The sequence below is a fragment of the Martes martes genome (genome assembly GCF_963455335.1).
Source record: "Martes martes genome assembly, chromosome: 9".
NCBI lineage: Eukaryota > Metazoa > Chordata > Mammalia > Carnivora > Mustelidae > Martes > Martes martes.
The window spans coordinates 100,800,069-100,908,300 of record NC_137896.1 but is presented as its reverse complement, the minus strand read 5'-3'; the positions used below and the strand labels follow the sequence as shown (position 1 = coordinate 100,908,300).

The 108,232-nt window shown below is 40.7% G+C and overlaps 1 protein-coding gene across 1 annotated transcript; it reads left to right on the top strand.

Annotated features, from left to right (window-relative positions):
* Positions 1 to 39,460: 39,460 nt before the first annotated feature.
* Positions 39,461 to 107,409, top strand: EIF2AK3 (eukaryotic translation initiation factor 2 alpha kinase 3). The gene is made up of 17 exons (XM_080812660.1): positions 39,461 to 39,983; positions 51,520 to 51,649; positions 72,627 to 72,821; positions 74,342 to 74,472; positions 76,250 to 76,484; positions 77,833 to 77,995; positions 79,002 to 79,142; positions 80,378 to 80,500; positions 81,878 to 82,098; positions 82,441 to 82,553; positions 85,812 to 85,934; positions 88,225 to 88,374; positions 89,515 to 90,292; positions 94,066 to 94,233; positions 101,729 to 101,830; positions 104,640 to 104,702; positions 106,218 to 107,409. Exons 1-17 carry the CDS (start codon positions 39,676 to 39,678, stop codon positions 106,395 to 106,397), a joined length of 3,324 nt encoding a protein of 1,107 aa, XP_080668786.1. The 5' UTR covers positions 39,461 to 39,675; the 3' UTR covers positions 106,398 to 107,409.
* Positions 107,410 to 108,232: the final 823 nt, after the last annotated feature.

Here is a 108,232-nt window from a genome sequence, read left to right as displayed (position 1 = left end):
AAGACTTGAGGTCAGCTACATTTGCTCCCCACCACCACTAGAGAAGCAGGATATATCTTGAATACCATTTAAGTGACCTGACATAAAGTTCTACTAATGGAAAAAAAAGATGCAGAAAATAAGCATTGCTTTTATTATTACAGAGAGGATAAAAGCAAAACAAGTTGCTAACTTTCTCAGTATGTTTTTCTTAAATTGGTTAAAGTTGTTAAGTCCTCGCTCTCCCAGGCTTCATTTTTTTTTTCTAAATTATAATCTAAGTATTGGTTTTATGGCTCAGATGTTTTGATTATAATATTTTAATAGACTTCACTTTTTAAAAGTCTTACATTCATAGCAAAATTGAGCAGAAGTTACAAAGATTTCATGTATATTCTCTGCTCCCACATATGCTTAGCTTTCCCCATTCTCATACATCCCCCACCAGAGTGATACATTTGTTACAGTTGATGAACCTACATTGACATATCACCCAGAGTCCACAGCTTGCATTATGAACTGCTGTTGTTGTTGGACAGTCTATGGATTCCAACAAATGCATAGTTTAACATGTATCTATAGTAGCACATGTGATGAAGTATCACAGAGTAGTTTCACTGCTCTGAAAATCCTGTGCTCTGCTTGTTCATCTCTCGCTCCTCCTTAATCCCTGGAAAACACTGATCTTTTTACTGTCTCCATAGTTTTGCCTTTTTCAGAATATCAGATGGTTGCAATTGTATACACGTAGCCTTTTCAGATTGGCTTCTTTCATTTACTAGTATGCACTTAAATTTCCTCCATGTCTTTTCATGGTTTGACAGCTCACTTCTTTTTAACACTGAATAATATTCCAGTATCTAGATGTACCACAGTTTATTTATCCATTCACGTACTGAAGGACATCTTATTTGCTTCCAGGTCTTGACAATTATGAATAAAACTGTCATAAGCAGTGTGCAGGTTCTTCTGTGGACACATTTTCAGCTCCTTTGTGTATACCAAGGAGTATAATTGCTGGATCATATGATAAGAGGATGTTTAATTTTGTAAGAAACTGCCAAACTGTCTTCCAAAGTTGCTGTACCATTTTGCATTCCTGTCAACAATGAGTGATAATTTCTTGTTGCTCCACATCCTCGTCAGCATTTGGTGTTATCAGTGTTCTGGATTTCGACCATTCTAATCAGTATGTAGTGGTAACTAATGGTTGTTTTTTTGTTTTGTTTTGTTTTTTAAAAGCTTTTGTTTATTTATTTGACAGACAGAGACCACAAGTAGGCAGAGAGGCAGGCAGAGAGAGAGGGAGGAAGCAGGATCCCTGCTGAGCAGAGAGCACGATGCGGGGCTCGATCCCAGAACCCTGGGATCATGACCTGAGCTGAATGCAGAGGCTTTTACCCACTGAGCCACCCAGGTGCCCCTCTCATGGTTGTTTTAATTTGCATTTCCCTATTGACATATGACGTGGAATATCTTTTCATATGCTTATTTGCCATGTGTAGCTCTTCTTTGGTGAGGTGTCTCTTATGGTATTTGGCCCATTTTTTAATTGGATTGTTTGTGTTCTTATTGTTGAGTTTTAAGAGTTCTTTGTATGTTTAATCAATGATCCTGTATGTGACATGTCTTTTGCAAATATGTTTTCCCAGTCTGTGGCTTGTCTCCTAATTCTCTTGACAGTGTCTTTCATAGAGCAGAACATTTTAATTTTAATGAAATCCAGCTTATCAATTCTTTCTTTCATGGATCATGCTCTTGGTGTTGCATTTAAAGAATCACTGCCAAGACACACCCCTCCAGATTTTCTCCTATATTATCTCCTAGTTTTATAGTTTTGCATTTTACATTTAGGTCTATGGTCCATTTTGATTTAATTTTTGTGAAGGGTATAAGTTCTTTGTCTAGGTTAATTTTCACATGTTCCAGAACCATTTGTAACAACTTCCCTTAGAGGTCAGTTCCCAAGAAATCTTTGTGTACTTCTCCTGGTTAAGAGGAGAACTTCTTGCTATTAGACAATAAGAGCTATGATCAGACTACTCAGAAGCTCAGACCTTTCACTTTTCAATAGTGGAACACAGCTAGTAGATTTAAATAAGGGTTTCCTACTTTATGTACGTTTCCTATTGTCACTAGTATGTTTGAGGTTACCTTGTATTGTTCCCTTATATATTTACCCGGGATCAAAAATATAGGCAGTGCTGCACCTTACATATCTTATGAGTGCCTTTAATTTTTACCCCAAGAAGCTTTTGAAATAAATATACTTATCCCCAAAGCCACACTATCCAGTAAGGAGAGAAGTCACCGCCTGTTCTTGGAAATTATGCTCAACTACCTAGACTGGATCATGAATTATGCACCAAACAAAACAGCCACCAGCAATGTAAGGGATCCCAAATTTGGTAGCACCCTAAGAAATTTAACACAAATGTCTTCCCATTATCAGTTTTCCCCTCTCCTTAAAGAAATCTCCCCTTCTTTGTTCCCACAGAGAACATGTCTTCTCTCTCCCTTTTTCTTCTCACTCTACTCAGCCTAAGCAGAAGGTGTCCCTTCAGTTGTGGACAAGCCATTTATGGAGCATTACCAAATGCTGGGGGCTGCTCTAGGCACCAGGAATACAGCAATGGGCCACACAGACAAGCACCTGTTGTTCTGAAGCTCCCATGGGAATCCCGGTTCCTGCCTCCGTTGCTGAGACCAGAGCGTCTTCCAATGGAAGTGCTTTCATTCCCTTAATTCCTCAAAGACAGATGATGCCATTAAGAGAATTCTTCAAAAAATGGTAAAGTAGGGGTGCCTGGGTGGCTCAGTGGGTTAAGCCTCTGCCTTTGGCTCAGGTTATGATCTCAGGGTCCTGGGACAGAGCCCCACATCGGGCTCTCTGCTTGGCGGGGAGCCTGCTTCCCCCTCTCTCTCTTCCTGCTTCTCTGCTTCCTTGTGACCCCTCTCTCTGTCAAATAAATAAATAAAATCTTTTTTAAAAAGGTAAAGTATGACTCTTATACAGGTTAAAAGTGAATGCATTTTTCTACTGTCATGAAGGAGGAAACTGGTGAGGTGTTACAACCAGTTTAAAGGAAAAGTAAACCCCCCAAATTACAAATTTATATGGAGTTGGGATGTTGAACTGAACATACCAATGGGGGCAAAATAAACTCATTCCACAGTGGGACGGGGACAACAGTTGAACTCCTGCTGGGCAGAGCGGACTTTGCATGTCTATAGAGAAGAATGACTATAGACAAGAATGACTTTGAATTGCTGTTGGTTTATCTATAGTTTACAGACCTGGATCAGATAACCTGGAGGAGTGTCCTCTACAGTCTAGACAATGCAGTTTTCCACCGAAGCACAGAATTTTCCCTGCAATGCCAACGTCAAAGCTCCCACAGATGCTATCTCTCTCAAGCTCCAGGGAATTGGCACAGGATTTCTCAGACTCAGCACTATGGACATTTTGAAGCACACAATTCTTTGTTGTAAGGAACAGCAGCATCCCTGGCCTTTGTTCACTAGATGCCAGCAGCATTCCCACACCCCGCAGTTGTGACCAACAGTGTCTCCAGACTCTCCTACCGTCTAAGCAAAAGCCCTCAGCTTTACTTTAATTAGACTGATTTAGGGAATATGCCCACTCAGAACCAATAGGGGCAGATGTGGGAAGTGGGGAGGGTTTATTTAGTTTGAGTCCCAAATTCTTTAGAAGCTAGAGTCACCTTGGCCCAAGGACTAGGGGAAGGAGGGGTGGAATAAAAATTAGGGTACTGTTCCTGGGTGGGAGAAAAAAAAATGGACACTAGGAAGTTGAAAAGGGACATGGCCACTTGTGCATGGGAGTACCAAGACTATCAATCTTTTGTTTTGTATCTATTGTGTTCCCTTACTGTGTTTGTGATTCAAATTAGACTGTTCCAAATTCTTTCTGGAAACACACAGAGTTATAAATACATTAATCAATACAGTATTAAGATGAGTTGTCATCTACCCTATGCAACCACTCTCTGCTAATGTCAGGGACACAGTCTATGAATGAGCAATGTGGTAAAGGAAAAAAAAAAGCTGGAATTAAAATATTTTTGTCGGCAATTTCCACTCTAGATATTTTACACACAACAAGGGAAAGTTGATTTATAATGCTATTCTACTGAACTACTGTCATAACCAGCACCAGATCATTGGAGACGTCTCTATTTCCCTGCAGATGATATATTTAGGCAACCAACAAACAAGAACCATTGTCATGAATGAATAAACAAATTCCATGCCAGGGTTTTAGGAACAGTCCCCCTTTCACTATATCCAACTAATCACTTTCTACCTACATGTCCTACCTCCCTTGTAACCGTTAGACCCCGACCCTGTCTTTATGTCCAACAGTCGTGCCCCACTTCAGGCACTTGTCAAGTCTAGATTACCACAGCAACCTCAAAACTTCTCTCCCTTTCCCCGGTTTCAACTCTCTTCCACAAACATCAGAGCAATTGTTTAAAAAACCAAATCTGATTGCACTATCTCTGCCTAAATCTCTCAATGGCCCCTCATGGTGTTCAGAATAAGTCCCAAATCTCCTAACAAGATATGCAGGGGCTTTCCGTGAGTGGACCCCTGCCTTTTCCTTTAGGGTTCTTCTCCCTCTCTAAAACCTTCAGGGATCAAGCACCAATGATAGCCAGCCGGCAAGGCTTCCCCAGCGCACCATGTTCTGCCTTCACACCTCTGCAGGAGCCTGTGCTTCTGCCTACGGTGTCCTCTCCACAACCCTGCCATCCCCCCCAGCCTTCACTGTCATCTGACTAACTCCTACCTCATCCTCTAAGACCCAGCTCAGGCCTCACTCACTCACTGAACAAACAGCACATTTTCGCACTGATACACACTGTATGCCTATGCCTACTTTTGCCCACTAGAGGGCAAGCTCTCTGATTCAGAGCCTGGAGCCTACATTTCTTATGTTCATATCCTCAGGGCTTTACCCAGGCACCAGAGAGACACTCAGTATGTGGTTTTTGGATGGGTAAATGGATGAAAGGGTGGATGACGAATGGACAAAATCAGCATGTTAAAATTTCAGTACAACCAAGAAACTGTATAATTGCTTATAGTTTAACAAAATATGATTTAACATATATAATGTATATGATTAACATATAAAATCACACCCAACTATATGATGTAATGGAAAGAAAAAAAGAATTGAGTTAGAAGAACTAATATTTTGTCCTGTCTTTGTACTCACTGGCAAAGACTGCCTGCATATCCTGGCTTATGATTCCTTCCTACATCACTCCAACATCTTGGTCCACCATCACGTCTCCTACTGCTCACTCTGATCTCCTGCTTCCCTTTTGTTAGAAGCCTTGTGGATACACCTGGCCTACATGGATAATCCAGGATAATCACCCCCTCTCAAGAACCTTAACTTAATCACATCTACAAAATCCCTCTTGCCATAGAGGGTAACATCACAGGTTCCAGTTATTAGGATTTGGACCACCTTCAGGAGCCACTATTCAGCCTCCACAAATAACACTAAGCAAAAAACAAATAACAACAACAAAAAAGACAAAAACAAAAACAAAAACTATCCACCTAACCCTCATACTTTGTTGTTGTTGTTTTTTTAATTTAGTTTTTATTTATTTGAGAGAGAGAGAGAGCACAAGCACCAGTGGTGGGGAGGGGCAGAGGGAGAGGGAGAAGCAGACTCCCCACTGAGCAGGGAGCCTGATGTGGGACTTAGTCCCAAGAACCTGAGATCATGACCTGAGCCAAAGGCAGATACTTAACCAACTGAGCCACCCAGGTGCCACTAACCCTCATACTTTGTATGAAAAATTAATTCACAATAGTTCATAGATTTAAATGTAAAATATACAACTAAAATTTTTCAGAAGATCACTACAAGGAAAATTCCTTCCTCCTCTCTGCTCTACTGCTGCTCTCAATACTTTTGACACCAGATGTATGGATGTTTCCCCACTCTGACCAGTTCTCTGACTGTATGCAGACACCAGCTGGGTGTCCTATAATGCAGTTTAGTTCCAACACAATCTACCTGGAGTAAGCACAGATCCCAAAAGTGAAGGGAACAGTCCCACAAGACAGCCCTCACTTCAAGGCCAATCACAAGGCCCAGTCTGTCACCTGGGCTTGTTACTCACTGGCTCTAAGTTAGAGGTTCCCACAACCCCCCTCTTTAGGTTCAGTAATATGCTAGAACAGCTCACAGAACTCATGGCAACAGTTTACTAAGTAGATTATCAGTTTTTATAAAAGGATACAATTTCAGAAGAGCCAGAAGGAAGAGATGCAGAGGGCAAGGTATGTGGGAAAAGGCTCAGAGCTTCCATGCCCTCTCCAGGGGCACCCCTCTCGCAGCACCTGCACCTCTTCACCAACCTGGAAGTTCTCCAAACCCCTTATTTTAGGGATTTTTATGGAGCCTTCATCACATAGGCATCATTCATTAAATCATTGGCCACTGGTAATTAAATTCAAGTCTCCAGCCCCTCTCCCCTCCCCTGAGGTGAGAATCGGGCTGAAAGTTCCAACCCTCTAATCACATGATTGGTTCCCTTAGCGACCAGCTTCTTCCCTCCCTCCTTAGCAACCCCCTCCCCCCCACATCTTTAGGGACTTTCTAAAAGTCACCTTATTAACCTGACCTCATGTATGGATGAAAGGGGATTGTAATGAATAACAAAATATTCCTCTCACCTTTATATTCTCCAGCTATCTCAGGAGCTGGGAACAAAAACTAAATACTATAACAAAAGATGCTCTAATTGTTCTTTATCGCTTGGGAAATTGCAAGGGTTTTAGGAGTTTTGTACCAATGGATAAAGTATAGTTCTGTCATATCCTAATGCCACCATTACATAGGGGAACATTTTCAGGACCTAGGACTTAGTAAAGAGTTCTTAAGCATGACACCACAAATATGATCCACAAACAGTGGGTGCCTCCTGAGTGGTTTCTCCATTTCCCCTCCCTCAACCCCAATAAAGGGTTGTACCGTAGCTGCACTTGTGGTGAGCATAGCATAACATAGAAGTTGAATTACACTGTAACATTGTGTCAACTGAAACAAAAAAATTTTTTAATTCTTTGTCAGGTTTCTCTATTTTACTTGTTGGAAATACAGTCATAAATAGGGACTCTCCCGGCTCTTACCATCTATGATTCTGTGCCCAAGTCATTAAGCACAGAAATTCATGGTGGTTTACCAGGGCGCAATGCTAAGAGTCACCGCAAGGTGGCAGACCATCCTCTCTATTGAAGGACCCATTGGGTCATGGGAGGCGATGGTAACCAGCTATATTTAGATTATGAAGTCTTTCTCTGTTTCCTGCTGTGAAGAATTTCTGAAACAGCCCAATTTCCCCAGATTTTCGGGCCCTGGGGCTTTGAATGTGATCCAATAATGTACTCAGTTAAACTTGGTCCAATGGTTTATCAAATATTTATCCAGGCTCATATGACAGATATGAGCAAAGGGCTGGGGACCAGAGCCATATTATGTGTTCAGGCTATATGGCTAGATTGTGTGTGTATGCTTACTGCAGGATGTTTTCTGATTAAATTCTTCTATAAAGTCGTACAAGGTGGCCTGCCGACCAGGGCACCACGTCTAGCTATTCGGTAGACCTAAAGCTACACTTTGAATCCTTGGGAGAGAGTCCACAAGCAAATCTGAGACAGCAAAGCCTAGGGTAATGCAATAAGGCCAGAAGAAGGCCAATCTGAGGAAGGAGCATTTGGGCTGAGCCGTGAATGAAGAGAAGGAGACGCTGCCTAAAGTCCTTCGGAGGGACACCTGGTTGGATCTGTTGCTTAAGCTTCTGCCTTTGGCTCAGGTCATGATCCCAGGGGTCTGGGATCCTTGTAGAGCAGGGAGCCTGCTTCTCCCTCTGCCTGCTGCCTCCCACTTGTGCACTTGTTCTCTCTCTCTCTCTCTCTCTCGCTCTCTCTCTCAAATAAATAAATAAAATCATTAAAGTCCTGGAGAAAAACATTACAGACACTGGGTCAAGACCCTGAGTGTCAAGGCCCTGAGAAAGGGAGAAATTTAAAGTATTGGAGCAGCCAAAATCCTCTCAGTGTGGCTGGAGCAGAGTGAAAAGGGGAGGGGAGTAAGAAGCAGGTTGTCTTGGTAGGCAGGGGCTAGTTCAGGCATGGTCTTGTGGGCCTTGGGAAGGAGTTTGGATTTCGTTCTTGGTAAAGTGAAATCATTGGAGAGTCTTGTCAGGAGGAAGGACATGACCCAATTTGTGTTGTAAAAGACCATCCTGGCTACTGTGGGAAGGCTGGACGGTGAGGGTAGCTGGAGGGGAGATGGAGAAACCATTCAGGAGGCACCCACTGTTTGAATCAAACTCACACTGTCAAACTGGGAAGAATCCCCTTGTCACCATCTGAGGCACAGAGCATGGTACAAGGACAGAGGACCACCACCAAGAACGGCTCCTGACCCAGAATCTCACCCTGGCGTCCCACAGCCTACTTTTTGGCTAAGAAGAAGCTGAGTCACCCAGCCTGAGACCTCACAAAGAGTCTGTGGACCCAGGATGACTTCCCCAAAGATAGATGCCTAGCACATTACTTTACACTACTTTACACTACCTCACCTGAAAGCGGGAAGAAAAGAGATGAGTGAGGAGATTTGGTCGAAAAATGAAAGAAACAGGAAAGCAATGAACGCTTTTAAAAGTTTTCTTAATCCTGAAATGCACATTTGCTGCCCAACCGCACCAGCTTGTCCACTTCCATCTAGCCTGATGCAGGACATGAGCAGAAAACAATTGAAAGTTTCTAGTAGTATCTCAGGATGGAACTGCTATAGCCTTTAAATGAATGGGGGTGGGCAGTCAAGAACAGACAGCCTTCCCCAGCATGGCAGATGCACATCCCCAAAGTCCCAAGTCATTGGGAGTGGTCAGGGGTCTAGAGAGGAATGGAGCCTACACTGCATCCCCAGCTCCAGGGCAGTGGTAAGAATTTTGGTAGCTAAGGCAAGAGCTCTAAGAGAGAGAGTCAACTTTAGTAGCTGCCCCCCCCCCCTGCCAAAATGGCCATGCTGTCTGCTTTTCCAGAAACCCCATTTCACATTTGGACTGGGCGTAGGCTTATGGACAGCAATTCGGAAATGAAACAGAGGCAATGAACCAGTCAGCCTGTGCTAATGAAAACACCCAACTATACATCATCAGTCTTCAGCAATACCCCCAGCTCCCACCCTCTGAGGCCAAGGAGCATGTGAATTACACACCTCTGCATTTTTTAATGTTTACTGTATTAAACTGGATATGCTATTTATTATATCTACTTACTTATTTCTTAGAGAGATAGCAAGTAAGAGGAGCAGAAGGAGAGGAGAGAGAGAAAAATATCCCAAGCAGGCTCCACGTCCAGCCCAGAGCCCAACCCAGGGCTTCATCCCACAATCCTGAGACCAAGACCTCATTCAGATGCTTGATGACTGAGCCACCTATGCACCCCCAGCTCTATATTCTGCTATGAAGAGCATTTGGTTTAGTATGGCTAAGGAGGGCTAAGAGCAGCCATCAGATAAATGTTTAAAATAAGTTAGGAGGATTGTACAAGGGTATCACCTGGGCTAAGAAAGCTGTCACCTGGTTAAGCACTGCTGGGAGCAAAGAGGGACAGTGGGGCAGAGGAGTAGGGACCTGGGCCTCAGCACGGAGCCCAGCCAGTTGTGTGGTACACAGCCTATAAATCAATAATGGATATGCTGTACTGACTGTGCCAAGTTTTCAAGGTCAACAAGGCTCAGGGCTCCATGGCTAATTGCCTCCGTGGCCAGTATGTTTGATCTGGCAAGACCAAGGTGGGAGCAGAAACAAACTTCCCGTGATAATGACTCATAGCTATGCTAGTGACAGTGCCTGAGAATGGGGCCACCTGGGAATGGCAGCAGTGGGGGAGGGCAGGTGAGCTTGGGGGACACGTCAACCTAGTCCGGGCTAATCACAAGGCATTGTTGGCTAGTATGGTTCTTTCTTCCAACCTCAGTGGGGGTACAGTTAGGCTCTGAGAGAACAGATAGAAGTCTATAAAGATAAGCTTTCACTTGTTTATTCTTGGGTTAGTCTGAGATGAAGTTTGTATAAAATGAAGGATAAAGGAGTGAATTTTTCTCTGTGTTTCTAGGCCACCATCACTTTCAGCATTGTCCTGACTGAAAACACCCCATTCTGCTACTTCTACCATTGTATTTGGTTGCCCATATATTTGCATGTCTCCCTCACTCAGCTGTGCGCTTCCTAAGGGTTGGGCTGGTATCAAACATCCCCAGAGCCTAGTGCTTAACTTGGCATATGGTTGATAATCAAGATTATTGAATGAGTGAATAACTGTATTCTGGTCCAGAATTTTCTGGGTTCTTTCACCGTTATGCTGCTACCACGGACTGCTTCCAAGTGGGATTTCTCTCCCACCTCGACCCTGAATCAAAGACTGGGGTCTTCTTAAGAAGAACAAAACTGAGAGCCTCCAGTAGACCAAGAATCTCTACATAAGGTGCAGGCAGCTGGGCTATGACATTGTACCTTTGTTCAGACCCTTTGGTCTTTCTCCTCTGCTTGCTCAGCTGTGAACAAACTCTTCATATTATACCTGTATCACAGCTCCACTTCATTAAGGATTGGCCAATGAAACCCACCTTTTGAGTATGAGTGCTCTCTTTTTCACTTATGTAAGAAAACCTCCTGTAGACCTCTACCAGCTAGTAGTTGTTCTCTAGTATTTGTTGACCTAACAAAACTCATAATTTAAAATCTACTGTAAATTCTCTAATGATTTTAAATATATCTGTATTTTATTAATCATGTCATTTCTATATTTATTAGATTGTCATATACCTGTGTGTGACATTTTTAAAAAAATTTATTTATTTGACAGACAGAGATCACAAGTAAGGAGAGAGGCAGGCAGAGAAAGGAAGGGAAGCAGGCTCCCCGCTGAGCAGAGAGCCCGATGTGGGACTCGATCCCAGGACCCTGAGATCATGACCTGAGCCGAAGGCAGAGGCTTTAACCCACTGAGCCACCCAGGCGCCCCGACATTTTTTATTCAGCCTATGGCCAAAGACTTAACGATTGTGTGGGTTTTCAGAAGCCTTGCAATCATTCCTTGGTCCCTAAGGTTAGGACTCAACACACTACAAAAGAGAAGGTAGCTTGGCCACAAGGTACAGCTTGACCCCAAACTCAGGAGATTCCCATTCTATAGGCTCCTAGGAAAACAAGGGAGCTTCTCTTTCTTAACCTCTCAACTTCCTTCAATGTCAGCTCTGAGTCCCCCAAACCTTCTAGAAAGACATTCTTTCAAAATCCTTCAAATAAACTTTTAATAATTCTAGTAATTCTTAGGGGTTGGATGTCAGTTCAAAGGTCTTTGGCTTTGACTACCAGAAAACAAAACAAAACATGGGGGACTTTCACATAAAGGAAATTCCGTGTCCTTAAAAGAATCCTGGATGCCATCAGACATGTCCATGAGAATTTTTTGCCTCTATCCCACTTCTCTCCTTGTAAGCTGCATCTGTTTTGACCCCAGCCTTTTTTTTTTTTTTATAGATGTTACTGTTGGCCCATTCAATGTTACTAACTTGCTATCTCTTAATCTAAATACTTGGTGTGTTTGCCAAGTTTTAGTTCCAAAGAACTCATCCTAGCTAGTTTATGCAGAAGGGATCTAATTCAGAATATTTAAAAATTTACAGCCTTGTGGGATGGCTTGAAGACACAGAATCTGGAAGATTGAGCATTCAGGAACAATTCCCAGATCCACATGGAGGAAATGGGCCACCAGGGGCTCTGCTGCCCCAGGAGGCTGCCACCCCACCCCCACCCCAGCTCTAAAACGTTTGCTACAATCCACAGAGCAAGATGGGGACCTCTTATCCTGCCACCTTCCCCACTGAGTTCTGAATTCATGTATCACCTGAGTGTTTGCGATTGGTGGGATGGGACTCAGATTCATAGCCCTAGATCAGTGGGAAATGAGGTGTTTAGATTTCTTGCTTCTACAGTGCAGGAAGGCACATTAGAAGAGGCTGGAACAGATAGGGAGGTACACAGTCCTCAGCACCCATTGCACCTGCTCTCACTTCCTCTTGACTCTACCCCTACTGGAAATCTTAGCATCCTACCCAGATTTTTTGGTACCTTGATAATCCAGTGAGCTGTGGACCAAGAGCAACAGCACCACTTGGGAGCTTTTAGAAATGCAGAATCTCACACCTTATTCCTATTTAATGAGAATCTGACTTTTAACAAAATCCCTAGGTAATTTTTATGAATATTAAAGCTTGAGAAGTACTGGCGAGACCCTGGCTCTCAAACTTGGCTGTACAGTGGAATCACTGGGTGGGATTTAAAAATCACTGATGCCAGCTTCCCACTCCCCATGGTTCTGATTTTGTTGGTCTGGGATATAGCCTGAGCATCAGAACTTTAAAAATCTAATATGTGGTAAAGTCAGAAAACTACTAACCTGGGAAAAGAGAAACACTTTGTGTTTTGGCCACAGTGCTGAGCATTTGCACTGGTCTCACAGATTAGATGCTAACACCCCCTCTCTAAGCCCTACTAAGGGTCTCAAGCAATCCACAGAGCTATGTTACTATTCCAAGGACTCACTATTTAGTTAGAGAGACCATGAAAATCACAATGGTACTTAATACTAAAGTACCCACGTTATCAGGAGAAGTACAATCTGAGATAAGGTGTAGATTGGACTACACCCTTTCCTTAGAGTCTCCTGCTTAGATACTTAACACAATTGCCACCACATTACACATGTCCCTAAAGTAGCCTCAGCAGTGAATTGGATATTGATGACATGCTGTTCCCTCATGGCTACAAATGCTTTCAGACTGGTCATATTCCTAAGAATATGCATTGTACATGTAATTGTACAGTTGGATTAGAACAATTTTCATTATGATGATGACTCTTGGGGTCCATGTCTTGGGGCCTAGTGTGGTCCACTATATTCCACAACAGTCAACCCCTTAGCTCCAAGATAGACCCATGCTATGACAAAAAATTTTAAACATAATGGCACTCAAAAACACGTGGTGTTATGTTTTACAGGATATAAACATCAATACAGCGTCTTACCTAGGCTATTTTCTCAAAGATATTTTATGGCTTCGGGTGCATTTGCTTTTTTCATTCAAAACTAGTTACATCCCACCTACAAAGACTGGAAGTAGAGCTACAGAGGTGAACAGTGCTGTTCACTTCCCAAAGTCTGTATGCAATCTCCCTTCACCTTTCTGGCATTCACGTTGCCATGGCCTCTATAGTCCATAATGAGGCCAGTTTGGATTAGATAAAGCTTTTGATTTTTCTAAAAAGATTGTATTTATTTATTTGACAGATAGGGATCACAAGTAAGCAGAGAGGCAGGCAGAGAGAAGAGGAAGCAGGCTCCCCGCTGAGCAGAGAGCCTGATGTGGGGCTCGATCCCAGGACCCTGAGATCATGACCTGAGCCGAAGGCAGAGGCTTTAACTCACTGAGCCACCCAGGCGCCCCAAAGCTTTTGATTTTTGACAAGACAAAAGTTCCCCAACCCCCTCTTATACATTGTTAGTAGCCAGAATTAGAAAAGTTAACATTTCACCATGGACTGTGATGCCAGAGCTAGTTTATTGTGTCAAATGAACAAATAGTATCAAAATCCATGTGGACGGCTGGACATCAGGTACTATTTAGTGACAGAGGCCTGGTTTCCAAAAGTTCTAGCACTGGCATCTCTAAAGAGGAAAGATGAAAAAAATAAAAGGCAAGGGTGAGATTTCAGAATGGGAAGAGAGAAGTGAAATTTAGAGGATCTTTAGTAGGTAAAACCATAAAATAGCAGAAGAAGAAGGAGGAGGAGGAGGAGAAGAGGAAAGAGGAGAAGGAGAAGAAAGAAAGATAAAGAAGAAAAGAAAGGAAAGGAAAAAAAGAAAAGAAGTCTTAATGAATCTGAGGCTGACAGTCTAGGCAGGCCTAACCAAATCACTACGGCTATAGATATTCCCTGCCCTTCTCTGGACCACAGAGCATGACACAGATTCCCTGACTGTGTGCAACCCATCCTGCCCCATGGCACACCGACCTCTGCAAATCTCCTCCTGTGCTCTGAATTCAGTCTTCTGAACATCAGGGTGTTGGATGGTGTGGTTGCCTTTGCTGTTGTCTGGTAGCTAGCTGCTCACTTTCCAGTTCCACACTGTCATTCTATTTAGTGTTTAGATAACTGAACTTAGAGCTTTTAGTGTTTGAAGAATGAAGAAACTCTTTGGAAGAGGAACTTTAATGACCAAACTACAGAATGCCATGCAAACTAAAGCTGGTTTGATGCATTTAAGAGAAGGGTTCTGTCCACTTGACACATCGCCATGGCTGTAGTGTGGACCCAGATTGCAGAGAGGGACAAGCAGTCTAAAAGGAAAATCACTGCAAGTGACCCAGGAGCCTGGCAGAGTGGGCCTAAATTCATAGCACACCTGGGTGTGATGGCTAATTTCATGTGTCAACATGACTATACCATTGTACCCACTTTTTTATCAAACACCAGTCTAGATGTCATGGGGAGATAAATTTTAGACGAGATTAATATTTGAAGCGATAGACTTTGAGTAAAGTAGATTATCCTCCATAGTGTGGGTGGGCCTCATCCAATCAGTTGAAGGCCTCAAGAGAAAAGAGTGAATGAGGTGGTCTCCCCAGGAAGAAGGAATTCTGCCTCTAAATTGTCTTTTGACTGCAACATCAACTCTTCCCTGAGTCTCCCACCTGCCAGCCTACCCTAAAAATTTCAGACTGGCCAGGCCCTACAATCACATGAGCCAGTTCCTTAAAATAAGTTTCTCTCTCTCACTCTCTCTGTCTCTACATATATACACACACACTCACATCCTATTGGTTCTGTTTCTCTGGAGAACACTGGCTAATACAGGAAGTGACTTTTCCACCAGGTCCGATTTTGCCCATCACACACATCCAGCATGCTGGTGGGTTTTATATTGTGAGAAAAGGAGAAGTGTGGCATTAAGGGGGAAAGTGTGACCCAGAAGCCCTGCAACTCTCCTAGGAGCAATCCCACTGAAATGAGTTTTCTTGTTGGCCAGAGAGGAGGCAAACATGATGAAGAGTCTTGTGGAAGGTCTCCATGAATGTGAGCAGGCAATGAGTGGGCCATGGGGAGAAGCAGGAGCTGGTGGAGAGGACCATGAGAACAGGGGGAGGGTCTGAGTGAGGCAAGGATTGTCCCTCTGAGTGAGGCAAGGATTGTCCCTCCAGCCCTTTAGTTCTTCATACCAGAGAGGAAAAGAAACTTATCTAGAACTACAAACTGGCCTAGCCTAGGGGGCATTGGGACTATACTTATGAGCATACCAGGAATATTTGAACAAGACTTTGTGTTAGAAGCACTGAGCGTTGAGTCTTGTAACATTACCATCACTGGAACTTGACTCTGAGGTCATTTGCTAGTGGGGTTTCGACATGCAAGTTATATTTGCCTGGTACTAAGTTGATAGACAGTATTCTGGTACAAAGAAGCTGCTTACAAATTCTTTGTTGTGAGATTGGCTGGAAAAATGGAACCAGGTTCTCTGTAATACCTCTTCCCCCGAGTTAAGCCAAGTCAAGTCAGTCTCTTGTGACTTCTCAGAGACTTTAAGCACAATGTGCTTTATGAGCCTCCAGGAGATTCCAGGCCTAGAGTGGATTGGCTTTCCTAAACTCCTTTGTCCCCATTTTCAAGAAGCATTGTTTGGGTTTAGTGTTTCATAGAACCCACGAAATAATTGTAAAGAGATCTTCTTTTAAAGATGCTTTTCCTGTTACTCCCCAGCTTTCTGCTTCTTTTGCTTACAGAACAAATCCCTCAGTCTGATGTGAAAAGCTCTTTTCTTTGCGATCTAGCCCCCTCCTCTCTAGACACGTTTCCCACACTTGCTGTGCAGTAATGGGCTTCTGTAGCCAAACTCACCATTGCTGGAACCCATCAAGGCACAGCCCATCTTTCAGTCACTAAAGAAGGCTTCTTTGGTTTGTTGGGACAATAAAGGCCTATGCCCACAGGTCCTGTCCTAGCACACGTGCGCAAAGGGCCTTCTAGATTTAAATAAGAAATATGGAGAACTGCTAGGTTCTTTGAGGCCCTTACATCTCTGAGAAACTGAACTCAATATAAACTGAAGTTTATATTGAAAGGTTTTTTCTGAACATTTCCCTCTTTGTAGTTTTGGTTATTTCTATGCTTTGGTTATACAGAGGACCCATTATAGTTTCCTCCTTCAGCCACACAGCAAAGCAAAGCAAAGCAAAACAAAACAAAAAAAGGAGTGTCTGGTATCTTCCTAGGCTGAGAAATACAGCCAGAGGCCTGTGCAGAACAGTACCATGTTGGTCGACAGTCCTACGGTTCAAAAGTTTCCTTTCAGGGGCACCTGGGTGGCTCAGTGGGTTAAAGCCTCTGCCTTCGGCTCAGGTCATGATCCCAGAGTCCTGGGATCGAGCCCCACATCGGGCTCTCTGCTCAGCAGGGAGCCTACTTCCCCTCCTCTCTCTCTGCCTGCCTCTCTGCCTACTTGTGATCTCTGTCTGTCAAATAAATAAATAAAATCTTAAAAAAAAAAAGTTTCCTTTCAGAGAGAGCATTCTCTCTCTGCCATCCTCTAGGAACCCTTAGTTGGGGGTTGTCTCTGCTCCTCCCTGCTGAGCTAAGCTGAGCTGCTTAAGGCTACCAGTTACATTTTCAAGTTCATGGTGTGCTTGGCCTTTACGATTTCTTTTTCACTTATTTATTTGACACAGAGAGAGAGAGAGACAGTGAGAGCAGGAACACAAGCAGAGGGAGTGGGAGAGGGAGAAGCAGGCTTCCCACAGAACAGGAAGCCCGATGCAGGGCTCTGTCCCAGGACCCTGGGATCATGACCTGAGCAGAAGGCAGGCACTTAACTGCTGAGCCACCCAGGCGCCCCTGTGCTTGGCCTTTAAACTTAAAAAAACAGTTCAGAGGAATGTGGGAGGCCAGAGCCATGTATCAAAACTGCCCTTCCTTGTATCTTCTTTCAGAATGAAGATCAAGGTTTTTTCTATTAACCAACACTTCTCCGCTCTAATTTAGCAAAGAGGGAGATGGGCATCAGGGAGGTGGCCAAAGGCACACTGCTTCACCTCACAGTCTGGCTTTGCCAGGCCCTGCCAGTTTGCCCAGAATAAACTGGTAAAGAAAGGCCCAGTTCCTCCAGGCCCCACCCACCAGCGGCCAGGCCACAGCCACATCTGCCTTCAGAAAAGCAGATACAGATCAGAGTCAGTCTTGGCCTCTCTGAGTGCAGCCGGGGGTGGACTCCGGGGTCAGGTGATTGTCACCCTACTGAAAACACCATCACCAAGCCAACAGGAAGAGTTTATTATAAGCACACACTACCTGCTTCTGGAATTCAGGCCCTGCAAGGAAGCTGCTTTCAAAGCAAAAGGAGGAAGCTACAGAGCGTTGGCAAAGGGCGAGTATGGAAATATTTTTTTACCTTAAAGTGCAGCCAAAGAAGAGGAAGCCTATGTTCCCACAACAGAACAGAGGGGCCGACTTGGCGGGCTGATAGCAATCCACGTCAGAATCCATGCGGTTGTCAGAGGAAGGGTGAGGTGTGGGATGGCGCTGGCCTTTATTCTGTGTCTCTTTTCCCTCGAAGTCCTCCAAACTCCACGCTCAAAGGAGGGCAGAGGTCCCCATGGTCTCAGCTGGAGAACAAGTCCAGGCAAATGCTGCTCCTTCAAGTCACTCATTTATTCACTTGTCCCTTATCCAGTACTTATCCAGAGCCTACCATGCGCCTGGCTGGGCACAGGTGCTAAGGAGACGGCAGTTGGCCAGCGTCCCCCACTGATCTACAGGAGACTGGACAGGATGTTGCCAAGAGTCAACATGCAAGAAGAGTTAGCCACCCAAAGAGATGAAAATGGAGAGCCAAATGACCTTTGGGTCGGAAGGGACTGTCAAGATTATCTCTTGACTTGCTCATTTTCTGACTAGCAGTGCTGTTTCTGTTATACCCAGGGAAATGGCACTGACTGGCTCATGATGGAGAGTGTGAACACTGAATTATTTTTCTAGTTCTGGATCAGCACTGATTCAGATCCTTTTTATCAGCCCAAACTATGGCTGGCTGCATTCATTTTAAAGAAAATTAATGCAAATTATTCTATAACCATAAAAAAGAGGCAGGGAAGATAAGAGTTTCTTTTTCCTGCTGTGCACATTCAAAGATAACCAAGAATTAAATAATGTCCCTGATACCACTAGTGCCTTGGCTGGAACAAAGGAATTGTACAAGTGATAGGAAGAGAAAGGATAATGAAGAAGAGGAAAAAGAAATGGAGCTTCCTAAGAAAGAAGTCAGGAGCTAGCCAGAGTGATTCAGTGTGACTGTGGATAAAGCAGGATTAGAATTTATTAATGCCGTCTCTTGGGCCTCTCATAACCACTGTGCCAAAGGTTATATATCTTTCTGAAAACTGATGAGTGAAGATAACAGTCACTTGTTCTCCAAATCTAAGCAACCGAGCTTCAGAATGTGGAAGCTAGGAATTATGCAACATGCCCAAAGAGGCATCAAACTTACAATTGAAAGACACATTGTATTTTCTATTTTTACATTTTGGCTCTTGAGGAAATAAAAAGCCTTAGAATTGTAGACACCCAGAACAGTCATCTTGAAATTGACATTTAGCTAGAAATTTATTTTATTGTGTATTTCAAGATATCCTAGGAAGGAAATTCCACAGCTTCCTGGATAAATCACTTCACTGTTCAATAACCTCCTTAACTTTCCCTAAGTCCGCTCTCCTGAGTTTATTTATATGCTCTGGTTTTGTGACCAGGAGCACTACATTCTCTATGTTCACAATTCAGCATCATGGTGCGACATCCCTCAGCGTCAGCCCAGGCCTCTCAAGCAGTGGGATTTCCCAGAGTAGGTGCTGTGGGGGAACTGGGAAGGGACTGAACGCAATGCTGGCTGACTGGGCCAATGAATGGAACCATCTTTGTCAACAGCATGTAGCAGATCTCTTGCCTTGAGCTACAGCAAGCCCTCCTGTTCAAGAATCTTTTAAGTTCTTTCTCTTCTTTCATTCGCTTGTACTATATTTTTAAAAAAAAATATTTTATTTATTTATTTGAGAGAGAGAGAGAGTGAGCATGAGCAAAGGGAGAGGGAAAAGGGAGAGGGCGCGAAGCAGGCTCCCCACTGAGCAGGGATCTGACACAGGGCTCCATCCCAGGACCCTGAGATCATGACCTGAGCTGAAGGCAGTTACTTAATCCACTGAGCCACCCAGGTGCCCCTGCACTATATATTTTTTTAATGTCCAGAGTGTTTTAAAATCTCTGTTGAACAGGAAAGGGCAGGACAGTCATAGGTCATCTGTTTCTCTAGTGCAGCTCTTTGGTCTCAGGCTACACCAGCAAAGAGAAAATCAATGGCCCAGGTTATAGCCAAAGAAATGGACCTGCTAAAGCCCACCAATCTTCCTGGAGCTCCAGCTCCACAGTTGGCCATGCTAAGGCCCTGCCCCAGAGTTCCTCCTCTCCTCAGTATTAAACATTTGTTGTTTTGTTTGCCCAGGATCCATCCCCCATCAGCTGTTGAGGAACTCTGATTTCCATAGGAATGCACCCCTCCCCCACCCACTGAATGCTGTCTTGAGAGGTCTCTTGACCAGGAGGGCCTTGCCCTTCTCTAGCTGAGAATGGACTGACAATGCAAGCTAGGTCAAAGATCCCTCTCTCTAGAGAAAATAAAATCTGATGGTGTGACACCAGGAAAAAACAATGATAGAGGTGGTTCTGTCCTGATGACTTATCTCTAAGAGATTATTCGTGGGGATAGCTTTCTAGATTCCCCCAAAGCTGCTGCAGTTCCTGTACTTTCAGAGACTTGACTGCTCAGCTTTTTCCTTTAATTCTGTGAGCTATCCAATATCCAACATCCTTCCAACAACAATATACCTTTTAAGAATCTCTCCTAAAGTGGTTAGAGTTGGTTTCTGTGGCTCGCCACAGAAGAATCCTGATTAATATATTCTCCCAAAGCCTTGGAATCAGTTACCCTAAGACAGCACACACCATGGAATCTGGAGACCCTGGAGAGACAGCCCTGTTGTCCTCTGGTCATAAAATTCCCCTCTAGTTTCTCAAAGACCTGGAGACCCTGCCCAGATAGTGTTACAGACTCACATTTGCTCCACTCCAGATTCTTGATAGTTCTGGATGTTTCTAAACCCTGGGTCTCCTGTGGGAACAACAATTACTCTCTACTGCACTGCTTGTCTTTGTTCACGTTGCCTCCAGTAGGATGTCCTCTAAGAATCACTGCATTTTTTCACCTCGTATGGAATGGCTGATACTACAGTTCTTTCAGGTTAATGGTTATGTCTTTTGGGGGATTTGGGACAAGGCTCTATGAGCTCAGCTGAGAAGCAGTTGTAAGAGACCTTGCATGTGACATGAGGGTCATGTCCTAAAACCAGTGGCAAGGCAAATCACATAGAACTGGGACCACCCTACATAGTGGGATATTCTGCATCAGTGGGAAAAACAAAAACCCAAAAGAAAAAAAAAAACAAGTTATCTTTAAGCTGAAATTTTAAAAACTCTAAAATATATTTTTAAAAAACTTTTTATGCACAAAATTTCAAACATATACAAAGGTAGACAAAATAGCACAATGAAGTCCCAGAGACACACATTCCAGCTTCAACAGCCTTTAATTCATGGCCAATCTTTTTCCATCTATACCTTTACCCTCTTCCAAGCCTTCCTTCCAGATTATTTCGAAGCAAATCTCATACTTCATATTATTCCATCCACAAATATTTCAATATATGTGCATATCTCTTAAACAGAACTATGATACTATCATTGCATCTAAAAACTAATTCCTCAGGATCATTATATTGGGTTCAAATTTCCCTGATTTCTCATCCCCCCCCCCTTTGTTTGTATGTTTCATCAAGATCCAAATAAGGTATGGTGTCTAGAGTCCCCAAGACAACTCCTGGGTTCAGTGATTCATTAGGAGGACTCACAGGACTCAGCATATGGTCATACTCATAGCTATAATTTATTACAAAGAAAGGACAAAAAGCAAAATCAGCAAGGGGAAAAGGCACATGGAGGGAAGTCCAGAGGAAAAAAGAAGGAAATTTTAAAAAATCCTTTCCCAAAGGAGTCACACACAACGCACTTCATTTAGCATCAAATTGTGACACCACATGTGAAATGCTGTCTGCCAGGGAAACTCACTAGAAACTCCATGCCCATGGTTTTTACTCAGGACTGATCATATAGGCACCCAGTGCCTAGCATATATCAAAATTCCAGATTCCCAGTAGGAAAGCAGGTATTTAACACAGATTACATTGTTTTTATAGTTTATGCATAGTGAGCCATTCTTATTAGTTAGGAAATGGTGAGAACCCTCCATAATCTTACCCTCCCCAGATGCCAGTCAAGGGCCATCCTTCTAAGCAGGCCTTTGTAAGGGTAGCATGCTTGGGCGTGCTGAGTTATCTCTTTCCTCCACAGTTGCATACATTGCAACTGGTTGATATCTCTTAAATCTCTTTTAATCTATAGGATCCCCTCCACCTCTTTTTACCCCTTGTAATTTATTTGTTGTTTCCCATTGTCTGGATTTTGCTACTTGCATCCCTGTGGAGTTATTCAAAATAGTCCTCTGTCCCTTGTCTTTCCCATGAACTGGTAGTTATAGCTATAGGTTTGATCCAATTTAGTTTGATTTTTAACATTTCTTTGGTAGCAGGGTGACTTGATAAGTAGTCCTGTGTACTTTTATCAGGTGGTGTATTATATCTGGGTGTTTATCTATTGTGATGTCATTGTCTTGGCTCTAGGCTCTATACCCATTAATTCATCACAGGTACAAAATTGCAGAGTTTGAATTCTACCATTACTTCCTCATTAGTAGACTACTTCTATAAAGAGAAGCCTCCCTCATCATGTTTGTACTGAAATGGTATAGTTTGTACTGAAATGTTTGATTCACTCTCCCACTTTTTGCAGTTTTAAACTAAGGTTCTCTAAAATCCTCCAACAGTGACATATTTTTGGAATATCTTTCGCAATTATGGGTTTAAATACGTTTGATGATTTTCAATCCTGTTGATGTTCTTCTTGTACCATCTTTTCCCAGAGGTAACCTCTGTGTCCTCTACTGCTCTTTGAGTGCTATCTTATTTTCTTATAAAACAAATTATTTTAAAATCATCTTGCACATATCTTACCCAAATCTGGAACGAGTTGTTTTTTCAAGAAAGCCTGATTCCTTTAAGTGAAAATTGATATTTAAAGATGTGGGTGCTAGGATACCAAAATATTCTCTTTTTTTTTTTTGAAAAAAGTTTTTAATTTATTTGACATAGTGAGACATGGTAAGAGACAGATCATAAGCAGAGGAGTGGGAGAAGGAGAAGCAGGCTCCCCACTGAGCAGGTAGCCTGATGCAGGGCTCCATCCCAGGGCCCTGAGATCATGACCTGAGCAGAAGGCAGACTCTTAATGACTGAGCCACCTAGGCATCCCACCAAAATATTCTTAAATTTAAAATAAAGATGCAGGGGCACCTGGGTGGCTCAGTCCATTAAGCGTCTGATTCTTAGGTCATGATCTCGGAGGGTCCTGGATAAAGCCCCACATCCAGCTCCATGCTTCGTGGGGAGTCTGCTTGAAGATTCTCTCCCTGCCCCTTTGCACGCCCCCCCAACTTGCTCTCTCTCCCTCTCTCTAGAAAATGAATAAATAAATCTTTAAAAAAAAAAATGCCGGGGTGCCTGAATGGCTCAGTTGGTTAAGTGTCTGCCTTCAGCTCAGGTCATGATCCCAAGTTCCTAGGATCAAGCCCCGCATCAGGCTCCCTAAACAGCAAGAAGTCGGCTTCTCCCTCTCCCTCCACTCCTGCTCATGCTCAGTCTCTCTAAAACAAATAAAATCTTTTTTTAAAAGGTGCAAAATAGAGAGACCATGGTATTTTTTTAAAGCAGGGAAAATAATAAACATTTGCATTAGCTGAATTTGCATAACCAAGTTCAGAAGAATTCATAAGGAACTAATAAAAGTGGTATCTTTGAGGCGTTAAAGGAGGGGGTAATGGGCAATTTTTTAAAAATCACACTTGAAACCCTTTAAATACCCCAAAGAAGAGAATATAGATGTATAAACTCTAATAAGTCAGACATAGTCAACACTGGGATAGGTTAATTTTTCCTCTGGAAAATACCCAATGAAACTACAGGCTTGAATTGGGGGGGTCATTTTGAGTGACAAATACATGTCTTTAAATACTAAATCACACTCAACACAATATGAAGTCCCAGCTAAGAGCAGTTATTAGGAATCAAGACCAACCCCAGAGATTCTCAATGCTGGCTGCACAGTAAAATCACTTGAGGAAGAAGTAAAATGATCTCTGTTTGCAGATGATATGATCTTATATGGAGAAAACCCTTAAGATTATACACACACATACACACACAAACCTGTTAGAACTAAATAAATCAAAGTAGCAAGATATAAAGTCAACACAAAAATATTTGTCACATTTCTATAGACTCACAATAAACAATCTGAAAAGAAAATTTTAAAAAAAGTTCCATTTGCGGGGCACCTGGGTGGCTCAGTTGGTTGAGCACCTGCCTTTGGCTCAGGTCATGATTCCTGGGTCCTGAGACATGGAGCCCAATGTCGGGCTTCCTACTTAGCAGGGAGTCTGCTTCTCCCTCTCCTTCTGCCTGCCACTCCCCTGCTTGTGCTCTCTCCCTTTCTCCCAAATAAATTAAAAAAAAAAGTTCCACTTACAATAGCATAAAAAGAATATAATATTTAGGAACTGAGTAAAAACTTGTATAAAAAACTATAAGACATTACTGAAAGAAAGTAAAGAAGACAGATAGAAACACACCCATGTTCATGGGTTGGAAGACTTAAAATGTTAAGACATCAATACTACCCTAAGTGATCCACAAATTCAATGTAATCGCTAACAAAATTCCAGTGACATTTTGTGCAGAAATAGAAAAAAACCATCCTAAAATTCATATGGAATCTCAAGCAACAGTGAAGAGTCAGAAGGGTCTCGAGAAAGAAGTCCAAAGCTGGATTACTCACTCTTTTGATTTCATAATTTACTACAAAGCTACAGTAATCAAAAACAATGTGGTACTACAATAAAGACAGACATATAGACCAATGGAATAGAAAAGGCAGCCCAGAAATAAACTCTCATATATATGGTTAAATGGTTTCTGGCAAGGGTGCCAGGACCATTCAGCAGGGAAAGGACAATCTTTTCAGCAAATGGTGCTGGGAAAACTGGATATCCACAAAAAAATGAAGTTGGACCCTTACCTAACACCACATACAACATTTAGCTCACAATGGATCAAAGACCTAAATGTAAGACCTAAAACTATAGAAATCTTAAGAGAAAACATAAGGCAGACGCTTCATGATGTTCGACTTAGCACTGATTTCTTAGATAGGACCTCAAAGGTGCAGGCAACAAAAGAAAAGATAGACAAATTGGACTTCATGAAAAAAAATTTTAAATTTATGCATCAAAACACACCATCAACAGAATAAAAAGACAACCAACAGGGTGGGAGAAACTATGGGTAAATCCCATATCTGATAAAGGGTTAATATCCAGAATATATTGAGACGTTCTAAGACTCAATGGCCAAAAAACAAACAACCTGATTCAAAATGAATAAAGGACTTGAGTAGATATTTTTCCTAAAACAATATATTCATGCCCAATAAGCACATCAAAAGATGCTTGACATGACTACCATTAGAGAAATGCAAACCAAAACTATGATAGGATATCACCTCATGCCCATTAGTATGGCTACTACCAAAAACCCAGAAAATAACAAGTGTCAATAAGGATGGGGAGAAATTAGAACCCTTATGCACTGTTAGTGGAAAGATACATTGGTGCAGCCATTATGGAAAACAGTTTGGAGTTTCCTCCGAAAATTAAAATAGAATTACCATAGGATCCAGTAATTCCACTTCTGGCTATCTTCATGGAAGAACTGAAATCAGGATCTCAAAGAGATATTTGTGCACCCATGTTCATAGAAGTGTTGTTCACAATGGCTAAAATATGAAAGCAACCCAAGTGTCCAATGACAGATGAATGGATAAGCAAAATATGTTATATACATACAATGGAGCATTATTCAGACTTAAGAAGAAAAGGGATTCTGACACATGCTAATGACATGGGCAAACCATGAGGATATTATGGTAATTGAAAATAATCCAGACCAAAAAGACAAGTACTGCATAATTCTACTTATACGATGTAGTTGGAAAAAAAATCATAGAGACAGAAAGTAAGATAATGGTTTCCTGGGGCTGGGGTGAGAGGTGGGAGTTGTTATTTCATGGGTATAGAGTTTCGGTTTTACAGATGAAAAGGGTTCTGGAGATGGATGGTGGTCATGGTTGCACGGCATTATGAATATATTTACTATCACTGAACTATTTTATGTCATATGTATTTTACCACAATTTTTTAAATTGGGAAAAAAATCACTGTGGAGCTCTTAACCTGAAGCCCAGGCTGTGCCTCTGACTAATTAATTACATCAGGCATCTATATATGTTTTTTTAAGCTCCCCTGGTAATCCAAGGGGTCAAGCTAAATCCCTGCTCACTAAAGGTAAAGTAGATGTCACTTCTCCCTTCTCAAGCTCCTCAGGAACAACACTATGTGAAATGTTCTGTAGGATCACCTATACATTAAAAAAATTAAAAACCTGTATTATTGGGACACTTGGGTGGCTCAGTAGGTTAAGTGTCCAACTCTTGATTTTTGGCTCAGGTCATGATCTCCAGGGTCCTGGGATCAGGCCTCATGTTGGGCTCTGTGCTTAGTGGGGAATGAGCTTTAGTATTTCTCTCCCTCTCCCTCTGCTCCCCCCATTCCCCTGCACTCACTGTCTCTCAAATAAATAAATAAATCTTTTTTAAAAACCTGTATTATTTAAATGATTATTTCTCTTGTATCTTTTTTTCCCCACCCTCCCCCATTTTGTACTTTCCCTCTTCCTCCCTTCCTTTCTGCCAAGTATACCTGATTGAACCTATGCAAGTTCAGTGTTTGTCTGATGCTCCGCTTTTCCTCCATCAGTTGTCTTCCAAAGCAGAGATTCATGCCTCCCTGGCCTTTCCAGCTCCAAATCTGTATCTTGTCTCAATATCTAGTTCCAGGGGCACCTGGGTGGCTCAGTCCTTAAGCGTCTGCCTTTGGCTCACGTCATGATCTTGGAATCCCAGGATCGAGCCCCACATAGAGCCTGCTTTTCCCTCTTCCTCTCCCATTGCTTGTGTTCCCTCTCTTGCTGTGTCTCTGTCAAATAAATAAAATCTTTAAAAAAAAAAATCAAGATCTAGTTCTAGTCCATAACTCACCATCCCCTTTCCTTTCTTTACCTTTCATTCCATAGGTATGAACATATGAATGAATATAGCTCTCACCTAAATTACATGCCTGAGTTGCTGCCTTAACTTCTAGCATTCCTGAGATGGTGTGCCCATCAAGTCTGTCTGGAATCCTCATTTTCTCCTATTCATTGCACCTGGTTGGGTACTTGGGGCTTAGTAAGACATGTCAGCCAACTGAAGAGGAGAAGTCTTTGGGCTCTTTGAAATTAGGTGTGGGGTTGTTGACTGAGTTGAGTGTGAAAAGCAGAACACTTAGGGGAGATAGAAATATGAAAGCTTCTGTGCACCAGTCTCCATGCAAAACCCTAGAGATCCAGTTATGAAAGGCACAGCACCTGCCCTGAGGAAATCACTGTCTAAAGGGGACCTAGGTAATTAAACAGGTGATTAAAATACCGTATAGTAAATGCTGCACTAGAGGTGAGTATAGGTTCCATGGAAACTAAAGGAACCAAAACTACCATGGGAAGGTGAAGGAGGAGTCAAGGAAGGATTCTTGTAGGAGGCCTTAAGTTCTAACTTATTTTTAACTTTAAAAATGCACAGGTAGGGACATCTGGGTGGCCCAGTTGGTTAAGTGTCCGATTCTTGATTTTGGCTCAGGTCATGATCTCGGGGTTATGAGATCAAGCCCCAAGTTGGGCTCTGTGCTGGGGGTGGAGCCTCTGTGAGATTCTCTGTCTCTCTCTCCCTTTCCCTCTGCCTCCCACCCAACCTCTCTCTCTCTCTCTAGAAAAACAAAAACAAAAACAAACAAAAAACAACAGCAACAAAAAACCCACAGGTAACATAGATTTGCTATAGCAAATTAGAGTGAATTAACAAAGAACCTTGAAGATGAACATAAACACCTTCTGAAAACACTCTAACTTGTGCCAAGTTGGAGGGAGTTAAAGAGACCAAATGTATGATCACTCGTTGCACATGGTGCTATCCATGCTTGGTGACAAGTACCTGAAAATGCTGACAGAGTGCTCTTCTGAAATCAATGCTCTGCAAGAGGCAGGTCCCTGGAGATGCAAGAGGGGGTAAACCTGGAACCCAGAGAGCTTCCGTCCATTCTCTGATTGCTGGCACGAAAGTTACCCAACCAATGTTTTCATTAAAAAGTTGAGGGGTCCTTCTGTTTGGGGTATGCCTTGCGCCCTATTTTATTTTTTCATTGCATGGATCCCATAAGCACCAAATGTGTGTCCCCAACTACTGAGGGCTGCAGAATGCAAAAGGGGATACATACAGTTGGAGTTCCTCCAACTCCATAGGGATACCAATTTTCCTAGGAACATATAAAATGAACATTGTATGCTTCTGAGGACAAGATGATTTTCTGAGTATGCAGTCTCAGTGCTTATGGGGCTGGTGACAGCCTAAGAATTTAAATTACGTGGGGTGCCTGGGTGGCTCAGTGGGTTAAAGCCTCTGCCTTCGGCTCAGGTCGTTATCCCAGGCTCCTGGGATCGAGCTCCGCTTAGTTTGACACCCAAACTCCCTGGTCTTTTACGACTATAAATGGTGGCAAACATAATCCCAGTGTGTACAGGGCTTCCTGTTTTAAAACAAAAGTTCCGGAAAATCTCCCAGTCCCAGAACTATTAAATCATCCTAGTAGATTGACAGCCTTTATTTCTTTTTTCTCCCCAGGAGATGGTGAGTTTTATTTTATCTTTTCTAGACAGAGGTTTGATTTGCTCTTGAATGTTCCAGGGTGGTGAGAGACTAGGAGGAAGCACAGGATGTAGAGACCTATTTCATGTAACCTTCTCCCTCATTCCTATCTCCACTATCCACTGAGAGAGTGGCATGCCTGCTTGCAGACCTGGACTTGGAACTGAACTTGGAGGCCATATTTTCTTCAGGTTCTTTGTCTCAGGTTCAGATTGGAGGACTTGACCTCTTTTGCCATCTTTCCTATGTGACTCCTTCCAGTGGTCTTTCTTCCCTCATCTCCTGAACCACAGCTGGAGTTCCCAATTTGACCTTTTGTACATTCATCCCACATACTTAATTTTCATTTTTCCATGCTGGTCCTTTCTCAGATGGTTGAGCAGGAACTACCCCACCCTTGCAGGGGGTTGCTGCTCTGTGTCTGAGCTCTGAAATCCAACAGGACGGCTAGAACTTCACTGCACCCAAGTATTCTACTTTGGTGGAGGGTCTGGCATTACCTTTACAGGCTGTTCAGGTTTGGGAGGTTTAGAAGTTGGAGAGTGACAGTCTTCTTCTTAATTGAGTGTTTCCTTTTTAGAGACTTCTCACATTCTCTCCTTGGTGCACTTCTGCCAGCTGGGGCTGAGGTCCCAGCCTGTGATGATTCACTTCCTGTCCTCAACCATTCCCTTACTTGAGTTTCTTTACCTTGCCAGCTTAGAATCTCTCCCAAGGCTGACATTCTAGTTTTGCTTCATCCAGCTGACACCCCTCTGTTCCTTCTTCCCCCTGTCCCTTCTGTAGCTACTCTTCTACTTCTCCTGCTCTAGCACCTGTGTCAACAGGCTTTGCCTCTCCATAGACAGGCTATTCGAATGGGCTGTGAGGTGCTATCAGAAGAACCATCCTCCTTGGAAGTACTCCAAGTCTTTAGACTCAGTTTGTTGGGGGCACTTTTATCATCATGCCTATAATCATCCAGAGAATAATCATCTCTGGAGCTCCATGACCAATCATTTCTTCTGTCATATCTGTTTTCATAGTGGTCCCTTCCTCCTCTATAGACATCATCCTTACGGTACCTGCTACCAAATGCTCTTCTGCCACTGCCTATCCTGGAATCATAGCCTCTGTCTTAGTCTCCACTGCTTCAGTCATCACAATGATCCCAGCCCCCATTTCAATCCATATTCTGGTGTGGGTCATCATGGTACCACATCTCAATGCCCATCAGGATATTGGCCAGAATCATAACAATCTTGAACTTGTCTCCAAAGCAATCATTGCCTCCTCTAGGAAGGCAGTCATCAAAGCTGTCTGGAGGATGGCCCTCCAGTGTGTATCTGTTTTGTCAGAATCCTGATTTCTATCTCCACCAGAAGAATGATCATTCCTGCTTTCAGCCTCTGTCTGAGGAGCAAGGTCCACTCAGATTCTCCTGTTGCCTAAAGACTCTTCATTTGAGGCTCAGGGCACTGAGCAAGGAAATCCAACTCAGGTCCTCAAACTTAGCATAACCCAAATCTTTCAGCCTCTCTGGGTTGCTGGGTTCACATGGCAAATGTATTGCACTGATATATAACCTTCCAAAGAATTCCTTAGCAGAGTTTTCTGTCACAGCACAGGGCATGTTCCCTAGAAAAGCAGTGAGGGTGGCAATTTGGGAAGATAGGTGTGCTCGATATTGGGTTCCTGAGCAGCTATGGAGCAGTGGGCAGGATAGAATGGTCAATTGGTGGAGTCCTACACCCATGGTCATTGGTACTGTGCCAAGAGGCTGAAACATCTCCTTCCAGGTTATGTTTCATCAACCCAGTCTACTGGTTTAAGAACCTAGGTTCTCCCTCTACCAGTTCCCCATTCACAACCAGAAAGTCTGTTAGGTAGATAGTATTCCCATTCTTAATTTTGTTTTTCACTGGGGCTGCCATGTTGGGAGAGAGAGAGAGCGCACTTTGACCCATGTATGATTATAAAATGTCCCCCTGTATTTCTAGAAATCTTTCTTACCTTAAAGTTGACTTTACCACAGACTGGGTGAAAATAGTTGCAAAAGACATATCTGGTGTGATAAAGGACTGTTATCCAAAATATACAAAGAAGTCTTAAAACTCAACAATTAAAATAAAGAACACTTAATTAAAAAAAAAAAAAACAGGCAAAAGACCTGAACAAACACCCATTTGCTATATATAGAAAGCAAATAAGCATGGAAAAACATGCTCAAATTATGTGTCCTTAGGCAAATGCAAATTAAAATGAGATACCATTACACGTCTATTACAGCAGCTAAAGTCCAAAGCACTGACAATACCAAAGTCTGGTAAGAATGTGGAACAACAGAAACTCTGGATCATTGCTGGTGGGAATGCAAAATGATAAAGCCTCTTAGGAAGAGAGTTTGCTGGTTTCTTACAAAACTAAATAAACTCTTACCTTTTACCCAATGGAGTTCAAAACCTGTGTCTACACTAGAACTTGCACATGGGTGTTAATAGCAGCTATATTCATGATTGCCAAAACCAGGAAACAACCAAGATGTCCTGCAGTGGTTGAATGGATAAACAAACTGGGGTCCATCCAGACATTTGGAATATTAGCCAGTGCTAAAAAAGAAATGAACTATTTACAACCACAAAATGACATGGAAGAAGCAATGCACTTAGGATATTAATTATTTTATAGCCTGTGTCTGATATCATCAATATCTCAGTTTCCTGTGGATCTGATCTATTTCTGTGTTTTTCTTCTGAATATCTGTCACTTGGTTCTATTTACTGACATAACTTGTAGACTTTTGTTCAAATGCTAAACACTGTGTATGACTAATTGTAGCAGCTCTATATAATGTTTTCTTTCTCCAGAGATAATTTCACTTTCTTCTGGCAGAAAGAGTAGGGGCAGGTCACCCTAATCCAATTAGGGAATACAGTATTTTAAGGCTGGTTTTTTAAGGCAAATTTATTTCTACTTTGTCCTCATTTCCCTTCATAGTGTGTCTAGAGACTCACCTGGAAATGTTTTTCAGAGCTCCAACTCCTTGCTGGGTCTTGACTTCCACTTTTTGACTCTCCAGCCCAATGAGACTGTTTCATTTATCAGCCTGTTATCTGCTTCTTTCTGCTTGGGCTCCTGATCTCTTACCTGCATGGTGCATGGCTAAAGAATCAGCAAATGTCTTGGTGAGGAAAGGAGTTGGAATATCAGCTCACTTTTCAATAATTCTCTTTTCTCTGGGATGGGAACACTTCCAATCCTGGCTCTCTTGCTAGCCTTGAACTCCACATTTTGTTCTGGTAGCCCTGAGACTCCTCAAAGCTCCCTGAGAAGCACCTCTCTGCTTGGGTTCTAGGCCCTGCACTTTTTGCTTATAATTCAGCAAATGTCTCAGGCAGGGAATGATAGAGAATGCTACCCCGATCTCATTATATTTTCTTTCTTTCCTATTCTTAGCCCTTTAAATCCTAAATGCCTTGGTTGCTTTCCGATACCTTCAAAGTTTTTTTTTTTTTTAAATCGAATTTACCATCATTCTCAGTGAGATATTTGGTCTAAAAGCAGCTCTTACATCAGAGCTGGAAGCAGTTACTCAAATATTGACAGCTAAGATACAGTTTTCAGTCTGGTCGCCTCATAAAATTATGTGTAGTGTGAGGATCTGATTCTCCCACCACTTTTCTTTATTTGAACCATGTAGAACACTTGCTCTCAGAGGAACCATGACTTTTGTTTTTTGATAGGAATGAATCTTTCATATATAAATATGCAGCTTATTTTTTCTCTGTTGCTTGTGAGAATTAAAATTCATGCTAATTCAATAAACACAGATGCAAACTTGGGCCTGAAATGTCAAAGAAGTTTAGCCAGATGAGCCAATAATTATATTTAATTTTTATTTAAAAAATTATCATCCAGGGGCACCTGGGTGACATGGTCGGTTAAGCATCCAGCTCTTGGTTTCAGCCCAGGTTATGATCTCCGGGTCGTGAGATCGCCTGTCTCCACCTGTCCTACCCCCCACTCCAAAATAAATAAAATAAATCTTTAAAAAAAAAGTATCACTCAAATAGAAACACAAAATTTAAAATATTTTATTCTGTACTTGCTGACCATTAAGAATATATTGGTGGGTCCATGAGAGAAATAATTTTAGCTATGACTAGTGATATAAAGAGATACTTGCATTTGTCTTTACTTATTGTTACCCGGTTGTTTAGATTTTTTAAAAGATTTCTTTATTTGAGAGAGAGAGAGAGAGAGCATAAGCAGGGGGAGCAGGAGAGGAAGACCACTTAGCAAGGAGCCCAATGTGGGGCTGGATCCCAAGATCCTGGGATCATGATCTGAGCCGAAGGCAGATGCTTAATGACTGAGCCACTCAGGTGTCCCTATATGTATATTTTTACATGTAATGTTATATAAATATTCTCTATAGAAAAAAGAGGCATAACATTATAGAAAAATGAAACCAAGTGACCAAAGAGAGTCCCTGGTGTAAGGGACCAAAGAAAGCCCCTGGGGCAAGTAACAGAAGAGTGTCTGGGACAAATGACCACAGAAGACACTGAGATTCGGGAAGAAGCAGATTGTCCAAGAGAACACAGCAAGTTACTTGGCATTCCAAAATTAGTGCTGGTTAATGTCTCTATTTTGCCTTAAATTGGAAGAATTACATACAACTGGGAGACTAAAACTACCCTCTCCCTTTCCTTCGGATAGAAAATAAAGGCAATGAAGCCCTTGAGTAAGAATTTTCCAGTGCAACGGTCTTCATGCATTTAAGGAAATGCTGGCTGCTTTCCTGTTCTTGGCAGGCCCACAGGGATTTGATCACAAAAAGGTAAGATTGAAGAAAAGGCACTGATATTACTCAGCATAATGTAAAATCTTAATATCATTATGAAATAGGGTTCTTTGCAATTTTTGGAACAGTTAGGAAAAAATCCTTTTTCTACTTCAGAGTTTAGCCTCTGAAAATCTCTGAGATTCAACTTCTTTTGGAGGAAAACCACATAGAACTGGACATGTACACACATACACGTAGCACATGTGTGGGTATATATGTAGGGATTTGTTCCTACATTTATGCATACACACCTGTGGATCCCACTTTTAAAGAGATCTCCAAGGGCACCAGAAAGGATCATCTATATCCATCCAGGACTAGACCCAACAGTGTAAATTCAGAAGTTGATAATTATCAGTTACCATCCTGGTGAAGCCTCAAAGCATTTCTGTAGACTCAGTCACCCAGATAAGGGAACAAATACTCATCACAGGTGTGGTCAACTAAAGTCTGGTCACAAATCTTCTCTCGCCTGTGGTAGTAATACACATGCCCACATAGCCATGGCCTCTTACTGTGATGGCTCTGCTTCCTGCCCTTTCACTTTGGATGTGGTTGTGTGGTGTACTTTGGCTACAGGGATATTAGCAGACATATAAAAGCAGGGGTTTGAAATATGTATGTGTGGTGCTCTTCTTTATTGCTAAGTAGTGTTCCATCACATGGCTGTCCATTCATTTGCTTCTCCATTCACTAGTTGACATCAGTGTTTCCAGTTTGGACAATTATGGGGAAAGCTGTTATACACATTCACATATAGGTCTTTGTGGGAACATATGCTTTCATTTCTCTTGGGTAAAAACCTAGGAATGGGACTGTGAGGTCATATGGTAAGTGTATGTCTAATTGTATAAAAAGCAGCCAAAGTGTTTCCAAAACAGTTTTACCATTTTACATCCAGACCATGAGATGTATGAGATGTATGAGAGTTCCAACCGCTCTACATCCTCACCAGCCCTTGCTCCTTTTTTTTCCAAGAGCTGTTCTAAAAGCCATGAGTGATCTCATTGTATATACTGCTTTGAAGCGAATTGTTCATGCTAGACTCAGGCACAGATACAATTGATTACTTTCATAGCACTTGAGCTAGATTGGAATTTTGCTCTCTGAAATCCTATACCCATGACCTTTGTCATGTGACTTTGCAATTTCTCTCACTAGTGGCAAGACATATTTTCTTGCTTCATTGATATTGGGCCTGGTCATATGCTCGCCTTAGTCAATGGAATCTGAGCAGAAGTGGCAATATTGCAGTTCGGACTCCAGTTTTTAGAGGCCCTATAAACTTCCACTCATCTTTCTTGTGTTTCTGCCATTGCCATATGAAAGATGTGTTCTGTGGGTGCCTGGGTAGCTCAGGTGGGTAAGTGTCCAATTCTTCGTTTTGGCTCAGGTCATGATCTCAGGGTCATGGGATCAAGCCCCCGGTCAGGCTCTGCTCTGAGTGTAGAGCCTGCTTGAGACTCTCTCTCCCTCTCTTCCTGTCCCCTCCTCCTGCTTGCTCTCTAAATAAATAATTAAATAAAATCTTTAAAAAAAAAAAAATTCTTTCTCTCTCCCGTTGCTCCTCCCCGCTTCCTCGCTCTCTCAAAAAAAAAAAAAAGGACGTGTTCTGTCTAGACCGACCCCCACCCCCCAGGTGAAGGGTATGAGTTCCATATAAGTATAAATGTTACACAAGCACATCAAAGGAAGGTCAAAATCATTAGTCATCGCGGAAATACAAACCAAAACCACAGTGAAATACCCCCACATACTCACTAGAAAAGCAAAAATTAGAAGACTAACAATATTAAATTTGTTGGGGATATGAAACAACTAGAACTTTCAGACACCACTGGCAGGAGTGTAAAATGAAACCACTTTAGAACACAGTTTGCCTTATTGGAGAGTTACATCTCTTTTTTAGTTATGATTGCAATTCAAAGCATTTACAAAGGAAAGAATTTATACGGGTAGGCACCCAACAGTTTGGCACACAGTGAAACATACAGTGCTTTATCAGTTGACTATTGTCTTAATAATGCTGTGTAAGAAAGCATCCCCAGGGCGCCTGGGTGGCTCAGTGGGTTAAGCCTCTGCCTTCCGTTCAGGTCATGATCTCAGGGTCCTGGAAGCGAGCCCTGCATCTGGCTCTCTGCTCAGCTTGTGATCTCTCTCTCTCTCTCTCTCTGTCAAATAAATAAATAAAATCTTTAAAAAAAAAAAAGAAAGAAAGAAACCATCCCCAAATGCAAGGCTTAAAACAACAGAAATTTATACTCTCACACCCTTCACGTGGGGATTGACTGATCTAGGAAGAACACAAATACTGCTTGACAGATTCATATAAAGTTAACATACATCAACTACGTGAGCCAATAATTCCACTTTACTCAAGAGAAATAAAAATCTACACCTACATAGAGACTTGAACATGCAGGTTCATAGAAGCTTTACCTTCGACAGTCCCAAATTGGAAATATCCCAATGTATACCAACCAGCAATGGAATACAATTCATCAATAAAAATGAAGAAAGTGTTGCTACACGTAAGAACATGAACGATTTTTATTTTTTAATTTTTTTAATTTTTTTTTTTTTTAGATTTTTATTTATTTATTTGACAGACAGAGATCACAAGTAGGCAGAGAGGCAGGCAGAGAGAGAGGGAGAAGCAGGCTCCCCGCCGAGCAGAGAGCCCGATGCGGGGCTCGATCCCAGGACCCTGGGATCATGACCAGAACCGAAGGCAGAGGCTTTAACCCACTGAGCCACCCAGGTGCCCCACGATTTTTAAAACATTATATGAAGTGAAAGAAACCAGACACAAAGTGTATAACTGTACAATTACATTAAAAACTCTAGAAAATCTATTGTGACAGAAGACAGATCAGTGACTACCTGGGCCTGGGGTGGAAGAAGGACCTGTGAGGAGATACAAGGAAGCTCTCAAGCATGGTGGGAATGTTCTGTTACCTTGTCTGGTGTGTACCTCTGTTGAAACTTATTCAGGCAGGCACTTTCTACAAGTACATGTATTAAACTGCCATAGTGTGGATTACAAATTCTTTCCCTCATCCTCACCAGCAGAACCCTAGTTTTGTTCAGAGTGGCAGTATCCTTCCGTTTTAGCTCCAGATGACTATTTGGCATGGTCTTGGCCTATGAAAGGTAAGCAGAAGTCCCTTACTGGGGCTTTAAGGAAAGCTCTTTTGACAGAGAGCAAATTCAGACAGCACCAGGTATAGACTTTCTCTGCTAATAGACTGAGGCTTATGATTTGAAATCACTGACCTCTTTTGCTTACTTCCAGACCAATGCTCAGTTTTAGAATCTCAGTTCTAACCGTGGCAACACTGGCTCAGATACCTAAGCACCAACTTCTTTTCCCAGCTCAGGCTCATTGATCAGCTATCCTACCTGGTTCCAACTACTCTTAAATTTCCCTGAGGAACTCACACTCATAGTCCATGGCTCCCATGCAGCCACCATGACTCTTCATGTTGTCTCCAAACTGGCAGGTTCTCTCTTCCCCCTTTCAAGTTATTTTCCTAGTCAGCTGACCATGACTCATGATTATGACTCTTCTTTTTCCAAAATGGAAATATTCGCATGTTTTTTTCAGAGTATAAACCTTGATTGTCCTTACTGGCATTTTCCACCACCGAACTCTTCTGCCTGTGCCTTTTCCTCATGGCATTTATTTTGTTTTCATAATATAAATATGTATGTAATTATTAAAACAGTGTCAGTCTCCTTAACTAGAGGAAATGTTAAGCTTCAGAAGGGCAGGGACCATGCCTCTTTTGTTCACATCCTTATTCATATGGTACTTGCTAAGTGGTAATAAATAAATAAATGAACACAACTTCCACATCGATTGCAGGTGACAAGCAGGCTCCTAATTCATTAGCTCAGATTACTGTTCATGCCATGATCATTTTTTTGGAAAAAGTTAAAAAAACATGAAGACTAGGTTCATTAACACATACACACTAGCTAATTTCAAATGGACTATTACGAATAGTCAACAATCATTTTTTGGCTCCTATTAATTTTTTTGACACCTTTCTTATATTATCCATTAAATATCACTTTGGCAGAAAATCTTATTTTCTGTTTTGTTGAGTAAATCATCATCAGCTAGTTTGAACTCTCTCACCTATATTTTCTTTCAAAGTAAGTTATTCTTGGGGCGCCTGGATGGCTCAGTTGGTTGGGCGTCTGCCTTCGGCTTCGGTCATGATCCCAGGATCCTGAGATGGAGTCCCCTGTCAGGCTCCTTGCTCAGCAGGGAGCCTGCTTCTTCCTTCGCTTGCCTCTCCCTCTGCCTGTTGCTCCCCCCTACTTGTGCTTTCTCTCTCCCTGACAAATAAGTAAATAAAATCTTAAAAAAAAAAAAAGTAAGTTATTCTTTAGGCGAACTTCTTCAACTTTCAACATGGAAGGCATGCCTCTGTTTCCCCTGATACTCTGGAATCTTGCTTCCTTAATCACCTCCTTCGATCTACAGCAACTACAATCTTCCCTTCCATTTGTCTCCTTCCCTTCTGTCCTGTTGAATGAATTAAGAAGTGACATGTAGGACATGTTTCAGTTTTAAAAAGGGTAGTCAGGCGGCACCTGGGTGGCTCAGTGGGTTAAAGCCTCTGCCTTCAGCTCAGGTCATGATCTCCGGGTCCTGGGATTGAGCCCCATATTGGGGGTCTCTGCTCAACGGGGAGCCTGCTTCCTCCTCTCTCTCTTCCTGCCTCTGTGCCTACTTGTGATCTCTGTCAAATAAATACATAAAATCTTTTAAAAAAAAAAGGGGGGGTAGTCAGGAGAGGCTTCACTGGGAATGTGAAAGAGCCTTGAAAGAAGTGAAAATATCTGGTTGTTAGAGGCTGAACTGTGTACCCCTCCCCCATTTCCAAAGTCCTATGAAGTCCTTAACCACCCCCCGCCCCAGTACCTCTGAATGTAACTGTATTTGTAGATAACCTTTAAGGTAATTCAGTTAAAATGATGCCTAATGAAGGTTATGACCTGGCCCATGGGGCAGGAAAACCAGGGAAAAAAGTGTTTTCACAGGGAAGACTGAGTTACTGGGTTAAATATAGCTGAAAAGATGACAACAGAATTGTCTTTTCAGCAGTGGTGGCCTCAGTGAGAGCAGTTTTGGCCGAAGTGTGAGCTTGAAAGCCCGACTGTAGTGTGCTTGAGAGGGAGAGAAGAAGCATCGACAACAGTGAGTTTAGAACACTGGAGAGTTTTGCTGTTCTGAAGAGAAGGGAGATGTGGTAGGATGTGCAGGAGGAAGTGGGGCTTTTTGTTTGTTTTGCTTTCGGAGGAGGAGATCAGAGCCTGTTTGTACGTCAGTGTCTTCTAAAAAAAATCTTCAGTTTTGATGAGGCAATGGCCTCCCAGCTAGCTTCCTCATCTTTGGTGTTATTCTTTTGAACACACTGCCGATGGACGGATTTTGCCGCTTCATTCATCTCAAAATTTTTCAGGGTCTCTAACTGCTGTATGAAAAGTTCCAATGCCTTAGTTGAACATTCACATTTTCTGCAGTTTGGCCTTTTGCAGTTTGATCTTGCCTTCGTCAGAGCCCTGTAGTGAGGCGCAAAGCATGCCAGACCAGGGTCGGAAGTCTCGATAAAGTCGCGGAGCCATAAGCACTAGGCGTGTGACTTTAGACCAGGGAGGGCAATGCACTGGGCCTAGGCCCCTTCCCCTTTATAACGAGGAAGGGGGCGTGTCAGGTACACTGCATCCTTCGTGGGCCCCCGACATCTCTAGCAGGCTGCAATTTCAGCCCCAGCGTGGCCACACGCAGGATACTCTCCTGAGCCCGCCCTGTCTCTTCCACTTCTGGGGACCACACCTCCCGGACCGTCACTTATTTTTCCTGCTTCGCTTTTCCCTTTCCAAACAGAGCAGGCTTTAGAAGAACCACAGTGGCAGCTCCTTTAAGGTCGGCCGCCTCCCGGCCACCAGGGACTCCCCTCCTACTCTCGCTTTCACTTGGGACCATCCACTTCCACAGTCAGAATCGGCCACGTATTAAGTGCCTCTTCCAACCAATCAAGAAGAAGTTACCTCAGACCTTTGGAGGGGCATCCACTTCTACCAGTGATCTTCGAGTCTTCTCTAGCGCCTCATTTTTGAGGGGCGAGGCCAACCGCAGCGATGACCAATCTTCTCCGGGGAAATGTAATTCGGGCTGCGGAGCCTACCAATCAGGAGAGGGGATTGTGGGGAGGGGCGATTCTCATTGGTAACCGCGTCCGGAAGAGGGCCGAACCTCGGGAGACGGCAATACGATTTGATTGGCAGGCGTGATGTTGACATCCGGGGAAAGCCCACCTTCTCCAAGAAGGACCAGCCTAGGAATCCAGAGTGACGGTGGCCGCGGCCAATCAAGGGGGAGACGCGCGGAAAGTTTGTTCAATGGGCGATGACTGAGCGAGGCTGTCACTCAGGTGGCGGTGGCGGAGGCCGGGCTAAGACGTGGCCGGTGGAACTCCGCTCAGCTGTCCAGGCCGTCGGGGCGGCGGCAGGGTGCCCAGAGCGTCCTCGTCCTGGTCAGGCGCTTCCAGCAGCGAGAGGGGCAGGCGCGGGCGGCTGCACCTCCATGCCCGCACGCGGGGCGGGACGCTGATGGAGCGCGCCACCCGCCTGGGGCCGCTCGCGCGGGCGCTGCTGCGGCTGCTGCTGCTGCTGGGACTGGCTGCGGGCGCGGTGGCCGCGGGGCGCGCCCCCGACCTACCCGCACAGAAGGCGGAGACGGCGTTCGGCCTGGGGGCAGCGGCCGCTCCCACTTCTGCAGCGCGGGTGCCGGCGGCCGGGGCCGTGGCTACGGCCGAAGTGACCGTGGAGGACGCGGAAGCTGTGCAGGCGGCCGCTGTGGAGCAGGAGCCGCGGGATCCGGAACCCGACGACGAGGCCGAGCTACAACCGCGCGGCAGGTGAGGGGCGCAGGCTGAGAGCCGGGGCCGGCTTCCCGGGAAGCCACTTGTTTACGGCACGTGTGCCGCGGAGGATCTGGGGTTCGGGGTCCCCCCTCGGCTGTGGTCTCTCCCAGAGGATGGACAGCTGGTGACCCGGGAGCAAGCGCGGGGCCGCGTTCCCATCCCCCGGGCCAGCGACGGGCCTTTTCTCCCGTCCTTGCTCGCAGGCAAAAGCACATCATCAAAGGTGTCTGGAGGATGGATGCTCAGAGAATGGAGCGCAAAGGTGGGAAAGAAACGTCACTTTCCCTCTTTTTTTGTTTTCGAACTTTATTCGTGTTGCAAGGACTCCCTCCCCTTTTCCTTCTTCCATGAGTCATTCCGTATCTCTGCTGGGTTGACATCAGTTTGGGAAAGGGACTTTACTATGACATTTCTACATTTCCATTTCAACCTTTCAACCCTGTAGTGGCCCCTGGACCGAGGGTGAGGTCAGTATTTCTCGAACTGAGATCTGCAGAACATCTGCATCAGAATCGCCTGGGGGTGCTGGTTTACTGTACAGTGTTTTAGGCCCCACACCAGTGGTACTGAATTAGACTTTCTTGGGGCAAGAACCTGGAATCTGCAAGTTGAAGTTTAAGAGCTGCTGGTAGGTCTTGAATTTTGGCAGTTCTTTGATATTTAGGGAGTTTAAGGTACCTAGACATTTAAAATAGGGTTGTCTTGGTTAATTTGCTTAGCCTCCTTAAAATGTTACTGCAAGGTACGTGTTTTTAAACACTTTTCAAAATCTGGACACAAATGTAAGGTATTTTTAATGGTAAAGTATTTTGCAGGCAGTTGATCTCAGCACAACTGGGGAGAAAGTGATGTCCTATCTAACAAATGGGGGGATCGAAGGAGCATTTGGTAAATTAAACCAGAGAGGGCTAGAATCTGGATTAGAACGTATTGTAAGCTTATAATGTAGCAATTACTAGATCCCAACAAGTTAGATTTGATTTTCAGTTAAATATCAGAACCTTGATCTATATACCTGGAGACTACTAAAATTGGATAAGTACCAAAATTTTCTAGGCACTGTATGAATGCTTATGTGTAGATTTTTTTTTTCCTTTAAGTAGCACATATTTGACAATATTTTCATAGATTTTTCTAAGGGATTAACTTTCCTGGAAGAATGTTTTTGTTTATCTTAAGTGTCTGAAGCCCCTACTCAAAGTACCTTACATGAAGTAAAGTGAGATGTTTCATTTTTCTTGGAATACAGACCCACCCGCCACAGGAACTTACTGGCAGTACAACCCACAAGATGCCCCAGGGTTAACAAAGGTTAGGCAGACCGTCCCTGTCTTCCAGGAGGAAGGTGTTGCCTAGCAGTGAGGATTGAATGAAGAGACCCATAAGGACAGGACAGAGCAGAAGCAATGCAAATGAAGTGCCCTGACTGTCCCAAGGTTTTTGTGGTGTTCCGTGGGTGGGGTCTGCGGTAAAGTAGGTAAAAAGGTAAGAGAAGGCTGTGGCAGAGTGAGTTGGTTTGTGAAATGTTGAGTAGGGTCATAATGAGCAGACACTGGACTTGAAGAAACAGCAAGAGAGGCACAGAAGCTGGAAAGTATGTTTAGGGAACATTTTTGTTTGTATTCCTCTGTGTGTGCGTGCATGTGTGTGCTCTGTGTATATGAGGGAGATACAGACATGCACATGTGTGCTGGGCAGCGAGTTGTGGAAGATGAAACTAGAGCAATAGGTTAGGACCAGATCGTATGTGTCGACTTAACACCAGTAGCATTGTCATCACCCAGAAATCAGAAGCCGGCGTACCCCAGATCCACTGAAGGAGTATATGCATTTTGACAGGATTACCAGATGATTCCCAGGCACATGACAGTTTGAGAGTTATTGTTTGAGAAGTGTTGTGTAGGGTATTTTGAATGTGAGGTCTGACTACAGTTTGTTGTTAAGTGGGTCTAGAACAGACAGGAGAGATTTGAAAGATTTGAGGCAGAATCTTGGTTCTTGGCAAATGAACTGATTCCTCCTCGGTGACACCCCCATCCACAGATTGAGATGGGATGGTCAGAAGATGGGAGCACACACGGGAAAGTGGGGAGATTGAGGAGAGCAGGAAAGACAAGGTCAAGGGCTCGTTGTTGGACATGGTGACTTGAAGGTACAGGCAGGCCACCCAGAGGGAGAGATTTGGGAGGCAGGTAGAAGAGACCGACTGTGACTGTAGTTGGAGGGGGATCAGGGTAAAGAGGTGAAGGTGTGAGAAAGAGGAGGCTCATGATGAGACCTTAATGAATGCCTTATATTTTAGAGAAGATGAGCCAGCAGAGGAGACAGAAATCCAGCTGGCTGGATTGGAGGTGTTGGGTGAGGGCTGAGAAGAATGAGGAGGGATTTGGTGGTGAGCATACGTAAGAATTCAAGTCAAGCAGCAGAGAGCCCTCAGATTTGTAAGATGGTAAGGATTCTTCCTTCTAAAGCCCCACTTCCTCCTTCCGGCCCTATTCAGCCTGACAGCAGACAAGTGTATACATTCAGAGGAAAGAGCCTGCATAGACACGTTGAAAAAGAAAGGAATGGAGGAGGGAGTGGAGGTAGTTGAAGAGGATCTCCTTGGCAAGCAGGAGGACCACTTCCTCTTCAGAAATGAGAGTGAAAATAGAAGAGTTGGGCCTGGCAGAGCGTAAATGATCTTCTGCTAACAGAATTCTCTAAGAAGAGATAGGCCCGTGTTTAGGGGTGTGCCTGATAGCTTGAGATAGTGTGGAAAGTTTGAGAAGCCTTGGATAAGTCCATTGATAGTATCAACAAAAGATCAATATGCAAAGTTTATAAAACTTCTTCCTAAGTGCTCTTTAAAAAAGTGAAAAACCAGAGACTGTCAGTGTTCCATAATAACAGACCAATGTCCTGTTTGTTTAAAGGAAGAGGATTAGGGGAACAGACATGAATTAACCAAGCATTTCTCACAAACGGCTGTGAAGAACTATGGTACTTGCAAAACTGTTTTAAAAAGAGGGAGGTGAGGAATTAAGGTTGCTCTTTTTGCGTGTTGTCTTTTGATGCCCAGGAAGCAATATAGACTTTCTGGTTCATTTTTCTTCCCTTGATGGAGTTTTCATTGGTTTTAGCCTAACTTCTTTTCTCTACATCTCAAGAGCATGGGAATGAGTGAATAAACATTTTTTTCTTTAAAAAGTAGCCAAAGTAAACTTGTTTTTTCTGATAGCGGCCTTGTCAGTGCTTCTGTTGAACGTTACATTTAGTTAAATTTAAATGGGATGCTCCCTAAGGAAAGCTGGGAAGAAAGTTGCAGTCTCGCCTCACTGCTAGATTTTGTGCACATTGGCATAGTTACGAATTCCCTGTTTCCTGACTCCAACGCAGACCAGCAAATTGCTAAGTGTTACTTGGGGTTTTGGGGATGGGATGGGCGTCTTCATACTGACTGCCTCTGATGACCTCAGGAGTTGTAAAGAACTAATTTTATCTTAACTGTCACACTAATTTTGTAACCTATTTCTACCTCCCCCCACCCCCCTTCTAATTCCCCTCTAACAACAGTATTACTAAATTTAATGTTAATCTGTGGTGTTTCTTTAATTTGTCATCTGTGAACTGAATTCTTTGTATTTAATGAGATAACATGAAAATGTTTTGCAAATGTAAGATGATTTCATTTATTTCTCTCTCCTGTTTATCCTTTCACAAACTGATCGGCTGTGAGTCGTGGTACGAAATCTGGTCATCCTCAGATTTTCAGATTCATAATTAGGCTTTTTTTTTTTTTTAAAGCTAATATACCCATTGAATAATAGAATCTCAGCATACAGTGTTGAAAGAGAACTCAGTCATCGGGTCCCAGTACTGCTCACTTTTCTGACCCCAACTTTTAAAGTTAACTAGAAATCACATTTAAAGAAGAATCAAGGGGCGCCTGAGTGACTCAGTGGGTTAAGCCTCTGCCTTTGGCTCAGGTTGTGATCAAGGTCCTGGGATCAAGCCCCACATCAGCACCCTTGGGCTCTCTGCTCAGCAGGGAGTCTGCTTCCCCACCCCACCCCCGCCTGCCTCTCTGCCGACTTGTGATCTCTGTCAAATAAATAAGTAAAATCTTTCAAAAAATTAATTAAAAAAAAAAAGAAGAACTTATGCATAACTTTCGAGGCAATTTGTAAGCCAAAATAAACATTGAGGCAAGTAATGAATTATCCTTCCTGTCTACAGTTGTCTTTTTAGCTTTATTGACACCTGGGCTCTAGATATGATATGTGAGAGGACTGAGGAGACTCTTTTCTTTATTTGAACTCTGAAGCCTTTACACTCTAGGCATTTTGCAGAAAGGGATTTGGTCTTCATCAGCTGCTGTGAGCTGTAGCTCCAACACACCTCTTCACTTTTTAAATACTGCCAGAGAACTCCCATCTGATTTTTTTCCTCTTTTTGTGAGAGAGAAGCTACTGAACATTTTTGCAACAAAATATTTTAAAATACAGAGAGGAGAACTTGTAAGTTACAGAACTAAATGTGGGGGTGGTTAACTTTGTTCTTTATTTTTTCACACTGTTCTGTTTGTAAATGACCATTTTGATTAAAAATCTTTCCTAGAACAAAGTTGAAAATGTGTGTCCAAAATTGTTTTAATCTGATAGAGAAAGAATATATGTTGCTCAGGTTGTCTATAACATTGAAAACTTAAATGGTATTTCTTTAAGGTATAGCTGATAGGTCAAAGTTACACAGTCTGTTTGGTAGTATTTGACATGTTTGTTTTGATTTGGGGCAGGGCTAGTCTTGTGATACTTTTAAATAAAGGAAGTTTGATTTGAAGATTTACTTAGTAGGTGAGGACTGAGAAGTACAGTCCAATTAGTACTAGTTTGTTTTTGAACAAGAACATATGCTTTCTTGACTAACAGCATGTGTTTAGATGGAGGATTCTTGGCTACATCTATCAAAAAGCAGGTTTAACCAAATCACATTTTTTTAAAATTTTTTTTAATTTATTTATTTGTTAGAGAGAGAGTGAGCGAGCACAGGCAGACAGAGTGGTAGGCAGAGGCAGAGGGAGAAGCAGGCTCCCCGCCGAGCAAGGAGCCCGATGTGGGACTCGATCCCAGGACGCCAGGATCATGACCCGAGCCGAAGGCAGCCCCTTAACCAACTGAGCCACCCAGGTGTCCCACCAAATCACATTTTTAATTTTTAGAGCTTTTTTCCCTCTCCTCCTCTCTCCAAAGAAAGAAAATGTGCAATTTAAAAATAAGCAGTTGTTAATGTAGAAACTATTCACTCACTGTAATGTTCTCCTGTCACCTGCTTCTCTTTCACATGGGAAATTTTTACAAGTAGTAAGCCTCCTTTAGAATTATTGTATCAAAGAGTTCAGCATCTACTTCTCAGACTCTGATAAACTTAATTGTAAATAGGCAGGTATTCTGGGTGACTTAAGTCAGAGCAAACAGTTTTTTTAAAACAGGATCTTTAGTGGCATAAGGTCATTTCTGCTCGGTTGAGGGTAAATCAGAGCAGTAACAGGATAAATGGCTTCTTGATGAGAATGAATAAAAGCTGCACATTATAGTAATATAGTAGTCGCTACTTAATGAAAACTTACTGTTAACAGAATGATAGAGGTTTAAAAACCTAAATTCATGCTTCTGTCTACAACCTCTTATTTGGTGCATGACTTGAGGCAAGTCACATCTTTTCACATCTTTCTCAGCTTCTGTCTTGTTTTTGTTTTATATGTATCATAGTGTCTGCCCTACTAAGATGTTTCATTTTCATTCAACAAACATTTATTGCATTTCATTTAGGGACTAGGCACTCTTTGGTGCCCTGAGTAGATAAATGGACCGCTGAGCTAGCCCTTGAGCCCTAAGTCTGACAGGGAGATCATTGTGTTAAAGAATTAACTACACGAGAATGGATAGTGAGTGACATAGGAGTAGTTTGAGAGTAAAGACAATGGAAATATCAAGTGAGTGAGTCCTTGAATGTCAAGTGTCAAGGCCAGTCTAGGCAGCAGAGCCCAGAGCAGTGATTTCCAAGCCAGGGCTCCTGGACATCTATGGGATCTGCAAAGGTACAAATGGGGATCCATGAGATTGTCAGTATTTTTAAATAACTGAACGGAATTGGATATCCAGTGAGGAGAAGGCTAATTAAACAGTCAAGTTTCTTGGCTTTGAACTAGAATTGTATCAAACTTAATATAGTAATCTTAGCTATGTCTTCTCAGAAATCTTCAGTATTTTGATTGGTACTTAAATATTTCCTCTAGAAATGGGGGAGTTCATTAGAAATAATGTTTATTGGTCAAAATGAAATTGTTTAAGATGTGAGATAAAGGATAAACTAAAAAGGAACTTTGTTGAAAATTTAAGAAACGTGTGTGTGTGTGTGTGTGTGGCAGTGGGGTAGGGGATTTTGCCTGATTATGAAAGGCTCTGTGTGCTATACCAAGCAGTGTGGCCTTTATTCTGTGAGCACAGGAAGCTTCAGAAGTTTATCGGATTTCTATTATAGAAACAAAATGTTGGAATTGCAGAGGGGACAGAGACCTGAGGCAGGAAAAGATGCCAGAAAGGCTTTTGAAGGTGTTCTGATGAGAAGTGGGAATCAGTTCTAGGGCGAAGGCAGTGGTAATGAAGAAGAAGGAAAAGATTCAAAAGCTTCAGAAATAGAACCAATAGTAGCTGACTGTTGTTTAAATGTAGAGCATGAGGGAGAAGGTAGACTTGTTGTCTGATGTAAATGTTAAGTGACATTGGAGAACAATGTAGGAGTGGAGATTCATCTGAACACATTGTGGGGTAACAAGCATGCCCTGCTGAAAATGCAGAACTAAAGCGAGGAGAGAGTCGATGGACTGTAAACACCGTATAGGTTTGAGAGCTGTCATGTTACAGGTGAAGTCAAAGCTGTGGGCAGTGTCTAAAGCCGGAATTCCATGGCCTGCTTCCTGGAGTTTGAGAGCGCTAGGAATGATGGGATGAAGGGAAATGGCCTTGTAGAAGCCGGGGTAAGGAGAAGGTCTAGAATAAGGAGGCCGGCACTTTTTCAGCTGCTGCTGCAGACAGATTTGATGAGGAGAATGGATCTGGCAGGAGGAGTTTGTTGAAAACCTTGAGAATAGCTTCGAAGAATTGGGTCATGCGTAAGAGAACAGTGCTTGCTGTTGAATCATCCAAACAAATGCCTTTGTAAACTAGAGCAAGGTGTAAGGGAGAGATAGAAGTTTCTAAAGAATTTATTGGCAGAGTTGGCCAATAGGCCTTCTTCATCCAGGTAATAGATTATTTTTTTACTCTAAGGAAACAGCCCTTTGAGGTAAGTCAGTATCAGCCAAGCCAGTCTTATAGAAAGACTCAGCTTGGGTACTTGTCAAGCTCTGGCTCCCAAGCCCCGCCTGGGGATGGGACCCAGGAATGTTTACTGGCTTTTAACAAGCACCCCAGATAATTTTTATGATCAGGCAAGTTTGAGTTACGCTGACCCAGGGAAGTAGTCAGATCTCACCTGTGAGAAAGCAGGTGGAATGAAGCTGTGAGCAGAACAAGTGCAGAGTCATGGGGATGTGAACACTGGTCTGATTTCAGAGCTCCAGTTTTCTCCACGGGAAATGCTGCCTCTGCAGTCCCTTCAATTCTTGAATATGTTAAGGGCTTTTATCTTGTTCATAGAAACCTGAAAATGGAGCAAATGGATTGTGGGGATATAAAATGGCCTTTTATTCTCCCTATTTGGGGAGTGGGGTTCATTTTTCTTCTCTGATTGATGTTTGTTTTGAACACTCACTGCTGTCCTCTGTTTATCCCTGCATTCAGCATTATCTGTCTACTTGATGCTTTTCTCAGTCGGTAGTATGTCCATGAGCATCTCTCTCTTAGAATGTGATTAGACATAGTAGTCTAAATCGTAGCATCTTTTACGCCCTGTCATGCTGCTCAATTTCAGCCACAGCAGAAGGGGTACTTCCTTCCAGAGACATGCTTGGGAAGGAGCCCACACTGAATATTATGGCTAGCTTGTAGCAGATGAGAAAGTGAAGGGTTTTTTGTTTGTTTGTTTGTTTGTTTGTTTTAATGCCTGACGGAGTTGTAGGGGATTTACTCTTATTCCCATCAAGAGGGTTAAAAAAATTAAAGATACCCCATTCAAATCTAAGAAGCAGATTACATTAAGTATTGAAAGCAGTTAAGAGAATAATATACTTAATTGTTCCTGCCCCATGTTTGTATTTCTTTTGTTACTCAAATTTGTTACTTATTCTTTATAGTACAAAATCTAAAACTACCTTGTTTAAAAAAACACTTATTCTTTAGATATAGTACAAAATCTAAAACTATCTTGTTTAAAAAAAACAGAATCGTTGACTCAGTTAAATGCAATAAGTTGTCAGTGAAAGAATCGTTAGATATTAAACTCCAAGTGACTTATTAAAATGTGGTTTTTATATATACACACAGACACATATGCGTATTTTATTGTTGGATTTTTCTTTCTTTTGAAGATGAGACCTAGAATTTTACCATTCTTCTCTGCATACCTCTAGCCCAAATACGTACATACTCAGAAATATTGCAGGGTTTTGTTGTTGTTGTTGTTATAAGTAGAATGGCTAGGGTGATAAACAATGTTCATTCTGAATTTAAAACAAAAAATAGTATCTGAAGTGTTGCAGTGATCTAAATTTTTCATGGTTTAACACTGCTTATACTAAGTTTTATTTCAATTAGAGTGGTTTTCATTCAGCCATTTATTTGTGGTTAATGGTTACTGAACAGAATAATTAGACATTTCTACAGTGGTACTAGGATAGAGTTAACTTGGCTCTGAACCTTGGATCACTAACTTAATTAGATTCTGTTGCATTTATTTGTAAATTGGCACATCTAAGTTACGAATTTTTTATACCCCTCATTATAAAATAATTTTCTTCCTCATAGTATCCGTCTTCCCGCCTAGTTCCTGCTATCTCTCTTTAGACAGCAGGGTAATGTGTGGGGAGGGTAGTTGAGTTGTTCCTTTTATTTTGGTTAGTTATCTAAAATTACTAGAGTTTGTAATGTGTCAAAAATCTTTATTTTCACAAATTAGACTCAGAGTTACCATTTGAAAAATTCAGAATGAGAATGAGTATATAGTTTGGGAAGTAAATTAACAATTTTATTTATTCACTTGGTAAATTTATTCATTTGATAAACAAGTTCTTTGAAAGGTTTCAGATGAGTTTATTGAACTGTTTTGTCTTGGTCAACTTATAGCTTCACTTTGAATTTGTATACATTGTATTTCAAGTGAAATAGAAAAGATGAAAGTTGTATTTTTAATCCTAAAGTGGAACATAAATGTGTGTATTTGGAATTTGCATGGCCTTTGAAGCAGACAAATATACCTAACAAATTCCTAGAACAACTGTATAACACATTCTTTCATTCAACAGATATTTTGGGTGGGCCTGTTATATATCTGGGAGGATATGTTCCAGGCAGAAGGAACAGTAGCTGCAAAGGCCCTGAGGGAAAATCATGGTGTGTTTGGGGAATTAGAGAAGTCATTCTGGAGAAGTCATTCTACCGTATAAGTCTGGTAGGCAGTTAGGTATGTAAGTCCAGAGTTCAGGGAGAGATACAGATTTGAGAGTTGCCAGCATATAGATGGTATTTTAAGCTATGAGACTGGATGAGGCCATCAAAAAAAGTACATGTAGGTAGAGAACATTTTGAGAGATAGAAGCAGTGAGGAGGAACCAGAAAATAGAATGGACAAAGAGTAGCCTACAACTAAGAAACAAAAATCAGGATAGTACAGTGTCCTGGAAGCCACACAAAGAGTATGTTGCATGAAAGGCAGGAGATGCTGCTGGTCAGATGCTGCTAGAACAGGTTAAGTGGACTGAGACCTGACATGGGATTTTTCAAGATGAAGGTCATCAATGACCCCAACAAGAACCTTTCAAGTAAAGTGGCAGAAGCAAAATCTTGATTAGAAATAGTTCAAGACAGAAGAAGGGGAGAGGATTTGGAGACAGAAAGTCTATGAACTCTTTTAAGAAGTTTTGTTCCAGAGGCAACATGGAGTGGTTTGGAAGCTTAGAGGGGGGAGAATAGTTCATTTTGTTTAACTGGTTTGGTTTTTAGGTTGAGGAAAATAATAGCAGGTGTGAACACTGAGAGGAATGCTCTCGTAGAGGGGGGAGTCATTGATATCAGAGCACGAGGAGAGATGTGAAGACTGGCAAATAGGGATCTGCTGTCTGGGCAGAAGTGTGGGTAGTGCATGGGACCATGAACAATTCACCTGCAGTAATTGGAGGAAAGGTAGAATTCATGGGACCAGGTAGTATAAAGAAAGACTTGATGGTGGAATTTCTTTTGATTATTGCTGAGATGAATGATCTTGGAAGATCTAGTGTTGGAAATTCAGGAGAAAGGAGAAATAACATAGTTTAACCTAGGCCATTGGTTGTGTAGATAGACCAAGGTAGTACACTGTGATGGTGGGGCAGCATTAATAGCCCTTTTCACATTGGTGGCCATGATTAAAGTGAGTCCAGTCAGCATGATTATGTTTTACTTTGGCCACATTCAACTGCCAGGAAGCAAGAGTGAGAAAATGCAGATCATTGAATTTAACCAGGGTTGGAGTTCTGCTAAGTGTGATGAGTGAGGGGCCAGGAAGTGGTCAAAATGAAGGACTGTGGGATTTAAACTCAGTAAAAAAGAAGTGAGGGCCTAATGGTGGTAAAGCTTAGGGTAAAAGTGTCAGATTGATGGCCTGTAGGCTCTGGTGGGGTCAGAGATTAGTGGGAAACAGAGGAAATGAGCTGGAAATGCATTGGTGGTGGGAACTGGAGTGCTTGAAATTTCAGTGGGGCAGGGGAGTTGTGGCAATTGATAATGCCAAGGGCTAGGACCTTGCCATGGGAGTGGATGAGGCAGGGTTAACAGATAATGAAAACTCAAAGGATGTGTTAATAGTTACAGTTAAAACCAGGAGCTGAAATCCTCAAGGAGTGAGGCTAGTGACCCAAAGATCAGTAGACAGTTACTGGGAGGGGTAGTGGCTGGAGCAATCTGATCCTGAGGATTTTTAGAGAGGAGAGAAAGAAGGTGGTCTGAAAAGTGGTCTCTTTGCTTTTGGAAGTGACGTTCTCAGGAAGATCCAGGTTTCTACTCAAGCAAGAAGGCAAGTGAACGGTTTCCGGTTTCAGGGATTGGGGAAAGGAAGAAGAGGACAGCACTGGGAATATTGAATTCCATGTGGGGATTACAGTGTGAGAACAAGTGGTGACTCAGGAGTCTGGGGCTTTTCATAAGTGACATAAACAGATAAAGGCCGTATTGCAGTGGTCTTGGTGGGCTTTAGACCAACAGCGACAGCAAGACTGCCAGTGTTGTGAGGAGGTGGCGCCTCTCCCCCAGCAGCCAGAGGTCTGGGGACTGCCTGGTTTTCTTTCCAGTGTATACTGTAAGTGCTTGATACCATAAATACCTTTTAAACTTTGTCTTATTAATTTTTAAATTTATAGATCATTAGTGATTATCAGCACTCTAGATGGGCGAATTGCTGCCTTGGATCCTGAGAATCATGGTAAAAAACAGTGGGATTTGGACGTGGGATCCGGTTCCTTGGTTTCATCCAGCCTCAGCAAACCAGAGGTAAGAATTTTCTATTAAATGTTGGTTCAAAAAAGCTATAATGAGCAATTGCTGATACTAGTAGTATGTGTTTGCTGGTAGAGCTGGGGCTCAGGGCCCGATGGCCTAGGTGTGAGGCCAGTCTGCCTTTTATGAGCTTTATCACCTTCTGGCAACTACTTAACTTTCCTGTTCCTCAGTTCCCCTTCTTTAAAATGAGCGGCTGATATCATTTACTTCTTAGGATGGTTTTGAATATTAAACGAGTTAATCATATATACGAGTGACTGAGAATACTACCTGTTACATCAATCAGTTTAGCTCATTATCCGAGCTATAATATGATCATCATTTCTTCCCCCTTATTATCGCAAAGTGCCTAGGAATAACAAAACAAATATAAGTAACTTATTAACTGTGTCTTAATAGTTAGAAATACATAGTGCGAAATCCCATAAATTATTCCCTGCGTTTTGCCTTAAGCACACATCCTAATTGTAAGCATCAAATTTTCTAAGAATGTCATTTTAGATAAATTTGATTATTTGCAAAAACAAAGAGAGAGCTGGTGCTTCTAAAAACTCCACTGACACATGACTTCAAGACTTGGGCAGCAACTTGGCTCCTCAGAGCTTTAGTGTCCTCATCAATAAGTAAGGACACTGCCTACTTTGTTGAGGTTCGGGGTGGGTTAAATGAGAGAAGTTTATTTTTCTCACCTTTTGTCTTGACTCTGATAGATGAAGTTTCTATCCTCTTCTGAGCCTTATTCTCTAGTTTAAGTCATTAAACTAAGTCCCTCTTTGAGTTGTAACTGCTAACATGGAAGCTGTCACCTCTATTTTCCAGAATACCCTCAGCCTTCTATCTAACCAGTCTGTTCCTCTGGGACACTCTATCCGGGTGTTCTTTTTTTTTTTTTTTTTCCTTTCATCATCAATTGTTCCCTTTCAGAAAGCTTTCTAGGGGCCCCTGGGTGGCTTAGTCAGAGAAGCATCCAACTCTTTATCTCAGCTCAGGTCTTGGTCTCAGGGTCATGAGTGCAAGCCCTGCATTGAGCTCCACGCTGGGTATGGAGCCAACTTAAAAACAAAACAAAACGAAAAGCTTTCCTGCTGGTATCAACTTTGAAAAAGACAAAACCTAACATGAGGGACTTAAGAATGACCTGATTAGTGATGATGGAATTTTCTGAAGGGAATACTGCTACCACTACCCCATCTGCTCTTTGTAAACTCAGCCTGGATGCTTTCCTAGAGCACCCAGGCAGGTTCTTAGGGAAACAGCACTGCCCACCTCTGTGTATGCTAAGCCCTGATGAGGCTTTCAAAGTACTTACTATTTATCAAACCATACAGTTTGCTGAAAATATCTGTGAAGAATACTGAACTTCTGTTGTATTGTGAATTATTAATATAAATAGCTATTTTATTGTAAATTACATTAATAAACTTGAATCAGGTATAATATTCAGATGAATTGCCATTTAAGCTAAACATTCATTGATTTGTGTTCTGCTGGGATTATGCTTGGGTATGCATGTTTTGCTTTATTTTTTAAACTAGATAAAAAAGATGATCAACAAAATCAGAAGATTATAAGCTGTTTACATCTGAGGTAATATTATGGTGTGTCTTAGTGGTACAAAGCATGTGTGTGTTTGCAAAGTAAAATAGACACATGAACAAAAGGTAAATTGCATGGTTTGACAAAGTAGATGCAAATAGTTGTAATATCTTGAGTGCTATTGAGTGTGTTTAAAATGTTAGCCATTTTTTTAAGTACAGTTCAACTTTCTCATTGTTCCTAGTCCATACCATTTTCTGTGGTTTATTAGGGCTCTCTTGTTTTAAGTACCCTCCTTTCCACCCACTGCAAACCCTAGATCCTTTGGCTAGAACACTTGTGAAATGTTGAATCTCAAGTATATACGTGAAGTTTCATTATGTCACTCTTACACAATAAATGAAAAGCTCACTGGCCGCCTTCCATGCAGGAGAAGAATCCTGAGGCCTCTTTGCATTATCTAGATTTTCATTTTCTATTTTATGGGGAAAAAATAGAAAATCTAAAGATACTGACCCTCTGGGGTAACATGACAGGTTTACTAGACTTTACTGCTGCCCCAGGTTCTTGAGACCATTTCTTGAAACAACACTGTTTTCAGAGTTGTAATATACACCTTATGTACTTTACACACAGTATAATCCTCATAAAGATCCTTCTGAGGTTGATGTGTTGGTGTCATTTTGTAGAAGAGGAAATGGAAGCTCAGAGAAGTTATCTGCTTGAAATTGCAGACCGGCTGGATGATAAAGCTGGAATTGAACCCGGGCTTGTCTGACTGCTCCATTCTGCCTGCTCTGGGGCCATCTCCCTATTGTGGGTACACCTCCGCATTATAAACTCAGACTGCTCATCTAGTAGAGCAGGGCTCAGACTGTATTGTTCCAGGACCCTTTCCATTCTTAAAAATTGTGGAGAGTTCCAAAGAGTTTTTTCCATAGGTTATGTCTATCTAGACTTAAATCATGTTGGAGATTAAAAAAGAAATTTTAAAGACTTGTTATTAAATCACTTAAAAAATGAACCCATTGATGATAGAATAAAAACATATTTTTATGAAGAATTGTTTCTAGTTTAAAAATATTTTAGTGAGAAGAGTGGTGGCATTGTTTTATACTTTTATAAAGCTCTTTAGCTTCTAGTTTAATAGAAGAAAATGGTTTTCATATCTGCTTCTGCATTCAATGCGTTGCATTGTTGTTTTGGTTGAACTATATGAAAAAGAAAATCCAGGCACATGCATTTATGTAGTTAGAAAAGGAAGATGTATTTTAGAAGCCTTTTCAGAATGATTGGGTCATTCTTTTCTGATACTATACCAAAACAAGTGGAAAATTCTTAAAGGTTAGTTGCACTGTCGGATCTGAAACCATATCAGTGAACATTCTGTACTCTGTTACGTCAACATCCATATGTCTGTCTTGCCTTTTACTCATGCATGATGTTCTAACATCATTTGATAAATGTTGATTCAACAAGTTATACAGATCTTCCAGATGTTGACCTATTTCTTGGTAGAATATTTTAAAAATCAAATTTGCTATTATTACCACTGATCTCATCAGAAAAGTCTGTAAGTCCTGGGAAACTGTTGAGCTCATGCTGGTAGGGAGAGGTTTTCCCAAATTCTAATTTTCACTTGAAAACTTAAATTTTATCACAAATACAATCTGTTGTTTTCCTTCAAGTGAGAGGGTGACTTTGTGTATTTCTGAAAAAATGCCTGACAGATACCCAAGTCTCATAAACATCTTTTTCCCCTCAGTTTTTTAAGTAGAAACAGAGCTCTGTGAACAGACAGTTCACAACTCGACCACACAAGATGTGTTTCATTCGGTATGTGGCAGGGTGCTGGTGCGTACTTCCTCTGTGGGCGTGCCAGAAGAGTAAAAAGATGTGTGCTCAGGTCCCGAAAGAATGAAATTAATACTTTCTATTGTTTTATCAGAACATTCTTAAGGGAAACTTTTCTCTTTCCCTTTTTCTTTTCTTTTCTTTTCTTTTTTTTTTTCCTTCTTGCTGTGAGTATATACCAGTGAAAAGTACAATGACTGCTAGTTTGGTGCTTGATTCTCTTGATTTTCGTGCTAAGGCACCAGCAGTTTTAGTCACCATTGCTTTTGCTTTTTCTTTTTCTTTCTTTCTTTTTTTTTTAAAAGTAGGGCATGGAGCCCAGCACTGGGGCTTGAAGTCATGACCCTGAGATCAAGACCTGAGCTGAGATCAGGAGTCAGACGCTTAACCACCTGAGCCACCCAGGCGCCCCTAGTCACCATTGCTTTTATATCCTCAGTGCAAATATCACTGCAGTAAGAAAGGAAATAATACCTTAGTAGCAAAGCTTCTTGACTTTCTGCACCTCTAAAAGCATATGCAGCCCACAGTTTGAGAATTGCTGATCTAGTATGGGATAGAAATATTATAAGAATATTTGTGTAAGATGAACAGGAATGTATTGTGAGCTTGAGTCATCTGTTCCTCCGCAAGGTGTACGTTGCTCAGCATCTACAAGTTGTGTTCAGAAGTTGGACAAAATACAACAAAAAGCACGTGTGGGTGGTTCAGTCGGTTATGTGTCTGCCTTCAGCTCAGGTCACGATCCCAGGGTCCTGGGATGGAGCACCAAGTTGGGTTTCCTGCTCAGCAGGGAGTTTGTTTCTCTCTCTCCCTCTGCCCCTCCTCCCTGCTCATTCTCTCACTCTCTCTCTCTCACTCTCTCAAATAAATAAAATCTTAAAATATTGCAGAAAGAAGATCAAAAATTGCTATTTGAAATGCCCTGAATATGATGCATAGAGCTATATTACCTTTTTAAATGCATCTGATCCGGTATTTTATGAAGGGCCCTAAGTTTTTGTGAGAAATAGTTAATTTTCTCTGTCTGAAGCCCAGTGTTTGGTACAGAGATAAAGGCAAAACCACCCAGATGTCGGTAGGTTGATCCATGGCTCCACATGGGGACCTCTGTATTAGAATGTCGCTCTTTCCATGCTTTCATCAGGAGTGCTATGAAGATGAAACAGATAAAACCTAGAAGGTCAGGGAAGATATATTCCCTGTGGAGCAATTAGTAAAGTCACTTATTAATCTAATGAAGAGGATTTGATAGACTGTGTAATAATTTTTTAAACTTTTATTTATTAAGCAATCTCCACCCCCCCCATGGGGTTTGAATCACAACCCCAAGATCAAGAGTTGCGTGCTCTTCCAACTGATCCAGCCAGGTGCCCCAACTGTATAAAAATTTTTAAGTTACTGGGGCGCTTGGGTGGCTCAGTTAATTGGGTATCTGCCTTTGGCTCAGGTCATGATCCCAGGGTCCTGGGGTCCAGTCCTGGTTTAGGCTCCTTGCTCAGTGGGGAGCCTGCTTCTCCCTCTCCTTCTCCCTTGCCCCTGCTCATACTTTCTCTCACTATCTTTCTTTTTCTCTCAAATAAATAAATAATTTTTTTTAAAAAAATGTAAGTTATTAATGATAGAGCAATTGCTGATGAATCACATGTACTTTTGCTGAAATAATGAAATAAAGCCACACAGGAACTTTTTACACTATATAGGATTGTGGAGGAGGAGCTGCAATTCAGGGTCTTGAGTTCTAGAATGTCAGGGTTCTTCCATTAACTGACTAGATGGCCCAGCTAAATTCTTCAGTTCAATAGAGCTTCAATTTCCTTCTCTGTAAAATTATGGGATTGTACTAAATCTTAAAGATTGTTGTAACTTCAGGGATCAAGTATCATCAGAAGCATGATACATGTAAGTAAATTATCTAGAGGGAGTTTTCAACTCCCCCCCCCCTTTTTTTTATCTACATTTAAGGATTCTTTTAAAAAATAAAGCACTCAATTCATTAGAAGTTACCATTAGGTGCATATGTTATTGCCTCCTGGCCTGTTCTGATACGATCTTTAACCTTCTCTGATCCAAAAGGCATATAAAATAGTGTATTATGTTGCTTTAGTGATGTTTTGATTATGTCAATGAAAAAATAAATTCCTAGAGGATAAGAGAGATTGATGGTTTCATAAAACAAGCGTTTTACATTATATTTAGAACGGTTTGATGTTGGAAGGTTGAGGTGTCTTGGGACACAGATCTGATTTGCCACTCTTTCCTCTTGATTAGGTATTTACACACTTCCTCAAAAGAATAATAATAATAAACCAAGCTAAAACTCTGTGTGTGTGTGTGTGTGTGTGTGTGTGTGTAAATTTACTCCATTAGCTGTAACAGATGTGCCCTAGGTTTTAAGCCTAATACTTACATAATAGTACCTAAGTATTTTGTTTTTAATTTTTGAAAAGACCGCCTGAGATGAAATCTGATTTGTTTTCCTCTGGTAATTTATATGCAGGTTAAACCTAGAAAAAGCATTGAGGAGGTTTAGCTGTGGTTCTTAATTGGTTGTCTTATTTTCTTTTTAAAGATTTTATTTATTTATTTGAGAGGGGGAGAGAGAGATTTTATTTATTTATTTGAGGGAGAGAGAGCGAGTATGTGTGTGTGTTTGTACCAGCAGGGGGAGGGGCAGAGGGAGAAGCAGACTCCCCATTGAGCAGGAAGCCTGGTGTGGGGCTTGAACCCAGGACCCCAGAATCGCAACCTGAGACAAAGGCAGACACTTAACCAACTGAGCCACCCAGGCGCCTCTCCTTGGTTGTCTTAAAATTTTGTTTTGTAACATATTGGTATAGTTTTTCTTTGGGGTCTGTGGGTGACATTTGGATCATACTTCAGATCTAAGTAGATATAATATGCTTGAACTATCCACTTTTCTGTGTTTGGAGCATATTCATAAACACACTGAGACCTTCCTTATCTTTGTTTAGAATGCATGTTATAATTATATACATGTAAATAGTTAGTCCTTAGATAATACCTGTACCTTTAGAGATACCATATCTGTTTTTCGGTTCAGTTTTCTGTTAAAATGCCTTTTTCTTCCCCCTCTTAAAAAGAACAAACAACTCTATTATAAGTCTATAGTTAGAGTTTGGGGTTTTGTTTTATTTTTGGCATGTTTCTCCCCAAGGGACACCGCCTTTCTGTTTCAGACAGGTGCAGAAACAGACAACTATGATGCTAGAGCTTTCCAGCCTCTTCCTCACCCCTCATCAGACTGCATTCATTGAGAAGGGCCTTCATAGGTGGGGGTGAGGAGAGCCTTTGAAAAGGGTATACTCTTAATGGTTAACTTGATTTGCTCACAAAGAATTCATTAGTAGATGGTTAGGGTAGTGCTTTTATTAGGAGAAGATCCGTAATCTCTTTTAAAGATTCTCTAATTTACACTGAAAGGTGTATGGTCATTTTGTATTTTTTCATTTGTACGTAAACCAGCACATTTTGGGCTTGGATCTATCCTTGAAGATTGCAATATATTTGGAAAAGTCACTCTCAATTCAGTCATGTAGCAATGCAATATGTAAATAATTGCTTAGGTTAATTGCTTTTCTTTTAATTATAGAAATGAAACAGTGCTTTGATTTAATTTTGTTTTATTAATCCCTTAGCATGGGTGAAAGCATTGCTGTGAACTAAACCAGTTTACTCTAGCATGCATGTTGCTAAATGAGAAATTGATTTGACCTTATTTTTTAGGAAATTGACTTTGCATGCATATTACCTACTTCATGAATGTATAATGATCTAAATGAAGGGAGAGGAAGTTACTAAAATTGGTGTTTTTCATCGTGAATGTGAAAAGTATGCTTAAAACTAACTTTTACCTCAGTACTCCTTGAGGTATTTTGTTCTATAGGTTGATTGTAGTTTGAGGAAAGAAAGAATGAAATAGGGGCGCCTGGGTGGCTCAGTCGTTAATCATCTGCCGTGGGCTCAGGTCATGATCCCAGGGTCCTGGGATCAAGCCCCACATCGGGCTCCCTACTCTGCCGGAAGCCTGCTTCTGTCTCTCCCACTCCCCTTGCTTGTGTTCCCTCTCTCAGTCTCTCTCTCTCTCTTGCTCTCGCTCTCTCAAATAAATAAATAAAATCTTTGATTTAAAAAAAAAAAAAGAATGAATGAAATAGTCATTATCTCCTTGGCATCTCACTGCTCTGGGTGTTAATTCACAATCTTTGATGACAAGAAATAACCAAAAGACTTCAGGATTTGTTTTTTCTTCAGCATTTCCTTTTTTAAAAAAAAAAAGTCTACATTTCCTCTTAAGTACATCACGTGGGATGCCTTCTCTAATACCCAGATCTACCGAAAGACCTCATAATCCCTCACGTTAGATCATCTAGTAGTTGATAACCATGCCCCCTTCCTTAGTTTGTGAGGTATCATTCTCAGGAACACTTTACTTTCAGCAGAAAAGCTTTCTTTATTCTCCCTATCATGATAATTTCAAGGTTTTCTGGGAAATAAAAAAAGTATTTCCTTAGCACAGTGCTAGAACATTTTTTTTCCTCTTAAAGTCATAAGAAGTCAATTCTGGCATCTAGTCATCTAGTCACTTACTGGTTTTTGTTTATTAAAAGTTAACCATTTTATGTTGAATACACAGTGTATCATTTTTAAGGAAACAAAATATACAAAAGTATGCCTGTTAACTTTAATATTGTTCATCTTTGTGATAAATAAAGTAGTTTACAATCCTTTAGAACTTCTCCGTGATAAAGGAGCATTTTAGGATTGATAGGGATTTCTGGTAAATCAAGACTGGTACAGTTTGGTGTATTTAATTCTTACATTGAATTCATCTTTATTTACCTTTGAGGCTTTGTTTTTAAAGGGGTGTTGTAAATCCAGGGTTGGGAAAGAAATAATTGATATGGCATAGTTAAGCTTTCTGCTTTCTCCTTGAATTTACTTTTGGAGAAGGTATTTAAATGCTAAAAGCTTTTTTGCAATTTTTGAAATTTGGTGTTCATGAACCATAGTTACTTTCTGAAGTTACCTTGTAGAGAATAAAGGAAGGTTCATGATGAATTCATAACTACTCAAATGAAGAGTTTATATTTTTGTTTTAAACATTTTTTTCTTTAGTAAGTATACATATATACGCATATACACATGAATTATGTTAGAGAGTCAGAGTAGAATTACGTATACATAACAACTTTTGTTTGATTATTATTTTATAGTGTATAAAGTGATACCAAAGCCACTCTTATTTAATCTTTACATAACCTTGTAAAATATTCTTTTAAAATGTTATTTTAGAGAGAACGTGCATGTGAAGGGGGTTGCAGATCCTAAGCAACCTCCACACCCTGCGTGGAGCCCAACTCAGGGCTTAATCTCAAGACTCAGATCATGACCTGAGCTGAAATCAAGAGTCAGACGCTTAATCTACTGAGCCACCCAGTGCCCCATAAAATAAATATTCTTATTAGCTCCTGTTTTTCAGATGACAAAATTAGGGCTCAAAATGGGTCAGAGATCTGTCTGATATGATAAAGCCAAGACTCAAACCTAGATCTTTGGACAAGTCCTTGTCCTCTTTCTGATGCTTCATGCTTTTTTATTTTTTATTTTTGCATAGTCTTAAAAAATCTCCCATCATCCAAATATTTATTCTTTACAAGGGAAAAAAAGGAGTTGTACAGTGGGGAAACCCAGCAGATACCAGACATCTCCTTAACCAAGTGATCAAGGTTAACATCAACGAAAAGAAGACTTATCATCCTTAGGAGCCTCCTGATACAATGCAGTGAGAAGGGTACAACATCACTCCTATAGTTTTCTTGCCAAAAATGCATAACTTCAATCTAATCACGAAAAACCATTGGGCAAAATCACATTTAGAGACATTCTACAAAACACCTGACTGGTGCTCTTCAAAAGCCTTAAGGCTTTGAACAACAGCAGGACTAAGGAACTGTCACAGATTGTAGGAAACAGAAAAATATGAAAATACAATATGTAACCCTAGACTGGATCCTGGACCAGAAAAAGGGCATTAGTGAAAATACTCGTGAAATTTAAGTACAGTCTATAATTTATTAATGGCATTCTTCCAATTTCTAAATTTCAAGATGGTAACATTAGGGGAAGCTAGATGAAAGATTTATAGAAACTCTTTGTACTAATTTGCAACTTCTCTCTCAGTCTAAAATTATTTCAAATTACAATTTTAAAAAATCCATACATTGGGGGGAAATTCCCAGGAGTTCCTTTTCTGGCAGTCTTTTCCTAAAGAAAGAATCTCGAATACAAAAGATGTTCATCATAGCGTTATTCATAATTTTAAAATTTAGAAACAACTTGTATGTTCCTTAAAAGGTTGTTGGTTATAGGTTGTTTCTAAATTTTAAAATCATGAATAACACTATGATGAACATTTTTTGTATTTCAAAAGGATACTGGTTAATAAATTATGATCTCTGGGCTCTTGGATTTAAACAGAACCTGTGTGCTGTTGACACCCCAGATACATCTCTGCTGGTAGAGCTGATAGCTGACTTCACATCTCTACATAGAGGGAAGTTTAAAAGTCACATCAAATCAGTATCTGCAACCTCACCCTCAGTCTTCCCTGTGGCTTAGATGAAACCTGCAAGTCATTCTTGAATTCCTTTCATTTCATTGTCTTCCAGACTTGCTCCATTAACAAGTCCCTTTGCTCTTCCTCCAAAACATACCATCGATCCATTTACTCTCTTCAGCACCATTGCTCCTCATGATGCAAGCCCCCACCACCTCCCTTGGACCACTGCACAGGCCTCCCAATTGCTCCCCTATTTCCTCTGATGTCTGCTATCATCACTCTCCATGCTGCCATCTGAATGATGTTGAAAGACTACATCAACCTGCTTCTCCTCTGCCTAAAGCCCCCCAATGGTTCCCTGTTACATTTAAAATAAGGTTCAACTTGCTTACCATTCCCTGCTGGGTCCTTCCAGAGCTGGCCAGGCTTTGAGCTCTGGGCCTGTCCCTTGTCCTCTCTTCTCCTCTCTCATGTGTTCTGCCCATAGTGGCTTCATTCAGTATCTTGAACAATAGTGCTTCATGCTTTTTGAAATACTTCAGTACTTATGTATTTGCATTTTCTATAATAATAGTTATAATTCTTAATGTGCTTTATCCAGATTTGCTGAAAGACATCATGTATATAGCAGACTTAGCATGCTGCTCAGCATATCGAGATCACTTAATATCTCTTAGACAACCCTAGTGGGGGGTCAGAGGTACCTGAACTTAACACATCCCAAACGGAACCCCTCTTTAGTGGGGTGGGAGTCTGGCAGGACTGTGCGCTGGGGTACAGCAGTGCCCAGGACGCATGCGATCCTTGTCCTCATGGAACTCATGTGGCATCATGTGGAGCCAGCTGGAATAATTACAGTGTAAATAATGTAGTTGTGGAAACGGCCACATGGATGGGTGGAACGACGAGACTTAGCAAGGAGGCCTGGCCTATGTAGATACGAGGCCAGAGAAGCCTTCTCAGAAGAGACAATGTTTACAACCGAGATCCCATGAGGAGAAGGAGCTGCCCAGGCAAGAGATGAGCAGAGCAGCAGGGAAGGACTGCTCTGGGAGAGGAAATGGCCTGTGTGGAGGCCTTGGTGATGAGAATTACCGGAAGATGGCATCAGGCATGTGGGCTGGGGGGATGGTAGGAGAGATGAGCCTGTTGAGGGAGGCCGGAGCCAGCTAATAACAGGGCCTAGGAGGCTGTGTTGAGTATTTTGGATTTTATCCTGAGCCATTGGAAAGCAATGAAAGATTTTAAGTGGGAGAGATTCCTCCACATTCAAGATGGAAAAGGTTTCTTGACATTCTTTTCTGCTTTGAGACTTGCCATGAGTCTGTGATGAATCAAAGGGTTTCTTTGTGAGGCTTTTGTATTACAAGCCAGTTATCTCTAACTGTGGAAGTATTTATATTTATAAACCTTCACAAAGTATTCACACCAACTAGCAGTTGGGGCAACCTGGAAGAAAATAGGAAAGTTCCTAAAATTCTACTAAAACCAATCACTTGAAGCACTTTTTTCTCTGACTCATCATTCTGCCGGAATTTTTAAATGTTAGAATTCTAGAAGTTTGGGTATAGGTCACCTTCTCACCCTATTCTCTTTCAAGGAGATTGTGTCTCTGCTCCTATGACAGCAGCAATTCTTATTTTTCTCTTCAGCCCAGACCTTTCCTCTAAGCTGCAGACCTGTACCGGCAAATGCCTCCTTAACGTCTCTGCCTGGAGAGCTCTCTCAGTCACTCAGAATTCACCTTATGTAAACATACTCCTGTTCTTCCTTTCTGTACCTGTTCTTAAGTCACTCCTAAATCCTCCTTTGGTCTTAATTTAATTCCAGAGAATGTCAAAATCCCTTTCTGTTTTGAGCTTGGAGGAACTGGGACAACAATTGGGACAACAGGGATAGGAGTGGAGAAAAGCAGGAGGCCTATGGATCCCCAGAGAGGTAGAAACATCAGCTGTCTGGCTATTTTAAAATAGCCATGGAGGGGCAGCTGGATGGCTCAGTCCCCTAAGTGTCTGACTTTGGCTCAGGTCCTGATCTCAAGGTCCTGGGATTGAGCCCCATGTTGGGCTCCATGCTCAGTGGGGAATCTGCTTCTCCCTCTCCCTCTGCCTCTTCTCTCCCCTTGTGCTCGCTCGCTCTCTCTGTTTCAAATAAACAAATAAAATCTTAAAAAAATATAGCCATGGAGACTGAATTTGAGGATCAAGTACAGTAAGTTAATGTGGGGAGGTTTTTTGTTTTTAAGATTTTATTTATTTATTTGACAGAGATCACAAGTAGGCAGAGAGGCAGGCAGAGAGAGAGAGGAGGAAGCAGGCTCCCCGCTGAGCAGAGAGCCTGATGCGGGGCTGGATCCCAGGGTCCTGGGATCATGACCTGAGCCGAAGGCAGAGGCTTTTTACCCACTGAGCCACCCAGGCGCCCCAGTGTGGGGAGTTTTAGAAAACAGTGTAGGGTTGGTTTTGTCCAAGGTCAGATAGCAAGTGGTGTGCAGAGTCAGGGACCCAGAAATGAAGCTGGGTGAGGTGCGCTCATTACCGTGTGCACACAGCTCCATTTCATTTGTTGGATGCCTGCTGTGGCCCCATGTTAGCAAAACAGCTAGCATGGCCAGTAAAGTAATTGTTCAGGGAAAAGGGGATTTCCATCTAATAAAAAAGTCAACAATTTAACACTTCCAGTGGAATGTTTTTCTTGTACTTTACATCTTCCCAGTCTTCGTGAATTTTGTCTTTTTATTCCTTGAGATCATCATTGGAAGCATCAACTCGTGTTATTCTAGAGATGCTTAGAGTTCTTGAGGTGGGACAAGTTCTTGAGATGTGCCCCTTTAGTGAATATTCTAGAATAGTTTTTTCCTGTCCTTTCTCATAGCCTTTGTTCCTTCTTCCTTATCTGTACTCTTGACAAGTCTGAGTCTTAACACATGCTGTTTATGACCCCTTTTGTTCACCCTCTCTTCCCTTTTAACTTTGTTGCTTCTTAGCTTGTACTTGGGACTTGGCTTTTGTATCTCTCAGGACCAGCGTATTCTTTTTCCCTCTCTCCTGGTCAGGGAACACTGGATGCAACTCTTTAGATTTGAAAGGATTTAACGTCTGAATCACCCCTTGAGAAAATAATAGTGTATGTAAATCTAGCTTCCAAGGCTACAGGAGAGAAACTTCTTGTTTATAGAAAAACTCTCACTAATAAATGCAGGAAGATATAGAATTAGGTGTCATGGTTTTGTTCCTTTACTGAAATAGTAGGTCATCAATTGATAGGCAGATGGTGAAAAGGTGATGCAACACTTTAAAATGGAGAGATCAGGCTGACTTCCCCAAATCTACTGATTAATAGTAACAAATATGACATAACACAGGGGTTGGCAAACTTTTTCTGTAAAGGGCTAGACAGTGAGTATCTTGGGTTTTGTGGGCCTGATGGTCTATGTAGTTGTGCGGGAAAGTAGTCAGACAATACATAAATAAATGGTATGACTGTGGCCCTATAAGGCTTTACTTACAAAAACAGGCAGTGGGTCAGGTTTGGATTCTCAGCTGTAGCTTGCTGGCCTTCGATGTAACAGAAAGTGTGTAGTGCCACCTATGAAGTAGTCTTTTTTGGGGAGGGGGGTGAGGGAGTCAGAGAGAGAGCACAAGCAGGGGGAGTGGCAGGCAGAGCAGGCAGAGGGAGAAGCAGGCTCCTGGCTGAGCAAGGACCCTGATGTGGGACTCCATCCCAGGACCCTGGGATCATGACCTGAGCTGAAGGCAGATGCTCAACCGACTGAACCACCCAGGTGTCCCACCTATGAAGTAATCCTATAAGAAAACCAAACCTGCATCAGATCAAAGTTCCAGGTTTAAAAACACACTTTCAAGAAAATATAGGGGATAAAGGAACAAGTTAAATGACATGCAAAAGCCAGACTCTGGGACAGTCTGCAGATAAATAATATTCTGGTTTCTCAAGCAAATCAGTGAGTAAAAGAGGGAGTTAGAGGGGCTCCTATGAGAGCAGAAAAGAATCAGATTTAACACATAGAGTTTGAATTCCTTGTTGGAGCAAACCAATTGTATATGCTTGAGACAATCAGGGAAATTTAAATATTAGATGATTTTAAGGAATTACTCTTGGTTCTGTTAGATGTGATATTGGCATGGTAGTTACTTCTCAGCAATGAATCCTGAAGTATTTATAGGTGAAACGGCATGATGTCTGGGATTTACTTTAAAACATTCTAGGGGCGCCTGGGTGGCTCAGTGGGTTAAGCCTCTGCCTTCAGCTCAGGTCATGATCTCAGGGTCTTGGGATCGAGCCCCACATCGGGCTCTCTGCTCAGCGGGAAGCCTGCTTCCCCCTCTCCCTCTGCCTGCCTCTCTGCCTACTTGCGATCTCCCTCTCTGTCAAATAAATAAATAAAATCTTAAAAAAAAAAAAAAAACAGCATTCTAGTAAACAAATATATGTCCTGGGTGGATGGAGAGCAGATGAAACAATTGGCAAAATTTGCTACTTGTTGAAACTGAGTGATGGATGCATGAGGGATTGTCTCTTTATGCTTTGTATGTTTCAGAATGTTCAGAATAAGTTAAAATAAAGTTGGATATACCCCCAACAGTATATATGCCCACGATGAGAGGTGGGGTACATAAAAAAAGAAGGAAGAACCAAATTTTAAAAATGTATTTTATACAGTTACAAGAATTTGTGTTTTTATTGCTGGTTATATTCATTTTAGTAGTAGCACATCCTACATTTTTCTCAGTTGAAGTTCCTTCTGTCACTTAGCAATAGAATTTTTATTTTCACACTCTAATTTCAAATAGTGCTCCCTGATTACATGTGCCACTGGTATTCATTATGCCATTTAGGTTTTGTTCAGAAATAGAAATTGAATTATTTTACCAGACTGCTTTGCGATTGCAGGGATAAAGATCTTGATTGGCTCTTTGGCACTGAGTTTGCCAACGAATGCGACAACCTTTTATTTTAAAATTATGAACAGGAACAAACAAATGGAAGAGGAAAAAAAAAGCCCATAAAATAACAAGAATTTATATTTTTAAAAAATGACTGCTAGAGGAAGCAAGTCACGCAATTAGCCTGAGAGGCAGAGCAGCGAATCCGAGCAAACAGCTGCTCACGGAGACGAATCAGTGGAATGTGAAAATGCATCACTTCACCATAACCTACATTTTTTTCTACCAAGAGATTTGCAGCTGACTCTCTGAGTGACTCATTCCTGTGCTGGGAGGGTGAGGTAATGCTCTGGTGAGGGCTGATGTCATCTCACTACCTGAACAGCGTGCATATAGCATTTCTTGTGGCTGTCAAGGAAAAGCGCCATCTGCTTTCACATATGCAGCCTGAAAGACTTCACCAGGATTGGTGCAAAGGTTAGCAGCCGTGGGGATGACTCATAAGCAGCCAATTAGCAAAGAGCAGCTATTTCAAAGTGAGCTTTTAAAATCATCATCTAGAAATATGACATGATAATTAAGTATTAAATCAGAAGGCTTTTTTATTGCTTTGGGTTTTGCACTTTTCTCACCGAGTTGATGCTGCTGAAGATTTCACTTTTATAAACAAGGCAGCTTTTCTCAGTATGGTCCATCATGTCAAATCTTCTTGGTTGTTTAAACCATGTATCTGTATGTATGTATGTACGTGTCTAATTTTTTTTTTTTTTTTTAGTATATGTGTGGCCGAAGTGAGCACTAAACCTTACTTTTAATTGTGGAAAAGTTTGTTTTCTTTTACATTTGGAGGCATGTAAATCCATCTTATAGCAGAGATGAATTGTAGTCCGTATTAGTTTGACAGCTTTTTGTTTGTTTTTTAGTTTTGGGGGGGTTTTGCAGCACTTAATTATGTTTCTTAAGGATCTGTTACTGCTTTAGGAGAAAAGAGGTGGTTAAATGGAAGAGTAAACAAGTAAAAATAAATTTTATCTGTTTCCTACAGACCCTCTGACTCCTCTTCCTCTTTCTTTTAGTGATGCACACCTGCTTTCCTTGTTTGTACTTAACTAGAACTACTGTTGATATGACCAAATGACTGAAATACCTAATATCTGTAAAAATAATACCTTTTTTAACTTTATCATAATATGAATTTACTGTTCTAGTGAATAAAATAAAGAATACCTAACATAAGATGAAGGGTAGGAAGCAGTAAATACTTGAATTTCTAACCGATAGGTAACTCAAAATGGAAGGTCATATTGGCTACATGCTGTTTTCATAGGGTATGTATACTAATGACCTAACTCGGTTCTTAATGACAGCTTCAAGATGGACATTCTACAAAAGATGAAAAGAAAAGTTTTAATTTTTAAAAAACAAAGTAAAAAGGCAAAGAATAAGATAGTAATGTGAAAAACTGTATGAGGCAATATACTGATCCCATTTGAGAGTTTATTAAAAATCAGATTTTTTTGGAAAGATTTTTATTTTATTTATTTGACAGACAGAGATCACAAGTAGGCAGAAAGGCAGGCAGAGAGAGAGGAAGGGAAGCAGGCTCCCTGCCCAGCAGAGAGCCTGATGCGGGGCTTGATGCCAGGACCCTGGGATCATGACCTGAGCCGAAGGCAGAGGCTTTAACCCACTGAGCCACCCAGGCGCCCCCAGATGTTTTTTTCAGTAAAGAGCAATAGTGATCTTTAAATACCCAGAATTATGATGAACGTTTGTTTTCATGATATAACCTTCTGAGTTTAATTACAGAGCTCTTGTAAGGCTCTTGAGTACCGTCCTTTTCTTTTCAACCTTTTATTTGGAAATAATTTCAAACTACAAAAAGTTACCCAAGTAAAAATGATACCCCCCCAAAAAAGGGACCAATCATTTTATACTGAGGTTTACCTACCCCAAACCTTGTTTGCTTTATCTTTTGAGTCGTCTCTCTTTCTTACTTTTTCTTTCCCCCAATCTCTCCTACACATTTTTTTTCCCCTAAAACATTTGGAGATAAATCAGCTATCCGTCCATTGGGGCCCTTTACTCTCAAATACTTCAATATCTATTCCTAACAGAGATATTCTCTTAACATAATCACAGCATAGTTGTCAACTTCATAAATTTATATTGATACTTTAATCTGCCATCCATTTTGCAGTTTTGTGAGTTTATCTCGTACAGGCATACCTCATCTTACTATATTTTGCAGATACTGCATTTTTACAGATTGAGGGTTTGTGACAACCCTGCATCGAGCAAGTCTGTCAGCACCATTTTTCCAACAGCATTTGCTCACTTCACGTCTGTGTGTCACTACCAGTAATTCTCACGGTATTTCAGACTTTTTCATTGTATTTGTTAAGGTGATCTTTGATCAGTGATTGTGACTAACTGAAAGCTCAGATGATGGTTGGCATTTTTTTAAACAAAAAAGTATTTTTTAATTCAGCTGTGTACATGATTTGGTAGACAGAGTGCTAGCGCACGTTTAATAGACTACAGTATAGCATAAACGTAACTTTTACAGGCACTGAGAAACCAAAAATTCATTTGACTCATTTTATTGAGGTGGGACCAAACCCACAATATCCCCAAAGGACGCCGTAATATCTTTTATAGTGTCCTTTATCTCCAGTACACCTTCTGGTCTGGGGTCAGGTAGTACATTTATTTGTCTTGTTAGACTCTTTTAATCTAGATTTACCCACAGACTTTGTCTTTTATGTTATTGACATTCTGAAGAATACAGTCTCTCTACTCTTTTATTAAAAAGAAAAGGAAATTTCTTCATTTCAGTGTACCTGGGTGACTCAGTAGATTAAGTGCCCAACTCTTGCTTTCAGCTCAGGTTGTGATCTCAGGGTCGTGAATTCAAGCCCCATGACAGGCTCAGAGCTGGGCATGGAGTCTACTGAAGATTCTCTCCCTTTCCCTCTCCCTCTGCCCACAGCCCCCCTGCCTCCTCCCCCTGCCCCCGCACGTATGCATGCACATTCCCACATGCACTCCCTCTCTCAAAAAAAAGAAAAAAGAAAAAGAAAAAAGAAATATCATTGTGTGTTTGTCCAGTGTTCCCTGGTGATTAGATCTAGGTTGTTAATTCTTAGCTTAGAATCCTACACAGGGGAAGTGCCCTCTGTCAGGGTGTCACATGTCACTCTTTGATGATGTTGATTTTGAGCATCTGGTCAGGGTATTATCTAAATTCTCCACTGTATAATTCCTAGGTTTTTTTGTTGTTTGTATCTGTTTTTAGTTTCTTGTAACTAATAAGCAGTCCATGGGCAGATGCTTTAAGACTGTGCAGTTATCCTACTCCTCATCAAAATTTCCACCTTCCTAGATTTAACACCATTGCTGATTTTTGCTTGCAGTCTTTACTACAGTGTTTGCAAAATTTTGATTATTCCAACTTCGTCCCTCCCTTCATATTTAAAGGCATTTAATTGCAGTAAGAGCCCTCCCTTCTCTCCCATGTTTTGTTTATCAATTTAATATCAGTAGACCTCGTGAATTTTTTTTTTCCTTTAGTACTTTATAATTCAGTACTTTATTATTTTGGTACTTAAGTTGTTCCAGATTTGGTCAGTGGTGTACTTCTTTTTTTTTTGGTAAGGTTTTATTTTTTCTTTTCCTTTTTCCTTTTTTTTTTATTTTTAAAAGATTTTATTTATTTGACAGAGAGAGCTCACAAGTAGGCAGAGAGGCAGGCAGAGAGAAAGGGGGAAGCAGGCTCCCTGCTGAGCAGAAAGCCTGATGTTGGGCTCGATCCCAGGACCGAGATCATGACCTGAGCCAAAGGCAGAGGCTTAACCCACTGAGCCACCCAGGCGCCCCTATTTATTTATTTTTCAGAGAGATAGCACAAGCTGGGGTAGTGGCAGGCAGAGGGTGAAGCAGGCTCTCCGCTGAACAAGGGACCTGATGTGGGACTCGATCCCAGGATCCTGAGATCCTGACCTGAGCTAAAGGCAGACGTTTAACCAACTGAGCCACCCAGGTGCCCCTGTACTTCTTTTTTGTGCACATCCTTACTCTCTAGAATAATAAGATGTTGAAGTCTCATCTTTTCCCTCCCATGCCCCAGCCCTGGAATCAGACATTTCTGTGAGGAGCCTTGATTCCTTCAGTGGGCAGTGGAATTGGAAAACAAAATGTGGGCACTAAGTTTGGGTGCATTGCTTTTATAGCCACGGTATTAAACTGTGGAAAGGCACTGTAGAGGCACAGTAAACGATTTTTGAGAACGTAATGCTATCTCAGTTTATAGTTACAGCAATAAGTACAGTGTTAAGGAACTGGAAAATCTTTGTCAACAACCTTATGCTGCTAAAAATTTTCTTGGACTTGAAAGCAAAAGTGTAAGTGAGGCTAACTTGAAGGCCAGCTGGGATTTCAGTGGGCAGTGTTGGTACCAGAGGGTGTTCCAGGGAGAAGAGGTGACATTGACAATGACATCACTGAACAATAACAGTAATATTATATTAAATATCACGCCTAAGAGGTGAGACCTGATTTCTGCCCATGTGGGGAAAAGTGGAAGACAAGGAAGAAAAGGTTGTTTGAGGTCATGTTTAGAGGACTTTGAAAATGTCAGACTTGGGATTTGGGGTCTTTAATAAGAAGATAATGGAGAACTGTTGAAGTCTTTTGAATAATGTCATAACAAGCTTAACTCTGACTCAGAGATTAATCTAGAAGATACCGTAGAGTTTAGATTGAGGAAACTGCCAGTTTAGAACTGTAAAGAGGCTATTATAATATTTCAGGCAGGAGGTACAGGGATTTGAACTAGAAGATGAAAGAAGTGGATGAGAAGAGTGGTTTTTTGCCAGCCCTTGAGAATCCCGAGGTGTGGGGCCAAGCTAGAGGGTAGGGAGGATGTGTAAGCACTTGTAGTGACTATATGAGCGTTTTCAGGTAAGTATCCCTTTGAAGATAGGATTCTACTTGAGAAACAAAGAAGTACATAGAGAAATTTTACTGTAAAAAAGTTCAGATCATTTTTGGACTTTTTCTTTTTAACATTTATATATTTTGAGGGGAGCAGAAAGTGACAGAGAGAATCTCAAGCAGACTCCCTGCTGAGCCCAGAACTGGACATAGGGCTCGATCTCACAACCCTGACATCATGACCTGAGCCGAAATCAAGAGTCAGACATTTAACTGACTGAGCACCCAAGTGTCCCTTGTTTTTGGGGGGTTTTTGTTTGTTTGTTTGTTTATTAAACTCATACTTCTTTATATTCCTTTTTTCCAAAGTTCTGAGCCTGGTCAGGGAAATAGTTTTGTCATTAGCTGAAGTAAATCAAGATGTATATATTTTTAAATGCCAAAAGGTCAATGTACTAATAACTCTTTCTCAAGAAACAAGATGTTCATGACCAGAAACTTTAGAGTTGTCCTGAACTCTGTGCTTTTGCTTATACTATACAGGGACTCCTCCATGAAATCCTGTTGGCTTTGCCTTCCTGTTATATCCCAAATCTGACTGCCTGCAACACCTCCAGTGCTATCGCCTGAATTGGAGCCATCATCATCTCTTGCTCTCCATGCCTCCACCCTTGCCCTATAGCCTTGTTCCCGCTCCTTGTGCTTCCTCCAACGTGAAGGACTGTCTTGCACCTTAAGGTCTTTACAGAGGCTCTTCCCCAGATATGGTTAACTCCCTCAAGTTAAGGTTTTGCTCAGATGTTACTTTCTCCACGGGACCTAACCAGCTGAGCCACTCGGGCGCCCTGTACATTAGCATCTTAACTGCTGCAAGAACTCCTGTAATAACCCCTTCTTGAACTTACTTGATCACAAAACTTCCTTTTGGCAGCTCGCTTACCATTATGGGACACCCATAGCAAGCAGAGTTTGAGAATACTAGAGTATTATATGTAGGCCCTGGGAGAGACTGGCCATTGTTTCAAATTGTATTTTGGTTGATGAACCACCCCAAATCGCATACTGTTGAAGGAGACCAGAGGAAGTCAGGCTCAAGACTCCAGCTCTTAGTTACTAAAGTTATTATGCCTTTAAAAGTTAGCTTTTGTTTTAGGTATTTGGGAATAAGATGATCATTCCTTCTCTGGATGGAGACCTCTTCCAATGGGACCGGGACCGTGAGAGCATGGAAACAGTTCCTTTTACAGTTGAATCACTTCTTGAATCTTCTTACAAATTTGGAGATGATGTTGTTTTGGTTGGAGGAAAGTCTCTCACAACATATGGACTCAGCGCATACAGTGGAAAGGTGAGTGAAAATGTTGAATTATTTGGGGAGAAATCAGATAAATAGGGATAGAAGAAATAATGTATTAAGCTATACTATTACTGGTTGAGGTTTATTATTATTTGTTCCCCAAGGATATCATTTGTTTTAATAAAAATACTGCAAAGTAGATAGAGCAAAATATTATTAAGGAAACTAAATGTATCCAAGACAACAGAATGAACAGCAGAGCCAGGAATAGCAGGAGGAAGAGAATTAATAAATAATGTCTAGTGTGTGTCAGTTGCATTTTACATACATTATTTTGAAATCTTTGCAGTATTCTTAAAGGTCATACATTTTTGTCTCCATTTGGACAGATAAGGACTCCTCCAAATATTAATGATCCTGATAAGAATAATAGCTACCAATTTGTTTATCTAGTTTGATCCTGTAATCCAAGAGGAAAGTTGTACTCATTTTACAGATGAGAAAACTGAGACTAAAAAGTTCAGAAGTGTCTGAGGTTAAATTTGACTTAGGTCTGTCTGATGATAAAGTTATACTATTAAGACCTAGATTTTCTCTAATGTTAGTTTTTAGGATACAATCATAATCTGCTTCTAAGATTGGGTCTTAAGGGGTGCCCGACTAGCTCAGTCGGTAGAGCATGAGACTCTTAAGATTGGGTCTTACACTATAGAATCTCTTATTAGGAATAACTAAAAACATCCTTTGAAGAAAAGTAAAAATCTTTTTTTAATCCCTTAACCTTGATATATGAGTATTTTATATATAGACTTAAGACTAAAGCAGGGAAGAGTAGAAAAATGACTTTTGACCCTTGAGTTTTTCGAACATCAGTGATTCCTTATCTAAGTGTTGGGCCCATAGCCCCTCCTTGCTCTTGCTGCCGCTTTTCTGCCTTCCCCACTCCCCACATCAGCGTTGTACTGAGGAGGCCTTGGGATCCTCTGTTGCCTTCAGAATTCTCATTTGTAAAACAGTGGGATTGAACCCAATCATCTGGTTCTCTGATTTGATGTGCTGCTACAAATTTCTGGTAGTCTAGCAGGTATGCTGTTTTCTGGGAGGATTTTAGTTAAGATCATGCGCAGATTCCTTTTTCTTTCTAATGAAGATTTGAAGGAGACACTTTTAAATACAATATCTGTTTGGTAAGGTTTAAGTCTTTAAACAACCTAATACTTCCATCAAATGGAAACTCTGAGGCTGATTTTTTTAAACTTACCTGGAATTTTATTAATGATATTATTGCTAGGAGATCACAACTGGTTCTGTTCTTTTCATGTATTCCACAGAAATGCCCCCAAATAAAACTAAAATTATCTAAATCCTTAAAATCATTCCCTGAACTAAATATTTCTTGTTTCTTTGTGGTTCTAAGTAACTCATTTTAGGAGTTGGTAGTCTAACTGATGCTTCTTAATACTTGGGTATTTCTTAGAGATTGCAATTTTTTACAAATTATCTTGATTCTTTTAATGTCTCTGATCTCCTGTAACTTATATTCTTCACAAAATTAATGTCTGTCTTTTCAGGTGAGGTACATCTGTTCAGCTTTGGGTTGTCGCCAATGGGATAATGATGATATGGAACAAGAAGACATCCTTCTTCTGCAACGCTCCCAGAAAACTGTTAGAGCTGTCGGACCTCGCAGTGGCAATGAGAAGTATGTGTTCAGAGAATGTTCCTGTTGATAATTACAAGTTCAGCAAACCCCAAATTTATCCGATTTTCCTTTATGGAGATCTCCTGAACTCTGTTCGTGTCCTTAAAACATACAACTCTTTTGAGAGAAATGTAGGCCCTAAATTAAAAATGGTCTCATGATTATTAACAGATTCCGAGTTGAAACTCTCACCCTAGGCTCTGGAGGCAGTAACCAGGTGAGGCCCATACAGTGACAACTTCACTGATCAACGTTCTTTGAATGGAGAGCACTCTTAAGACAAAGTTAATGTGCTTTACTTCAACGTGGGTCTCTAACTCTGTAGTTCTGTCTAGTAAGTAGTTTCACAGTGTGTTTGACAACCCCATTTTTAGAACACATATCAGTTTGGTCAAGTGCCTTTTTGTTTCCCTTTTCAAATAATGAATTCTTTATGTAATTTTTACATTTAAATATGTGATTAAAAAGTAATATGATTAGATAACAAGTGCTGGTCCTAAATCACATGCTGGATTTTTTTTTTTAACTTCTTTAAATTTTAACTTGCTGTAGTAAAAATCATTTGAGATCTCATCTTTCTATCTTTTGAAAGTGAACCAAACTTTCAGATTTTGTCTAATCTGATGCAATATAATTCAGTTTCCTTTCCTGTTTTCTCAAACTCAGTTAAGAAAATATTTCTATGTTCACTGGACTGTGAATAGGGCTTTGCATCTGCTGGCAACCTGACCTTCTTTATCCTGATGGGATTTTGTTTCCTTAAGTATTTGAGTGCCTGCTAGGTGTCCAGCCACCAGTAGAAACAGATGTCCAGCTTAACAGAATTTTGAATCACCAGAATGGGAAAAGTCTGGGGTCTAAGATCAGTGTTCCTTAAGTATATTTTTTTAATAGATGTCAGGATTTTAAAATTTTATTTATTTATTTGACAGACAGATCACAAGTAGGCAGAGAGGCAGGCGGAGAGAGAAGGGAGGAAGCAGGCTCCCTGCTGAGCAGAGAGCCCGATGCGGGGCTCAATCCCAGGACGCCGGGATCCTGACCCGAGCCGAAGGCTGTGGCTTTAACCCACTGAGCCACCCAGGCGCCCCGAGATGTCAGGATTTTAAGCCATTTTATATCTAAATGACAAGTTATTATATTGTCAATAGTTAAGTGATTTTTCTGTATATTGATTATAGTGGAAACATTATTACTGCCACTTTGTGAATGAGGACACTGAAACACAAGAAAGGTTTGATGACTTGCCAGATCTCAGGAGAGGTCTCAGATTGGAACTGAGGTGGTATGACCTTCAGGCTTGGTGCACTGGATGATATTGCCTTTCAGGGCTATGTTTTCATATAAATACAAAATTGATGCATTCAACTTGCTGTGTAATTGGTTTATTGGAATGATTAATTTCTTTGCACTTGAATGAAATGTGCGCAGACTTTAGTAAAGAAAGCAGACTGCTTCTACCCTCATTTTAAGGTGACTTTGGTGTGTCTGGAAAAAATCATTCTGATTTGGAAATGTGATTTGTTAATTTTTGAGGGAAAATCTGTCCCACAGCCATTGTTGGTTTATAATTTAGAAACATTGTTTCTAAAGGATCAGAACGAAGTGATGCCCTCTTGTGGCAAAAACCAGCAGAGCACTTCAGAAAATGCTGTTGAGTTTTTCTTTTTCTCATCGCAACATTTTAGTGTTTGCTTCTTGAATGTAGAACTGTTCTGTATTATTTGGTCCATTTACTTAAGCGTAAATTTCTAAAACAGACCTTTGTAAATTTAAGGTGGAATTTCAGTGTTGGCCACTTTGAACTTCGGTATATTCCAGACATGGAAACTAGAGCCGGATTTATTGAAAGCACCCTAAAGCCCAGTGGGAACAAAGAAGGGTCTAAAATTATTTCAGATGTGGAAGATCAGGAAGCCGCCATGATGGACACAGTGATAAAGGTCTCCGTTGCTGACTGGAAGGTTATGGCGTTTAGCAAGAAGGGAGGACATCTGGAATGGGAATACCAGGTACTAGAGACCATTGAACATTTGTAAATACATTTTTTCCTTTCCCGGTTTGACCAGACTTTTTGGGTAGAGGGAAAAAAACTGTCATTTTGGATTCTCAGCCTGTTCTCTATGCTTTAAGAAGTGCTTTAAAAAAGTCACACCTATTAGAATGACTCTTCTGAAAAAGACCACAGAAAACAAGTGCTGGTGAGGATGTTTGTATCTCTGTGCCCTCCTGCTGGGGGTGTGAAGTGGTGCAGCCACTGGGGAGAAGAGTATGGAGGTGCTTTCGAAAAATTGAAAAGAGAACTACCCTATGATCCAGCCATCCCGTTTCTGGGAAGATAGTCAAAGGGAGTCAAATTGGTATCTTAAGGAGATATCTGTACTGCCATGTTCAGTGCTTTGTTGTTCACAATAGCCAAGATATGGAAGGAGCCCAAGTGTCCATCAGTAAATGAATGGATAAAGAAAATGGGGTGTGTATATGTACACAGTGGAATATTATCCAGCCTGGAAGAGGGAAATGCTGTCGTTTGCAAAAACATGGATGAACCTGGAGGACATTATGCTAAATGAAATAAGCCAGGCATAGAAGGATAAATAGTGCATGATCTTACTTACTCATGGAATTTTTAAAAGTTGAACTCACAGAACAGAGAGTGGAATGGTAGTTGCCAAGGGCTGGAGGGGGTGGTGATAGGAGAAATGGAGAGATGTTGGTCAAAGGGTACAAGATTTCAGTTATGCACGATAAATAAGTTCTGGAGATGTAATGTACAGTGTGGTGACTGTAGTTAATAATACTATGTTATATATTTGAAATTTGCTAGAGTAGATCTCAATGCAGGTCTTGAACTCATGATTCCAAGATCAGGACCTAGGCTGAGATCAAGAGTCGGACAGACACTTAAACCAACTGAGGTGTATAGCATGAGAATTTGATATGCATATACATTGTGAAATGAAGAGGGTAGATTTTTTTTAAGATTTTTATTTGACAGAGAGAGAGAGCACAAGTAGGCAGAGAGGCAGGCAGAGGGAGAGGGAGAAGCAGGCTCCCCGCTGAGCAAGGAGCCCAATGCGAGGCTCGATCCCAGGACCCTGGGATTATGATGTGAGCCAAAGGCAGATGCTTAACTGACTGAGCCACCTAGGTGCTTGATTGTGCTAATCATTTCATAATGTATACATACGTCAAAATATGGCATTGTATACTGTAAATATATATGTTTTTATTTATCAGTTATACATGGAAAATCTGGAAAAAATTTTAAAATTTGTGGTTTTTAAATGCCATTTTAGGAGTTGAATTACATAAATACTGCTTGAAATAATGTAAAATTTCTTTTCTATTTTTGTTTAGTTTTGTACTCCCATTGCATCTGCTTGGTTGGTTAAGGACGGAAAAGTCATTCCCATCAGTCTTTTTGATGATACAAGTTACGCATCTAACAATGAAATTTTAGAAGATGAAGAAGACATTGTAGAAGCTGCTCGAGGAGCCACAGAAAACAGCGTTTACCTGGGTGAATAGATGTCTCTTATGTAGTGATAGGACTTAGTGACATTTAGGTTTTACTCCTGCGTTGTTCTTTTCTACCTCAAGTATGCCTATAGCAGTTTTAATTCCTAAATACATTGCCTGGCTTAGATTGCCCTTAAGATTTATACTTTGATTTCCATTCCTGCTGGGTTTTTCCATTTATCCAATTCTGAAACTTTGAATTACTCTCGTATATTCTTTTCCTCTGAGACCCTATTAGAAAGTCTTAGAAATGTTTCCATGATACAACATGCTGTGAATTACTCATATATCCTCAGATTCTAAAGCTTTCTACATTTGTATTTGCATCTACGTCAATTTGCCCCCCCTTAAAGATTATGGTTTTTTTTTTCTATATATCTTTACAACTTATCTGAAAAATAGTAACAAAGTTCTTGTGTGCCTGGGCAATTGGAGGCCTTTACAAAATAAAATTTGCAAACCTTTGAGTCTCATTATTTGCACTAGTGTTGGTGGTCAGATACTCATAAAATTCTTTTAAGCTCTGTCAGTGTGCTATTCACTCCTCAATCTGAATGAAATGCAAGCATTTGGAAGAATAACATTTCACACATGTATCGTGATAGTATTTAACTGATGTGTTAGCAGTACCTCTGGAATTACAGGTGTTTTGGTTTCCTTAAAAAGAAAGTTACTTCATCTAAGCTGTTAGTTTTATAAGTGTTATTTGAACTTGTTAGTTTTATAAGTTTTATTTGAACTTCCTTACTGGAAATGTTCCAGTAACTATTGACAATTACTGTTTAGTGAGAGACATTGTAACTTGTGTATAACTTTCCTTTCCTATTTTTGTTAAATAACCTTTGAGTTGCATTCGAGTATTTGAGGCCTGATTCTTCTTTGAAAAGAGTTATGAAGCACATGAAGAAATAATGAATGAATCTAACTGTACTAAATGAAAATGAACCTTTTTGAAAAAAATTGGTGCTTGATTCTAAATATAATTGACAATGTTCTCGTTGATTCAGGAATGTTCCGAGGTCAGCTATATCTGCAGTCATCAGTCAGAATTTCAGAAAAGTTTCCTAACAGTCCCAAGGCCTTGGAATCTGTCAGTAATGAGTATGCAATTATGCCTTTGCCAACAATCAAATGGAAACCCTTAATTCGTAAGTGAATTATGAACTTTTGTAGTATTATTGAGGTGTTCAGAGGCCTTATCATGACTGTCTTTGTCCTAGTATTGAATACCACAGAGATTACAACTGTTACATACTCTTTATTTTCTGACACACTAGGAAGGTATTTCAGATGTTGGGGAATTTGAATTATCTTTTACAGATTGATTTCATTAAAACAGCAGCTGCTTCTAAAGAAATCAGTGTTAATAAAGTATTTCTCTAGACAACATAGAAACCCTCTTAACCATTCGCTGACTATGACTAAGTATCATTTAGCTCTTAACATATTAAGAATATTTATGGGTCTCAGGGTCCTGGGATCAAGCCCCGCATAGGGCTCTCTGCTCAGCAGGGAGCCTACTTCCTCCTCTCTCTCTCTCTGCCTGCCTCTCTGCCTACTTGTGAGCTCTCTCTCTCTGTCAAATAAATAAATAAAATCTTTTAAAAAAAAAAAGAATATTTATGAAACAGGGGCACCTGTTTCATATTTATGAAACAAAGGCAATGGGGGCTCAGTTGGTTGAGTTTCCAACTCTTGATTTTGGCTTGGGTCATGATCTAAGAGTTCTGGGATTGAGCCCACTTTGGGCTCTGTGCTGGTCATGGAGCCTGCCTGAGATTCTCTCGCTCCCTCTCCCTCTCCCCACCCCCTGTGCTGGCTCACACGCTCTCTCTCTCCGTTATTCAATAAAAAAATTTTTTAAGAATATTTATGAAACATTATCTGGTTATTACATCACATGCTTTGAGACATTTAAATGAGTTGAAGTCAAATAGTAAGCCACCTATTTCCTTCAGTTATCTTTCCATAGCTTGCATATGGTTTTTATCGCATATGTCACATCCTATTTTAATTACTTATTTAAATGACTCATCTTCTCTACAAGACTGCTTTTTTTTTTTTTTAAGACTTTATTTATTTATTTGATAGACAGAGATCACAAGTAGGCAGAGAAACAGGCAGAGAGAGAGGAGGAAGCAGGCTCTCTGCTCATCAGGGAGCCTGATGCAGGGCTCCAACCCAGAACCCTGGGATCATGACCTGAGCAAAGGCAGAGGCTTTAACCCACTAAAAGACTGCTTTTCAAGGGGAAGGAACCTTGAGCCATTTACTTAACATATTTGAACAGAACTGTGGTTGAAAACCTGTTTTTTTGAATGAATGAAGTTACATGCATTTTCACTGAAGTTTTAACAGTTAAGATTTTACCATTTTCTTTTAGATTCTCCTTCCAGAACTCCTGTCTTGGTAGGGTCTGATGAATTTGACAAATGTCTTAGTAACGATAAGTTTTCTCATGAAGAGTACAGTAATGGCGCACTTTCAATCTTGCAGTACCCATATGGTAAGTGTGATGAAGCTTGCATTGAAAATGCTGAGTTTCATTTTTCCTCTTAGTTTATTTATTTATTTGAAATTAATTAGTAAAATTCAAATGAACGGTAGTCATTTGGAAGGTCGAAAATATCCTTGGAGGAATAGTATGAATGGTGGCCAAAGGTGTGAGTTCCAGAGTTAGATTGCCAGGGTTCAAATCCCGGTTTTGCCACATACTAGGTTGGGCACGCCTAACTTACTGCGTCCTGGTTCCTTCATCTGTAAAGCAAGGATAGTAATCCTGATATTTACTTATTGGATTGTTATAACTTCTAAATGAGATAATGTACATATAATCTTAACTAGCACTGTGTCTGGCAAATAATAAGTGTTCAGTAAGCATCAATTCTTGTGATTAGCTTTCATTTAGTTATCAGCCTGTTTAATGTAATCTGTATAATATCAGCCTGAGTAATGAAGAAAATAGGTGTTTCCTATAATGCTAAATGAAAACACTACAAAATGAGGGGATTTTAATTTTGTCCTCCAACAAGAGAAATTAGTGCAAAAGTCAAGAGTAGGTGAAATTTGACCGGAAATACATTCCAGGGTATTTAAAGTTAGGATGCATTCAGCCATGGAAGGACTTTGAATAGTTAGATATTAAAAAAAAAAATTGTCAGATCTGCATTAGACAAAAAGAGATTCCTTAAGAGTTCACCTTAGATGCCAGTAATGAGAAGTTATTGTAAAATTTAAATTGACAAAAACACAGGACTCTGACCTAGAAGCAACAGTCTTTATCTGATGCTGATCCGAATACAAGATAAGAGAGAATTATGTAGTCTGTCCACGTACTACAAAATAGAAGCCAAACAGGCAGGCCGCTTTCTAGGACAGCCTCCTTTTGACAGCTTAAAATGAACCAAGGAGACTGTTAGAGCAGTTTTCTTCTGAGTTTGCAAAGAATAATTTATGATAAAATTTGTATATCATTGATGCCAAATGAGAGTAAAGCTTAAAAACCTTGAAGGAAGATTGAGTACTGTCTAATTCTTTCTTGCATTTAAAGAACTGGATTATTAATGAGGTAACAAATAAGGTGGCCCTTAAGGTTTTTTGCTTGTCTTATTATTCAGTACAAAAAAAAATCTATGATGCTATGGAATAAAGGAAAATATGTGTATAGGAAAAAAGAAAAAGTAGGGTAATGAGGCTATTGAAAAGTGCTAAGGAAGAGATGAAACTTTAATAAAAGGAATTAGTAATAGAAGTGACAGGAAAACAGATAATTTTTAACAACTAAAGGAGACTCTGTATTGGTTTATCTTTTTTTAAAAATAATCTTTTATTTTTTTGTGTTTGTTTTTTGTTTTTATGTGTATTTTTATGTTTGTTTTTGAAGATAATGGTTATTATCTACCATATTACAAGAGGGAGAGGAGCAAACGGAGCACACAGATCACAGTCCGATTCCTCGATAACCCAAATTACAACAAGAACATTCGCAAAAAGGATCCTGTCCTCCTCTTACACTGGTGGAAAGAAATAGTCGGAACTATTCTGTTTTGTATCATAGCAACAACTTTTATTGTGCGTAGACTCTTCCATCCTCATCCTCACAGAGTAAGACATTTTTCAGAATCTAATGTATTTCAGAGTGTTGGGAGAATAGTGTGTGAGGTGGGGGCTAAGGGGGCATTTCCTTGAGTTTCACCGTGAAGTCAGCGTTACCCATCCTCTCATCTCCCCTGACTTACCACCCCCTTCGCTTCTCAGCCTGTTCCCATCTGGCCTTCACCCCTCCCATTTCACTTCTCATTGACAAGGGAAATGCTGTATTCTGTGTCTTATAATACTTTTCTTTTTGTCCCTGTTATTTATTTTTTAAATGTTATTTTATAGCTTAAGATTGTTAGCTAACTGCAGTTCAGCTTTGATAGTGATTTTTTTCCCCCACCTTATTAGCAAAGGAAGGAATCTGAAACTCAGTGCCAAACTGAAAGTAAATATGATTCTGTCAATGGAGAAGCTAAGGACAGTAGCTGGAATGACATAAAAAATTCTGGATATGTATCACGGTAAGAGTCTTGTCATGTATAAAGTATGTATGTGTTTGCTACAGCTTCTGGTGACAGCTGTTTGAGTCAAGGAAGAAATGACCTTTTGATCATTAAGATCTTGTTTAACTTTCCCTTTAATGTGTCAATATCCAGGGAAGTAAAACATAGACTTAGCCCTGAAGTAACTTAAATTTATTCACAGTGATATGTACCCTAAGAGGTATAAAAATAGTGTTACAGAAATTCAAAATTAAGTTCTTATTCAGATAACTTTATTATCAAAGGTGTATTGTGTACTGGGCTTGGTATGAACAGAACCAAATTATTATTGTGTTATTAGAGTATGATTAAATCTCTATATGTTATTTAATCTTCAATTATTTATTTAGTCTTTATTCTGTCTAGGTAAGGAGTAGAAAAAAGGGTGGAAATACACCAGTAGATCATTTTTAAATTAGAAGAGGGAGGTGAGTCACATAAAAAGTAGGCAATTCAAATAATTTGAAGGTAAAATAAAAGTAGAGAATCTGTTAGCATTGGTCAGGCATACTGGTTTTCATGCTTTGTGGTACAGGAAGTGGAGCTGTGTTTCCCTTTTCATATTACATGGTTTATTCCTACATTTTCCCTTTGTTTTGATACATTTTCCCTTTGTTTTGATATCATACTTAGTGCTTGGTGATATGGGGACAAGGAAGAGATACAGAACCTTACTGCTTAATATCTAGGGTAATGGTTTTATGACAGAAAAGATTGAAAATTACAGTGAAAAATGTGTGATACTTAGATGATGTGTAGACATGATTTATCTAAGCTACGTTCATACTGTATTATCACAAGCTGAGAATTGACTGTAATCCATTTGTTTTGGCTACGAGTTTCCCAGAGCAGAATTTTCCAGGTGACTAAGAAATGGCAAAGGCTCTAGTACCCTCTCTGATAAAGATGCTGACGAATTATGTCAGTGGCCAGCAATAGCAGCAGGCAGAGAGAGGGAGAAACTAGGGACCTGACAACTCTCACGAGGTAATCCGCCACCGAAGCCGTTCATGGGTCATTCAGCATTTTATTCAGCATTTACTCTGAACATCCGAGCGCAGGACGTTTATTTCAGGCTTTGGGAGAAACGAAAAGACTGGGCCTGTGCCAGAGGGGCTTAACGTCTATGAGGGAAGATAATACTGGACTAAACAAACAGCTAAGAAAAAAGCGGCCAACTAAGTGACTTAGTCACTGGTTGTAATGATTCAAGAGGGCATCGTACGTGAGGTCACGTTTTCATTGAACCTTAAATTGTGAGTAAGGAAGAATTAGGTAAAGACAGGGAGGAGTAGGTGGAATGAATACACTTACATCCATAAGGCTCTTGTGAGGAGAACTGGAATAATGTACTCTGCAATTGAATTCGATTTAGTTTTCCTTTCACTTTATTCAATGTGGCGAGTACAGCTGATTGTTTTTCAAATCCAGGCGGCTCTATGCTAATGCCTAATGTTTATTGAATGCGTGCTCTATGGTGGGCATCATGAAGAACCTGAGCTCTGGGTTCAGTCATGAATTCAAGTCTTCACTTGGGCATCGTCAGTTGGGACCTTCAGCAAGATGATACTTTCATTTTATAGAGTCTATAATCATATATAAGATGTCTCTCTTTTCAGAAGACATATTCATTTTCTTTAATATAGGACAATAATGCAATTGGCCCTGCAGGAGTAGGATGTGAATTTCATGAGCTTTGTAGTTGGGGAGATGGATCTGTACCGAAGTGCCTTGACTAGCTATTTTTAGGGACACAGATTATAGTTCTTCATTCTCTGTGAAGGTAATTGGCCCACAGAGGATTGGGATCGATTGCCTCTCCTCAGCTCTGTGCTGTAACCAGCTGAGCCAACTACTAAATGAATATGAGTGTGCAAATCCTAAAGTAATAAACTTAGCCTTTTGAGAGACAGTAAAGATAATCAAATTCAACTCTCTCCCGTATGACTGGAAGAACAACTTCCAGAGCGTGCATGCGTTCATTTATTTTTTTCATATATTATCTGACTGAGATTTGTTAGACCTTCCACTTGACAGGTAAGGCCAAGCTCTGGAAATACAAAAAGAAGCACAAATGCCTTCCTGCACTCAAGGCCCCCACAATACAGTGGCAGTGGGGAGAGCGAGCTGTGTACAAATAGCTGCAAGCTATTGAGATTATGTTTAAATAGTTCAAAAAACTATGTGCAAAGTGCTATGAGAACATTGAGACGGCTCTAGGAAGGTTCCAGAATGAAGGGAAAACAGAGGTTCGTTAAGTATAAAGAAGTAGGCCATCTCAGTAGAGCAAATAACCGAAGCAAAAGCCCCAAAGCTGGGAGAGAGCCTGGTGCAATCAGCTGAAATCTGGAGCGCGGAGTGAAGAAGTCAGGCACGGAAGGGAGACGAGGCTACAATGTGTGTGTCAGCCTGTAAGTCACAGATGCGGAGTTAGCTTCTGTCTGAACTCCTCTGGTGGTGAGCACACTGACTGATGAAGCCACCCAGCTGATTTCACACAGTTGGTTCCTAGAAAGATTTCTGGCTAAAAGAAAAAAAAAAAAAAAAACTTAATAAGATTGATAACATTTTTTCCATAAAATTTATAGAAACTGACATAAAATTAAGCTGTGCTTTTTCTTTTCTTTTTTTTTTTTTTTAAGATTTATTTATTTATTTGAGAAAGAGTGTGCACGCAACAGACGACATTGAGGAGTGGGGGGTCAGACAGAGGGAGAGAAAGAGAGAGGGAGAGTCCTCAAGCAGATTCCCCACTGAATGCAAAGCCTGACATGATCTTGATCCCAGGACCCTGAGATCAGCACCTGAGCCGAAGCCAAGAGCAGGATGCTTAACTGACTGAGCCATCCAGATGTCCCTAAGCTGTGTTTTTTTATTTGAGTGCAGAATGCGACAGAAGGCAAAAGTTTAGAGAATGAAGGATAGAATATTTTGGTAGGTGATGGAAAGTGCTGGACAGGTTAGATCAGTAGTACAGTTGCTATAAAAACAAGTGATAAGCAATTCCCAATAAACAGTAGCTTTTTTATTTTTTATAAATTTCCTAGGAAAAAGTTAGAATGGGTTTGCTTCATTTATGTAAACAGAAGAACAAAGAATGCTAGTAGTCGAATTTAAACTACAATCTATTAAAATAAGTTTTATGAGACTTACTGAGTCTATGTACTCTTTATATATCATAAAGTAAGATCGAACTATTACCTTATGAAATTTCCTTTTTTTTTTTTTCTTTTTAAGCTATCTAACAGATTTTGAACCAGTTCAGTGCATGGGTCGTGGTGGATTTGGAGTCGTCTTTGAAGCCAGAAACAAAGTAGATGACTGCAATTATGCTATCAAAAGAATCCGCCTCCCCAACAGGTAAGGGAGGGTGTTGTTAGTGGGCTTGCAACTGGCACCATATTGCTCATCTCATAGGCAATATGTCCTTCTTGCTATGGTCTGTACATCCTATAGTAAACATCGTTTCTGACCTTCTGAACCTTAGCTTCTAAGCGCCACCAGGTGACCAGCGGTCAAAAAGGGGTGATGTATTTAGATTGCTTTGCCTCAACTTAAAAAAATATGCCCCTGTTTTTGATTCTTAAACACTCAGGACTTTTCCAAAGTGGATTATGATGATTCTCATATTTACTATGTAGCACTATTTAAAAATAATCCATATATTATGGAAAATAAGGAAAAGTATTAAAAATCATCTGTGTCTTCTCTTCCTAGTAATGCTATTACCATTTTTGGGTATTTCCTTTTATTTTTTTCTGATCATAAATTTACCTAGTTAGTAGCATAGTTAACAATATAGTACAGCTTAATCTGTTGCTTCCTTTATTGTATCCTTGGCAATTTCCATGCCAACGATAGGCTAAGAGTATACATGCTAAAATAAACTGAAAGTATTGTATGGCTGGATAATAGTCCAGTTGATATATGGGAAATATTTTGTTTAACTGTTTCTTATTGTTAAATATTTGGGTTTCAAATTTGTTGCAGTTAAAAACAACTTTGTAGTGTCCATCTTTTATATAAATTTTTGACCACGTCTGTTTTCATAGGATAGATTCCTAGAAGTAGCATTTCTAACTCAGAACAGTTTCATGCTTAAGATGATGGGCTTTGAGTAATGCATTCTCCACCTATTTTAGAAAGCTCCTATTGATTTTTTAAAAAGATTTTTTATTTATTCATTTGAGAGAGAGTGAGGGAGAGAGAGCAAGAGAGGGGGAAGGGGCCGAGGGAGAGGGAGAAGCATACTCCCCACTAAGCAGGGAACCTGATATGGGGCTCAGTCTCAGGACCCTGATCATGACCTGAGCCGAAGGCAAACGCTTAACTGACTGAACCACCCAGGCGCCCGTAAGTTCCTATTGATTCTTGATTAAATGTGCACTGATTGCTTTGTCTTTGTAACTGGTAGTTAATCAGTCTGTCAGACAGGGACACAAGACTGGGAGGATTTTATGTACTAATTCTCCTTGGGACTAATTCTTTTCCTTGGTATATAATTTTTGAGTACTTTAAGTATTCATATATGCAGGCACCACAGGATATGAAATTAAGCAAAGCTTTTGCCTCCAAGAACAAATGACTCTTTGAGGCTTTTGGATATATATGCAAATAACTGCAGTGCAACAGTGGTTGTGACCTGGGGGCTTAGAATAGTAAATAGCTTCTCTTGAAAAAGTGCAGATGTAACTGAAATTGAAGAAGGCAAGCTTTTTGGAGGTGGTGACATTTGTGCTGGGTATTCAAGAGTAGGCTGTCACCCACTTGACAGAGTGTAGCAGAGGGATGGCACTACACAAAATGACCTGACAAAGGCTTAAGGAAAAGCACTTGAAGGTGATATAGAGAAGAGTTAGTGGGATCCCTAGAAATGTGAGATTAGATCCACCAGAAAAACTATCAAAGCAGAAAATCAAATCTGGATGCTTTTCTAACTAGACTTCATTGCCTGTGATATTCAATATTTGAGGCTTGCTTTGAACAAATAAACATGCTAATACAGGTTTTTTGGATGGCAATATGCACCAGTTACGTACGTACCAAGTATGGTCATTCTCCATCCTCCTGAGCTCTCTCTTTATTTATTTATTTATTTATTTATTTATTTATTTATTTATTTATTTGACAGACAGATCACAAGTAGGCAGAGGCAGGCAGAGAGAAAGGAAGGGAAGCACACTCCCTGCTGAGCAGAGAGTCCAACGTGGGGCTCGATCCCAGGACCCTGGGATCATGACCCGAGCCGAAGGCAGAGGCTTTAACCCACTGAGCCACTCAGGCGCCCCGAGCTCTCTTTTCTGAATAGTTCACTTACACCTATTCATCCCCCTATTGAATTGACAAACATTAAGTGGTCTTTATATCTTTAATGGTCTGTAGTCGTTCATTTTTAGTCATCCAGGAAAATTTATTTGAATGAGGCAATGTGTTCATAGCACTTATTTCTAAAAGAAGAAAAAAAAAATCCTAAAATACGTGTTTTTAAAACTTACTGTATGGCTTTTTAGAATTGTGCCACTAGGGCTAAGTCATCTGTTTCTAGTTTTAGATTCAAGAGAGAATTTTATTTTCTTATTTCTCACCAAAAATATGATTACTTTTTCAAGTAAGAGTGACCTTCGGTGTTGTCTTTTTCTCTGTATTTCAGGGAGTTGGCTCGGGAAAAGGTAATGCGGGAAGTTAAAGCCTTAGCCAAGCTTGACCATCCAGGGATTGTTAGGTATTTCAATGCTTGGTTGGAAGCCCCACCAGAAAAGTGGCAAGAAAAAATGGATGAAATTTGGCTGAAAGATGAAAGGTAACTTGGTTAGACATAGACTTAAAATCTAGTACTTTTTTTAAAGCTAGTTTTTTTGCTTATGTGAACAAAATATCATCTCCATAACTAGAGATGAGTTTTGCTTATTTGTTTTAAGAAAAAAATGCCGTTCTCTGTCATGTCTTGGAACATTCTGGAGCCACTTGTTAATTGAAAAGTTTACTTAAAATAAAGAAAAGTTTATATTTTAGACTATGAATTTTAAAAATTATTTGTAGATAGGGCTGTATGAATCGTAAATTGCTAAGGGATTTACAGTGGCTTTTCTCTTTAAGAGGTTCTGTCTGCTTTTGATTTTTTTTTATTTTTTTATTTTCGATTTTCAGTTTCTCAGTAGTTAACAGTTTACAACTCCTTTAAAACTATTAAACTAATTTAAAGCAAACAATCTTGAAACACTGCATCAAAAACTAATGATATATTTTAAGGTGACTACCTTGACACAATTAAAAAAAAAAACCTAGTTTAAAGCTATTTGCAGTTAAAAGTACTTAAACTTGGGCAACCTAAAGATAATGCCCATATTGAGTATGCTCTGCTATAGGAAGGAAGGCTCTTTTAAAAATGAGTAAATGAAAACAGAGAGGAAGCAGCCTGCATATAGGCTGTTTACCAAATAATTGGGAGTAAAATTCCTGCCTAAAATACTGAACACAGCCCTAGACCCACATGTAGTAACTTGTCCAGATGACATTTATAGACACAGTCAGTAGCCAAACCACAGAAGATCCAAGTGAGGTGGTCCCATGGCTCAGGGCCCTGGTCACTGCTGCCCTAATTCAGACAAGGGCTTCGGAACCATGGCCTCTGAGGAGTCCTGTCCTTGGCTGTCTCTCAGGGCTTTATGTTTTGCATAAAGGCCCTGGCTGCTCTGGCATGACAGTCCCACATAACTGTTTCAGGTCTAAAATTAAGCTTTCCAGTTGAAATTTTTTAGAAGCAATGAATGGCATATAATGTTCTTCGTCTCCCATAGTATGTTTTTTATTTCTTCTGTGTGTTGCATGTCATTTGGTACTGGCTTTCTTATAGATAAAGCTTTTGGAGTAAAGATTGTGGTTCAGATCATTTAATCAGCACATATGCCCTCTCTTCCCTTTGTGTCTGTCCCACCTTCAGCACAGACTGGCCACTCAGCTCTCCTAGTCCAATGGATGCCCCATCAGTTAAGATACGCCAAATGGATCCTTTCTCTACAAAGGAACATATTGAAATCATAGCTCCTTCTTCACAAAGAAGGTCTTTTTCAGTAGGGATTTCCTGTGGCCAGACAAGTTCTTCCGAGAGCCAGTTCTCTCCGCTGGAATTTTTAGGAACGGACCACGGGGACAGCAATGAGTCCGCGGATGCCGCGTGCAACCTCCGGGACAGCTGCCTTACGGACTGCGACGCGGGAGATGGTACTCTGGACGGCCACGACGAGGGTCACTCCTTCGAACTATGTCCTTCTGGAGCTTCTCCTTATGAAAGGTCAAAGGAGAGAACATCCTCTTCTATAGTATTTGAAGATTCTGGCTGTGATAACGCGTCCAGTAAAGAAGAGCTCAGAACGAAGCGACTGCATCTGGGCAACCACTGCACTAATAAACTAACTGCCCTCGAGCCCTCCAGTAGCCAGTCTTCTTCTGAACCTACGTTCTCTGTTTCTCCTCCCAGACCCACCACTTTAAGTTTAGATCTCACTAAGAACACCGCGGAAAAACTCCAGCCCAGTTCCCCGAAGGTGTATCTCTACATTCAGATGCAGCTCTGCAGAAAGGAAAACCTCAAAGACTGGCTGAACAGCCGGTGCACCCTAGAGGAGAGGGAGAGGAGCGCGTGTCTGCTCATCTTCCTGCAGATCGCGGAGGCGGTGGAGTTTCTGCACAGTAAAGGGCTCATGCACAGGGACCTCAAGGTCTGTACTCGTGGAACATCACCCAAGGGGTTCAGTCTGACCCTCGGTAGTTGTCAGATTTTAACCAAAGGGCCCTGAAGAGCAAAGGAGAGGAAGGGTATCAGAGAGGGGAGCAGAGACCCGGGGAAGTAGCCCGAGGAACCTGCTGCAGAAGGAAGTCTCGTGGTTTGAAAACTTGAGGCAGAGCATGTCTTCTCTCCTGTGATGGGTTCATGTTCATTTTACCATAAAAAGTATTCCCGGTCCTCCAGCTAAAAAAGACAAAGCCACCATGAGCAGCAGATAGACTCTGTTTTTTCTAGGGCTTTGGGTAACCCTGAGGTAAGTTCCCGAGGGCACCAAGGTAGCGTGGTGAAGGGGACCCAAGTGGAAGGAGACACATAGTTTCCTTCAGTAGCCAGCTCTGAACTGGGGCAAATCTCCAGGCTGTTTGCCCCTATTCCTGAACTATTTAGGCCCTGAGGAAGGGCATGCGAAGCTGGATGGAGAAAGAAAGCAAATAGCCAGGTTACTGTTTGCAGCTCTAAAGCCTTTGATTCTGTTTTCAGTATATACAATATTGAATATTGTGGCAATGTGATAGGCTAAATTATATAAGATTCTTACTAAAATACTCAATATTTCCTGGGTATGTGTTTCTGAAACAATTATATGGAACTCTGACTTGACTAATTTCTGCCATATTTCATATGCTCACAGTGAATATATAAGTACTTTTCTGATGGAAGTAGCTTAAATTATTGAAGTATTTTCAGTTTTTGTTTCGTGTAACCAAAAACTTTTGTTTCAGGCACCAAAGTAGCTACTTGGACATTGTTTTCTCATATCAGCTATACATCTTTTAATCCTTGAGTTTGGAATACGGGGGACAAGAATTAGAATTAGTTCCTATTTTCCAGAGTAATTGTTATTGAATTATTATATAATCGCTGTGCTTCCATGTGCTTCCATGATTTTGATGGAATCATGGTATTATTCTGCACCGAAGGAAAGGTTCAGAGATGATTTCTTTTGGTTGGAAAAGAGAAAACAACTAGCTTCCAGAAAGCCAGATACTAACATGAGAGGGTACCAGCTGTATGACTATAGTTAACATTTATCATTTGGTGAGAAACTATTAACTGATTTACACATTCGGTTTGCTCTTAGCCCTTACTATACATACAAAATGCCAAGTTGAAAGGCAATGTATTTATGTTTTCACTGATAATGAGTATCCTTCTGCTGATTTTATAATGTTAATGAGCTATTAGTGAATATTTGTCAAATGCTACAAAATTGTCTATAAAGATTTTTTTCTGTGTTTGTCTCTGCACCAAAAAAATTCTAGGAAGAAAATTAATTTTCCCCTAGTTTTTCTAGAAACAAAAAAGTTTGATTCCTTTTTAAAGATACATTATTTTTAACAATTTCTAGGGTACCAGAAAAATTACTTCCAAGATTTCTGTTCCCAGTTTGAATAGCTCTGCATTCTGTTCGCTCTGACCCAAGTCTCTGAGCTCCATGTTAAACCTTCTGGCCCTCCTCACCTTTTGTACCTTGTTCAGTAGTTGTCATTGGCACTCTCCAGCCTCTGAGTCTCCAGACTTCCTTCCAGTCTCTTCTCTTCACTCTAGCTGGGCTTCACGCTGGGCTTTTCACAGTTCCTTAAGTACATTGAGTCCTCATAGAGCCTGGTATTTCTTATTTAAATTCTCATCACACTTGTATTATTTATCCTTCAGTTCTGTGTTTCTGTGTTTATTTTGTTCCCCTGTTACATTACTGTCAAAATGCCTGACATAGTCTCTATACTCATATCATTTTATTTGAATAATCTATTGCTTGCCGCCCAAAGGAAATTTATTGGTCCATGTAACTCAGCTGTCCAGTACCCTTTATCTAGGATCAAGTGATGTAGCCGAAAGCTGTCCCCTGCCCCATCACTGTCTCTTGTTTCCATTTTCAGGCATGCTCTCCCTTCACTGGCCTAGGATAGCTGCCAGCAATTCTCAGGGCTACATATTATAAGTCTCTAGAGGTGGTTGGATAGATAGGTATGGAGCGGAAAGGGCATGGGAAAAAAGTATCTCTCTCCCCCAGTATCAATCAGAAGCCCTGGGTTTCCTTCTAATTGCTAAGCCAAGGACACATACCCACCTCTAAATCAGTCTCCTGGCCAGGGGATGGAATCGTGCTGATTTACTTCTCTAACCTCTAGATGTAACCTCAGAATAACATCCAGCTGAAGCATGAGGTCGCTGCACAGTTGGGGAAAAGGGAGTTCTCAAAGTCAAGTCAGGGTATTTCTGGTGGAAGCACAGGGGGTAGATGCTGGAGAACCCCCCACACCCAAAAAAATCTATTACGGTGTTTAGTAACTAACAACTGACACCAGAAGGTAGGGGAGAGGAGGGAATGTGAAATTTAAGGCATCACAGTCTGTGTTTTCTCTCACATAAGATCATCTATGGGAGAGCAGGAGGTTATTACTATAGATTTTGGTTATATGCAATAACTTAATTGCTTCAAAGCCAGCCCTGTAGAATCGTATTTTGGAGTTCGGGAATAAAATGGTTTTTGTCTAGCAGTATTTGAAGCCAGATGAAATTCAGTTTCATGAGCTGAATGGCTCTCTTTTTCTTTATTTTAAGGGCTCTGAATGGTGGTTATGTTAGCCACGGTTAGAGTAGGTGCTGAAGGAAAGATGATCTATTTCACACAGGGAGGTTTGAGGAGCCCATGAGAAATCTGGCTGGATATGTCATATAAACAGTTATATATGAGAGTGTAGAACTCAGGACAGGTCTGGGAGTGTATGGAAGCATACGGGTATAAAAGAGGCAGCACAAGGGGCGCCTGGGTGGCTCAGTGGGTCAAAGCCTCTGCCTTCGGCTCAGGTCATGATCCCAGGGTCCTGGGAACGAGCCCCACATCGGGCTCTCTGCTCCGCAGGGAGCCTGCTTCCCTTCCTCTCTCTCTGCCTGCCTCTCTGCCTACTTGTGCTCTCTGTCTGTCAAATAAATAAATAAAATCTTAAAAAAAAAAAAAAAGAGGCAGCACAAGGTTGTAGTGAGGAGCTCTTATTCCCCTTGGTAGCCTACTTCAGACACAAACAGAAGGCCAGAAGGCCAGTTTGTTTCATTCATTCATCAAATAGAAGTGATGAGCTACGATAGGGCAAGGACTTCACTGAATGCTGGTTCTGTGGTAGTGAACCAGAAGTCTTTTTCTTCTGGAGCCAGACCACTTGGATTTGAATCCTGCTCTACCACTTGCTAGGTGGATACCCTTGGGCACTTAACTTCTCTGGGCCTCAGTTTTCACAGCTATAAAATGAGGGTCTAAGAGACTAATAAGGTTGTAAGTATTACATGAATTAATAGTAGTAAACTGCTTAAAACAGCTTGTGGCACATTACCAGTGCTCTGTATGCATTTACTGTTATTACTACTATTATATCATGGCTTCGGTTATAAACATAAGAAGCTTGCCAAAGGAGAGTATAAAGAATACTGAGATTGAGGACTGGGCCCTAGAGAATGTGAATCTGTAAGAGTTTAAATAGATGTTCAGTAAATGTGCATTTCCTCTGGTACCCTTCCCTTTTCCTTACTCTAACAATACTTACTCAGCATTGAAGGATTGCTTTTATTTTCTAATTAGTCTGTTTAATGCTTGAGAACATCTGGTTTCTTGTATTTCTCTTCTGTAGTTATTTCAATTATTCTCTTCACTTTCTCTCCTTCTCCATGCACACCTATCATGCTTTTGTCTGTCTTATTTTTTTCCAGCCTTCCAATATATTCTTTACAGTGGACAATGTGGTCAAGGTTGGAGACTTTGGATTAGTGACCGAAATGGACCAGGACGAGGAAGAGCAGATGGTTCTGACCCCAATGCCAGCATATGCCAGACACACAGGACAAGTGGGGACCAAGCTGTATATGAGCCCAGAGCAGGCAAGTTTTTTCTTTTCCTTCTGAATTAACAATGGATCTTTGGTTAGCATAGCTCCAAGCTAGATGTGCCCCATAAATCTCCATCCACATTCTTCTTAAAATACCCAGTAAGATAAAATTATAAAAACTGGTGGTAGGGTTCACAGGTAGCACAGCTAGGGTGCAATTTCTAGAGCCTGAACTGGGGATGGATTAGGAAAACACATGCACTCACCCCAAACCAGAACCTGACGGCAACCCAAATTTAGAAAAAGACTTTGAATGCCTCTCTCCCAAATTTAACACCAATTCTTCTTGTGTAAACTATGTAGAAAAGAGCCAGCTAGAGCCAGAGGTCCTGTACTGAGCTGCTCATTCCAATAATCACAAGCAACTTCTAGAATGTACCATGGCAGGAAATAGAGGTAGATGGGCTGGGATATGTTGCCTTGTGGGGATGCTTAGTCTCCAAAGGAAAAGTGCTGTGAACAGGACAGAGCCTGGAAGAGTGGTGGGAGCAGGGCATCCTGGGAGCATCAGAGAAGCATGCCCAGCCCAGCTAATGATGCTCACAAGCTTATATATGTTTCTATATTAGCGGTTCTCAAACTTTTTGGTCTCCATACCTGTTTATACTTGTAAACATGATTGGGAACCCAAGGGTTTTTCATATGGGATTTCATCTATTAATATTTGCTGAAGGGGCACCTGGGTGACTCTGTGGGTTAAAGCCTCTGCCTTTGGCTCAGGTCATGATCCCAGGGTCCTGGGATCGAACCCCACATCGGGCTCTCTGCTCAGTGGGGAGCCTGCTTCCTCCTCTCTCTCTGCCTGCCTCTCTGCCTACTTGTGATCTCTGTCAAATAAATAAATAAAATCTTTTTTTAAAAAAATTTGTTGTAGGGGTGCCTGGGTGGCTCAGTGGGTTAAGCCTCTGCCTTCAGCTCGGGTCATGGTCTCAGGGTCCTGGGATCGAGCCCCGCATCAGGCTCTCTACTCAGCAGGAAGTCTGCTTCCCCCTCTCTCTCTGCCTACCTCTCTGCCTACTTGTGATCTCTCTCTGTCAAATAAATAAATAAAATCTTTTAAAAAAAATTTGTTGTATTAGAGGATAAAATTGAGAATTTCATAAAAATTTTATTTATTAAAAATAATATTAAACCTATCACATCTTAAAGGTATTTTTATGAAAAATATTCTGTAATATAAAAACAAATTAGCAAGAAGAGTGACATTTGTTTACATTTTTTTTAAAGATTTTATTTATTTATTTGACAGAGAGAGAGATCACAAGCAGGCAGAGAGGCAGGCAGAGAGAAAGAAGGGGAAGCAGGCTCCCCACCAAGCAGAGAGCCCGATGTGGGGCTCGATCCCAGGATCCTGAGATCATGACCTGAGCCGAAGGCAGTGGCTTAACCCACTGAGCCACCCAGGCGCCCACAATTGTTTACATTTTTATAAATCTCTTTAATATCTCACTTAAAAGAGCTAGATTCTCTGGGAGCCTAGATGGTTCAGTCCGTTAAGCATCTACCTCTGATCTCAGCTCTGGTGTTGATCTCAGGGTCATGAGTTCAGGCCCCTTATTGGGCTCCACACTGGGCATGGAGCCTACTTAAAACAAGAACAACAAAAAGAGCTAGATTCTCATATTGGCTTTTACATTTAATCTGTTGTTGTGTTATTTTGGCTAAAGTAAATGAAGAAAAGCTGACCTCACACAGGTAGATAGTTGGAAAGGGAGGAATATTTAATAGCATCTTCAGGTAATTTGGGTTGTCTTTGATAGTGCATCAAAACTCAGTAAGTAATAGTTTCTTAAAAGTTATTTGCCCAGGGAGCCTGGGTAGCTCAGTCAGTTAAGCATCTGCCTGCCTTCAGCTCAGGTCATGATCCCAGGGTCTGGGGATCAAGCCCCACATCTGGCTCCCTGCTCAGCAAGGACTCTGCTTCTCCCTCTGCCTGCCACCCCCCTCACTTCTGCTCTCTTTCTCCGTCAAATAAATAAATAAATAAAATCTTCAAAAAAAAAAAAGTTATTTGCCCTATGGAATCCAAAACACTATCACTGTAATCTGTTACTTTAACATCCTTTGGTCTTTTTTGCATTGTGAATGGATCTCTCACCCTTGCACAATTTTGTAACATCGTGCATCAGTATATTGCATCGGTAACTTGGGAACTATTGGTTCCCTAAGTTATGCAACTTTTCTAAAAGTTGTCACGATTCATTATACAGTATTTAAAAAAAAAAAAAAGTCACTTTGATTAATATCACCACCAATCTCACCAGAAAGGCTTTAGGTATTAAGAAGCGGTCAGGTTCCCCATGACTTTTCCAAAATTCTGATTTCATGTCAAAGCTCAATTTTTATCATTGGGTACAAATACTGTTCAGTTTTCCTTGAAATGCCATTCTCACTTTGTTCACCTTTAAGAAAATGTCTGCAAAGTATCCAAGTCAGAATAACCATAGTTCATCACCAATTGTTGCCTCAAGTCAAAATGGTGAATGAATGAGAAAAGTGACTGGTTTAAATTGTAATTCCAACAGTTGCACGGTTGCTTTGTTTTGAGACAAGCACTGTGCTTGGATATGGAGCAGAAGAAATGCTTTATGAACACCTGCCATTTTGTCATGCAGAATATTATAAAGATATGCATCTAAGGGTCGAGATGTAATCAGATTAAGGATTTTTACTGCTTCAGCAAAGACATTTTGAGTGAAACTGTCTTTTTTGTTGTTAACCGTGAGTATATAGCGTTGAAGCACCCTTACTAGTACTACAGCTTGGTGTTGCTGCCTTGCTTCCCGCTAAGGTTCCAGCAGCGCCCATGTTAGCACACAGAAAGGATAGATCCTGCCTTGGTATTATTATGAAATAGCCTTGACCCTGCAGACCTACCGAAAAGATGTTGGGATCCTCAGGAATCTGTAGACCAAACTTTGAGAATCTATGGATTAGATTATCTTTGGAAGGTTCTATCACAGACCAGTCATAGGAATTGCCTTTGAAAAGAAGGATTTTATTTTTACTGTTATACAATATCCTTTTGTACTCTTTGAGTTTTTACATTATCCAAGTGTTTATTCTTTTTGTTTAATATTTTATTTTTTTAATTAAAAAAATTTTAGATGCACTTACCAGATTTGTGAGACTCAAAACATGATGTTTAGGAGAGCACATTTTCAAAATGGAAAGTTCTGTTTACAAATGTGTTCTTTGAGAAATAGGGTTTGTAGTGGAAATTTCAAAATTAATAATAAATGGATATTGCTCATACATCAAGAGTCTTTACGTGCAAAATGAGGTTTTTTTGTGATAGATTTACTATTAAAATACAAAAACAAAAAGAATATAAAGAACCCCATAGTTAGACATCTTGAATTGCAAAGCTAAAAGACAAATGATGTAAGTATTGAGGTAGGAAAAGGTTTTTTACCTTTTTCCTATAGCACTCAGCACTAGAAGACAATAAAGCAACATGTATAATTTTGAAGAAAAAATTCCTGCATGAATCTTGTATCTGGCCACAAAGCTACTCATGTCTCAAGAAATCAAGCATTATTAAATAGATAAGAGTTAAAAAGAATCTTTTAAGTAAAAAAAAAAAGCAGGTTCAGGAATAATGTGCATAGTATGCAACCTTTTGTGTAAAAGAGGGAAAGATAAGTGTGTATTTTGCTTATGTTTATATAAAGGAACTCTGGAAGGATGTGCAAGTAACATGGTTTTGTGCAGAGGGGAAGTAGCTGGTGGGGGTGGGAACTGGGCATTTGAGGCACATGTGGGAGGGAAAAATATATGCTGCTTTGTGAACCATGTGAATGTGTTACCTATTGAAAGTGAGTATAAGGGGCAGTTGGGTGACTCAGTCAGTTGGGCATCTGCCTTCGGCTCAAGTCATGATCCCAGGGTCCTGGGATTGAACCCCTCATTGAGCTCCCTGCTCAGTGGAGAGCCTGGTTCTCCCTCTCCCTCTGCCTGCTTCTCTGCCTACCTGTGCTCTCTCTGTCTATCTCTCTGTCAAATAAATAAATAAATAAAATCTTTTAAAAAAGAAAGAACTGATACCAGTGGAACAATAAAGTCACATGATGGTAGATTTTAAGCGTCCTAAGTCAAAAAAGATATCCTCTGTAGCAAATCTACTTAAAGGGCAAAACCACAAATAAATTTAGAAGTTAGCAAGGATCCATGTAGCAGAGATTTCAATTTATGAGACTGTTATTAAACATAGTTGATCATTCACAACCGAAGGTATCCAGACTGGCTTAAGGAGGAAAAGAAAGCTGTTGGCCCAAGTAACTGAATCATCCTGGTCAAACGGTATGACCAGGACTTGGTGAAAGGAGAAATTAAAACTGTATGAAATATGAAAATACTGTAAATACATGTTTCTGTGCATAGGAAAAAAGATCAGAAGGAAGAGCCAGAAAATGTCAGCAGCCACTGCTTCTGTGTAGGAGGCTTTGAAAGATATTTTGGACTTTTCTGTATTTTCAAATTTTTCTACATAGGCACAGATCAGAATTAATACTAATATGCTTTTAATAGTATGATTTTATTTTTTCCTAATTATTCAAGAGGCTGGAAGTACACCTTCACATTTTTAAGTATTATGAAAATGGGAATGACTAAATAAAAGGCCTCCTGTCTGGGTGCTTAAGAAAGCAGGGTAGATGGAGAGCTCCTCCCCCCACTCCCCTACCTCACCCACCTACACCCCACCCCCAAACACCCTTTGAGATAGATGACTCTCCCTCCACTCCCTGTCAGGATCTTTCCCAGTGTACTGTTCATTCTTTTTACAGCATTTTTGACTCTCTGAAAATGACTCTCTAAATATATAAGCTATCAGAAGAGACAGGTAGCTTTTCTCTTGTTCTACTTTATCCCCAGCACCTTGCAGTGGCGCTAGAATTCATCAGGTGTGCAGAAACGTTTAGTGGATGAGTGAATGGGTATGTCAGTGAAAACAGAAACACTAGATGGTCTTGGCTACCCCCCACACTGCGGTGCTGACTGTACCACGGCTCGCAGCTGATGTGTGCACACACATGTGCACACACGTGGGTGTGTGTTTGTTGGAGGAAAGGGCTGCCATCTGAGAAAGGAAGAGATCCATAAGTGATAACTGTTTGTTGTTGTTGAAGATACTAGAAATCAAGGATAGCTGGAGAAATTTTGCCGTTGGCACAGTAGGTGAAAATATGTAGTTAAAAATGGACAGCCACAATTCTCTTAATAATTTCCTTGTTAGTCTGTATTCTTCCCCATTCTTAAATATAGAAATTGTCACTTTATAAAGTGTCCCTTTAGAAGTCTCTCAGAATACTTTGTATGAATTATCTTACCCAAGGTGCAAAAGCTGTACTAAGACATTATTTTAAAATATATTTTATCAAAGCTCTCAATTTTCTTATCCTTCTAGGAGAAAGTGAACAGAGACCAGCTACTTTTTGTTGTTGTTGTTGTTGTTGTTGTTGTTGTAATTACCAAGAAATACAGTTCATTCTAGTATTACACAGTGATAAAGCAATCAATTTAAACTTTCAAAAGGTATATTATATTCTACCCCCATATGAGATTCTACACTTAATTCCTTTTTTTTTTTTCCTGTTATTTTATAAAGACCATTTTGTATGTATTCATGAAGCTACATTTGTTTTTTAAATGTACTTAATAATACTTCTTTGCTCTCGGGGCACCTGGGTGGCTCAGTAGGTTAAGCCTCTGCCTTTGGCTCAGGTCATGATCTCAGGGTCCTGGGATGGAGTCCCACATTGCATCATCTGGCTTTCTGCTCAGCAGGGAGCCTGCTTCCCCCACCTCCTCTCTGCCTCCCTCTCTGCCTACTTGTGATCTCTCTCTGTCAAATAAATAAATAAAATATTTTAAAATAAAATACTTCTTCTCATTATATATAATCTATTCTCTATGTAGGGAATATAGGAATGTGTAAGGAAAAAAATAAAACCCCCTTACTTAAAAACATCTCTAAAACATTACCAGTCATCATTATTTCCTTCTAGTATACGTATACACATCTTACAACATGTGTTTACATATACCTTATTTTGGAAAACAAAATTGAGATTCTAGTCCAGAAAACTTTGAATAAAATACTAAAACCAAGCCTTTCCTACATTATATCATGTTTTTAGAGAATAGTTTTGGGTGTGCAGTATTCTCTCTTTTGAGGAATGTATTCAGCATTTGATTTGGACATTTTTAGTTACTTACAAGCTTTGCCCTTAAGAGTATCACCTAAATAACTCTCCCTACGTACTAATCTCTATCCACTTTTCCACTACCTTTGGGCAGACGAGATTAAATAGGACTATTAAATGGAAGTCAGTGTTTATTGCCAACTTGCTTTTCATGAAGGTGTGTTAATTTAGATTTTCCAAATACTGTATGAGGGTGTGCTTTTCACCGTACCTCTGTAAGCTCTGTCTTTGAGCATACTTTCTTAGAATATTTCTCAAACCCCAAGGACAAGAGGTAAGGAAAGGAGGGGAAGGTCATGCCGTCGATGTGGTCATTGAAACTTTGGATCTGATGCTCTGTGCACACAGAGGTGGGCTGGCTGGCAGAAGGAGCCAGGGAGACGGGTGTCAACTACCCTTTAGACAGGAGGTGGTGGAGGTAGGAGGTGGAGGAGGGCTTGGAGTCCCCCCATTAAGAAATGCCTCTTTGGAGTGGTTTCAAAGTGACGCCCTTCTCTAACGTTTGCCAAATATGAAGTTCTGTGCCTAGGGTAATTTTCACAAATAAAAGAGTTCTTCTAAGTCCCAGGAGGTCACTTTTAATTTGAATGAGGCTTTGTTTAATAGAGTAGTTGGGCTGTAATTCTTCTGTTCATTTTAACAAGTAAGTTTTTATTGAGGGCCTTCTCTATACTTAGCCCAGTGCGGGATGATGGGAACACAAAAGAGGCAGTTCCTTCCCTCCAGGACTTTATAATCTGGTTGTGAACAATAAGAAATAGACACATGTAAAATACAACTAAGAATGCAAAGTAGTCCATAATTAAGTGCGTTAATGAGGGCTAACCGCAGTTGATGAGTGGTTTGGAGTAATGAAGATTTTCTCATAAAAATGGGTGAGGTCTAAGATGATTAGAAATGAGAGATCTGCTTTAGATAGTGTTGGCTTTGAAAATCTTCACCTCGGGGGCAGTGGAGCCTCTTTTACTGGCTCCCACAAACTTTTTTAGCATTGCAAGGCTCCAGGTTTCTGCGGGGCCTATTTTACTGATGCATATCTCTGAGCAGTACCTGGGCTTTCCTTCTGTAATGCTGAGTAGTTTAATTACTCTTGCTGTAGTGAGTTAAAGAAAAGAGGCTGCGGAAATCATTAACTCTTTGCTAACGTTTTTTACCTGAACAGTTACATCTAAACCCAGGAAGTAACTAGGTCAAACTTTGGGTTTCACTAATGCCATGTTACCAATTCGTATGATCTCTCTTAATTTTTTTCTAATATTTCTTCTTTATGTGGTATTTCAGATTCATGGAAACACCTACTCTCATAAAGTGGACATCTTTTCTTTAGGCCTCATTCTGTTTGAATTGCTGTACCCATTCGGCACTCAGATGGAGAGAGTCAGGGTAAGTTCTGTCCCCCCATTCAAAACAGGTAGAAAAAGAAAGTATTCTTAAATTTACAAAAGAAAGCATTTTAAAAGAAGAGTTAGTCATTCTTAATACCAGCAGAGTAGTTCACTGCAAGTGGAAGAGTTCGTGTGAGCATTACAGGGAGGGTTTGTAGACTGTTTGCTTCCATTTCAAGCTCAGTCTTCAAAAATTGCTTGTTTGTTCCTTGTTGTCACTTCAGTTCATCATACAATATGCTGCACTCGGTAAATTTGTAATAAGTGCAAAGCGAGGGGAACCTCAGGGTAATGGAGCTGGAGAGGAAGTGACATGGTGGTCATTGGTCAGAAAAGAATTTTCTAGAAGGCAAGTGACCATACACTCATACACTTAAAAACTGACAAACTAAACATAATTAGTTGGGGGTTTTTTTCTCTCAAAATAAACCATGACCGTGGCTTTTAAGGAAGACTCCTGAAAGTCTTTTAAAAGGAGGCCAGTCACATTCTCCCCATTGTTCATAGCTGGTCACTCTCAACATTTCTAACCATTGTCCCAGGTACATACCTCTATATTTTCAAAGTTTCTGCCCTTATCATCATTTCTGTATCAACTTTACTTCTTATCTGTTGACTCCTGTCCGTAGCAGAAGAGGATGTAGTTCTCACATAGAACTGAAGGGCTCATATGTTCTAACCAAAGGGATCTACCAGGTGCTCTGTCCAATAGAAGGAAATTTAAAAACCAGAATGACTAAGTATCAGAACATTCTAAAGGCTTCTAGAAGAATATGAAACAGGTCCAATATATGTAAGAATCAGAATTGTATGGCATCAAAATTTATGTAGTTACAAGTGCATCAAAGAACCCTATCAAGAAAGTAAAAATACAACATACAGAATGGGAAAAAGCATTTGTGAACCACATGTCTGATAAAGCCTAGTAATCCAGGATGCCTGGGTGGCTCAGTGGGTTGAGCCTCTGCCTTTGGCTGGGGTCATGATCTCAGGGCCCTGGGATCAAGTCCCGCATCGGGCTCTCTGCTTGGCAGGGAGCCTGCTTCCTCCTCTCTCTCTCTCTGCTTGCCTCTCTGCCTACTGTGATCTCTCTCTGTCAAATAAATAAATAAAATCTTAAAAAATAAAAAAAAAAAAAGCCTAGTAATCCAGAACATAAAAAGAACTATTATGACTCAACAAAAAGACAAACAACCCAATTAAAAAATGATCAAAGGACTTCACTAGACATTTCTCCAAAGAAGATACACAAATGGCCAGTAAGCACAACATCATTATTCATTAGGGAAATACAAGTCAAAACCACAATGAGATACTACTTCACAGCATTTAGGACAGCTGTAACGAAACGAAACAGAAAAGAACAAATGTTGGCAAGGACGTAGAAAATTGGAAGCTCCTTACATTGCCGGTACGAATGTAAAATGGTGCAGCTGCTATGGAAACAGTCCGACCGTTACTTAGAAAATCAAACATAGAGGGGCCCCTGGATGGTCAGTCAGTTAAGCGTCTGCCTTCAACTCACGCCATGATCTCATGGCCCTGGGATCGACCTCGCATTGGGTTCCCTGCCCAGTGGGGAGTCTGATTTTCCCTCTGCCTCTGTCCCTCCCCGCAACTCATGCTGTTGAAGAGCTGGTGCCTCATTTTTTGACATGAGATCTTTGGAACTGTTTTGTTCTCCCTTATGGAAGCTCTTAGGGCTCTCCCTTTATCAGTGCTGTTAATGACATTTAGTCCTTTCGTTGGTCTTCCCTCGCACCTCATTTATTGTACTTAAACTGATAGGTCCCTTCAGTTAGAAGATGTGACTCTCAGCTCTAATAAATTTCTTGTGTTAGTTTTTGATAAATTCTTCTCCACTTTTTCTGTTTTCTTTTTCTGGAACTCCTGACTTAATCCTATAAATGCCTAATCTTTTTTTCCCCTACTTCCCATCGGTTTGCCTCTGTGTGTACTGTTCTTTGCAAGAGTTCCTTAATTTATTCCAATTTCCTAATTTTGTATTTTAACAATCCAGTTTTAATGTCCAAGATTGTTCCTTTTTATAACATTTCATTCTTTTTACATGGATTCAGTATTTTCTCTTCTGAGAATCTCAGTTATATGTATTTATATGCTTTAAGTATTGTCTTTTTCTTCTGGAACATAAAGAGAATGATAATATGTATGAAAATTTCCTAATGAACTTCCAAAACGTAGTTTTATACTCAGTAATTAGCACAATTGATTTGAGGGGTGTGTGTCTCTGTGTGTGTTTAACTCAAAAAAGAAGAAGAAGAAGAGGGGTGCCTGGCTGGTTCAGTCAGAAGAGCATGTGAGTCTTGATCTTGGAATCATGAGTTTGAGTCCCATGTTGGGCATAGAGATTACTAAAAAGAAAGAGAGAGAGAGAGAGAAGGAGGAAGAAAGAATATACTCTTTAATATACAATACAAAGAGGCTAGATACTAATAGAAGAAATTACTCACTTAAGGGCACAAATTGTATAGTCATGAATGAGTTATTTTTTTTACACAAATCAGTCCATTCTCAGTTAAAATCCAGGCATCAGTATAATATGTACAATTCAAGCATAACTATATCTGAATTGTTTTCTGGATTTTGATGATTTGGTGGCATGCAGATCTGTGCTCAGGAAGCACTGTTTGTAGATTATGAGGTCAGGAAAAGCTGTTGGTAAGTTTTCCATCTGTTTAATATTCAACCTTTCTTCTTCATCATTCCATTAGAGTATCAAAAAATACATTTAAATAAATGGATCCACATACCAAAACATTTAAAAGTAACATTTTCTTTCTTTGTAGATCTTAACTGATGTAAGAAATCTCAAATTTCCACCACTGTTTACTCAGAAATATCCTCGTGAGGTTTGTATGATTCTAATCTTTTATTTTCTTGAGAATCAAATTTAGAACTTCAAGGATTCTTAGCAGTTAATTCATCAGTTTCCCATTTTACAGATGAGGAAGCCAGAGGCATAGGGAGGAGAGGGACCTGATCCCAAGAGCACGCAACTTGCTAAAATCATAGATGGGAACCTGGGCCCGGGGTCCTCGGTGGGGTCCTTGGCTGGGTGCTCTGTGGTCCCCTCTGGGTGATGTGTAGGTTGTGGTATCCTTTTGCTTCAGTAAGGTTGAACTCCTAGCACATTCAGGGGAATCGAGCCACTACTGTGCCTCTGATTTCTCTATTTTAGTGAATTTGGGAAGGATCTTAAAAACCGGCTTCTTTCTTTACAAAGGAGGGGTTTTCACTACTGTCCATTGACTGAAGTTAAAGCACTCGGAATGACACAGAAGAGTAAATTAATGGTCTTGATGGCAAAAATCGTGTAGAGTGAGCCTTTGAAGTTTGTTTTTGTTACTCTTGTCATTTTTATTCCATCATATATTTGGTCCACAAACACATCATTTTATAATTTACACATGGATCCATCTTGAATTTTCTTAAATAATTAAATTGAAGTAAGTTAAGACTGCCTGTTAATTATCAAGTTGGGAACAGTCTAAATTTATCTTTCAGGATTATAAGTATAATAAAGGATTGCATTAGAAGAATGAACTTTACAGGGGCCCCTGGTTGGCTCGGTCAGTATAGTGAGCAACTCTTGATCTTAGGGTTGTGAGTTTAAGCCCCACATTGGGTGTGGAGCCTACTTAAAAGAAAATAAAATATTTTTTTAAAAAAGTACTTTAAAATACAGAGGTACACTAAGCTAAGATGAAATACGTTTTACTAAAAAGTACTTTGTTATATATTTTGCAAAACTGATGACTCAGTTTCCAGGGAGGCTTATATGTTACATTAAGAAGGGCTCAAAAAAAAAAAAAAAAAATCAAGGAAAGAGGTTAAATACTGATCTCTAGTATGATTATTTTTAATTAAAATTTTTATTGAGATAATTGTATATTCACATGATTATAGATATGTTATATCTATAACACAGTTTTATATTTTATAACATTTATATTTTATAACACATTTATAACACAGTTATAAAATGGAATTATTTTTAAAGTCAGATTATGTCTGTGTTTCAAGGATATGATTTAAGATCCTCTGTTATATGTTAGAAAAAAACAACCAATTGCCACAAAATGGTCTATGTTTATTTGGAGCAGGGGTTGACAAACTATGTCCCACAGGCCAAATGCAGCCTGTTGTCTAATTTTGTAATAAAGTTTCATTGGGACACAGCCGTAGCCATTTGTTTACTTATTTTCTATGGCTGCTTTTGTACTTTAATGACAAAGTTGAGAAGCTGCATCAGAAACTGGCCTGCAAACTTAACACATTTAGAGAAAAACTGTTCTGACTCCTGATTTAGTGGACTATTTCATGGTCTAAACCTGGCCCTTCATTTCAAAATTATTATATTTCAGTATGTGATGGTTCAAGACATGCTCTCTCCATCCCCCGTGGAACGGCCGGAAGCTACCACCATCATTGAAAATGCTGTATTTGAAGACTTGGAGCTTCCAGGAAAAACAGTACTCAGACAGAGGTCTCGCTCGATGAGTTCATCAGGAACAAAACATTCAAGACAGTCCAGCAGCTCCTAGAGCCCTTTGCCAAGCAATTAGCCTTAACGTACACTCGCACCCCTAGCAGGTGACACAGAATACCCTCCGGGGAATGTGGCTCTCCAAAATTGTGAACTTGAAAATTTTGTCCTTTGCTCAATTTTATTTTGGACTACTTTTTCTAAGTCATATTTAAACTGGATTTGGGGGCATGACCTAATTTGAGCCAACTCTGAACTGCTGAACTCCAGGGGTGGGCTATCCGTAAATCATATGTGGTCCTTTTTCTTCAATGGTCTCTTGAAACTGTCTGGCCAAGCTTGATAGCCTTGACCTTTTCCTGGGGAGGCAGAAACAATCTCTAAAACAAAAAAGAGAATTAAAAGGGAAATATTTTTGTAGCACAGAAGATAGTTCCTACATGTGGTAACTACATTGTTCTAGAAATACACTTTCTAGAGGCAAGATGATGATTTTGAAACTAATTTCCAAAAAAGCTGACTCCATTTTTGTTCTGGTGTGTAAAGGAAGAAAGAATCCGCACTATTTTGGAGGACGAGTAGCACAAATTGTATAATGGCTTATGTCCATAGCTAGTTTTATAGTGATATTTGCAGCATTAAATAGCTTTATTCCTTAGATGGTTCTAGGGAGAATTGAAGACCTTTTTTGTACTTTTACCTCCAATAAAGGGAAAATGAAGCTTTTTGTGTAAATTGGCCAAAAGTTCTGGTTTGGGGAAGTAAAAAGCCGTAATAAGACATGAATCATATATTACAACTAACTTCTTCAATTATGAACTTTTTAAACCTAATGAGATCTTAAATGTTTATGTGTAATCCTGTAGGTAGGTACTTTCCCAAAACTGATCATAGATAACAGTTTCATCCTCTAACTTGCTAACATGTTTTTATTTTTCACTGTAAATATGTTTATTTTTTATTTATAAAAATTCTGAACTCAATCCATTTGGGTTGGTGGTGTACAGAGCACACTTAAGTGCATTAAGTATTGTGACTTCTTTCAAGTCTAAATGATTTAATAAAACTTTAAAAAAATACTTATAGTTGATGCTTATTTTGGGAAATTAGCCCCAAGTGGTAGTTTTTCAAATTTACGAAACAGGATCACGGGTCTAAGAAGGGTCATAACCCTACTTTCAGGAAAACTTTTCCTCACCTATTCCAAGCAGATGTGTCTTCTCTGCTCTTTCCCAAAGACTTAACAAAACCCGGTCTTTTTCAAAAGTCACTGGACTCATAACCAGGAGATGTTTGCTTGGTGCCTACTCTGTGCCCCAGACTGGGGACAGAAAGAGGACCCCGCCCCAAAGGGAGACCTTGCAGAGACCAGGGCTGGGACAATGCCAGCCGTGCTGACGTCACATTGTGTCTGGCACGTCCCCCATGGGGGCGCATGGCCTGGTGGGCAGGCGAGGCACTCACCAGCTGGACACAACCTTTTGAGGCGAAAATGCATGATTACTGCCATTTTACACACAAGTCATGCCTGACCCCCAAAGGTCATGAGCAGTGTGTAAGCTGGAAAAATATGTCACAGGTGTCTGTGCCCTCTACTCAGACCCTGCTTTGCAGGTGCAGCTTGGACGTGGTCTTCCTGCCAGGGTTCCGCTTGGCTCCCGGCCCGCCCATCTCCCTCTCTCTTCGTCATCTCATGGTCAGCCTCAGGTCCCATTACCCCTTTCCTCTTCACTCTGGGAAGGGATCCGATCGCTCTCTTCCCAGCCCGCCACTCAGTCCCAACAGCAGACTCTCTCAGTCACAACCCTGAAGCTGGCCGTGGCAGGTGTCATTATTACCCTCCTGGTGAAACTTGGGTCCCAGAAAGGATGCTACGATGCGCCCAGGACCACA

What these genes read in the sequence shown, in the direction of transcription:
- EIF2AK3 (XM_080812660.1), top strand. Translation starts at nt 39,676, where the DNA reads ATGGAGCGCGCCACCCGCCTGGGGCCGCTCGCGCGGGCGCTGCTGCGG. An exon ending in CCTCGCAGTGGCAATGAGAA is followed by an intron (nt 74,473 to 76,249) that starts GTATGTGTTCAG and finishes TGTAAATTTAAG; the next exon opens with GTGGAATTTCAGTGTTGGCC. An exon ending in ATCTGGAATGGGAATACCAG is followed by an intron (nt 76,485 to 77,832) that starts GTACTAGAGACC and finishes ATTTTTGTTTAG; the next exon opens with TTTTGTACTCCCATTGCATC.